This window comes from Marmota flaviventris, chromosome 10 (assembly GCF_047511675.1).
Source record: "Marmota flaviventris isolate mMarFla1 chromosome 10, mMarFla1.hap1, whole genome shotgun sequence".
Classification (NCBI taxonomy): domain Eukaryota; kingdom Metazoa; phylum Chordata; class Mammalia; order Rodentia; family Sciuridae; genus Marmota; species Marmota flaviventris.
Genome location: NC_092507.1, coordinates 100,742,978 through 100,850,934, shown reverse-complemented (window position 1 = coordinate 100,850,934; position 107,957 = coordinate 100,742,978). Strand labels below are relative to the sequence as shown.

The window sequence follows — 107,957 nt, the reverse complement described above, 5'->3', positions numbered from 1 at the left end:
TCCTTTTCTACTTTCATTCTTAGAGTCTGGACTTTATCCTATAAGCAGTGGTGATATTCAAAATATTTAACCAGTAGTGCAACCCAGGTGCTACCTGGTGAAAATAGATGTGGGTCATAAACCATAAACTTGGAATACAGAAGGGCACCTACTAAGGGTAAGTCCTGCCTGATAGCGATGAGGAACCACCAGAGATTCTTGCACTTTGCCATCAGATATGTGTTAGAGAAAAGACTCTGGCCTCAGAGAAGAGAGTGGGGACTGGAGGAGGAGAGGCTTGTGTGGAGGCTAACCTAAGGAATCTGATTTAGATCACCAGGTGTTTGGTGTCATTCAGACTTAAAAGTCTGTGAAGTCCCAAACTCATTTAGCCAGGAGGATACTTTTGGGGAGTCAAATGCCCTCAATTAGAATGAAGGAAGGTAGCAGCAGGACAATCCAGCTACTCTTAGAAATGGTAGGTCCTTGATATCCTCTAGGATTTTCCTCTCATTTAGTCTATAATAATCCATCTCCTACCCCAAAAGCTAATTTTATCTTTGTAGATATGTTATTATGTGGTTGGCTTTCTGCCACCTGAGAGAATCTGAACTGGGCTGGCAGGAAACTCACATGCTAAGTGTTTTACCTGTTATCCATTTTGCCCCTCATCCATTCTTAGTATTTAGATACATTTTATTATTGTGGAAACTGAGGCCTTACGTATTGACTGATTCCTAAATAGGTAGTAAGAGGCTTCTAAATTGGGTCTGTGGTGCTCTGAAGTCTGTGCTCATTTCTGTCTCCTTCTCCTCTTCTGTTGGCTTCAAGGACACTTACCACTTCCCCTTCAACCATCCAACCACCCCATCTATGTTCTAGAAAAACAACTCAAAAGGCATGTTTTTATTTCACAAAAAAAAAAAAAAAAAAATGTAACATGCATTACCCATCCCCTAACAAACTATAAATGCTTAGAATACAGAATAAAAAGGAAATCCAACCATTCCTGATGAGACAAAAATTTGATTTCACAAATCTGAAAAATCTGTTACAAAGTCTCTGATGTATAAATATAGTCAGTCTTATCTTTAATGTAGAGTCAGACTAAAAAAATTTTTTTCTTTTGTTGGCATAAGAAATCCCCTGGTCCTTGGATACACCACAATCTTCATTGGTATTCCCAGCTAAATAAATACAGGTGATAGCTACAGGATGAAAGTTAGTTATGGGTGCCAGGACTCTAGGTGACCAAACAGGATCTAAATATTTTATCTCCTGAGCCACACACTCTCCCCCAATAGCTTGTGAAAACCACTCTGGGTCAAGGACTAAAGTCTTTCCCCCCATAACAGATCTACTATGTGTCTGTTCTGAAATGAATGTACAGGGCTGGGGTGTAACTCACTTGCCCCACATGTGAGAGGCCCTGGGTTCCATCCCAGCACTGCAGGAAAAAAAAATACATGCAATTCTATGAATATACAAAAAGCCACAGAATTGTATATTTTAAATGGGCAAATTATATGATATGTAGATTAAATCTCAATAAATCTGTATTTAAAATATCTGGTGTATCTATGTTGCCAGGGGATCAAAAGGTGACCCCTTCCAGTGGAAATCAGCCCAGTAATGGGAAGTAAAAAGGAGATCCTTAAAGTGCTATAAACTAAATGAGTGGAGTTTGAGGTTACTCTGAGGGCATCCGGTGTCAGTAGGCCACAATAAAGAAGTCAAAGGGGTGTACTTTTTTGCAGTCCTTACAGAACAGCTGGAGGACCAACTGTGGCCCCTGTTACAAGAGGCAGTTATTCAGTGGGGAGCAGAGATGCCCAGTTGCTGATGCTGAGGCTGCAGAAGACTGGAGTCTATGTGCATCCATGGGGGACTTCTAGTATGGCTTCAGGTTCTGAAAGCCTGACTCCCACAACAGGAGGGAGACTGTGGCTCTGCCCAAGAAAAGCTAGATATATTGAGTCAAAGGGACTCCCTGCCACCACAGATGCTATCAACGGCCTAGCTCCACTTATCACAGACTCTCATTAGACTATTGTGGCTAATAAAATGAGCAAACAACTTAGTAGCACACAAACCACTCCATTCTAATACTATCTGTTCACCATATGACCACTGCAGAAAGGGCACAGGTACAAATCATGGGCAACTGGGGCTTGGGATGGTTGTGCAGGCCTGATTGTAAGGGAGGGAGAATTGCCAGAAGGAAAGTTGTAGAAAGAAAAAGATAATTGAAAGTTTTGCTCTGGTTTTACCATTCAAGTTCATTGATTATAGTTGTGTAAAAGTGGGATCTGGGCAGAGTTCATCCACTCTATTAACTGGTCAAAGGGTGTGTTGCCAAAAGTCCTTTTAGCTTTTTATTGCATAAAAGAAATGAGAAGCATTCCAGTTTGGTGCACATCTTTTTTTAGACTCCCCTAGTCTTCCCTCCTTGAAGACCAGTCTGGTTCTATTGTGGGGGTTCTGATTCCCTTTCTGGCTAGCCTAGGAGTTACTGGATTTTGTGGCTGAGCAGATAAGTCAGAAGTACACATTATGGCCACCTCACGTCCATGCCATTGTGGGATGTAATCCCCGGGATGCCACATTAACACCTTGGCCTCCTATGTTCTTTTACCTGTCCTGGAATATGGTCCCAAGGATAGGGTGCCCAAGGATGAAACTGTCCTCACTGGCAAGAGTTTGCTATGTCGATAAAAGCCAATAGAGGATAAGGCTAGACATAGGGGTTTGGGGCTTACCTGGTTCTCTTTAGTGTCATAAAGAGATGGTGGGATGTGTGTGTGTGTGTGTGTGTGTGTGTGTATAAAGAAAAAAAGGAGGGAGGGCAGAGACTAGATCCACGAGGGCTCTGGGTATTTACTTGATAAACTTTTTTCCTTTGGCTTCTGTGAGAATATTTATTACTAAAGAAAATGAGGTACCTGGTTATAAAACAAAACAAAACAAAACCCTTCCTTACTGCCTCTCTTTGTGCTTCTCAAGCCTCTTCTTATGCAGGCCTTACTCACCTTGGCCTAGGACTATCCATTACCCTCATCCTGAGCTGATTATTTAGGAAAAAATGGATTCAGGCTACCATGAAGATCATCCACCAGAGAACCTAGACACCCCCCCTACTCAGCCTCTCCCCTAAAGAGATCATGAGCTGAGGGCATATGATCAGGAAGACTCCCAGCTGTTTCTGCCCTTAAGAGAACAGAAGGAGTCATTCTTATACTTAAGAAGAGGAGAAATCTTTTCACTCTAGAGTTACAAGAATGATGGGCAGATGAGGCTATGACAGCTTCCTTGGCTGTGCCGATTTAGGAAACAAGATGCAAGCAAGGGAATAATATACAAACAAAGTGTGGGTATATTTGGCAGGTTTGAGGCAAGCAGAAAGGAAGGTTTGGGTACTCTATTAAAAAAAAAAAAAACAACCAAAGATCTGAAATTCAAACTTCTTCTGATAAGGCCACAATGAAGAGATTTCCAGCAGTGGATATTGCAGGATGCTGGCACCCAAATTGCCTCAGGCTTGCTAGGTGATGTGCCAAAGTGAGGAGGCAGGTGAGGCAGGGTGACACCCCTCACAGGTCCATGTCTGGGCCTCCTGAGGATGTCTTCAATGGCACTGAGTCAAATCCGTCAGGAGTCCTCTGAAAGAGAGATGGTGACAGGAGCTGGCTGCTGCATAGGTTGGGGGCAAGTTTAGAGGACAAAGAAGAGAAATGGAAAATAAGCGACAGAAGGAACCCTTATGGAACTCCTGTTTTCGGTGATTTTGTGGAAATATAGAGATGAGATACCCCCTGTTTTTGCTCCAATCAGGCTCAGCGAATAAGAAAAACCTTTAAAATCCCCTGCTTTGCACTACCCACTCAGCCCTATATTGGGGATTGAACCCAGTGGGGCTCTACCACTGACTATATCCCCAGCCCTTTCCATTTTTTATTTTTGAGACAGGGTCTTGCCAAGTTGCCTGGGCTGGCCTTGAACTTGTGATCCTCTTGCCTCTGCTTCCCACCTTGCTGGAATTACATGGCTCCCCACTTTACATCTTTGCTGAATTCTAGTAGTCTCAGATTGACTCAAGGAATCTTGGTGGAACTGTTCTCCCATTGGTTTAAAAAAAAAAAAATCAAGGTCTAAGGAGACCAAGGGCGTCACTATGGCAGGTCAGCACAATGGGATCAGGATTCAGCAATCTAAACACTTGCCATCTTTCTTCACCATCCTGCCTGTCCTCTCCTCCCCCTTACCACTCTCCCCGCCCACACATGTTTGGATGAACTGGTTCTGGGCAGTGTTCAGGTGTGCTTTCTCGCAGAGTGGGGCTGTAGTAGCACTCCCTGGAGGAGTTGCTTGGATGCTTTCTGCTGGCCCCACGCCCAGCGACAGTGGTGTCTGTATTGCATTTATGAGCTCCACACTCACTCACCCGCCCACATAGTGTCAACCCTCCCAGCTCAGAACTGCTGGGTGGTGAACACCTTAGACTTAGCTATGACTCAGCCCCTACAGGACTGGGCCCAGACTCCTGGGGGACAGCACCCTCCACTGGTTAGAGGAGAGCCTCGCTTCTGTCAGAAGCTAGTTCTAGAGATGGACTCTTCTCCCCTCCAAAAAACATGGTTGGGGGATGATTCTTAAAATATGGATGGTTCAGTACTCCTTCTGGAAGTTAAAAGGCCCAAACAGTTCACCAACTGGAGTACATGTTGTGGGAGAAGGAGCCTGGTCAACAGTAGACTTGGGCACCAGGAAAAAGAGTACTGGTATCAAACACAGGAGGCAGGAGGCAGGGTTTTTGAGTGGGGAATAGAATGGTAAGGGGAGCTGGGAGCAGAGTAGTAGTCCCTGCAGGGTCAATAAGAGTGGCGTCTTCTCCAGCCCTTCAGGCTGGCCTTAGTGCACTGGTCCCCCCTACCTTGGAGGTAAACGATTTGATCTTCCCAAAGAGTGACTTCTTGCTGGTAAAGATAAGGTCATCTTCTACATCCTCGCCTTCCATGATGGCACAGCTGTCAGCTGCTGGCAGGTCACAGTCCTTGAGGGTAGTGTTCATCACCAGTTTGGAGTACTTGTATTCTAGCCTATGAAACGGGGGTTGGGGAGGCAAGATACCAGAATGTGTGAATAAGGGGGAAGAAAGGAGAGAGGCTTGGCTGTAAACAGTTACTCCCCATGACATGTAGATGGAAACATGGCAAAATAGTGTCAGGGCTGGGTGTACGGAAGGAGTCTTGGCTCATTAGTTCAGTGACCTTTTTTCTTTAAGGGTGGCTATTCTTTGGATCTCAAAGCTTAATGGGTATATTGAAGCCATGAAGTCATTATGTGTATTATTTTTAATAAAAACAAATTTAAGACTCCCTCTCTCTCTCTCTCTCTCTCTCTCTCTCTCTCTCTCTCTCGTGCTGGGGATCAAACCCAGGTTCTCTTGCAGGTTCGGCAACTGCTCTACCATTGAGCTAACACCCCCAGCCCAAGGGACACCCTTTGCTTTTTTTTTTTGAGAATCCTGCAGTCATTTATAGACTGCCAGATGGTACTGTCCCTATTTAGAAGTGAAGATAAGCAAGGAATACACTGGATAGGTGGCTTGATAATGTCTGGATAGAGTCACAGGGTCTATGGCCAACTTCAAAGAAAGCCCCAATTAACTTATGCTCTGCTCAGTGATCCGACCCTGCCCAGTCTCAAGCTCTAATACCCCATCACTTACTTTTGATTCTTTTTCCAAAAGTAGCAAGTTAAGACAGTCAGTAGGATGGCAGTACAAGTGCCTGCAGAGATGCCCACTTTCAGCCAGAAATCTATTGTTTTGCAGATGGTGACTCTCTGCTCAGGCAGGGAGATGCCACGGAAGCATAACTTTGGTTCTCGCCACATGTAAGTAGTCTTCTGTTGGGGAGAAAAGCAAGGCAAGGCCCTCAGATCCCACATTCCTTTCACTCCTGGGAAGTTCCCAGTCAGAGGGCAACCTACCTGGATCCCAGAGACACAGCTGCTGACGAAAGTGTGGTAGTCGGCAGCCGAGCACAGTGGACAAGCAGCCACACTCTCCCACAGGAAGTGGAAGTTACAGCCATCGCAGGTCCCATCAGAGCACATGCTAGCAAAGCAGAAAGGAGACCTGAGCTCTTGCTTGCTGCACTGGTGGCCTGTTCTGTCATTTGCCCAATTCTTATCCTCTCTGCCCAGACTGCCTCCAGAATCCTCCCCATTGTTTTTGTTGTTGTTGTTGTTGTTGTTTTGGTTTTTTGTTATAGATGGACACACTATCTTTATTTTGTTTGTTTATTTTTATATGGTGCTGAGGATCATACATGTGAGGCAAGTGCCCTCTACTGAGCCACAACCCCAGCCCCCTTCCCTGGTTCTTAACTCAGATTTTTTGTTTGTTTGTTTGTATGTTACAGAGATTGAACCCAGGGGTGCTTTACCACTGAGCTACATCCCCACCCCTTTTTATTTTTTATTTTGAGACGGGGTCTCATTAAGTTACTGAGGGCCTCACTAAGTTGCTAAGGATCAAACTTGTGATCTTCCTGCCTCAGCCTCCAGAGTCCTTGGGATTACAGGCATGCACCACCACACCCAACCTTAACTAAGGTTTTGATCTTCAATTTCCCTGATAATAAGAGGCCTCCCAGGCCTCCACTGGGCTCCCCATTCTCTGCCCATTCATGTTTCTGCTGACATCAGATATAATTTAACTTGTCTGAGCTCTAGCATGGTTGCCCCATCAATTTCTCCATGGCTCCTGTCTTCCCTATGAACAGGTGAAATTTTGCAATAGCCACTTTGATGCAGCTTCCTGGGGGCTGGGGGTCAGAGTTGGGGTGGAGTTTGGGAATGGATATCTGCTTTGTACTTTGCAATGATGTCTACAATGGCAAGAACAGTGATTTCACACTCTAACACCATTGGTGGATCAAGCTGTCCTGCTTTGCTCTTCAGCTACATGATCAGTGATTTTGGAGCAACATTTCCCCACTGTGCTCCTCAAGACACCAATACCCACCCAAGACATTAGTTGGCAATATGTAGGGGAATAAAAGGAGGGAGTGGTATCCTGTGGTCATATTAGTTTGGAAGTTCATCATCCAGTGTATTCAGCTATTAAACTCAGAATTGTGTCTTTTGGTTGAGAGATTCCTAGGATTCCTAAACTTCTTATTTTTTATTTTTATAGTTGTAGATGGACACAATACTTTATTTTTTATTTATTTATCTTTATGTGCTTCTGAGGATTGAACCCAGGGCCTCACATGTGCTAGGCAAGCACTCTACTATGGAGAGCCATTCTCATACGTGACTGGGCGACTCCCGGTTTGGGTCTGAGGCGTTCTGGCTGTGTGGGAACTTTCCCGGCCCTCTCCTGATGAGAGAACCCATCCGTGTGGGGGGGTTACTGACCACTGACCCCGGGGGCCCAATCACTGACCCTGACCTTGGAATGCAGCCCCCCCTCAACCTTCATTGGATGGAATTCTCCCCTGAATTTCTTGTTCCCCAATAAAAGGCTACTCCCTGGCGTTCTCTCTCTCTCTCTCTCTCTCTCTCTCTCTCCTGCTAGTCCTGAGTAATCCTTGCTGCCCTATGGGTGGTTCGAGGTTGGAACCAGAGAGGGGAGCCATCTCGGACCTGGTCATAGAAAAAGGTAACTGAGTCTGTGTGTTTTATTTCGATCTCTGCTAGCTAACTTTTATGCCAAGAACCTCATTAATGAAACCAATGTGCAGGCCGCATGGTGGACTCTACAACTGAGCTAAACTTTTACTATTCTTAATCATGACCAGACTTTAAGAGAAGTCCTAAAGTCTCATTGCTTCAATTAATCCTCAAACAACTCCCTGAGGGAACTCAGTATGTCCATTTTACAGATAAGGAAAAACAGGCCTAGAGATGATAAGAAATGTATTCATTTATGTTATATAACTAGTAAGTAGAGTTACTCATTCAAATCTAGTTCTCAAAGAGGTGTTAGCTGCTGTACTATATATGTAGCTGCCACCATAATGGTCTGGGAATGTGAGGGTAGTTTTGACTCTTCCTTCTGCCCCATTCTTGTGATTTAAAGATTGAGGAGTAGGGCCTATGCTTATGCCCCCCCAAAGTCCATTAATGGGTCTCAAACTATTTTCTCCTTTTTCAGTAGTCTCTGGCTCTTGAGATGGAATGAGTCCAAGGAAGGGAGGCTGTAGCCTTTGTTACATCCCTTTGTTGGGATTACCTTGGCAGTAACAGGCTTCCAGAGGAAGGTTTCGATGGATTGCATCTGATGCGGATAGTGGTTGATCTTCCAGAACTGCAAGACTGGGTGACATCATTGGACCTGCAGAGAAAGCCAGCCCCCATAGGGGAAAGAGTCACTCCACCGTGTTATTAGAGAGCCATTAAGTGAAATCAACAGGGAATGAGTCCCTGGCTGGGCAAGTCATGACTTGGGCTCAGGCCTAACACAAAGGGAGTGCATAGGCATTGGGCTATATATGGTGAAAAGGGGAACCAGGAGGATCTAGTCTATGTGGAAATGCACCAGCTAAGAGAGGTAAGGCTAGCAGTCACTGGGGCCTCCTTAGGCTAGAAGAGAAGTTTGCTGTGAATCTTCCAGTATTTTTCCCTGCCTCTAGGGCAGATCCCCTAATAATACCCAAGAAGCTGGGACCAGAGAACAACCAGCCTTTATTCCATGACTACGCAGATCTGCTAGATCTCAGACAATTTCTGGTTTGATAAGTAGGAGGTAGCTAGAGGGATACAACAGGAATTGTGGACAACTCCTAGGTTCACTTGTATTAGTCTGGTCTTTCATCTTCACCTAAAAAAGAAGATCACATCCGGTATTCCTGAAGTTTCCGGGTGGAAAAGTTCAGCTGGGGAGGTGATTCCATCCATTGTCGTATCTGTTGACACTCCTGCCAGATTAGAGTTCCTAATTAGTTCTCACTAGTAGCATTAGCTAGCAAACACTTCACTTTCAATACCTGTCAACATCCAAATTTACTCCATTCTCATAGCATCCCCAAGTGGCTCATGAAAAAGTGACCTAAAGGTTTATCAGAGTTCCCAGTGGCACTTGGCACACAGGATGGAATAGAGAGGTCAGGAAGTTGGGCTCTTCGCATGGGGACATTTATCTTCTAGCTTGGCAACTTCAAACATGCATGCAATTGCGCGTGCACACACATACACACTCAAGGAAGCCTGGAGCAGCTGAATTACTCACCAACAAGTTGATCAGCAAGACTGACAGGCTGTGAGGACACCCCGGCCTTATAACCTGTCACCTCTGGAGGAATGATGACTGCTTGGCAGATGTAGGCTGTGATGGATTTGGAGAAACCTGACTCGCCCTCAGGAATTCGGAGGTCAGTGACATTGTCAGTGCACACAGACATTTTCTTACCCTGGTGTGTGGGATATAGGGAGTAAGATGGGAAAAAGCTAATGGTCACAGAGAAATTCCCAAAAAAGAACAGGGAACAGTTTTTGGCATCTAAAAGTTCAGGCTTCCAGTGGTACGTTGCAGTGGATGATTCATCCCAGGTCTAATAACAAGATAGACTAAGAAGAAAGAAAAAAAAAGCTAAAAATAGGGCCTTTGTGTCCCATTTTTTGAATTCTGGCCCAGGGGGTCCCCAGCTTTTTATTTCCTTGGAGTCACTATAGGGAGGAACTACCTGAGCAAGACAGGATGATTTGGAGTTCTAACCTACCAGCCCATTAATGAAGGGTCGGTCTTCCTTATCCATTTTCTAGACAGAAACTGAAATATATAACTGGTCCTGGGGAAAGCCAGAGAAATTTATTTGACTGTTTTTTCTGGTTCACATTCCTTCTAGCTCTCCTATGCTGCTGTGGTTTGTCTCATGTTTGTCTCAGAAGCACTTTCCAGAGTCTCCCAGGTATTAAATCAAACTCCACAACCAGCTCCCTTCCTACCTTGAGGCAGAGTATCTGAGGACAGTTAGTATCCCTTCCTTCGCCTCTCCCTTCTGCCCTGGTACTGGGAATCGAACCCATGGGCTCTCTACAACTGAGCTACATCCCCAGTCCTATTTATTGATTTATCAACAGGGTCTCACTAAGTTGACCAGGTTGGTCTCAAACTTGTAATCCTTCTGCCTCTGCCACCCAATTCCCTGAGATTACAGGTGTGTGCCACTGTGCCTGACACCCTGCTAGGCAGAACCCCTTCCATTTTTCCAAGAAAACATGTCCCAAGAGAAGGAAGTTTGCTTTACTTTCAGTCTTTAAGAACCTCACTCTGGGGCTGGGGTTGTAGCTCAGTGGAAGAGCACTTGTCTAGCATGTACAAGGTACTAGGTTCAATTCTTAGCACCACATATAAATAAATAAAAATAAAAGGTCCATCGGTGACTAAAACAAACAAACAAACGAACAAAAAACACCTCCCTCTGTAGAAATCTGAAAGAGGATAGGAGTTGAGATTCTGTTATTGGGATTTTAGAGGAAATAATTAATATTCTTCTGAGGATATTAAGTTTATGGAATATCAACAGATAACCTATTTGCTAATGTGAAATCATTTACTCAGTGTTTTAAATTAAGTGGACTAAATATTCAGAACATAACATTTTCAATGTTGTAAGTTTTATTACAAATAGAGCTAAATCTGGCATCTTTTGTTTTCTCAATTATAAGAAGTAGATGAAGGCTTTAAAACAGAAAGCAACCTCTACATTATAATAAAACAGAGTTACTTTTTCCTTGAAGTGAAGATCTATAGTGTCACTGTACATAGCATTTTTGAAAAGAACAAAGGAGTCAAGGAAGAAAAAAAGACATACTTCTTCAAATTCCCCACTCCCCCACCCCGTGGACTGAAACTTTTGCTACATGGGGTTTGCTTTCATCAGTCTCATTTGCTGAGTTTCTACTACCTGTTATTTCTGAGGCTTCACTTTAATTCTTCAAAGATTTCTAAAACCGGGACAGATACCCATCTCTAATCTTTCATAGATTCCTTTATTTTGACATGCCCTTTGCAGACACACACATGCTCTTCTGCATGGTGCACAGAAAGAGTATCAGCTGTGAGATGCAAAGGCCTCCCCACCACAGTCGCAGCCTCAGTGCCCTGGATGCTTTCTATTTTATGATATTGGAATGAGCTTTCTGAACTTCCCACTGCTAATCATGGCTTGTATGTGATTAGTCAAGGGCAGTAGTGGTGGGCTCTCCCTTTACATTTCTTTCTGACTTTGGATTTTGGATCCAAAATATTTGCAGCAGCATGAAATGACTGAAGGTCCCATTCTTTATTTATAAAAGCTTTCATGTTATTTTCTTTTGTACTGTCAGCAAAGATATATATAGATGAACTAGGGACAGTTTATTTTCCAGTCTCTAGAAAACAAGTGACAAATGCAATAATTAATGAAGATTTTTCTTTTTCTTTTTGATTCTGGGGATCAAAGACTGTTTTTTTTTTCCTGATGATGCTGGGGATTGAATCCAGGGCTTTGAGTAAGCTGGCATGCACTCTACCATTAAGTCATATCCCCAGCCCCTTTTTCTCTTTCTTTTTTCCTTCTTTCTTTTCCTTCTCTCCCTCCCTTCCCCTCTCTCCTCCCCTCCCTTCCTCTCTCTCCTTCCTTCCTCTCTCTCTCTCTCTCTCCGTCTTGCTATGTTACCCAGTCTAACCTTGAACTCCTGGGCTCAAGTGATCCTCCCACCTCAGCCTACCTTGGGTTTGAGGCCAGAACTGTTTCTGTTTCTAGAGTTTTTCAGATTTTAGAATATTTTCATAGACTTTATCAGTTGAGCATCCCTAATCTGAAAATCCAGCATCTAAAATGTTCCAGAATCTTAATACTTTAGGAATGTTTAGGAATGTTCAACTTGTACTCACTCTGAGGGAAAAACAAGATCAGGTCAGTCAATAAACACCTTACTTAAAACATTTTTTTAATTTTCCTAAATGTTTATCATCCAGATTATTTAATTTCAGGGAGAAAAGGGAGAGTTATAATTATTTAGACCCTTTTTACCTCCTCAATCTCTTGCTGCCTGAAGGTTTTCTAGCTTTTCTCCTGTGTCCTGTCTCTGGCCTCCTATCACTAGTTTCCCTTTTTCAATTCTCACACTGTCAACTTGCATACCATACCTGGTTTCCACAGATACTCAGGGTAAAGTGATGAAAATATTTCAACCCCTTTGAAGTGAAGCTTGGCCCTCCAAACAAGGAGAGGGTGTTTGCCAAATCTGAGAAGTTGTAGTTGAAAATCCTGGATGGAGTGGTGCGTGAGAAGGTGCAATCATTGTAGCAGAGAGAATGGATCTGGTGGGGAGAAGGAATGGGTCAGGCTGGTTGGTCATGCAGTATCACCCCTTTGAGGGGCCCCAGTGGGGAAGAGCAGACTTTCCCCCAGACTGGTCCAGCTCAAATAGGGTGAAAGAGAAGGAAGAAAGGATTTGGGACAGATATTAAAAGAGGCAAACAAAACTGATACTCGTGAGATTTACATACATCTTTCTACTCAATCATATACGATGATATAAGCCTGAAGGAAGGTTCTTATGCATGATTGCCTGATATTAGTTTTCACAAAGCACTCTGCCAGAACCACCAGCTTGCACCACAAACTATCCAAAATGTACAAGGACATCTGTCCTGCAACTGTCTGTTCAACCTTGGACTAATGCCACTGTTGTTACTCATCATTATAGTCAAAGATTACTGTTCCAAAAAATATGATGTAATCCTTCTCATTTTTGTCTTTAAAATTTTCGCTTTGTCTCAAATTCTTTGTCTATACCCATAGTTTATTGTAGCATATCCCCATTATGATTCTCTGCTATTCTCAAACAAATATTAGTATTTCTTGGACAATCTCTCTGTTTTGTTTTTTTTTCAACACTGGGGGTTGAATCCAGGACATCACACGTGCTGGGCAAGCAATCTACCTCTGAGCTATAGCCCCAGCCCTGCAATGCAGTACTAACTAGAATAGGGTGTTTAGGATGGCAAGAAAGAAACTACAATTCTTCCCCTGATACATAACACCCTCCTATACATTTAAAACTCACTGAACCCTGCTTCCTATTCCTCTGTAGGAAATTAAACTCAGAAGAGGGAATTACTTCCCATTCCTTGCTTCCATTCAGTCACGGCCTTACACACTGTCATTCCCTCTCACAGCCACAGAGGAAACTCCAAGGAAAGAAAGTTATGATAAAAGTCCTGGGTACAAAAAGATGTCACGAGGGCCCTTAGACTCTTTGTACTTACTTTGCAACTAAATCAAGTGATGTTTACAGAACAGATAAATAACATCTTATGGATGTATGTCTGTGAGGTTGTGATTAGTAAAATACAAAAATTCATTTAAAAGCATTAATGATTATCTAAGAACTTTTAGTTGTATTACTTTCTTGGATGCAGAAAGTACATATAGGCAATAGCACTGTTTTGATATGTTTGAGAGGAATCTTTACACTTGTAAAGCTGAGAAGCCACTGGGATAGGAGTTAATAAAGCCAATTAACTATTTGTCCCAGGAAAGGTTGGGTTACCTTCCCAGGAGAGAGGGGACAACCTCCCATGAAAACAGGCTAGATTGGACTAGGCTCCAGGCCCTACTATTGCTCTCCCTTCTGGTCTCTGCACATATGAAATAACTTTCTGAATGAGATAGTCACCCATCTTCTTTACCCATCAACTGAAGACAAAACTTGTCCATGACTGAGGGAAATCAGCCCTACTACCAAGAACTTATCACCTACAGCCACAACCAGGACTCCAACCTGGGAATGTGTTAAGAGGAGCACTTGGGTATTAGACCCACTAGAACCCCATCCAGGACCCAGCACCCTCTGAGGTCATCTAACCAGAGGCCCAAGATTAGAATGCATGGAGGACTGCATGCACCTGATTGCTCTTGGTCCCTGGACCACAGGACATGCAGGCCTGGGCACCATAAGGCTGGTGGACTTTCAGGATTGTGTTTGTGGGGCAGGAATGGCAGGTTCCAGAATCTCGGTCAATATAGTAACCAGCAGGACAAGAGGTGCAGGAGGAGCCTATGTCAGAGGCTTCTAGGGCACAGGGGCGGCAGTAGGAGGCCACCCCATCCATGACATTGGTGATATTGATGGAGTAGATCTTGGCAACGTCATTGGTATACTTTCTGCCCTGGAGACAAGGAAATAAGAGGGGAAAGGGTGAAGGATGAAGACAGTAGCAACAATGGATAGCCAAGTATTTCTTGATGTCTTATCCTATAATGCTTGGGAAAACTCTTAGAAGCAATCTGTTCTTTTCATTCACTTGGTTGTGGTGCTTAATAATTTTGTGTCATTTTAAAACAAGACTGACCCATTTTAAGTTATGTGAAAGAATACTGAATACCATTGGGGAAATACACAATAGATATTGTTATATGAAAATGGCTGTTCTTTATAAAAAATGTTGTAGAGAAATAAATACTATATAGCAATCTACTGTCATGTATATCTAAAAAGAACCAATTAAAAAACTCAAGCCAGGCATGGTGGCACACGCCTATAATCCCAGCAGCTCAGGAGGCTGAGGCAGGAGGATGGTGAGTTCAAAGCCAGCCTCAGTAAAGGCGAGATGCTAAGCAATTAAGTGAGACCCTGTCTCTAATGAAAATACAAAATAGGGCTGGGGATGTGGCTCACCAGTTGAGTGCCCCTGAGTTCAATCCCTAGTGCCAAAAAAAAAAAAAAAAAAAAAAAAGAAGAACCTAATTTGGTTTTGTAAAAGCAATGGAAATTACATCTGAATGTGTTTCTAAGTAAAAAGCTTTGGTATAAAAAAGTATTCTATTAATATGTTTACTAATCAGGCAACATTGGAAATATGGTTTTCTGATAAACAAAGCATGGTTGAAAATGCTTTTAAAATATATTAGCAGACTTTCTTCTTATTTTCTAAAAATATTTTTGTAGTTGTAGATGGACACAATACCTTTATTTTATTTGTTTATTATATGTAGTGCCAGAGATCAAATCCAGTGCCTCACGCATGCTAACTGAGCCACAGCCCCGGCCCCTATTAGCAGACTTTCTTGACTTAGAAAATTAAAGTTTTCTTTGGTAATTTGAAAACTTTAGATGATAGAAATAAAAAATTTAAATCTGAAAAAAAGATTATAGGAGATATTTTAGATGTTAACTGAGTTATCTCTGAGTAGTAGGATTTTGATTGATCTTATTTCTTCTTCATGCTGATTTCTATTTTCTAAGTTTTCTGCATTACTGTATTACTTTAAAAAAATTTTTAGTTATAAATGGACACAATATCTTTATTTTGATTTGTTTATTTTTATGTGGTGCTGAGGAACGAACCCAGGGCCTTATGTGTGTGAGGCAAGCACTCTACCACTGAGCTACAATCCAGCCCCACTATATTACTTTTAATTAAGAAAATAAACCAAAGTTGTTATTATTAAAAACACCATCCTGGCTCTACCCTGGGCAGGGGCTGGAGGACAGATAGGTGATTGAAGGTGCTCACTGGTCATTTTCTCTGAAAAATCATTTACATAGGCCACGCGATCCTCAGAGGCCTGCACTAGGCCATCAGCCTTGGATTCTGAACCTCAGATTCATATGGAGCACATGCCAGGAATCCCCCTGGGTTCAGAGGTCTCTTCTGGGATGCAGGGGTAGGTGGAAGGGGTGGGACTCACAGTCTCATGGAGAGTGGTCCTCTGGAAGGCCCAGGTGAAGCTCATGGTGGCATTCTCCTCGATGGTGTAGGTGTAGGACTGTTTGCCTTTGGAGCCTTTCCACGTTTCCACAGGAGTGTTGGTTCTAGAATTCATGCCCTGAGCCCAGGACATAAAAGTGAGGAGGACGTGCTGGCTAGAGCAGAAGAGGGTGCTCCTACCACTGCCACCCCAGAGCCAATCACAGTTGGTCAAACCCTGATGGTCATTCTGGGCCCTTCCTCTTGTGGGATCACTCTGAGCACATGTCCATTATGTTAACTGGGACAGATGGGGGTCAACCCTGCCCTGGAAGCCCCACAGAAAGGAAAACGTACCACCATAAAGTAGAGCTCACAGTTCACGGAACAGATGGTCTCAAAGATAAATGTGATCCTGGCCACCTCTTTATTCTCTGTGTCTGCCATTACCGACTGTGGAGATCTGTGGGGGCAGAAATCAAAGGTCAGTTCCAGAGGCCAGGCAGTACTTATTGAAGGCTCAGGAAGCAGCAAGGGATCAACCAAGGGACAGGATTAGTTTCTGAGTGTGTTGGAAAGAGCTTGAACTGTTTTGCCACCCAAGCTTTGTGACCTTGACTTAGCCAAATTGTCATTTCCTCCACTGTAAAGTGGAGTGATAATATCTTTCTTATCTACCTCTCATCATTGTAGTGACTTCCAAAGGCATAACAAATGCGGATGCGCCTTATGAAATGCAGAGGTGATCTGTAGACCAGGAGCATCACCAGCTCAGAGAGTTCATTAGACTCAATAACAGAACCTCATCAGGCCCCTCCCTGGGCCCACTTAATCAGAATCAGCATGTTAACAGGATTCCCAGATGGTTTGAAAGCATGTTAAAGTTTGAGAAGTGCCACTATCATAAGGTGTAAGCTGTCTACATTTACTCAGCTTTGCCTGACTTAGAGGAGCAGAATTTGAGCTCTTCAGTAAAGTTCTCAAGCTCGTTCTTCTTTGGGGAAAGCAAGAGCCATGCTCAAGTGGTCTGGGGTTGAAGGTGAGGAAGCACCTACTATGATACTATGATACACATCTCCAAAGGCTAGGTTCCTTCCCCATGGTGCTACTGGGAGACGGTGGACCCTTTAAGAGGTAGGGTCTAGTGGGAAGGAGTTATATCACTGGGGACATGCCCTTGATAGGGATATTGGGATCCTAGCCCCCTTTTCTCTTTCTTTTTTCTTCACAGCCACCATGAGGTGAGCAGGTTGCTCCACCACACAATCCCCAACATGATATGCTGCCTTTTCACAAATCCAAAACAACAGGACCAACTGATTCATAGACTAGAACCTCTGACATTGTGAGCCAAAATAGATCCTTCCTTTTTTTGAAGTTTATTATGTCAGGTATTTTGTTATAGTAACAAAGTTTATTAACACATTATAATTGGAGTTTCAAATTGGAAAATACTTTTTAGAATGTTATCCCACCAAGCTTTAAGTTTGCTCATCTTACAAACACAAGATATATCTGGATACTGTGGGTTAAAAGAAGTGAAACTAATACCCTTTGAGCAATTGCCATTGGCTTAACTTCATCCCAGGAATGGAAAGCAGAGGCTTCCAAGGAGGGATGGAGAAGTCAAATTGGCAATAGGGGGTCCATTCAATGATTCCACCTCAACTTTGAAGCACTCATGGGCAGAAGAGTTCACTTTGGCTTTGAAAACCCATTTATGACTTTTCTTTAGGCTTCAGCCATTGGCCTGGATTCTAAGCAACTCTGGTTCCCAGCTCCTTCTACACAGTTGTGTTGACTAATGGACTGGAAGAATCAATGCAGCCTGAGTGAGTCCTGCATCACAGGCCTATGTTATAGACCAGAAGCCTAAAGCCTGGAGAGGCAAAGTGACTTTCCCAAGTTCACAAAGCTACCAACTGACACAGTTCAAGGGTTCAAGTGCCCTATCTTCCAGTTCAGTGCTCTTTCTACCATACCACACTGCCGAGCTTTTGGTTCTGTTCCTTAATGGCAAACACATTGCTCATTGTCCTAATTCCTTTTGGGATGTAGGGTAATACAACAACAAGAAAAAAATCCCTCTCAATCTTCTTGCCCCAAATAAAGATGAATTGTATATGAGAACTTCTGGCCCCATTAAAAAAAAAAAAAGACTTTTAAAGTCCTCTCTGATGTGAGGAGGAGAAATTTTCAAGTAGCATGTGGCCAATCGGTGGGAGAAGCCAGGTGAGATGAGAGAGTAGTAGATAAGTCAGCATAGGTGGTAACTAAGAAATTGTGTTGGCATCTGCCCCCTCTGTCCTGGACTGATGTCTAAGATGAAATGAAGTTCAACTTCAGAAGCCCTCTCAGCTACAACATTCTGAGGAATGTGGTTCCGGATGTGGCCATGTTGGCTGGTGCTTCCTCTTGGCTTTGTGGTCCTCACCTAAATCCTGGCACAACCAGAGTGAGAATCATGAAGTCATTGTCTGAAGCGCCAACAGCTGTATATATGTGATCACCAGCTACCTCCCAGCCTGGAAAATGAGAGGAGAGAGTTAACGCCCTGCGCTCTCAGGTGCAGGGCAAATATGCACCAGGTGACAGGGGAAGGGAAAAATGGCACTGTCCTTTGAGGCATCCAGAACCAAAGTGCTTATACAGATACTTTGGTAAAGACTCTGAAGCCCTCACATCAAGATCTTTGGGATATGTACATGCTGTTTCTGCCTCTGAAACCTAAGTTTGGATGGAATATATGCCCACAAGGAGTGGAACTTTGAAGGGAATACTTGTCCTGATTGGCTTATTTTTCTCAGACCTCACTATTATGATGAAATATGAACTTAGAAAAAACCCTGTGGGAGAGCAGGAAGTGACAGCTCATAGTGAGGAGAGAGTTAATTACCTGTCAGGCCCTTGTACTCAAAGTTGATCCCACTGAGAACAGTTGTTTCCATGTTTGCGGGCAGCGTGTTCCACCATTTGTATTCAAATCCCACAGCAGGTTCAGTCCCAGCTGGGCAGTGGACACAATCTGGGGGAGCCACAAGATCCATCACTCATCAGAAGACTGCAGCCACCCTGCCTGAGCTGCTGCCACACAGACAAGTGGCAGCCGGACAAGGGCAGCTGCTAAGTGCTGTTGCACAAAGTTAATTCAAACTGACTCAACCACATATTGACAACACCTTTAACAAGCTTCAGATGTAAATGCTGACCCTTCACTCTGATACCTCCAACATCCCAGCCATCTTCCTTGTGCACCAAAATTTTCATTTCAAAAAAACTCATATGCACAAAAATGCATATGCACCTTTCAGTCTGATGCAGATAGTTCACATACATTACTGTCACATTACTACTTCGAAATACATTCACAATTGATACACAAATCCCCACAATTCCTTTTTTTCACTGTGGCATATAAGTTCATCTCAGCGCACCAAGCCTTCTAGTTAGCATCTCTGCCACATGCTGGAAGCTTCTGTCATGAGAATTGGGTCCCTGCAGGCGTGAGTCAGATTCACAGATACAATGTTAATTCTGACTCTGACCTACAGACAGGGCCAGCCCTGACCTCTCTTTTTCTGAACGTAGTCTGCAGAGGCAACCTATTCCTCACTCCCTCTCTTGGAAGAGCAGAGTCTGCGTTCGGCTACTCTGAGCATCCACGCAGCGCACCCACACAGAGGACATAAGAATGGATAGGACACAGGGCAGTAAAGAGGTTACCAGAGCCGTTGGAGTAGGAGCCATAAGGACAGGGCTCGCAGGTGCTGTTGTTGGTTTTGAAGAAGCCTGGATTGCAGGGTGGGCAGCGGGTCTTCACACCAGATGCAGGGAGTTTTACCGCTCCCTCCAAGTCCTCGCCACAGATTTTCGGCTTGGCCCATTTGTACATGAGCTGTGTCTGCAGAGATGGATTAAGAATGGTTCAGCATGTGTGAGATTTAGCAGGTGTTTAGGACTTTAACTTGAGGATGCAGGAGTGGGGGTGAGGGTGAGAGGGTGGGATTCTGGGTGAGAACTAATGTTCCACCAGGATGGGGAAAGTTGGTTGGGTCACCGATTTATCCTAAGCACCTAGCTCCAAGCCTGACGCAGGTTTGTGTTCAATAACTGCTAGAAGAATGTTGACTGGATGAAGTGGGTTGCGTCTAATGAGGATTTTGTGACAGAAGGAATGGGGGACCAGTTGTCTTTTTAAAAAACTCTGATTCCACTGCAGAATCTCACTACTACCCTAGCCACAGGAAAAACAGCTGGTAAAAATCCCAGAACACAAAGGCACATGGAGTACAGGGACTTACATAAGGTCTAGGTAAAAAGGGGGTGGTTGAGATGTCCCAATTTGTTTTCCAAGTGGTACATTCTTTGCTTTTGTGTGTGTGTGTGTGTGTGTGTGTGTGCAATAGCGGATAGAACCCCGGGGTGCTCTGCCACTGAGCTACAACCCTGTCCCTTTTTAGTTTTTATTTTGAGATAGGATCTCACTGTGGTGCCAAGGCTGGCCTCCTCCTGCTTCAGCCTCCCACGTCGCTGAGAATACGCACATGCACCACTGGCCACCTTTGCTCTTTCACTTATTCAGTAAACACCTGTAGAAAGTCTGAGACATCTATGTATGTGCCAGACCTGGTGTCTCCATGATGCATGAAACATGACTCCTGGCCTCCACAAGCTTACTGTCTAGCAAGGGTAGTGATGACATAACAATCCAGGAGGGAAGGATGGACATTGTGTTGATGGGTTGTCAAAGCAAAAGGAACAGCCAGCCAACAGGTCAGTGGACCGAGAAGCCGTGTTCTGCCACCCACTAAGGCCATCCCTTGTCTTTTCATAGAAGCATTGGGTGCAGGAGACTTCTGGTGAGTTAGGGGGGAGTGGGCAGCTCCATTCTTCCCATGGCCCTCAGATAGAGTCAGACAAAATAGTGCCCTGATGGATGGTACTGGGGGATGATGAAAATGACCATCTCTGTGAAAAGGTGGGCAAATAAGGCCTCTGTCCCTTTTGTTCAAGATAAGAAGGGACAAAGTCTTGGGCTGTGGGTGTAGCTCAGCGTAGAGTGCTTGCTTAGCGTGCACTAAGCCCTGGGTTCAATCCCCAGTACCAAAAAATAAAAAAATACAAGGTCTTAGGGAGGAGCTTCCGGTGTCTTCATTGGTGCAGACCCCTGGGACTCCTCCTTCTTTCCTGGGCTCAGCTCAGGCCTCCTCCCTGTGAAGAGCAGCTTGAACCCCAGGCTGTGTCTTAACCTTACCCTTCCCCACACTTCTCCTGTGAGTTTCAGGGAGAAGTGGGTTTGGGCAGGAGAACTGACTTGGGTTATCTCTTGGAGCAGCACATTTAGTGGCCCAAAGGGATTGGCCATCCTGGTCCCTGAGAAACCACTGAAGCACAGCAAAAAATCTCCAGGGCAATCATAGGCACCAGCTTGAGGTATGTCCCTGGATTTTAAAATATAATTTAGAGGACAAACTAAAATCACCAGACAGAGCAGAATCAATGTGGGTGTGAGGCATGCAGGAGACTTCTGTAAGGCGCTCTGGTGAATGAATATTCATGTGTTGTGTTGATGTGCACTATATTCATGTGCACTCCTTAAAGCTCATGCCTCTGCAATCCCTTGATGCCACGCTTGGGCTGTGCTATGCGACAGGAGCGCAGACTTTGGCCTGACCCCAGCACCTAGAGGTCCAGTGGTGGTCAGGCAAGGGTAGACACCAGGCTCCAGGCAGCACAGTGTGCTATAGATGTGGAAGGCCTTGGTCTGAGCCCAGGAGAGGCAAGCATGGAGCAGGAGGAAAAAAAGGACAGCCACATAGTCACTTGTTACGCCTAGTGGGGAGAAGAGGATCAGGATTAATTGTGCTCATTTTATAAGTGAATCAATTGATACTAAGAAAATGTCCTTTATTGGGTGGGAGGATTAGGAATTGAACCCAGGGGTGCTTACCACTGAGCCACATCCCCAGCCTTTTTTATATTTTATTTAGAAGCAGGGTCTCACTAAAGCTTAGGGTCTTGCTAAGTTGCTGAGACCGGCTTTGAACTTATGATCCTCCTGCCTCAGCCTTCCAAGCTGCTAAGATTATAGGTATGTACCACTGTGCCAGGCTGGTACCAAGAATATGAAAGTGGTTTTTATACAGCCATGCAGAACACCAGACATAGCAGAACAGAGTTCAACTGACAAAGACTGACATTCTCTTTTGGCTTCTGGGGAAGGGAATAGTGTTCCAAATATGGAGAGGAGGGTTTGTGGCAAGAGATGACTGCAGGAAAACAGTCTCAGTTAAGGACCAGACTATTTCATGCTTAATTAGCAGAGAGAGTTGTCTTTCAGCCAGCAAACATTGATGCATTCTAATAGCTAAGCATTATGCTTCGTGCTGCCTGCAGAATTCCTGACTCCTAATTCTGTCTCCTTAAGGGGCTCTGGCTTAGGGATACAGACAGTTTATCTAGAATGTCTAGTCTAAGATAGACCCAGTTTCATCTTCCAGTCCATCCCTCCTCACTGATGCTGGTCCTCAGATTCACCAAGCACAAGCAGCCTTCTCCACACAGACTGCGCCCTCTGCCTGCAAAGCTCCAAGGGTCCTCCCTCATCTCATTCAGCTCTGCTCAGTCACTCCTAGGCCATCCTTACCTCTTCTGAAATAGCATCTCAACCCTCTCATTCTCTGTCTCCTAATTCAGTTTTATTTCTTTCTACCACTTATTCCCATTTGATGTATTATATACCCATTGTAGTCTACCAGTTGTCTCCTTCTTCAACAGGAATTAAGCCCTATAAGAGACAGATATTGCCTTGGTTTTGTTGTACCTAATGCCTAGCACAATGTCCCAGCACACAGTAGCTGCTCAATAAATATTTGTTGGCTATTGAAATGAACAAACAGCCTCCTCCATGAGGGTGGCTTATCTGGCCCTTCAGGCCTGGTTGCCCCACTTCTGGGCTCCCCCAGTGCCTTTGTCTAGGCTCTCTTTTTCCTCTCTTCAGCCTCCCACACAAGACTATGAGTTCTGTGAGAGCAGGAGTCCGTTCTCAGTCCTCTGTGATTCCCCACCTGCACATCAGTTAGCATGCAACAAGTGTTTGTTGATTCAGTGCCAACCAGAGCACAAAGGAATTTTTCGAGACAGAAGGCCTGGGAGAAAGAGAAACAACAGAGACGGAACCAGTCAAACCATTCTTCAGCAAGTCTGGGAGTGAGAACCAATTCCCAGTGCCAACCTACAAGAGCAGCGCTGGGGAGTCAGCCTGACACGATCCATGAGGAAGTAAGCGGGCATTGACAGGCAGGCATGCCCAGAGGGGTGAAGCAAATGGGAGAAACCAAGCAAAAGGAAATGAAATGGTTTGTGAAACAGAGCATATGGGAATAAACCGTGAAATGAATGAAGCGAAAACAGTTTCTGGCCTGAAAGTGAATAAAGCCGTCTTGCTTTGCCCCCTGATTGTCCCTGGGGTCACTGCACAGGTCTGCAGAGTTTCAGCTGGTACCAGCTTCACTGACCATGGGAACTTCAAACACTGATAAAGCCTAGGGAGCAGCAGGTGGTCTACCTGGGGCTAAGGGGCTCCAAGGCTGTGCAACCCACCTCTCCATTGGCATCACAGGCGGTGTGTGTGTAGAAATAATCTTTGTCTGTGCAGGCCGGGCGTACCTTGCAGGAAGAGGATCCTTTTTCTAATTTGCCGAAATAAGAAAAATATTTGAAGTTGCATAAGAAAGCAAAGCCCTTCCACCACTTGTTCATGACCCTGCAACTCTCAAGCCCCTGGGATATGTTACCACACAGACGTTGTGCAAAGTTGAAAATCCTGCACGCCCACCCTTCCCTTTGCCTCAATAGCATTGTTTCCAATTTCCCAAGCCCTGCTTGGATACCCTTTGCACTTCTCCTGGGTGTTATGAGAAGCCTCTGGCCCCACACTGTGGGGCAGTGGGTCAAGTGACTGGGTCACAGGCCAGCAAGGAGGGAAGTAGCTGGAAATGGCATCCTGCAGGTTAACCACCACCGGCCCAAGTTCCCTGAAACCCGCTACAATCCAGGTGCCTTAGTGTCCCGACTGTCGGTGTTGTTTTTCTACTCCTGAAGGATTGAAGTAAAACGTGGTAAAGCTTAGGGCAGTCCTTTTAGACTTCTATTTAAAATCTTCCCCTGAATATTCTCTTAACATTTGCCTAACATGAAGGCCTTTCACCTTTGAAATCTCCCCTCTCAGTGCAACTGTCCTTCAAAAACAAGGTTGCAATTTCCTTGGATTCTACTTAAAACAGAAGGTTCCTTCCACTTTCCTCAACCCAGGCATCCTAGTACTATCCTTAATCTTGACCCCCACCCAGTGAGAAAAGCTACCAGCTTTACCCTATTCTGTACATTTTCTGTCTTGTTAGTTCTGCTCCAGCCCTGTGAACCCCTGGAAATGAACAACTATTTTATGAATCTTTCTTTACTTAAAGCAATCTATTTCACCTCTTTTGAACTTAAAAAACGTTTTTTTTGAAATATGAGAAAAAAGAACAGCTTTTTCTATCCAGAAAAATATGCATAATTCATGCAAATGAAAATTAAATTTTTTTCCAGCGAATTTGCTTTCTCTAGAATAGAAACCACTGCTTTATAAAGTACACATTATAGGAGCTGGGGTTGTGGCTCAGTAGTAGAACATTTGCCTAGCATGTGTGAGGCACTGGGTTCGATCCTCACCATCACATAAAAATAAATAAAATAAAGGTATTGTGTTCATCTGCAACTAAAAAAATAAATATTTTTTAAAAAGTATATATTATAATACTCCTAGCTGTTACCACTACTTCTAATATGAATATTATGTCCCCTGCAGGTGAACACTTAATGATGGTGTCATTTCTTTCACTCTTTACACTCTTGATAGGTGGCATGGTATAGTGGAATGAGATTTTAAGTTAGAAAGATCTAGATTTGGATCCTGTTTCATTATTTAGTAGCTGTGTGACTTTAGGCAAGTTACTTCATCTCTCTGAGTCTCAGCCCTCTCATCTGAAGAACACTGTCTTCCTTGCTGGAGCCAGCATGTGCCTGGCACTTTGGAAGTAGGTACTCATTAGATGGCAGTAACGATTATTACCTGCATGTTTGCAAATTATTTTTTATTTGGAAACTGTCACAGGAGATTTAATAAGGATTAAAAAATCTCTTTCCCTCCCTTTCAGATAAGGGCTTATTTCTCCACTGATCCCTTCTTTTTGCCAAATGACTTCCTAGATCAGAGACCCTCCTAATTGCAGACTGGTTGCCCTGCACTGGGAAGTTTCCTCAACTGCGCATTTCCTGGTCTCTTCAGTCCCTGTCTTATTGGGGGTGGGGTGGGGGGGTGGGGCAGAAGGGAACCACTGGTGGAGACAGCTGGAGTCTTCTCAGCTCATTTATTTGGTTAACAAGCAAGAGGCCCAATTTAGCATAAGGGATCCAGGGACTGCCAGAAGAGGTTTGAGGGGAGACGCTGAAAACGTGCCAGTTCCCAGGATCTTGTGTATTGGGTCTAGCAAAGTACAAGGTGTGTGTTAGAAAATGCATTCTGCACAAAGACCCTGCTCTGCTTGTCAAATATTTGCTTAACCTGACGCCTTAACTCTGGGCTTTAACAAAAATGGTCCAGCTGTTTACACACTAGCCACTGTTAAAATGGTTTTCATAAATTATTAACCCAAATGCTGAGATAAGCCTCACTTTGCCAGCTCAGGTTTCATTCAAGGTGTTTAAGGAGTACACTCATCAAGTTTAAAAGATCAGCCTAGATGCTTTTTGGCTAAGGGAGCAATGTGATTTGGGTAAAGTTGGCCCTGGGCAAAACTATAAGAAGACAAAGTTTATCTCAGAGGGCCCCAGCTCTTCTCAATATCCTTCCTCCTTTCAGTATCTTCTCCCCATCTCCACAAGTACGATGCTCTCACTTGGACCCATTTTATCAAAGGAAAAACTAAGAATTCAAGGACCTGATGACACAAGGCCCTGCTTGGGTACCAGCTCAGACTTGGCAACCCCCTTAACCTCTCTGAACTTTTCTTTACTCCCTCACTATGCCCTGAATAATAAATTAGATAATGTGTCAATTGTAAAGTTCTATACATATGACTTACTATTGTAACCTATACTAAGAGTATTTTCATATTAAAAGTGGAATATCCAAATAAGCCTTAATGAAAAGGAATTAATAAAAATCAGTGCTTACTACATTCCACGCCCCTTTCTAAATGCTTTATCTGCATTAATCAATCCCCATAATAACTCTATGAGGTAGATATAATTATTTTTGTTCCCATTTTAGAGAAAAAGAAATTGAGGCACAATCACTTCTTGGCCTTTTTGGTTAAGATCAAGGGTAAGATCAACTGGGACACAGACAAGTATTATGCCCAAGCTGTCATAGACAGTAAGGGGTGGAGCAGGGGTTGAACCTAGCCACTTAGCTCTGGAGTCCATACTCATCAGCTCCACATTCTTATTAGGAAATGGATTGCTGACATTAAACATGGCACAGAGGAATTAATCCTAATGGTCAACTCTTAGGTTTAGATGAGAAAGATGCTTCAAGTCAAACTTTTGCCCTTAACATCTCTCCTGTGAGTTCTCCAGTCTTCAGCCCTGTAAGCTCCACCTTAGTTTATGTTCTGGATACCAGCAACTGCAGCTGCTGCAGAAGCTCCCAATGGTGGCCTCTGCCTCCAGCCATTCTCTTCCTCCTCCACATGGCAGCCTGAGTGGTCTTTCAAAAGCATGGGTCAGGTCAAGCCCCCCCACCCCTGGCTTAAAGTCCTTTAATAGTCTCCACTGCTGATAGGATCAAATCCTATTTTTTTTTTAATTGACTACCATGGACTAATTGCACTACTATAGAGCACAGTGCGATATTTTAATACATATACCATGTGTATTCATCAAATCAGGATAATCAGCACTTCCATCTCCTTATCATTTCTTTGTTTTTGGAACATCTGAGAACCTCTCATCTACATTCTTCACAAAATACATAATAGGTTATTGGGAACTATAGTTATCTCACCCTGCTGTAGGGTAGACCTCATTCCTCCTATCTAAGTGTGTTTTAATACCTGTTATTCAACCTTCCCCAATCTCTCTGCCACATCCCCAATCCCTCTGCCTCACTCTTCTCAATCTCTAGTAATCACTATTCTACATTCAAGTAAACTTTTTTTTTTTTTTTTTTGGTGGTGCTGGGGATTGAACCCAGGGCCTTGTGCATGCAAGGGAAGCACTCTACCAATTGATCTACATCCCCAACCCTCTCAGATAGACTTTTTAAAAACAACTTTTTTTAGCAAATCCTAATTTTATTTTATTTTTTGCACCAGGAATTGAGCCCAGGCGTGCTTAATTATTGAGCCACATCCCTAGCCCCAATTTTTCTTAATTTGTCTCTCACCTGCCTCTTAGCCTTGAATGCTGCTTCCCTCTACTCAGTCACCAGCCATGCTGGTTTGTTCCCCAAGCCTGTGGCCCTGGCTTACACTCTTCCTATTCCAAATATCCTGCTCCCATTGTATCACCAATTCATCTTTCAAGATCTTAGCCAGTGCAGCCTCTCTTTCTCAGAGAGACCTAAACACCCCTCCTTTTCTGCCTCCCCTGCACACTAAACCCAGCATTCCTATCCCAACCCCTACTGCACTATCAAAAGTTACTATACTTAGATGTTTTATAACCATGTTTCTGCTTTTTGACAGGTTGGAGGGCAGACACCATCTCCAACTGTAGCACCAAGCCAGTCCTTGCAGGCACTCAGAATGCACTTGTATTCGGATGAGTCTTCTGTCAAGCTCTTCATGAATGTTCCATCACAGGCTCTTATCAGACTCTCTGCATTTTTCCCAGCCTTTCACTGACCCTTTGGAAGAGTTGGGTCTCAAAGAAATGTGACTCTCTTTGCACCACAAGCTGGTGAGGTGACCAGAATGTGACCACATTCTTCAGAGTAAAAACTTACTTCCCAGTCAAAGGTGCAGATTGAAAAACTGGTGGCAGAAGAATAGACTCCAAGAATTCAGGTTCCAAACTTAACACTTTCATAATAGCTCTCTATAAAAATCAGTTTATGTAGAGTTTATTAAAACACTTCTGGGCAGGTTTTCTAAAACCACCTTGCCATTCAAACCCTTGCACAATTGCTGAGCTTAAAAAGGAACCGGAGACATACTAACAAAGGCCACCATTGATAGATGCAGAGCAATGAAGAGGAATAAGAAATTCAAGTGGAAAAACAGGAATTTAGACTTAGAGTTAAAAACTTCCCCCAAGATCTAAACTTTCCTGTTCTCACTGAAAACTACACTTATTTGGCAAGACCTGTGTCAATAAATAGGACTATTGTTTTAGGAGTAGTATAGAAAGAAGTAATTCACAAGGTCAGTGGCTAGTCTTGGCCAAGCAAACACACCATAATGCCTGTGCCAAGTGTGGGTATTTCTCTGTAGGAATATAGGGGTCTGCTCAAGAGAGGGCCTTGTGCTGGGTTTGCACATAGTTTTGCGTAAGAAAGGGAAAAGAATTGTGATGAATATTTTCAGGGGCAAAAAGGGGATTCTTTCTCTCTCCCTTCTTGTTTCAGGACCTGCCTTGCAGATTGGACCTCCAATACCATCATTGGCTGCCTGGGCAGAGAGCCCTCTGGTGGCACTGCCCATCAGTGCTTTGATGCTCCCTGGCACCTCAAATGACCAGGCCCTGTTTCTTATATTGGGTGTTTTAGGAAGCTATCCAGTAACTGTAAAAATAGGCTGCTTCCAGCTGTCCCTCAATATCCCTTAGACCAGTGGTTTCCAAACTGTGTTCCAAGGACTGCATTTCTCCAAAGTGCCTAATTTGGATAAAAATCAATATGGTAGTGCACACTTATAGTCCCAGCTACTCAGGAGGCTAAGCAAGAAGATCACTTGAGCCCAAGAGTTCAAGGCCAGCCTGGACAACAATAGCAACATCCCAACTCAAAGAAAAAAAAAAGTCTGTTTTGAATTCAACGGAGATTTAGTTTGACAAAATATCCTTAACTTCCATCTTTAGACCTTGTTATTAAAGTGGTTGTGCTCTTAGCCTGATTTGATCCATAAAGCATGCATGTACTATCACATTATATCTCATAAATATATACAATTCTTATTAGTCATCTAAAAGTAAAATACAACTTAAAGTTTATGCTCATCAATATAGCCTCATGGTTCCTATAAATTAACTTTGATGATAATTGTTAGACATTAAAAGACATAAATTTATATGCCCCTTTTATCTACTGTATCTGTAGTTCATAATTATAATTTTTTTGGGGGGTGTTGTGCTGGGAATTGAACCCAGGGCCTCACACATGTTAGGTAAACACCCTTCCACTGAGCTACATCTCCAATTCTGATGGTTTATAATCATAATCTTATATAATCTTCATTAAATAAAAGAGATTTTACTGCTTACAAAGAAAGGATTGCAATATCTTTCCCTATGGTGCAGTTGGAGGAGATATGGATTGTCAAGAATCATCCAGGTTCCAGAAAGGAAGGGCTTAAGAATTATCATCTTCCGCTTGGCCAGAAGGATGGCTCTTCTCCCTGTGTGTTTGTGGGTATCCCCATCCCAATTCTTCCCACCCTCAGAAACGTTACCTGAGTATTTGTCAGGATCACATGGGTGGCAAGAGGTTTCTCCTTTATTTGAGTAAGAATTGGCTGGGCAAAGTTTGCAGAAAGAGGAGCCCTGCTTAGCTGCATATGTGCCAGGTTTGCAGGGGAAGCATTCTGAAGTGTAGGCTACCCCTAGGGAGGAAGGATGGAACAGAAAAGCAAGAATTGAGCCTGGGCACTGAGATCCTGGAGACCGACTCCCACCCCCCCAGGAAGTCAGCAACAGACCCATTTCCAACCCTGGTCTCAGTACCTGTTATGGCAATATTTCTCACAAGCACGGGCTTGGAAACTTTGGACCACACTGAGAAGGCTGTGGTTCTCCAATAGAGGACATTATTACCCCGATTTAGCTCGACCTAAAAATGACCAAAAGGAGGCCTTAGTTCATCGCAGAGACAAGCATTGCCAACTTGCTGGTTTAGCCTCTCACCTGATAGGCAGTGCCTGTTCTGACCCTGTCCTCCCCCAGCTTTGCACCTCTTCTCAGCTTGGCTCAGCTCCCCTTTCGTAAGCCTCCCCTTACAACCTCTTGTGCCCTCTCCCACTGTTCCTTGCATTGCATATGCCATGAGCATCACCTATGGCAAGGCCAATAAAGGGACCCAAGGGTCTTGGTGGGAGGGTGACTGACATCCCTTCATTCTTCTCTGGTTCTTCAGTATCAAAGCTGGAAAGCTGCTGGTCCTTGAGGTGAAGCCATAGAAGCAACAAGCCAGCCCACATGCATATTCCACCACTCAAGAGGAAAGCAACCAGGCATCCTCATCAGACCACTCCCTCCAGGGACACAAGAGTGGAGGCTCAGTGTGGGGGAAGTCCTCCTTTAGGAAAGGCCTTGCTCCCTCCTCTGGGCTCTCCAGGAGAAGGCTGATGAGGTACTCACGCTGTGGGATTCCCATCCTTTCTCCGTGGTTTTCATCCACCTGGAGTCATCTGCATTGGGCTGGCACTGGTCATTCTGGACCTGAAGCAGCAGGAGTTTGGGGTCAGAGTTCAGCTTTCTAAGGAATAAAGGGCCTTGCCCCGTGCTGCAGAGCCCTTCAGAGGGCCCTTTCTGATGGAAGAAAAGTTGCCAGTTTTCTTTAGGACTGAGTTAGGGACATGAGCCTTGAAGTGGGGTGGGGTCTAGCTACACAAAGAGAACATCAGAACATTACACCAGAAAAATAATTTGCAGCTCAGCCATTTGTATGCTGTTTTCATGTCTGGGCAGGGCGAAGCACCTAGGAAATTCACAGATTCCATTCTTTCCCCTCAGAGTCCTTTGACTTTTGCCTTTTCTCCTTGCCTCCTGAGGCCTCCACTCATTTGCCCACAGTCCTCTCCAGAGGGGAAATAATTGTGATTTCCCAAGCATGACAACACTTGTGACTGATTCCTGCAAATGACTCTGAGCCTCAGAGGCTTTACCTCCCTCCCTCCCAGCACCTCCCCCCATCCCCTCACCCTCACCACCCCACCCCCACTCTTGGCCAGGGGCTTACAAAAAACTCAAAGATGATGCTGGAGTCTGGGTAGTAGTACTCAAAGTTAACAGTGCCGGACTGCTTCAGGTTGACAGCGTACATCAGTGTGGCTGTGCACTCGTCGGTGTTGGAGGCGATGTAATCACCCCGTGGAACCCACTTGGACCTGAGAGGGAACAGGAATCAAGTTCACTGGCAGAAGCACAACCCACCAGACTTCTGGCCATGTACAGGTATCACATTCTGCTGGGTCTCTGGGGAATTCCAGACTTGTGCTTCACAAGCCAAAGCTTAGATCTGAAAATGCTCATTGGAGAGTGATAAAAGGAACTCTGAGGTAGATCGAGGAGCCTGGAGTACAACCAAGAGGAAGACAGACAGGTGAGACTGCACAGTATGCAGTACTATGCAAAGGTGGATGGCAGGTGAGGTGAGGGATGGGAAACGTTTATTAGTTGCTTACTATCACCCAGGTCTGGGAACGACATGCTCTATAGTCATGATTTCTTTTTGTCAATAAGAGGAAGAGCTGTTTTTTCCCATTTATCAAATGGGGAAACTGAGGCTTGGTGAGTATTTTGCCCAATATCACAAAGCCATCAAGTGGGAAGGCTGGGATTCAAACCCAGGTTGGCCTAACCCTGAATCTGTCAAGGTAAGTCAGTAGACGCGTATAGTCTTCGGAACCCAGAAGTTCATCCAGTCTAGTCCAGCTGTTGTTCTGGAAACATCCACTTTAAGATGCTACATGTGAATGGTTTTTATTGGAAGGGGAAGGCAGAGAACCCTGGAGAAAATTAGTCTTGTCAGGTCTGTTTTTGTCTCCTAAATCTGTCTTAACCCTCCTGCTTCCCACCATACCCTCTCTGAGCCAGCCTCCAAACTCATCCACATCCTGTCCTGCCTCTCCAATCCCTCTCCACACCATGGCAGGAGACATTCCCTAAAATGAGAATATGACCACACCATTGCTCAAACACTCCCCTCTGACTGACTCCTCGTTGCCCTTAGGACAGGGTGTACATTCCTGCCCCACTCCTTATATTTCAGCTCACAGAATTTCTCTCAATTCCTTTGCCAAATTTTCTCTTGCCCTCTTCCTGAAACGAACTTCCTCCTCCCTCCTTCCTCCCTCCCTCCCTCTACTTAATTTCTCCTGCTGATTTAGAATAAATGCCACTTAGTCTAAGAAGTCTTTCTTGATTCTGTTTCTGCTACACGTGTCTTAATTTTCTATTTCCCTTCTCCATAGCCATAATCCCATTCCACTTCAGTTATCTATAATATATTATCAACTATTTAAGGCCTATATAAAGGTATAATAAGCACACAAGTTCAGCACCTTGCTTAAGTAATACACACAGCAGAAGCCTCCGGGCACCCCTGGCCAGTCTCATCCCTTTTCCTCTAACATATCCCTTCCCCACTGCCAAGGGACCACTCTCCTGAATGTGGTACTTAACATCCCATGGAGTTCTTTATATGTGTCTCTACACGATATATCATATGATAGTATTTGGCTTGGTTTTAAACTTCACATAAATAGCATCATACCTCTATGCTCTGAAATGTACTTTTTGAGGGGAGAGTTTTAAAGTGAAACTCTCCCCCACTTTGTGTGTGTGTGTGTGTGTGTGTGTGTGTGTGTGTGTGTTGGAAATTGATCTCGGGACCTTGTACATCCTAAGCATGCATTCTTTTAAAAAACAATTTTTATAATAACTTAATTTAATTCATTTATTTAATGTGGTGCTGAGGATTAAACCCAGTGCCTGACATGTAATAGGGCAAGTGCTCTACCACTGAGCCACAACCCCAGCCTTCCCTAGCATGCATTCTACCACTGAGCTATGCTCCTGGCCCTTCTTTTCATTTTCATTACCATACAATAATCCCTTATATGATTCTACCATATTTATTTATTTCCTTACCATATTTATTACTGGCTAATGGACATTTAGATTGTTTCCAATCTTTTGTTCTTGTGCACACTCTACTATGAACATTCTTTTTTCTTTGTCCTTAGACACATGTCTGAGTGGGATGCTTGAGGGTAGAGCCTCCAACTTTCCCAGCTACTGCCACATTGTTCTCCAAAATGGTTGATCAATTTACACCCACCAGAAGTGTAAAAGAGTCCCTGCTGCTTCACATCCTCTCCAATTTGGACCTGTCAGACTAAAATTGTTGCCAATATGATGTCGTAGGAAATGAGCGCCTAACTGGGCTTTATCTCTTACTTCCTTGATTACTAATGAAGTTGAGCATCTTTTCTGAAGTTTATTTGCAATCCACATTTCCTCTTCTGCTCATACTTTAATTCCTCTTCAATTGTCTGTCTTCCTAGTTGGCCTGTAGATTCTCTGAGGGCAGTGACCAAACTTACCTGTGCACTAATGTATCCCCAGCATCAAGCGCTGGGCCTGGCACCTAGGGAGGACTAGGGGGGATTAAACAGAGGATATGAGGGAAGGGTGATCAAAGACAATCCCACTGTTTCACTGCTTTGTCTGAGACCAGCCCAAGTCTCCAACTGCTTAATAATGGCCAGTTAAAGGAAACTTAAACTAATCCACAGGGTTCCCTTGTGTCTGCCATAATAACAGGGCATATCAGGCTCTTCCGTGATCAGTATTACTCTCAAAACAGAAACAGAAACTGAGCTCATTCAAAATGCCCCAGCTAACCAAATGGCATTGATTCTCCTTGTTGAAAGAGACATTTAATGTATTCCACAACATCAGCTATAAATAACTCCTGAGGTTTAATGAATAATTAAAAGGATGCCATAAGTGGGTTACATTTGCAAAATGCATCACAATTCTGATTTTTGTCTGAGTGGTCCCTGGTGAAGATATCTCACATTCAATAATAACAACATGTTTTGATTGATTTCTAGAGCCAGAGGCATTGCTCTAAATTCTTTTACATGTATCATTTCATTCTTACCATATTCTTTAAGAAGAGTACTATTTTTATCATAGTTTTTAGGAAGAGAAAACTGAGGGCAGAGGTGATCAGGAAACTTGCCTTAGGTCATTTAGCTGCCATCTGCACATGTTTTTCATTTTTAATGTTTATGGGGTTTTGTTTGTTTGTTTGTTTGTTTTTGGTACTGGGGATTGAACCCAGGGGTGCTGAGCTACATCTCAGCTCTTTATATTTTTCGTTTTGAGACAGGGTCTCTCTAAGTTACTGAGACTGACTTTGAACTTGTAATTTTCCTGCCTCAGCCTCCTGAGTAGCTGGGATAATAGGTATGCACTAGCATGCCCAATTTGTTTACCTTTTTTAAAAATATTTTTTTAGTTGTAGATGGACACATATCTTTATTTTTATTTATTTATGTTTATGTGGTGCTGAGGATCGAACCCAGGACCTCACGTGCGTGAGGTCAGTGCTCTACCACTGAGCTACAACCCCAGCTATCTTTTTAATGTCTACATCTATCTTTCCCTCAGTATTTGGTCTTCTGTCTCCTTCTTAACCACATATAACACCCTTTTTATTACTCCCCCTAACTCCTGCTCCCTCTTGCCTTCCTGGCTGCTGATGTCAGGCTGTTCCCAGCATTGCAGCCAGGAGACATCTACCCAGGAACCCTGTAGCCTCCCCACAAATCTCAGGCCTGCCACGGAGACCCTGTTCAGTTGGTCTCTTTTGTTCCCAATGATTTATTTTGGGTCCACTTTGTGCCAGACAGGGTTAGATGCTGAAGAGACACAGCAACAACCAAGCAGACCACATCCTCTCCCACTTGAAACTTATATTCTCTTCCAAGTTGAGGAGAGAAACTTAACTAATCATACTGTGCTAGATGTCATAAGAATTACAAGGTGATGCAAGAATATGTAATATGAAGGGATTGGTTCTTTGAGGAAAGTGAGTTTTAGGCAGAGACATGAGGGGTAAGGAGGAGTCAGCTAAGGGACAGGAGGTGGAGAAGCTGTTCAAAGGCCCAGAGGAGGGGAGGAGCCAGGCTGCCAGTTTGCAAAAGAGAGAGAGAGAGTACTTGAGAGAGGCTGGGGAAATGGGCAGAAGGCAGAAGGCAGAGGGCAGAAGCCAGATGGACAGCGCCCCAAGAGCAATGGTTACAGAGGCACCAGGGTTTTGAGCAGGAAAATGCTGTAGTTAGATTTGTGTGTTAAAATCAATCTGGCTGCTGGATGGATGTGGCCTGGAGAAGGCAAGGAGTGGAAGCAGGAGACTAGCTGTGAGGTGTTGAGGCAGAGCAGGCAGGAGGTGACTAACTCTGGCTTGGGTTAGGCTGGAGGCAGTGGGGCAGGAGGTGACGCTGGCTTGGGTTAGGATGGAGGAGGCAGTGGGGCAGGAGGTGACGCTGGCTTGGGCTAGGATGGAGGAGGCAGTGGGGCAGGAGGTGACGCTGCCTTGGGTTAGGATGGAGGAGGCAGTGGGGCAGGAGGTGATGTTGGCTTGGGTTAGGCTGGAGGCAAGGGGACCGGATTCAGGTTGAACAGGACAGCCACTAGGGTTTTTGCTACCAGCTCAATTGTTGCCTTTCAAAACCTCTCCAGGTGGCCATTTCCTCTCCATTTATCCAGAGGAGAAACAACCTTTCCCTCCCTTCCAGGGATGTTGTGGGATGCCTTAAGATCCTGGCTCTGAACCCTGCAACCACAAGTTGGTATTGACCGGCCCACATTCTGCCTTGCTAGGAGGTAATGATTTCTGGATTCTCAGCGCAGTCCCCAGAGAGAGGAGAAACGCTTCCTTTGCATGGGTAGGAACTGACTGAGCCAGGTTTGTACTTGTCCAGGATCAAATGACATTCAGTCTTGGGATTCAGATAGGCATTGGTCTTCTTAATCCCACACGTTCTCTCTCTTTTTCTGGCTTGTATCCTCTCTGGCTCTGGCTCTTATTATCATGCTTATAATTTTAACACATAAAACTGAACTCTAAAATAACCAAAATTGGATTTTTGAATGTCCACCCTGTGGCTTATTTCTTCTGGGATATTTAAATACAGGCATGGGAAGCATTGCTCCCAGTTTTAGAAACTTAACTGCAACACAGTTCTTCAGTCCCTTTTATTCATTTCCTGGGTACAAGAAACTTCCCTTTTCTTTCCTCCCACATTTATTGTCAATATATTATTAAAATTTTATTTATTATTTATTTATTTAATTATTTTGGTACTGGGAATTGAACCCGGGGGGCACTTTATCTCTGAGCTACATCCCTTTTTATTTTTTTTTTTTATTTTGAAGCAGGGCCTCACTAAATTGCCTAGCCTGGCCCTGAACTTGCAATCCTCTTGCTTCAGCCTCCCAAGTCTCTGGGATTACACACATGTACCACCACATGCAGCTGTCCTTGTCAATATTTTTTAAAAAACAACGTATGATTGCTTTTTGCATCTTTGCAACACCTGCTCCTTTTACTCCCTAGTACCCACTTGCACATCATAAATATTACTTGGAGTTGGCAGGACGGGGTAGTCAACAATTTGGGAATGGGCTTGAGTTCCAGTTTTGCCAGTTGTGAGCTAGATAACACAGGTGGATCACTTAACCTCATTGAGCCTCCAGTTTCTCATCTCTGTAATGGGAACCATAATACCTATTTTCATGGGGTACCTGTGAGGATTATAGAAAATAATGTATGTGAAGCATCCAGCACAGTGTCTGGAACATTAAAGGCCCATATGAAATAAAAATCTAGCTGTCCAAGTATCCTGAGCTGACTCTTCAACTACTGGTCAATAGCGTCATCTGAGTTAGAAAATTTTCTGGTCATTGGGGTCTCTCCAGTGGTTTGGAAGTCTCAGCCACCATGAACCAAAGCTCTAGTCCTACTCTATTCCCCCCAAATTCATTAACTCAGATTAGGCAGAACCAGTTTTAGAAGTTAGCATAAAAGCCAGGAAGGTATCCAATATGCTGCACATTGTGTTCCAGTCAAGTCAAGGAAGTTTACTGGCTGATCCAAACTTCCATAGTGGAAATCTGATTAGGTTTTTGTTTTAAATAGACTGGACCATTTGACCCTGTCCCCTTACTATCCCCTTTATTTCTTCATGTTTCTCATTGTCACAAATGCCTGCCAGTCACAGGTAAGCTTAAGAGTAGACTGAGGTGGCAGTCACCTCCAACAGTCCTGTGGGGACCTACTGCTGCCTTCCCCCTGGCAGCCTGGCTTTCTTCTCACCTCCTTCCTCCCTGCTGGGCCGAGGGTGCCCAGCAGCCTCTTCACCAAAGGGCATGGGGTGTGTGCAAACTCACAAAGTGCAGTTCTCAGTGGACTCTGCGCTGCTCTCATCCATCTCCATGTTGGCTGAGAGGCTGGCAAAGCCATGGGGCAGCTCATCCCACTCGTCGAACCGGATGCCCGTGCCAAGGGAGTAGCGGCCCTCAGCGCACGGCTTGCAGGACTGGTCCTTCATATCCAGAAACTCCCCGGCATTGCAAGAGAAGGCTGGAAAGCAGGGCAGGGGCAAAGGAGGGGTGGTGAGGTCACTGTGGCCCCTGGAGGGGTGGATGGGCTGAGGATATTCTAAAGGGAGCAGCGCAGGGTTGGGATCCTGGAGTTTGGCTCACTTAAGATTTAGGGACATGGCACATACTATGTGATACTATTTATATGCAACCCAGAAGAGGCAAAGTAATAGAGACAGAAAATGGACTTATGGTTGTTTGGGGGTGGGGGAAGGAGAAGGGGCCTGAGGAGAGATTGTCCATGAGATGAGTTTTCTTTTCATGATTAAAATGTTCCAAAATTAGGGTGGGGATGGTTGTCACAAGTATTCTAAAAGCCACTGAAATTTACCCTGTAAGGGATAAATTTTATGGTGTGTGAATTGTATCTCAATAAAGATGTTATTTTAAAAATAAAAATAAAAATTTAGGGTTGGGCAGGCTCTGACTTGCTGCAGGACTTTGGGCTCATTCCTGATAATCTTGATTCCTCTGGAGAGACACCTCAGCCATTCTGAGCATGCTTCAGGGAGGAGGATGCCGGCCCCTGATGGTAAAACATGGTCCTTCAGCCTTGAATTTCCCCCTTCAGCCTCTGTCCTCTGTCTTTTCCTTTCTGGTTCTCCTGCTCCCATGTTAATTAAGATTCTTGAGACCTGTTAACTCAGTCATTGCAATTCCCTCATGACTAGGCCCCTGTTTCATATTTTTGCTTATTCTGGGGTCAAGGGTATCTTCCTAAAATGTTGTTTTTGTACTTTGTTTTCTCTCTCTCTCTCTCTCTTTTGTACTGGGGATTGAACCCAGGGGTGTTTGACCACTGAACTACATCCTCAGCCCTTTTTATTTATTTTGAGACAGGGTCTCACTAAGTTCCTGAGGCTGGCCTCAAACTTGGGGTCCTCCTGTCTCAGCCTTAGGAATTGCTGAGATGAGAGGTGTGTGCCACTGTGCCTTGCCTGTTTTCTTTTTTAAAATAATCAGGTACTCTTCCTACACTGATTACAGAATTAAGCTCTCAGCCTGGCACTCAGAATCTTCTCCTCCAGTTTCCCCAAAATCTATTGTTCCAGCCTGATCTCTCACTACAGACCTTTCTCCACTCCACCCTGGGTCCCAGGCTCTACCTTGAGCATATTGCTGATTCCACCTCCAAACTTTTGCTTCAATGGTGGTCCCAGCTGTTCCTCATCACTAAGCATCCATAATCCCCATTCTTCCTCACACTGTATTAACTCATTGCATTTTTCTGCCAGCCGCTGGGCTCTGGGCTGATGGGGGTTGGCTGGCTCAGTATTGGCACAGACATCGCAGGAGCTTCATGAAGGTTTGCCCAAACAATGAATGGATGAATGACTGTCTGCTGTGAGCTCCTGTAGGCAGGGACAGTGCCTTATTCATCTTTGTGGTTCACACAACACTGGAATGTCGTAGGGCTTACACATGGTAGGAGCTCACTGAGGTAACCTGAGTTAACTGAAGATGGTTCACTTGTTTCTGTTAATTACACCACACTTTTGCTCAGATCTCAGCAATATCCCTTCATAAATTTAACAAGTTGTTTACCTGCTGAACCAGCCAATGAGCTAAATTGACTTTTTAAGTCTCCTTTCCAACTCTTTGAATAATTCCTTAGTTCTAAAAATTTCTTAATTTTTATTGTTATTTCCTTGGTATTCCTAAAAGAACAGTTGAGGAGAAACAGCAACCAATTGTAGGGAAGTTGTCACTACAGAGGCAGGGCCAGGAGTTGCGGCAAGCCACTGCCTTCCTGATTACATAGTCAGATCCACAGTCAGGAAGAGTCTTTTTCCCAGAAGTGATGCCCAGTGCATTTTTAAGGTCTGTCTCTGCAGAAATTTATTGTCTCTGGCTTCCTTTTCAAGAATGAAAGCAATCAATGTTCCCTAAATGCCCGATTTTGGCTGGTGAGTATAGATTGAAGAGAAATGCACAGGCAAAAAGAAAATGAATGCTGACAAAAACCAAGTATCTGGGTGGCACATGGCTGGAATTGCTCATGCTGTGTCCACAGATGGTATTCTATTTATCTATCTATTTATTTATGATTCTGGGAATTGAATCCAGGGACACTCTACCACTGAGCTACATTTCCAGCCCTTTCTCTATATTTTTTTAAATAGCTTTTTTTTTTTAGTTGTAGATGGACACAATACCTTTAATTACTTATTTTTATTCACATATACTAGGCGAGTGCTCTACCACTGAGCCACAACCCAGCCCCCTTTCTATATTTTGTATAGGGTCTACCTAAGTTTCCCAGGCTGGTCTTGAACTTGAGATCCTCCTACCTCAGCCTCTCGAGGAGCTGGGACTGATTTAAAAAATAATAATAAAAGATTCAGATGCCCAGTTTGCATCCATGAAATAACAGTTCTGTACCAATTTCAACAGCGTTAAGGACGGGGACTAACTAGGGGACAGATCTGATTCCTTAAGGCAATTGCACTATCAGGAGGAGCCTAGCTTGGATACAGGAGGCTTGGGACAAGAAGGTTACAGCTGAGCAGGAGGGAGGCCCTGAAACAGGAAGGTTGCTTACAGCACTCGGTGCCCTTGACGGGGTCAGGGAGACTGGTGCACAGGCCTGGGGTGTGCGGCACGGCGACCCTCCACCTGGAACCTGTGCTGTCACATGCGGTGTACTCATAGTGGTACTCCGACTGCAGGGGAGAGAACAGTGGGCAAAAGTGCATTAGCAGTAATCAAACATTAACAATTTTCTGCCCAGCATGAGGGTTGCTGACACTCACCATCACAGCAACAGCCTGGGAATTGCTGGCAGGAGCCAAGGCACTGTGGTGCCCAAATGTTGACGAAGCTCCTAAGAGAACTACAATAATGTGGGATCATTTCTTTCCACCCGGACATGATCTGGTCCTAAAAATACATTTTTTGTGTGTGTTTATTTGCACTTTCTTTGCTATTGTGTATAAAATATCCTGATGGAGCAGAGGAACAAGGTAACAGAACAGGCTAGAAACAGGTGGGTTTTTTCTCATCCCAAACTGTAGAATTTATGAGCAAGGACATTCTAAATGCAAGGGCTGGTCCACAAAAAATTTACAAGGGATTGTTACACAAGCTGTATTTCTAGTTCCCTGTGTTTCTCTCTCCCCCCACCCCAGCCTAGAAAGACTATGAATTCCCACTTGCATAACGAAAATGTCACATTTGGCCCAGGCAGGTGATGTGCTTTCAGCATGTGAGCCTCTTCATGCTTAATTTCTCTGTGTAAGAGGAACTCCCTGTTTGGTTGCTTTACCTGAAGTAGAATTAACTCAATAGTAATAAAAACAGTCAAACCAAGCATCGAAATAAAACAACAAAAAGCATATAATCAACGTGCCAAATGCCATTGAACATTTCTTACTTTTTAAAAATCTTGCAAAGAAACAAACAATGGTCCACAGAATTAATGATGACTTTTGTTCAGATAAGTATTTTATAGTCTGCACTTACCTTACCCCAAACTATACTCACAGCCATACTTGGTTTTGTTTTGTTTTTACATTTTTTTAGTTGTAGATAGACACAATTTTTAATTTTTTTTTTTTAGTTGTTGATAGACCTTTATTTTATTTATTTATACACAGTGCTGAGAATCGAACCCAGTGCCTCACATGTGCCAGGCAAGTATGCTACCACTGAGCCTCAGCCCCAGCCCTGGACACAATATCTTTATTTATTTATTTATGTGGCGCTGAGGATTGAACCCAGTGCCTCACACGTACAAGGCAGGCACTCTACCACTGAGCCCCAGCCCCAACCCCACAAAGCCATACTTTGTACTACTGTATCCATGAGAAAAATAGAATGAATGACCTCTTTCCACCCACATGAAAGCATGATTGTATAACATGCATAGATGTAAGAAATTGAGACAAAAATTGAGATGGTTTGGGCTGGGATTGTGGCTCAGTGGTAGAGCTCTCACCCAGCACGGGCGGGACCCGGGTTCGATCCTCAGCGCCACATAAAAATAAAGGCATTGTGTTGTGTCCATCTACATATAAAAAATAAATATTAAAAAAAGAGAGATGGTTTGAAGTTTTCTAATCTATTGTATCAGGTCCAAACAGAAGAAATATTGCATTTCTTCTGTTCTACGATTAACATTTTTTTTCACATTTTACATCTATGAAATCAAAGTGTGTCTTATAATAGATACAGTAAGGAAGCACTGTCATATTTTAATGGATAGAGTCTTTCCTTTTTTTTTTTTTTTTTTTTCGACACATAAAAAGTGGTTTGCCTCATAAGCAGTGGCATCTCAGATGTTTTGTTTCTCATTTTGTGTTGGCAGAACCTTAGGATGAGGAAAAAACAATTTCAGCCTCCATTTTTATTTTCCTGTCTTATAAATATTCACCAAATACATACTGTATGGCTAATATGTAGAATTCTGAGCTGTGTTCAGTGGCTTGGGACAGCAACACATGAACTAATTGACCTTTGAGGTGAACTCAGGAGATTGGGGACCAGAGGAGGGGTACAGGAAGAACTGGGGCCTAACATTCAACCAGAATCTTTGGTTTTGAATTTATGTATGTATTTATATATGTATGCATGTATATTTTGGTACTGAGGATTGAACCCAGGTGCACTTTACCACTGAGCCACATCCCAAGCCCTTTACATTTTTCATTTCAAGATAGGTCTCGCTAAACTGTTGAGGCTGAACTTGAACTTGTGATCCTCTTGCCTCAAACTCCCAAATCTCTGGGATTACAGTGGTGTACCACCATACCCAGCTGGCTTTGGATTTAGATGTTGCTGTAACAGAAGAAAGACAGGACATCAGGATGGGAATGCTTTGTACCTTTGGGCTCCCAACTCCTTTTTCCTCTTAATTTCTGTACGTTCCTCATCTCAGAGGATGTGAAGGTTAAAAGGGGGAACTAAACAGATATTGATTCTAGTTCTAACAATACTTTCAAAGGGTCTTGCTGCAAGAATGAGGAATAGGTAAAACTCACAGTATGTAAGTTGAATGGACAATTAAGTGAAGGCAGAAAGAATTTGGTGTTCTGTCCGAGAACATAATTGTCCTGGTTGTTTATAGTGCTTTCATAGTTCCCAAACACCATCCTATCTGATCTTCACACCTCCCAAAAGGCAAGCAGAACAGGGTTTGACTCCTTCGAGAAAAACGGCTCTTGATGGGTGATTAGCTTGTCCAGCGTCACACAGCCTATAAGTCCCTGGGCTAGAACCCAGACCTCCCAACAGGAATCCTTCTCCACTTTCATAGGTCTGATCAAACACAAACTCACACTGGGCCAAATTTAACAGTCATGTCTAAAACATTAAATATGACTCTGTTGGTTATCTGCCAGCAGCAAGGCTAGGCTGGCTTCTGAGACCTGAGAATTGGTGTTAGAATATCTAACCTTGAACTAATAATTTTAGTTCACTCTAACTGCACTGAGTTAGGCCTTTGAAGGTGCATGGGCCAAGTTCATTCCTTTTCATTGGCTTTCATTTGGTGTCATTTGGGTGCCACTTGGGTGGGAGGTTTGCTGGGGAAATGGTGGTTCTGAGACTTAGAAAATTTCCATTTCAATGTGTGCTAATTTTTTTATGCCACTTGGGGATGTGCACACCATCCAAGGTTGCTGGCTTGCTGCAGCTGTTTCAAACCTGAACTATGCTTTGAAATCGTACCATTTAAAACAGAAACTTACATTCAATCAGGGAATAACTGGAAAGCTTCTGCAGTTATATTCAGTGTTCTATGAACAAATCAATTCCTTGACAGTACCTCAATTTACCCAGTGATCCACCTTTGAAAGAAAACAATCAGCATACTGCACAGATTCATGCAGGAGATACACAAACACATTCAGTGTGCATATATAGCACACAGTAACTTCTTCCCCACTGTGCACAAGTAGAATGACACATGTCCAAATCCCAGTGTGAGACACAGCAGGCAGTGGGTGCTGCCTGTTCATCAAAGAAATAATAGAAGGATTTAAAAATGAAAGGTGGGAACCTTTAGTTAATCCATACTCCTCTAGCATCATCTAGCCACGTAAAACTCATGGGCACCTAATAAAGAGGAGGAAAAGATCCTGAAGTTGGAATTTGCTCTGCCTAATACTGAGCTATCTGTTGGTAACACTGATCTTACAGCTTCAGAAGAATTATTCAGACCCACAATATTTTTAATCCTTCCTATCTAGGTATTAAATGGACCATGGAAAAATAAAACTGCCAAGTCAGGATGATACGTAAATGGAATTCTGTCCTTCTTTCTACCACCCCAATTATTTCAAAATAACATGCCTTAGTTTAAAAAAAATGATTATCAGAGTAATAGAGAAGAGAGTAGAGATTGACAGTAATCTATAAGAGTTAGATGCTAGAGAGGATTTGATTGCCATCACTGTGGATGGATGAGGTTTAAACTAGTGAGCTGGTGACAAAGTCTTATGGTCCACAATAGAGGTGGTGGATGGCCATAAGGACTGGGGATGCCTTTTTGGTGTGTCCTAAGTAAACAGGAAAGTTAGAAGTGACCCCGCTACCCTATTACCATTACATGTGCTCAACTTCTCTAAGCCACAGTTGCTTCTTGGGAAAAAAGAAATATACAAATACCTGCTCCATAGGCAGAACTGCTGTACACAGTTGTAAGGGCTATTCCCAAGGTTTCCTAGCTCAGGGCATAAGTCCAGGTTGTGGTGTGCCTCACTGTGGGATTGCACCTGCCTAGACAGGGTTGTCTTTTTCTCCATGTGCACTAGATTAGCTGTAAGCATAATTAAGATGAGATAGGTCAAGCACTTAGCACAACAGGTTTTTTAATTTTCAAAACAAATCAATGAGATAAATACTATTATTGTGCTGTGTGTGTGTTTTGCTGGGCATTGAATCCAGGGCCTCACATGTACTAGGCAAGCACTCTACTCTGGGTTACACTCCAGCTCCTTATTTTACAATTTTATAGATAAGAAAGCTGAGACCTTGAGAAATGAAATCACTTGCTCAAGGTCACATAGTCATGGGATTGCCAAGCCAGGATTGGACCCAGGTTATTGGACCCAAGTCATCAGGGTCTTTGTTCAAGTGTGCTGGTATTTGAAAACAGCCAGCATAGGCCTGTTTTACTCTCACAGAGTGTGTCTGGGATTAAATTCTGGCTCTCAAACTGCTAGAAATATTACAAGGAAAGCCAAGCATGTGTGTGTGTGTGTGTGTGTGTATATATATATATATATATATATATTTTTTTTTTTTTTTTTTTGGCAAACAAGGCCCAAGGGTTAAAGACTCAAGCCCAAGGCAATGTGGAATGTGAAGGCAAAAAATGAATTTTGAACCTTGTGCTAGGCGAGTGCTCAACCACTGAGACACAAACACAACCCTGAGGATTGAATTTTATGTAGTAAGTAGCAGGGAGGAAAGTAACCCTGACCCAGAAGTAGGTCATCTCCAATGATGTGATTTTTTGTTGTTGTTGTTGTTGTTTTGGTACGAGGGATTTAACCTCGGGGCACTTAACCACTGAGGCACATCCCCAGCCCTTTTTTGTATTTTATTTAGAGACAGGGTCTCACTGAGTTGCTTAGTGCCTTGCTGTTGCTGAGGCTGGTTTGAACCCGCAATCCTCCTGCCTCAGCCTCCAAAGCCACTGGGATTACAGGCATGCGCCACTGTGCCCGGCTTTTCCAATGTTTTAATGCCAGGTTTCCCATAAATGTGTATTGTGTGCTGGGTGAGGGACTGCCTCAGATAACTACTTTTAAGATCTTGATTATTTCTCTGTACAGATGCATTTTAATATATATATATTTTTTTGCAGTGCTGGGGATGGAACCCAGGGCCCTGCATGTGCTAGGCAAGTGTTCTACCACTGAGCTACCACTCCAACCTTGCATGTGCCTCCTTAAAAACAAATTGAAAGGCTGGGGATATAGCTCAGTGGTAGAGCATGTGATTGGCATGTACAAGACCCTGGGTTTGATCTCTACCATCATAAATAAATAAATAAATACAAAGTAAAGATCATATGGCATATAGTTTTTTTATTCTGATTCTTTCTCATTTATTTTTAGGTTTAAAATTAAATGAGAGCTCAGAGAGGTGGTGCACACCTGTAATCCAAGTTAGTCAGGAGGCCAAGGCAGGAGGATTGCAAGTTCAAGGCCAGTTCGAGAACTTAGAAAGACCCTGTCTCAAAATAAAAAAATTAACAGGGCTGGGGATGTGGCTCAGTGGTAAAGCACCCCTAGGTTCAATCCCCAGTACCAACCAAACAAAACAAAAACCCACAATACACTTTCCCATGTCTTTAATGGTTGCACCATAGTTTTTTTTTCTTTTCTTTTCTTTTTTAAACCATTCTCCTATTGATGAACACTCAGTTTTCCTTATTTTAAATTGTACTCCAGTGACACTCCCTCTGTGTCTGTGATTGTTTCCTTTGGATAGAATCCCAGAAATGGAATTACTGGGTTTTAAAGTATGAGTTTCTTTAAGACTCTTGGTCAGGAAGGGGGATTTATAAGAGAAAACAGACATCCCTAAGTCTTTAGGGATATAACTTTTTATTATGGTGAATTTCAAATACATATTTTTTAAAAAACAAAATAGCATAATAAGCCCCACAGACACATCACCCAGCATTAATACTTACCCATTTCTGTTCTTATTTCATCCACTTTACAGACTCCCCATTAATTCATACTCACTCTCCTCCCTTGAAAGTATTTTAAATAATTATTATTTAAAATACAATATAATTTAATATTATCTTAAGTAGTTCTCATTTTTCTTCTCAGGTAAAGTTGAGATACATTGAAATGCACAAATCTTAACATACAATTTTAAGGAATGGAAACACTTTTTTTCACGTCAGGCAGGTAATATGCCATGTGGTAACAAGGCTCAGAGGGAAGCGCATCTCACACAACAGTGTGAGCACCCGGTCATCTTGCTCATGACCCGAAAAGGATGGAAATGCTTTTAAAACATTAACGGGGCTCAGAGTAGCCACCCAGAGACTTGGCAAAGGAGGGGTGATTCTGTTTCTACTATCCCCCAGGGAGAATCCAGAGCCAGACAGGTGTCACCCACTCTGAGTCTTCAAACCACAGAACCATGGCTGCATACAGTCACAACCACCCAGAGAAGCAGGTCGACACTGGCTTGGGTTTGTCTTGGCTGGGTGTTCAAGAAACAGGTTCTTAAATAAACCCAGGTTTTGACAAGAGCCAACTGTGACTAGAGGCCTGGGGAGCTGGGGAAGGCACCTCCAGCTCCTATCCTCAGTCTCATCTCCCTTCTTCTCTCACAGTCCCTTGCCAGAAGATCCTTCTGGAAGAATATGGAGGTAGGGGCAAATGCCACTGAGCTGGGGACAGCAGGTCAATAGGTAGTAGCTGACTCAGTAGCAAGTGCTTCTTTGTTATTTTTGGCATTCTCCCCAGAGTCCCCCCACTGCCGGGGAGAGACCAGCCTTTGTTGCAATGTAGGAATGCGATCCACTTGGCACTGGGAACATGAAAATTGCAGAGAAATGTCAGAGTATGAAACATCAGTCCCCCAGGTAAGACTTTCAAACAATCCAAACAGTCCTATAAGAGTTTCCCAAACTCCTGTTCTTTGTTCTTTTTTGCATTAGTAGGTCCCAACTTGGGATTGGGTACACACTCTGAGGCACAGCGACCTGACCTGACTTGTCCATTGTGAAGGGAAGGGGCAGGAGGAAGACCTTTCCTATTGTTCTTCAGCTGGTCAGACCACAGCCCAGCCTGTGGGCAGCCAGCTCCCTGCAGTCTCCCTCCCTCCTCCTCACCCTCTGAGAACTGCTGGCCTAGAGCTATGTCCCCTGGGTCCTATGGCCTGACATACCAACTCCAGCCCTCTGATGATGTTGACTGATGATCTGTCTGATCATCAGAACTGCCTGGAGATCATGTTAAAAGCACACATTCCTTGGCTCTACCCTCAAAACTCTGATTCTCCTCTACATCTTCTTCCCTTACTCCCTCACTGAAACTCAGTTTTATATGGCTCAAGCTTATATTCCATTTGGAAGTAAATCCAATAGACAAACTTCTTATAAAACCAGATCCTTAACTTATGGTCCACAAACCACTTCCCCCATACAACAGGATGCAGAGTTTTAGGCATGTATATATTTTTGGACAGCAGGTCCATAGTTTTCATTATATCCTCTAAGAAGTCTGTTATCTCCCTCTTCCCTACACACACACACACACACACACACACACACACACAGAGCAAAATGTGCCATAGTGGATTAGTAATTTTAAAATAGCCTAATATTTTACAAAATCAAGAGTGTTCACATTTTAACAAGGTAACTGAAATACTTGTTAAAGCAGTGATTTTCAAATTATGCTCCAAGGGTCTAGAAAGACTGCCCCCAAAGAATGGGAATAGAGAGCTATCCTTTTAATGGAGTAACATTTATTTTCAAATTTCTTTTACATATGTATGTCAAAATATACTCTCCTGTCAGTATATCTAAAAAGAACAAATTAAAAAATTCAAATCTCTTTTACATGTTTATGTTTCTAAGTTAATTTTTTTTTTTTTTTTGGACCACACCAAAAGTTTCACACACCAAAAAAGTTAAAATGCCAGAGTTTTGAATGCAGGAGATGCTAAAGGTGGAACTGCAGGCATTGAGACAGGGGCAAGGATGCCTTCTGGACTTTCCTTTAAGCAATCCACACAGAGTCATTTCTTCTACCTACAAGTAAGACCTCTTCTGCAAAACAGGCAACAGACCCAGCAGTGGCCCAGCCCTGGATGACTGTCCTCTGTTTTCCACTTTGCCTAGCAATATGGTACCAGGAAAACTAGGGCTCCCAGACTTAAGGAGTCTACATTGACTCTTCTCTCAGCGTATTCTATTCCAACTTCCATTTTGACCATCACCCAGCAGACATAGCTCCCAGTCACCCTGTGGACACATCACACAAAGCAGATATGGGGGCTGCACAGAGCTTGGATGAGTAGCACCACCACACTCTAGGCCAGGCCAGACCCTGTCCCTGATGTCTAACCTGTCTGTAACTTAAACTGCCTGTCCATTAGGGCCAGAGCATTGGCCCAGAGGCTCTAGGAAGACACTGGGCAGTCTAGTGAGGGAGACAGCTCTGGTGTGATAACCACAGCCACCACAGTAAGCAGCTTCGAACACCCACAAGCCAGGCTCTGGGATGGTACTATGTGCATCTCTTCCTTCAGCCTTCACAAGACCCCCTAAAGTCTTGCTGATACTATCTCCATTGCCTTGACCTCTCTGTACACAGCCACAATCTGCTCTCCTTCGTCCCACTAAATTATGACCCCTCAAATCCAGAATGACTTTTCTCCCACAGCACTTCCCACCTTCAAACACAATTTATTACTTAGTTGTTTACCATATTTATTGTCTATTTCTGCCCCATCCCCATCCCAAATCTATATGAACATGGCTCTACAGGCACCTGGCACCGTAAGCTCTATACGAACACAGACCTTTGTTTTTATTCATGGATGTAACCCAAATGGCAGAACAGTGCCTGACACCATTGCTGTGCATGAGTATTTGCTGAAAGACTGAATGGTGGAAGAGGACGTGGCCCTAGAGCAGCTCTGGAGCTGTGCAAGGTGCAGGGATTAGAGCCAAAAGTCTGGACCCTTTCTTGTCCTTCTACCAGCACTACATGATCATGGGTCAGTCATAGACCTCCCCTCTCCAGAAATCAGAGATGCAATGCCCTGTTAAAATGCTGAGACAGACCCCACCCACCCCCACAAGTAAGCAACACCAATCTCTCAGGATAATTAGGAAAGCTCTTCGTGAAGTGGTTTAAAACAAAACAAACAAACAAAAAAACCCAGCTACTGCTAAGAACCGCCTGAAGAGGAACCCAGGCATACTCTCCTGTTTCTGGGAGAGAGACCCGGACTGAAAGGAGCCCCACTGGCATTCCTGGCCTAACAGAGACAACCCTCTGCAGCAAGACCCTCCTCGATTTTCTGCTTGACGTTCCAGCCTGCCCTGATTCTCCCTCTTCTCCAATCTGTGTCTTCTCATACATATGGAACAACATCTGTTCTTTTTCCATTTCTTCTCTCCCAGCAACTCCCCAAAGCTAATCTCTTCAAGACAAAGGCTGGTCACTGACATTTATGGCCTTCAGTAACTGCAGCTAGACCATCGGGTGCAGAGGGTTTTTCAGTATTGTAATATCCCTAGGACTGAAAAGGCTTTGTCACTAAGAAACGAAATGCCCCTTTATAAATCCCAATCCCTTCCTGATAGGTGGAAGCAGGGTACACACGTCTGTCCACAAGGCTGGGCTTTATGAGAGTGTATTTCAGAGATGTGCTTCTCTTGCTTTTTAATGAGATCAAAATGTTCCATTAAATTGTTTTCACCTGAGTTTTTAATCAGACCAGTCAGAATGAGGCCAACAAGGGCCTGGCCAGTGCAGACCTCTCCAAGGACACGGTTTGCCTAGATGTGTCAGTTGCTTAGGATGGAGAACATGAGCCTGGAGAATGGACTTCCACACTGTCAACCAGGGCAACAGAGGGGATTCTTTAACTCTGCTGGAGCAAATATATCTGAGCAACTGCAACACCACAATCTCCTAGAATATGGTTTCTCACACTAGAGTCCCTAGACCCTTGAGAGTTCCCATATGTGCTCTTAAGAGTCCTCAAGTTCTCTAAATTTAAAAAAAAAAAAAAAGACTTTATTTTTTGGAGCAGTCTTAAGAGCACCACAAAACTCAGCAGACAGTACAGAGAATTCCCATGTATCCCCTCCCCAACAAAGAGCCTCCCCAACATTGGCATTCCCCCAAGAGAGACACACTTGATGAACCTACACAGATGGATCATATCACCCAGTGTTCACTATTTACCACTCTTGGCACTGTGTACTCTATGGATTTAGGCAGATATATAATGACATGAACCCACCATTGTAGTATCCTACAGAGTAGTTTAGCTGCCCTAAAAATCCTATGTGCTCCACCTATCCACTGGCAACCACTGATTCTTTTCCTGTCTCCATGGGTTTCCAGAATATCATACAGTTGGAAACATATAGTATATTGCCTTTTCAAATTGGCTTCTTTCATTTGGTAGTATATATTCAAGTTCCTCCCCGCCCCACATCTTTTCATGGCTGGATAGCTCATTTTGAAATTTTAATATTCTGTTATCATTGATGTTATTCTTTTTTTTTTGGACTGGGGATTGAATCCAGAAGTACTTAAACACTGAGCCACATTCCCAGCCCTTTATTTGTATTTTATTCAGACACAAGTTCTTGCTGAGTTGCTTAGGGCCTCCCTAAATTGCTGAGGCTGGCTTTGAACTCATGATCCTCCTGCCTCAGCCTCCCAAGCTGCTAGGATTGTAAATGTGTACCACTGCATCCAGCTCATTGATGTTATTCTTTTTTTTTAAGTTCTAATCAGTTTTACATGACAATAGAAAGCTCTTTGATTCACTGTACATAAATGGAGCAGAATTTTTCGCTTCTCTGGTTGTACATGAAGTAGAGTCACACCATTCATACAATCATACACGTACCTAGGGTAATGATGTCCGTCTCATTCCACCATCTTTCCTACCCCTGCCCCTCCTTCAGCTCATCCAAAGTTCCTCCACTCATCCCATCCCCCCCCATTATGGATTAGCATCCACTTATTAGAGAAAACATTCAGCCCCTGGTTTTTGAGGATTGGCTTATTTCACTTAGCATAATGTTCTCCAACCCCATCCACTTACCTGCAAATACCATAATTTTATTCTCTTTTAATGCTGAGTAATATTACATTGTGTATATGTTTCACAGTTTCTTTATCCATTCATCCTTGATGTTATTCTTAAAAATTAATGAAACACTGGGTGTGCAACTCAGTGGTAGAGTGCCTGCCTAGCATGCACAAGGCCCTGGGTTCCATCCCCAGCACTTAAAAAATTGGTTTGGATATATCTGAGTAACCTGGATGACCACCTTCCCTCAAGAACAGCTGTGAGATTCCAGGCCTTTGTGCTGACATCTGCTGTCTCACCTACTGTGGCACAATTCTTTCACATTCCTCCCATAGAAGAGTGGAGTCCACTCTTACACTCTTGAATCTGGGCAAGATTGTGACAAAGACCATTTGGAAAAATATAGTGGAAATGACACTATGTGACTGCCAAGTCTAGATCATAAAGAGTCACTTGGCTTCCACTCAAAAATGCATCTAAACATGGATTCATTTTCTGTCTCACCTGAGGTGCTTCATTTTTTAATCTAATAATTAATGTTTTCAATTAATTCTGAAATTTTCTTAAACAGTCTCTCTCTGAATATTGTTTATCCTGCTTTTGTTATATAGTCTCTCTCTCTCTTATATTCTCTCTCTCTCTCAATCTCCTTAGATGTAAGTTGGACCATTTAATTCTATTTTCTAGGTATCTTAAATTCTTTACTTTTTAAATTTTTCTTTTTAGTTGTCAATGGACTATTTATTTATTTATTTATTTATTTATTTATATTCAGTGCTGAGGATCAAACCCAGGGCCTCACACATGCCAGACAAGTGCTCTACCACTGAGCCACAACATCAGGCCCTCTTAAATTCTTATTTTCTATCTCTGCACAGCATTCTGAGTAATTATCTCTTCATCTCTGTCAGATCTGCATATTTAACTTCAATATTTTTTATTATTAGTTGTTCAAAACATTACAAAGCTCTTGACATATCATATTTCATACATTTGATTCAAGCAGATTATGAACTCCCATTTTTACCCCGTATACATATTGCAGATTCACATCGGTTACACATCCACTTTTTTACATACTGCCATTAACTTCAATATTGATTTTTAGATTTCAGTGAATATCATCTTAGTTTATTTTGCTGCTACAACACAATACCTGAGATGGGGTAAGTTGTAAAGAAAACAGAAATTTATTTTCTCTCAGATGTGGAAGCGGTAAGTCCAAGATCAAGACACCAGCATTTGGTGTGTGGTTAGAGCCTTCTCATTGTCCTGAACTTTGCAGAAGAGGGAAAAGCAAGAAAGGGACCAACTACTTTCATCACTCCCCTTCCTAATCTATTCAGGAGGGAGGAGCTCTCATGACCCAATCACCCCTTAAAAGCCCTACTTCTTAATACCATCTCATTGGCAATAACTGGATTTTGGAGGGAGTGCATTCAAACCATTGCAAATATATATGTTTTCTTTCCAGAAATTGATTCTTAAAGCAAGCAGTACCCATAAAAGACAAAGTACCCATAAAAATACTAAATTACAGATAGTCCCTGACTTCATGAAGATTTGACTTAAGATTTTTCAGTTCCACAACACGGTGAAAGGCAGACGCACTCAGTAGAAACTGCACTTCAAATTTTGAATTTTTATCTTTTCCTGGGTTAGCAATATGGATAAAATAACCTCTTCTATGCTAGGTGGTGCAGTAATCATGGTTCCTGGTCATCCACTATCACAGGAGAATACCTAATAGTCTACAGTGGCTGTGTCACTATGATGGGAAGTTAGGCATATTAAATGCATTTTCAACTTTCAATATATTAATATTCAACTTATTAAGGGTTTATTGGGACATAACCATGTTGCAAATCAAGGAGCAACTGTATACTAACAGGAAACTTCTCCACAATGCAATGGTATTCAGAAGACCATGGAAAATACATCCAAAGTATATATAGAGAGACCAATCCTAGAAATCTATTTCCAAGAAAATTATTCAAGAGTGAATGCAAAAAAGTCAAAGTTTGTGCTTTAGCATCTTCAATCTACCCACCACTTCTCAAAACATTACCTTAGGTAATTCATCTTCCCTCCCAAAAATATTGGCTCCCAATAATCCTGAAGATTATATTCCAGGCCAGGTGCAATGGTGCGCACCTGTAATCCTAGTGACTCTGCAAACTGAAGCGGGAGGATTGCAAGTTCAAAGCCAACCTTAGCAACTTAGCACGGTCCTAAGCAACTTAGCAAGACCCTGTCTCAAAATAAAAAATGAAAAAGGCTGTGATAGAGTGCCCCTGGGTTCAAACTCCAGTACCAAAAAAAAAAAAAGTTACATTCCAATTTTACAGACAACTGAACCTCACTTTACCTTTTTAAAAAATTGAGACATAGGGCTGGGGCTGTAGCTCAGTGGCAGAGCACTTGCCTAGCATGTGTGAGGCACTGGATTCAATCCTCAGCACTACATAAAAATAAACAAATAAAATAAAGGCATTCTGTCCATCTACAACTACAAATTTTTTTAAAAAAAATTGATACATAAACCACAAACTCCAAAATTCACCCTTTTAAGTTGTATAATTTAGTGGATTTTAGTATAATCACAAAGTTGTAAAACATTATCATTATCTGATTCCATAATATTTTTATCCCTCTCCCCCCAAAAATGAAGCACCATTAGCAGTTCCTCTCATTTTACCCTCCCCACAGCCCTTAGCAACCACAAATATTTTCCATCTTGATGGATTTACATATTGTAGATATTCATATAAATGGAATCCTATAATATGTGGTTTTTTGCATCTGGCTTCTTTTACTCAGTGTAATGTTTCCAAGAGTCGTTCATATCATAGCACGTATCAATACTATTTTTTACTTCTTTTAAAAATTTGTTCTCATTAGTTATTCATGACAGCAGAATGCATTTCGATTCATTGTACATAAATGGAGCACAACTTTTCATTTCTCTGGCTGTACACAATGTAGAGTTGCACCATATGTTCAGTCATACATGTACCTAGGGTAATTATATCCATCTCATTCCACCATCTTTCCTGTCCCTATGTCCCCTCGCCTTCTCTCCCTCCCCTTTGCCTCATCAAAATTTATTGATACTTAATTCCTTTTCACAGCTAAGTAACATCACATTGTATAAGTATACCACCTTTTACTTATCCATCCTTCAGTTAATGGACATTTGGATTATTTCCACTTTTTGGCTATTATGAATAATTCTGCTATGAACAATCATGTACAAATGTTTGTGTGAACACATTCTTTCAGTTCTCCTGAGAATATACCTAGAGATGGGTATGCTGGGTCATACGGTGGTTCTGGGTTTGACCTTCTGAGGAACTTCCCAACTGTTTTCCTTAGCTGCAGCACCATTTCATATTTCCATCAGTAACATATGGAGGTTCCGATTTCTCTGCATCCTCACCAAAGCTTCTTATCTGTCTTTATAGCCACACTCACAATTTACTTTGCCTTTTAAACATATCCTCCATGACTCCCTCAGGACCGCAGCTGTGGGCTGGAGTCCACTTGTACGCACTCTCAAGGGTTGATGTGCTCATCTTTTCCCAACTCCACGCTCAGTGACATGAGAACTTGAAATGGACTATGATAGGAATATTTACCCCTCGAAAATGAGCAAACACAATAAAGCAGGGCTTCCCTTCACCTCCCCAGGGAGCCAGCTGTTAAATATCTAACAGCACTACACAGCAGGATCCATTTACTCCTAACTCCAAAGTTCTCTTGGATTTGCTGTTTTCTTCAGCTTCTACCTGTACATCTTCTAGTTCAGTTAGACTTTCATAAAGTTCCATTCAACTCTCTTACACACAGCTACGTCACAGTTTCAATTGTGGGGACTCAGGATCCCCAGTTTATATCATAAGCTCAGCCCTTAATCTTGAGCTCCAAGTCCTTTCCTCTAACTGCTTACGGAGAACCTCAAACTAAACAGTTGAAATATAGTTTTCCAGGGCTGGACACAGTAGTACCTGGGAGGTTAAAATACGAAGATTGTAAATTTGAATGCCAGTCTCAAAATAAAAATTTGGATTTAGCTGGGGATTTAGCTCACTGGTAGAGCACTTGCCTAGTGTGTATGAGGCCCTGGTTCAATCCCTAGTACTTAAAAAAAAAAAAAAAAAAGGATATCACACACACATGTAAAATAGATTTCTCTGGCTGAGAATGTAGTTCAGCAGAGTAGAGTATTGCCTAGCATGTACAGGACCTGGGTTCCAGCATCACAAACAAACAAACAAAAAAATTAATTAAATTTAAAAATATTTCTCGGGCTGGGGTTGTGGCTCAGTGGTAGAGTGTTGGCCTAGTACGTGCAAGGCCCTGGGTTCGATCCTCAGCACCACATAAAAATAAATAAAATAGAGATAATATTGTGTCCAACTAAAAAAATAAATATTTAAAAAAATATATTTCTCAACTGCTTTTGCCACTGGTGTTCCATATCTAAAGAAATGGTAATATTATTCACTTTGAATTGGTGATACAGGTTCTTCAGGGTCTTTCAATAATACTTTCAATAATTTTATCTGCTAGCAATTTACATCTGAATGATAATAAGTAATGTTTATATTTTTATAAATGTATATTTAGTTGATGTTTTATAAGATATAAAATGCATTTGAACTGTGTAAGTATTTAGTTTCACTTATTTCTTTATAGCTTTTCAAAAATTCTAAACATGTAAAAATAAATAAATAAATTATTAGTCATGGCAATTTCCTTCCGCTCTGATAGTGAAACACTTTGTTCGTCACCTCCTCAAGCCAGGAGCCACATCCTTGACGCCTCTCCTGTTGGCCCCATGTATAATCACCAAGACCTATTTTCTACCTCTAAAATCTCTCTCAGATCAGTCCACCTCCTTCCAATCCACCCTCTGGGCTGCAGCCAGAGAGATGGCCTGAAATGAAAATCAGGTTGTCACAGCCCGATAGTGACCCTCAGGCTCAAGGGCCAGGCTCCTCCCCTGCAAGATTGACAAGGCCTTCATTTCTTCCTCCGTGTTTACTTCTCCAATCTTTTTCTTTATTCAAACCCTATGCCCATACATAACAATTTGTGATGTTGCCATTTCACCTCAGAGCAGTTCAACTAAAAATATTTACTATGTAGATAGTGAGGGGACACAAATATGATCCTGACTATCCCAGCATATATGGGGCCAATATGTACAGCTGTGAGGATTGTGCATTGCACAACCCCTGGGAGTGAATTTATAAGACACTAACTATCCTATAAGATAAATACAAAATAAAAATGTTATAATATGCATAACACAACATGCTTTTTCTTTTCAGTGCTGGGGATTAAACATAGGCCTTCTGCACACTGGGGCAGGTACTCTTCCACTGAGCTACTACAACCCCAGCCCATGCTTTTAGAATTTTTGAATTGACTTCCATGTGGATGAATTACCTGTCCCCCAACTTTTTAAAATCAAGTATTAAAAATCTTAATGTCTCTCTCATGGATATTTTAAAAATTAACTTCTTCTTCTTGTTTTTTTGTGTGCTGGGAATGGAACCCAGGTGATTACCTCAATGTCTCCTAGTGTCCTTGTCACCTGTAATCCATATCTACAACCTTCCTTTATCTGGCTTAAAACCCAACAACTCTCACCCCAACATGAATATAATCAGGCATAACATAATATTTCAATCCATGATGGACCACATGTGATAGTGGTCCCCCCTCCTCAAGGTTATAAAACAGCTGAAACATTCTTATTGCCTAGTGACATCATAGCCATCAAACTCCGGTTTCATTCTACCAGAGAGGGGTACCATTATCTCCTCTTCCATGTACCCCCAGTATCAATAGGGTGCCTCAGGAGTGCGTGTTCAATACAAACCAATTTCTGGGCTTAGTTGGAAGGCGGCAGGGGCTACTTCTGGAAGAACTAAGAGGCTGGAGATGGGGGTGGGAGGGACACTTACTTTTCACTCTCTACCCCTTAAACTTTTTTTATTAGATCTTAGTAAATGTTCTATTTCTAACTTTCCTAGGTATTATTAAATGTTTACTTTTTAAACTAATAGTGGAATACCTTTTTAAATTTTTTTTAGTTGTAGATGGACACAGTACCTTTATTTTATTTATTTATTTATTGTTATGTGGTGCTGAGAATGGAACCCAGTGCCTCACACAGACTACGCAAGTGCTCCACCACTAAGCTATACCCCACACTCTTATACTTTTTGAATTGACTTCCATGTGGATGAATTACCTGTCCCCCAACTTTTTAAAATCAAGTATTAAAAATCTTAATGTCTCTCTCATGGATATTTTAAAAATTAACTTCTTCTTCTTGTTTTTTTGTGTGCTGGGAATGGAACCCAGGGTGCTTTACCACTGAATTACACCAAGCCCCTTTTTGTCTTTTATTTTAAACAGGATCATGCTAAACTGCTGAGGCTCACTTTGAACTTGGAATCCTCCTGCCTCTGACTGGAATTATAGTTGTGCACCACAGTGCCTGGCTAGAGAGAAGATTCTTGGCAGAATTTTCAGAGCTGGGAATTCGGGAAGGAGGCTGAAACAGCATTTTACCACCCTGGTCAGGAGCTGATACTGAGCTGATACTGCCCTGTGTTTCTCAGATGACTGACCTGTGGGGGTAATGTTCTTTAAAGGGAAAATTGGAAAATCAGAAAGTCCTAACCTGCTGGTGAAGAGAGGATGTGTCATCACTAAAGAAAAGGGGACAATAAAACACTAGGTCTCTGAATTCCCCCTTTTTGTGCCCTAAAACCTAGGAACAATAAAAGCAATCCCAGGCTGAAGGTCTATATACTTATTATCTTAAAGGAGAATGGCTTTCTCTTATGCATAGGGGAACCAGGGCAAGTTAATGCAATCTGTAGACAGCTACTTTCTTACGTGTACACCAGGACAGATGCTCCTTGGGACAAGAAAACTAAGCAAGCTAATGTTGATGATGTCACTGCTTCTTCAGCCTTAACATATAAAACCCCACTGTGAGTGGAGACAGGTACAGAACTCAGGGCACTGTGGAGAGGACACATGTCACTCACCCAACCTGCCACTTCTGGACAAAACACCATGCAGGACCGAGGTGCTATCTGTCAGTCTGTCACCACTGAACTCTTCTGGAACAGTAGCTGAACTCTTATAAGGTTTCCCCCATAAACCATAAACCCCCCATGCTGCCTCTGGGCACTTTCTTTTCTTTTTTCTTTTTTTTTTTTAATGGTACCAGGGATTGAACTCAGGGGCACTTGACCATTGAACCACATGCCCAGCCCTATTTTGTATTTTATTTAGAGACAGGGTCTCATTGAGCTGCTTAGTGCCTTGATTTTGAGGCTGGCTTTGAACTTGCAATCCTCCTGTCTCAATTCCCCAAGCCGCTGGGTTTACAGGCATGTGCCACCACAACCAGCTTCTTGGCCTGCCACCTACCTAATCACCTGGCAGACCTGGGCTGTAGATGAGATAGAGGGTGACAGAAACAGCTTCTCATATCTTTTAAAATGAGACCTGTACTGCAACTGGGGTAGGTGTGTAGTCTGTATTATGTTTGTAAAAGAAGTACAAAGTAAAAACACCAGGCCACTCCTCAGGACAGTCTTGTCCTCAGTCATTGCCAGGTGTTGCCAGTCTCAACTGGCCCAACCTCCTTCAATCACTGGGAAAACTGGAGATGGCTGAGTGGGCAGTCGTTCCTAGGATGGCAGAACTCCTCTGGCCATCCTGATCCCAAAGGTAAACTGTCAACTGCAGCCTGGGGCCAAGATCCGGGAGCAGAGCTGGGTAGGTGGTTTAGAAAAGATTCCCATTGGCCGAGCAAGTTTCTGCAAGAACAGTCCAGCCACTACCCCATAAAGCTGGAATCTAGTCTTTCCATGCCCTAGCTATCTTGACCTTTATTCTAGAAATAGCTGAGATCAGAAAAGTCTGTACACTGTGAAGGAGAGAAGAATACAGATCTTTCTCATGTTTATTTTATTTTCTCATGTTTAATAATTTTTTAGCTTATTACCATGTGGATATATTTCTTGTTCAAAGAAATTAAAAATCGAATATTTTTCTAAAATACTCTCCCTGCCTTTATCACTTACCCTTCCAGAGAGACACGAGTTTACAACTGGTTGTCTAAGTTAAGTGTCAGAAGAGAGCACACGTTCCCTCTCCCCCACTCTGCAGAATGCCTGCCCCTCACCCCGCACATTCCCCTAGTCCCCCCAGAAGCACCTTCCACAGTCCTCCAAGGTATGGCCCTGGGCCTGGGGCTGTAGCGCTTGCCTAGTGCCGTGAGGGTCCTGGGTTGGATCCTCAGCACCACTTGCCCTAGTTCCCCTGTGAATAAGAGAAAGCCATTCTTCTTTAAGATAAAAAATAAATAAATAAAATAAGGTATTATCCATCTACAACTAATATATGCATATATACATAAAGGATGCCGGCCATGATGCACCTAGAAGGCGAGAGCTCGCTTCTCCACAACACTAATGGAGCAGTGATCACAAGCTGCCTTGCTATGTTCTTACTTCTCAGTCCTCCTGGTCCCAATTAGATGGTACATTCTATGACTTGTGTTTCTGTGTGGCAATCCCTGAATGTCTAAGGGTGCTTTGCCTGTAAGACGCTCCACAGATATTTTGAAAAGTTTCATATGATTTCAGAATTGGAGTGAGGTCTTCTAATCCACACTCTGACCCTGTGCAGACTTCCCTGATAGACTGACAGATGGTTATGGCTGTTTCTTAACTGAGAGATTAAAAATATCTAGAGGACTGGTGTTGAATAGAGTGCTAGAGTGCTTGCCTAGCATGAGCAAGGCCCTGGGTTCCATCCTTAGCACCACAGAATAACAATAATAATACTAATACTGTATAAAAACTAAAATATTTAGAGACACAGGAATTCATTCTTTTAAGATATTTTGCAGTAATTTTACCTACATTTAAATGTTTTAATAAATATGCTTGTTATTTAAAAATTCAAACAAGGGCTGGGGGTGAAGCTCAGTGGTAATGTGCTTGCCTAGCACATGTGAGGCACTGGGTTTGATCCTCAGCACCATGTAAAAATAAATAAAATAAACGTTAAAAAATGTAAACAATAAAGAGATATATGGATTAAAAAGGAAAAGTCTTCTTCCATCTCTCCTCAGTGCACTGTGCCAGTGATGAGATGCTATACCCCACAGAGCCTGTATCAGCCTGCTATCATAAAAGGGTCTCTACAGCTGGGTGCAGTGATGCATGCCTGCAATCCCAGCAGCTCAGGAGGCTGAGACAGGAGTTGAAAGCAGCCTCAGCAACTCAGCGAAGCCCTAAGCAACTCAGTGAGACCCTGTCTCTAAATAAAATACAAAAAAGGGCTGAGGATGTGGCTCAGTGGTTAAACGCCCCTGGGTTCAATCCCCAGTATCAAAAAAAAGGGGGGGGGGCGTGGTTCTATTCTATTCTATAACAAAACAATTCAAATTGGGTGGCTTAAAACAATAGGGATTAGTGTCTCACAGTTATGGATGCTACAAGTCTGAAATCAAGGGCTGGCAGGGTTGATTCCTTCTGGAGTTGAGGAGGAGAATATGCTCCATGCTTCTACCCTGGCTTCTGGTGACAGTCCTTGGCATCTCTTGGTTTATCACATAACCAAGCATGACTCCAATCTTCACATGGCATCTTCCCTGTGTGTCTCTATGTCCATATTTCCCCTATATTATAGTGACAGCAGTCACATTGGAGTAGGTTCCACCCTAATAACTTCATCTTAACTCGACTACACCTGCAAAGACCCTATATCCAAATAAGGTCACTTTCTGACGGGAAGGTAGATGGGGGTACTCTAAAGTACGTATAAATTTTTGGAAGGTACAATTCGACCCATTACAGCTGCCCACACCTCAAATTTTCCACCTAGACCAGGAGAGAGGCATGGTTCCTGGTTCCATGCCTGTGAAATTTGAAAATGTCTTGGATGAAGAAATGAAAAATAAAAATACAAAAGCAGAATCATGTTACTTCCTATGAGGGAAATAAAATCAAGGCTTATTGGGCATTCCTTGAGCTTTGTAAATTTTATATTTTTAAGCTTCATAACTAAAGTTTCTTGACATCAAAGACTGTCTCATCTATTGTCCTAACCCCTCTGCCTAGCTTAGCACCTGGTACTACAATGTCATACAACAAATATTTGTAATTAATAAACTCTGTGGGGTAGATATTATTTCCCCCATTTTAAGGATGAAGAAGCCGGTTACGAACATTCAGTCATATGCCTAGAGTAGCAAGGCTGGTTAAAAGGGCTGGGACAGATGTAGTACTGAAACTCAAGCCCACCCTTCTTCAAAGCTCTTGTCCTTTCCATTAAACTTAAACCAGTTGTCCTCAAAGTGTGGTCTCATGACTGGCAGCAGCAGTACCTGAGAACCTGTTAGAAATGTTAATTCCTAGGCCCCTTCCCTTGATCCACTGAGTCAGAACCTCTGGGGTGGGGCCAGCAACCTGGGTTTTAGTAAACCTCCTGTAACATGGATATCTATCGACTGCAGAATGGAGGGTGGGAAGAATGGGGTGAAAGGTGGGGTTGCACTCAATCAGGAAGCTGCCTGGCTGGAGTCAAGAGTAGGTGTAGGATTACGGATGGGCTTGGTCATTTTTTATCTTTGCAGTCACCTCCTATGCAGTTATGAGATTTCCAGAACTCTCCCCGCTTCTCCAACCACTGTTGCCAATTTTTATGCTGACAAATTTTATGCTGAAAATACATTACCCTGCTATTTTACTTTTTACCAGGTATGTTTACTTACTTATTTTTGGAACTGGGAATCCAACACAGGGCCTACTGAACACTAAGCACGAGCTCTACCATGGAGCCACCCCCACCATACAAACAATTTTTTAAAGGGAGGGAAGAGAGCAAAGTGCCTGGAGGTAATTACTTAAATCAGAACTCTCGAGTTTCTTCCCTCTGTTGGAAATGATGAGACCTTCTGTGGAGCACACCTAATGAGAATCCCCAAGTTCAGTCTCAGCATTCCCATCTAGAAAAGACAACTGGTTGGGGCTGGGGCTGGGGCTCAGCGGTAGAGCCCTCACCTAGCACGTGCGAGGCCCTGCGTTCGATCTTCAGTACCACATAAAAATAAATAAATAAAATAATAAAGATATTTAAAAAAAGAAAGAAAGAAAAAAGACATCTGGTTGTTCTCTCTAGTATAAGAATGAAAAGATGCTTTGAAAGCAAAGGTATAAAAATGAAGGAGGAACTGACCAGGCTCCGCAGTGTGTCATCTACACACCCAGAAAGAAGTGCCAAGTGTGGCAGGTGCAGAGCAGACCTAGCCACCATCCTTATCAGTAAACCAACAGGATACGGTCGTTCAGGCTGGTTGCTCACTGGCCAGATGTTGGCTTTGGGCTACATAGATGCCCAGGACCCAGGAAGCCTTTGTAAGAACAACCTGGGTTTTGTCGTTGCTGCTGCTGCTGTTTGTTCTGGAGATTTATAGTTGTACATAGTAGTTGGACTTGTCCCCACAAACTCGTATGTGCATAGAATTCTATTTCAGTCCTTGATTCCCCCCTTTTTCCTCCTATCCTCCTTCCCTCTCCCATTCCCCTTCCTCTAATCTACTAGACTTCCTTTCCCTTGTCTACTAATTTATATTTGATTGGTTCTTTTTAACCTATGCATAAAGGTGAAGTTCCCTATCAAATATTATTTATATATGCACATAATAGGATTTTCTGAAAATTCATTCTGCATTGCCTCCCCTTACCCATCCCTCCACTCTGCCTCTCAATCTCTTTCTTCTACATTACTTTATGTTATCCTATCCTTACCTCCCCCTTTCTTTTATTTTACTCTAGCTTCCCCATATGAGAGAAAATATTTGACCTTTGAGATTTTGAGTTCCACTTAGCATCATATTCTTCATTTCCATCCATTTACTGTCAAATGCCATAATTTCATTTTTTTATAGGTGAAACTCCATTGTGTGTGTGTGTGTGTGTGTGTGTGTGTATCCCACAATTTCTTAATCCATCCACCTATATATGGGCATCTGGGTTGATTCCATAATTTACCTATTGTGAATTGTGCTGCTATAAATGTTGAGGTGGATGTATCACTGTAGTATGCCAATCTTAGATCTTTGGGGAAAATACCCAAATATCTGGGTCATATGGTGGTTCCACCCCTAGTTTTTGTTTGTTTGTTTTGATGTGTGTGTGTGTGTGTGTGTGTGTGTCTGGTACTGGGGATTGAGAGGAAAGTTCTCTACCAACTGAGCTACATCCCCAGCCCCCTAGTTTTTTGAGGAATCTCCATGCTGCTTTCCAGAATGCTTGAACTAGTCTGCAATCCCAGCAACAATGTATAATTGTACCTTTTTACTCCCAACCTCACCAGCCTTTATTATTGTTTGTATTTTTTTTTTTTTTTTTGGTACCGGGGATTGAACTCAGGGACACTCAACCACTGAGCCACATCCCTAGCCTTATTTTGTATTTTATTTAGAGACAGAGTCTCACTGAGTTGCTTAGTGCCTCGCTTTTTGCTGAGTCTGGCTTTGAACTTGCGAGCCTCCTGCCTCAGCCTCCTAAGCTGCTGGTATTACAGGAGTGCACCACTGTGCCCAGTTATTATTTGTATTCTTGATCATTGCCATTCTGACTGGAGAAAGAAGATTTTTTTTTTTTTTGGTACCAGGGATTAAACTCGGGGGCACTCAACCACTGAGCCACATCCTCAGCCCTATTTTGTATTTTATTTAGAGACAAGGTCTCACTGAGTTGCTAAGGGCCTCGCCATTGCTGAGGGTGGCTTTGAACTCAGCCTCCCAAGCCACTGGGATTACAGGCGTGTGCCACCATGCCCAGCTGAGATGAAATCTTAGTGTAGTTTTGATCTGCATTTCCTTGATTGCAAAATACCAATGATATTCTTCATAGAATTAGAAAAAAAATATTTCTTAAATTCATCTGGAAGAATAAGAGATCCAGAATAGCCGAAGCAATACTAAATTAAAAAGAAAGAAAAATAAATAAAGAAAAACAAAGAAGGATGCATCACAATACCTGATCTGATATTACATTACAGAGCTATAGTAACAAAAACAGCATGGTATTGGCATCAAAATAAACATGAAGACCAATGGAACAGAATAAAAGACACAGAGACAAATTGACATATGATATTTGAAAAAGGTGTCAAAAATATATTTTACAGAAAAGAGAGTCTTTTTAACAAATGGTGTTGAGAACCTATGTAGTCCTTATCCTAGACTCCCATCTCTCACTCTGCCCCAAACTCAAATCCAAATGGATCAAAGACTTAGGAATTAGACCAGAAATTTCATAACTTAGAAGAAAACATAGGGTAAACACTCCATCATATAGGAAGTGATACATCATTGAATTCTTCCTTCCCAAAGCAAAAGAAATAAAACCAAGAATGAATAAGTGGGATTCCATCCAACTAGAAAGCTTCTGCACAGCAAAGGAAAAGAGTGTGTGAAGAGTGAACTACAGAATGGGAGAAAATCTTGGCCAGCACTTCTCCAATAGGGGATTAACATACCAAAAACCAAAAAGCAGAATGGATAAATGGGCAAAAGAACTAAACGGAAACTTCTCAAAAGAAAAAAAAAAAACCCACAAATGGTCAACAAATATTTTGAAGGAAGCTACTTTTCATCTTGGGGGCCTTGATGACAGGAGAGGGTGGCGGTTAGACACCGGCTGGTGGGGAGCGGCTGGAGCCCTGTGAGGTCAGGAAAGCAACTGGAGAGGGTCAGGAGGCTTTGCGGAATAAATTCCGAAAACACCTGAAACAATAGCAACCTGGAGGGTCCAGGACCACTGCCTTGCCCTCGCAGTCTCCAGCAAATTCTAACAGGGTCCACGGTGAAAAGGGGGAGGTGCGGGTGGTAGAAAAGAACCGAATCTAACGCGGAATGCCTAACTACAAATCATTCGCTGAAGTCCACAATTTTTTTTTTTTTTTTTGTGGTTTGTGCTTCCAGGTAGAAAATGAAATGCTCCTTTATATGGTGCTAAAATTGGTAAGAGCGCGACTCTGTCTCTCCCACCTCTCCCACCCACGACCAAGCACTGACAGCGCAAGAGACACCCTCACCTCCTTCACGCAGCGCTTGCAAACCTTGCATCTCTGCCACCCGGAGCAAAACATTACCCGGAACTGAGCGCAAATTAGCACCTTGTGCTTTGCCAGACCAGAAATGGCCTGGGTCCAAGCATGAAATCTGGTGGAAGAAATTAAGGCAGAATGCCAATTCTCCTAATTTTCAGGAAGGCCTCGGATGCTCCTGTTTTTTTTTTTGTTTGTTTGTTTGTTTGTTTGTTTTAGCAGTCACAGGAGGAAACAGGAGAAATCCTGCAGTTTCATACCTTATTTCATACCTACTGATAAACAAGCCTTCTCGTTTTTTTCCTTTCCCTCTGAGCAGTGCCAACTTCTATAATGGTTAGTAGATAGTAATTAAACGTCATATCCCCTGCTACTTCAATTGAAGCCAAAGGAAATTACTCTGGTTAAAAAAAAAAAAAAGAAAAAAGAAAAAGATATATTCCATCTGTACACACATATACAAAAAAAAAAAAAAAGTCACTGGTCCCATAATAATCTCCATAGATACTGGGAAATAATGTTCATAGATACTACAGAATCTTAGTGACCATATTAACCAATGAGTGACTCTCTGTGTAGTAGGTCTTCTAATGATCCTAATCTTTTTTCCATTTTCATGCCTCAGCAATATCATCAGTATATTTTTTCTGTCTCAACTGCCCACTAAATGAAATTCCCATGTGTTTTCTTCCTAACCTCTGAGCACTACCTGTTGAATAGTGTTTTCATCTTTTACTTTGTTCACCAGGAAGCTCAGGGTCAAATGTCCCATCCAGTTGCTTATATAGCATTCACATATTCATTTAATTATTCTTTTTGCATCTGTCATTTAAAAAATATTTATTTATTTTTAGTAGTTGTTGGACACACAAGCTTTATTTATTTATGTAGTGCTGAGGATGGAACCCAGGGCCTCACACATGCTAGGTGAGTGCTGTATCCCTGAGCCACAACTCCAGCCCCTACATTTTTAATTTTAAGTCATATTTTTAAATTGTGTCATTTTAAGTCGCTTTTGCTGAGGCTGGCTTTGAACTTGTGATCCTCCTGTTCAGCCTCCTGAGCCACTGGGATTACAGGCGGTCGCCACTGAACCTGGCTCCCACCTTGTTTCTAAACATGTTCTCCTTCCCTCCTTCTTGCAACCCTCCTACATCAGTTTCCCAAGTTGTTGGAATTACAAGGTGTACCCCCATGCCCAGCTAATATTTGTTATTTTAAGCTGCCAAGTTTTTGGGTAATCATTACAAAGTAATAGAAAACTGATATAATCATTTATCCATGAATACAAAGATTATAGTTTTTAATTCCTACTGGGCCATGGGAGATTTCTGTCTCACTAATATCTGATTTTACAAGATTAATAACTCTATTGTTAAAATACTGATATGCTGTTCTTCCCACCTGATACCTACTACATCTTCAGTTTTTATTTAAATTTTACCACTTCTTTAAAGTCATCTTCTTCCCTTGTGAAGATCTCCTTAACCACTCTAGCCCACACAATTTTTCTCTACTCTTTAGCGTTATGGTACTTGATAACCATTATAGCCTCCACTTATTGAGTATAAACCTTGCGCTGGTGTAGTGGGTTGAATAGTGTCCCTCCAAAATCCATGGCTACCAGTGACGTCAGAATGTAATTTTATTAAGAAGCTGTAACTTCACAGATATTATTAACTGAGATGAGGTCATATTTGATTAGGATGAGCCCTAAATGCAATGACAAGTGTGCTTAGGCACTGTGGAGACAGAAAGGACTCCGTGGAATGATGGAGGCAGAGGCTGGACGCTTGCAACTGCAAGCCAGAAACACCAAGGACTGCCAGTAGCCCCTAGAGGCTAGGAGGATGCCAGGAAGCATTCTTCTCTAGAGCAGTCAGGGAGAGTATGGCCCCACTGACACTTTGACTTTTAGCTTCAGGGACTGCAAGAGAATAAATTACAGTTGTTTTAAGCCACTTAGTTTAGGATACGTTGTTCCAGCAACCTTAGAAACTAATACAAATAGTCAATGTGCATGCCTTATTTCTCATTTCCACAATAATCTTTTGAATTAAACAAACATGGTGTGCTCCTTTGTTAAATGAGACACTGAGATTCAGCGATTTGCCTGAGTGTCGCAGCCAGTGAAGCATCGCCTGGGATATGACTCGGGTCTCCAGAGGCTGTGCCCTCTCACGGCTCCTTCCTCTCTGACCTCATCCCATCATGCACTTGGTCTCTATTTCTAACTGCATCTAACTGCTTGTTCCCTGTATGCTCCATGGGGATTGGTTTCATACATAATTCTTCTATATTATTATCAATCCATCATGTTCAATAAATACTTGGTGAGTGAATTGCTATAAAGTTCAGAGGATTAAAGTTTTTAAATATAAGAGAAAAAATAAGTATTTGGTGGGAAAAAAAAACAATAACACATGATTTCTAGAGGAAATCGGTCATGGATATTTTCAAACTGCAAGTACTCTGGTAATACCTATTCTCCGGAACCAGGTACCAATCTGGACAGTGTTTGTCAATATTCTAAAGGATAAAAAATAGAAAGTATATAGGGTGAAGGAAATGAATGTTGGAGACAAAGTGGCCTCCATCAAGTGACCGGCTATATTGCTTAACTGTAAATAGGAAATTTCTTGTGTCAGAAGAAAAGATGTTTCCCTTCCCTACATCAGATATTTGGATGCCAAAGACCCTCCACGGGTCTTTGGGGCTAGAACTGTAGCTCAGTGGCAGAGCACTTGCCTACCGTGTGTGAGGCACTGAGTTCGATTCTGAGCATTGCATATAAATAAATGAATAAAATAAAGGTCTATCAACATCTAAAAATATATATGAAAATTTTAAAAGAATCTGCTTTTTCTCTTTTCATGGTTCTTTGTTGTCTTCTGACTTCCTGCTAGCCTTTGTTAATTTTATGTTTGGGCACTACTCCTTACTTCTTTTCCTTAATAGGTGGTCCACATAGTTTTATTAATATTTGTAAAAGAAGGCTCTAACACCAATCTTTTAAATATTTTTACCAATGGAAATAAATTGACCTATTCATTCAAAATTTTACTGAGCAGGGCTGGGGTTGTGGCTCAGGGGTAGAGTGCTTGCTTCACAGTTAAGAGGACTGGGTTCGATCCTCAGCACCACATAAAAATAAATTATAAATAAACGCATTGTGCTCATCTACAACAAAAATACATTTTAAAAAATTTACTGAGCAACTAATTGAGGGCTTGACATGCCTGACTTTCCCCCAAATGCTACCGAGAGCCAGACCATTCTTATAAGAATTTGTACGAAGCCAGGTGAGCAGATAATTGATGTCTATATCTTTTCTCTTGATGGCTTACTATTCACTCTCTTAAAGATTTTCATGTGATTGGGGTTGGAGGTCAAAATAATCAATTTCAAGCAAAAAGCCAATTTTCACTTTCCTTTCTAATTCAGAAATAGCTTTAAAAAACAACAACTGTTTTGCATGGAGTGAGAAAGGGATGCTCTGCTTAGTATGCAGACTTATTCCAAGTAGTGTCCAATATATATATATATTTTTGCCTTTTTTTTCGTAACAGCACTAAGATGCAGATTTAGAAAACCATTTTCTGGGCCTGTGAAGTTCGATCTATTTTTCACAATGCAAGTCTTGTGGATCTTTTCAAAATGCTTTTAATGATACATGACAAATTGAAGATTAAAAAATAGGTGATAACCCCATATTAGGCTTCTCGCACTTAAAGGAATTTAAAGAATAAAGATCCTAGGAAGTATGAAAAATGTATTTTTTTTCCAGCAGCTGTCAAGCACTAACTATAATTATCGGTTCTGCTCTTTATCTGGTATAACATAGAAGGAGAGCTTAAGAAAGAAATGTGACAAGCCGCGCAATTTTTATAACTTACCAGAGGAACAGTACAGACGGAGCAAAAACTATGAGTTTAACTTATTCTGAAGAAATTTGGCAGAATTAGCCACTGCCTGCCTGACTCGGACAAGCTGGCAGCTTGATAAAGCCAACAGGCTCTTCAGCCTTCTGCTGGGCCCTCCCTGTCTCAGTCATCCCAGGTGACAATGAGCTCTTCTGTACGTCTTCACAGCCAATGCCTCCCCAGAACCTGTCAGCTGCCTACACAGGGAGAAGCTAATGATGTCTTTAAAACTCCATGCTGTCAACCTGACACACTCCTAAGGAAACAATGAACACTTCTACTCTTTGAGGCACTAATTCTGCTTTTAATGTTTCATTCCATAGATAGACTCAAGGCTGCATCAATATGTAGGAGGATGTTCACTGTAGCATTGTTATAATATAAGTGACGGAATCAACCTATTCATCAAAAAGTTTCAGCTTCAATAAATTATGGAATAAACATACAATGAATTGCAATTTAGTTGTTAAAAATAAAGAGGCATGGAGCTGGGGCTGGGGCTCAGTGGTAGAGCGCTGGCCTAGCACGTGTGAGGCACTGGGTTTGATCCTCAGCACCATATAAAAGATAAATAAATAAAAATTAAGATATTGTATCCATCTACAACTAAAAATATATGTTAAAAAATAAAAGAAGAGGTAGAGCTAACAATAAAAACAGTAAAATATAGAATGGGACAAATATTCTCCCGTGCTATTTATGGAAAGTTAAAAACATAGATGTACTTTTTCGGGCATAAAGCATTTCAAAAAGAATAAATATGTTGAACCTTTGGGGACTATAACCTTTGTACTTTTTGTATCTTTGGCAGGCACAGGCAGAAAATTGTATGGTGGCTAAAAATCCAGCTGCCTGAGTTCCTGCCCTTTTGCTAAAGCTGAGTAACTACAGACAGGCTCATGTCTCTATAACTTCTTAAGTTTCATCATCTACACAATGGGGTTTTAGTCAGGGAAAATGTTAAGTACCCATTATTGCAGCAGGCACAGTAATACAAAAATTAAGACAGCATATAATAATACTGGCCCTCCATGCAGTTATATTCTCGTCAGAACAGATGGACAATTAAAATAAATATGTGTGTGCATGCATACATATGTGTATATGTAGAGTATATATTGGATGGCAAACAGTGCTATGGAAAAACATAGAAAAGGAAAGAAAAAGAATAATGTGAGATAGAGTGGGGGAAAGATATTAATAGTGCTTACCTCATAGAGTTATTGTCAGGCTAAATGTGTTTAACATTTTATTATTTGTTAATACATGTAGGTCACTTAGAACACTCATAAGTGTGAATTATTATTTTGAGTATGTGTTACTTTTATAATGAAAAAGCAAATAACATTTTAAAAATAAAATCCATGCTCCAAACTTAGATTAAAATCTCACATCCTCCTTTAATTGTTTGAGTCTTCCAACTGGGGATATACGTTTTCATTTTTCAAGGGTAAGATTATGTGGTTTGGCCAAACCGGCCATCTGTCCATTCCTAAGCACCAGACTGCTTCCTGCCTGGGAGCCTGCTTCCTCATCTTCACCTGTCAAAATCCTCCACAGCCTTCAGATCACAGCTAAAACTCACTCTCAGAGAGGCCTGCATTAATCTTCTCCATCTAAATTCTCTCCTTGTAATAATCTCTCATCATATCCTTCAGTTTTCTTTCATAGCACTTAACCAAATTTATAACTACAAGTAGATTGGAGTGATATATGTGATGATCAACTCTGCTTTTCAGGCCAAACCAGCTTCTCCCTGAAGACCAACAAGGTGGGGAGATATAGAGAGGAGAGGGGAGTTGAGGTGTAGTATGGACAAGGTGGACCGTTTCTACTCCTGGCTGGATGGAGGAGAAGCAGCTGACAGAAATTTGAAAGGGTTAAGAATGAGTTATAGGGGTTAGGATTGTGGCTCAGTAGTAGAGCGCTTGCCTAGCATGTATGAGGCACTGGATTCGATTCTTAGCACCACATATAAACAAACAAATAAATAAATAAGAATAAGTTATAGGTGTTCTTTGCTAGGCAGGAACTTTAAGGGTCAAGCACCTGTGTTTGTAGGGAAAGAAGCTGCTGCTCCTCTACATAAGGAGCTAACATCTGCTAACATCTCTTCAACTTGTTTGTTTTCAGATAAGACCCTCCAGAGAAAACCACAAGAAACCAGTTTAAGCAGTTAAGATCATAGAGTCAATTTTTTGGTGACCTGGAATAAACTTTGCTTATTATGGTCTCATTATAAATGCTAAATTCTCCACCCCAGGTGCATTCTCAGCTGCCATTTTTGAACATGCAATGATTGAAACAGAATGATCTCAAACTGAGTATGCTCAGAAATGTGCCCATCTTTACATGTGATGACGTGCCTTTCCAATATGGATATGCAGAACTCTTCCCAGTTCCCCTTGCCTCCTGTGTTTGGGAAGTTATCCTCAGTGTCATTCTTACTTGCTGCAAATCAAAAAGGTTTTTTTCATTTTTTATCTTGTGGTTGTGCTTGTTGGCTTTGCGAGACCATTATGTTTGGTTACATATGGATTTTTATAATGCTGCTGAGGAGTAAATTAATTCCCTTCCTTCTGAAAAAAAAATCATTAGTGAAGAATGCACTGCTCAAGAGGATTATATTACTGTTATTGGTGTTGCTTGGTGTGTTTGCAGGTATGTAGATGAATTCTTAGCATCCTAGGAAATACTAAATTGTGTATACAGGTTGGTGCAAGAAACTGCACACTGGGAGGCAGAAACAGCAGGAGGAGGATCCAGAAAAATCTCTCTCAGTTGCAGTAACAACTTCTAGAACAGCTCTTAGTTCACTTGGGAGTTTTAAGTGGGTACCTTTTTGAAACATGTGAAGTTCCTCATTATGAACTAAGCAAGAATGAAAGTGTGTGTGTGTGTGTGTGTGTGTTGCTTGTTAATTTATCAAAGTTTTAAAGGATTGTTAGCATTGCAAAGGATGTAGGAAAGGGGGAAGTGTGTACAAGACTAACAGAAAGTTAAAAATCGGGGCAATTTCTCCAAGAAAGCAATTAAGTAATATAGAACAATATAAAATATATATGCCTTTTAGTCAAAGAATCCCCATATCTAGAAACATAATTTAAGAGTTAACTGAAAAATAATAGAAGCCAGGTGTGGTGGTGCATGCCTATAATCCTAGCAGCTTGGGAGGCTGAGGCAGGAGAATGGAGAGTTTAAAGCCAGCCTCAGCAATTTAGTGAGGCCATAAGCAACTCAGTAAGACCCTGTTTCAAAATTTTAAAAAGGGCCAAGGATGTGAATCAGTAGTTAAGTATCCCCAAGTTCAATCTGTGATGCCAAAAGGAAAAAAAAAAGAAAAGGAAAGAAAATTGAAGCAAATGGAGCTACAAATATGTATGCAAAGGTGTTCACTTCAGTATTATTTATGTTAAGAGAAATTAGAAACCATCTGAATTAGTTGGTTATAAAAATTAAATTATATACATGCTACACAACTCTATGCAGCCTTCAAAATTATGAAGTAGACTTACTTTTATATGTTTATATATTTTTAGTTGTTGATGGACCTTTATTTTTATTTATTTATTTATATGTGGTGCTAAGAATTGAACCCAGTGCTTCACACATGCTAGGCAAGCGCTCTACCACAGAGCCACAACCCCAGCCTCTAGATCTACATTATTTTTGGTTTGTTTTTTGGTACCAGGAATTAAACTCAGAAGCCCTCAACCACTGAACCACATCCCAAACCTATTTTGTATTTTATTTAGAGACAGGGTCTCATTGAGTTGCTTAGCACCTCACTTTTGCTGAAGCTGGCTTTGAACTCGGGATCCTCCTGCCTCAGCCTCCCAAGCTGCTAGGATTACAGGAGTATGCCACTGAAGCCAGCTTAGACCTACATTTTTAATACATAGCAATGTCCCCTGCATATCATTGCACAAAAAGTAAGCTGTGAAATAGCATGTGTGGTATGATCCCACTTGTGGATAATTTTATATTTATATCTACCAGTGTAAATATATTTTCATATAAATATAAATGTGTAGAAAGTCTATAAGAAAAGCAAAGTCTGAAAGATATAACCAAATGTTTACAGAGAGAGTAGTCACTCACGGAATTTTGGGTAAGTACTGGGTCCTTTTTATAGTCTATATATTTTGAATTAGAGTAAGAAGGTAGCAGTGTTATAAAAACAATAAGCTACTTGAAAATAGTATTCAACAGACCAAAAGGGAATCAAGAAACTTGGAGTTCAGTCCTATTCCCAAATCAATACTTTGTATGCTTTGCCATGTGTGTGATATTTCATGAATGCAGTGTATTTTCTTGCTATTTGCCTTAAGTAGGGATCTATGCCAACAGAAATAGTAACTAAAAGTTTTCAGAGGCCCAAGGTTCAATCCCCAGCACTGAAAAAAAGTTCTCAGATGCCATCTTTCCAGTAAGATGCTGAAAGATATTAAAGATGTGTAGTATATGATAAGCTAGGTTCCCATATCATATCCTTCACTTTTTCATAGTACCAAACCAAAGTTGTAACTATGAGCACTTAGTTATTTGTATCAACTCTGCGTTTCACAGTGATAGACTATAATAGTAGTAACAAATTCTTTCCATCCTTATATGTATGCTCATTCACAGTGTGTCTTTTCAGGGCCTCCCATCAAAAGTAGATCCTGAGCCAGACATGGTGACATATGCCTGTAATCCCACCAACTCGGGAGATCTGAGACAGGAGGATCATAAGCTCAAAGCCAGCCTCAGCAACTTAGTGAGGACCTAAGCAACTCAATGAGACCCTGTCTCAAAATAAAACATAAAAAAGGCTGGGATGTGGCTCAGTGGTTTAGTGCCCCTGGGTTCAATTCCTGGTACCAGAGGAGGAATAAGATGAGGAAGGGGAGAGGAGTCTGGCCATATGACTTACTTTGGCTAATGAGACATTAGGAAATATGACTTAGGTATTGACTAAGACATTAGGAAATATGACATAGACTTGAAAACTTGCACTTTGAGATTTGCTCTTATTGCCTTGGAACTCTGAGACCATCATATAAGTGAGTTTAAGCTAGCCTGCTGGAGAATGAGAGGCCATGTAGAAAAAAACATGGGCACCCCCACCAATAGGCTATTAACTGCTAGGCTGAAATCTGAAGAGGCCATCCTAGATTACCTAGACTTCAGTCAACCCACCAAGTGACCGCAGTCACATAAGGGAGCCCGGCAGAAATCAGCCATGCTACACCAGACCAGAAGAAACACCCAGTCAAATTGCAGGATTATGAGCTAAACAATGGCTATTGTTTAAACCACTAAGCCTTGGAGAGGTTTGTTACACAGCAAAAGCTAACCAGTATAAATTTTTTAATTTGCATTTGAAAGGTTATCTGGGCCAGAGAAGCTACATCTGGTTTAAGAATGTAAAGTTCTCTAGTTAACAATACCTTTAAAATAAGTAAGTACCACCCCGGCAAAGAAGACTTCCCTTGTTAAATGGCAATGAACAAGATCCATATTTGCAGAAGTTATCTAAATGTCTTAGAGGCAAGACAGTTCTTGGTAATGCCCTTTTTTCAGAAGTTAGTCCTTCCAGTGTCTAAGATAGCATTAAGCCTCTCTTTTTACAATTCATCCTGAATGGAAAGGCAAACTTTAAGGGGAAGCATGGAGGGTTAGATGTGCCCACAGGACTCTTTCCTGAGAGCCCGAGTGGTAGCTATCTCCTATCTAGTAAAACTTCTATTTATTCTACCCTAAGATGATGATACCTTGAGACTCATGACCCTGAGAAATGTTACCTTTGTACCAGGAGACTGACTCAACAATATCCATCTCAGTATTGTTTGGAATAACAGAAGACTGGAAATTCAAGTGTCTATCAACAGAAGAATGAATTTAAAATATGTGGAATATTTACACAAGGAATATTTTAAACACTGAAAATGAATGAAATATAGTAACATAGAGCTGGGTGCGGTGGTGAATGCCTATAATCCCAGGGACTGGGGAGGCTGAGGCAGGAGGATTGCAAGTTCAAGGCCAGCCTCAGTAACTTAGAGACCCTGTCTTAAAAAGTAAAAAGAGTTGAAAATGTAGTTCAATTGTAAAGTGCCCAGGGGTTCAATTCCTAGTACCAAAAAAGAAAGAAAGGAAAAAAGATATATGTATATATGTGTGTGTATGTGTGTGCATGTGTGTATTTTAACATACAATAACATGAATGAGTTTAGAAGCTTCACACTGAGTTAGAAGATCATTTTTTTTTTCTTCTTCAAGACAGGGCTTCACCAAGTTGCTGAGGCTGGCCTCAAACTTGTGGTCCTCCTGCCTTAGCCTTCTGAGTTGCTGGAATTACATGTGTGTGTCACCACGCCTTGCTATAAAATCAAATATTACATAAAGTATGATATATTATTATAAAGGTAAAAATTAAACAAAATTAAATAAGATAGAAGGATACCTATATATGTAGATGAAAAACATAAAAAAGTTAAAAGAACAGAAAAACCAAACTTCAGGGCAGCTGTTGCCTCTGGGACTGGGACTGGAGAAGAACTCCCAGGAAGTTCTGCCATTGTGGATTACATTCTAGTTCCTAAATTGGGTGTGGGTTGAAAACTTATGTATGTGTATATTTGGTACATATCAATTATTATATAATTAAATATAATTTAAACAGTGAATGAAGACGAGTAGAAAATGAATGCTGTGTTCAAAAGTAATGGAATAAATGAAAGAATATTTAAATAACAATGAGATTAGTTTTTGCACTGTAAAGTTGGTAAAGATGGAAAAAATACATATTGATGGTGGTAGGAAAAAAAATCTCTCTCTTGGGGGCTGGGGATGTGGCTCAAGCAGTAGTGCGCTGGCCTGGCATGCTCAGGGCGCTGGGTTCGATCCTCAGCACCACAAACAAACATGTTGTGTTCACCGAAAACTAAAAAATAAATATTAAAAAATTCTCTCTCTCTCTCTCTCTCTCTCTCTCTCTCTCTCTCTCTCTCTCTAAAAAAAAAATCTCTCATACATTATTGGTAAAAATAAGCAGCTTTAAAAAAAATCTTTTGGAAAGCAATTTAGAAATGGATAAGAAAAGCCTGAAAATCCAGCAATTCCATTACTTTGTTCATTCCAAGGAAGTAATGATAAATGTGGTGAAAGGGACGTGTAAAAAGAGGTCCACCTCATAACAGCCAGATGTCAAAACAACTTCAGTGTAAACAACAGGGCATCAGCTAAGTAACCCCTATCAGTAGAATACTATCATCTATTGAATTCATTTGTTGAGGCCACACAATATACCAGATACTGTTGGGGGTGCAGGAGACACCATTAAATAAAACACAAAAAGCTCTGCTTTCGGGGAGCTCATATACTAATGGGGAAAGATAGAAATAAGTAAAACATCCGGTATGTTAGGGAGTACAGACATTCTGGAGAAAATAAAATAGAAAATGGGATAGGGAACCGGATGGCATTTTGACAAAACTCTGAAGGTGACTGAGAATTAAATCACATGGAAATAACAGCAACTGCCAAGGTCCTGAGGCAGGAGGTTGTACCTCCTGTCTGAGAAATAACAAGGAAGCTGATAAGACTGGAGGGAAGGAGAAGGGGTCTTCTAGGCCACTGTGAGGGATTGGTTCCAAGCTTTTGGAAGGTTCTGAGAAGAGGAAGAACAAAATTCTTGTCTTATTTTCAATAGGTTTACTCTGGCTAAACATTAAACAATAAATAGGGTAGAAGCAAAGAAACTAGTTAGGAGACTCTTGCCATCTTGAGGGTGAGAGGAGATGGTGTCCCGCACTGTGGTAGCAATAAGAAGCTGTTAAATTCTGGATGTATTTTGAAGGTAGAGCTAGTAAGATTTTCTGATTAATTTGGATGAAGGAAGGAGGGAGAGAGGAGTGAGGATTCGGGGGTCTCAGCAACTGGAAGGAAGAGGATGCCATTAGCTGAGGTGAGGAACATTCTGGGAGGTGTGTTTGATGGTGGTGGGGAGATGAGATGTTTGGACATGGCAAATCTGAGCTGCCAACCCAACAGTAGTTTAGAGAAGTCATAGATGTAGCTGTACCCGGCTGGGGTTCAGGGACAAGGTCCATCCTGGAAGTAGGAATTTGGGAGCCATCAACCTACAGATGATATTCAAAGCCATGATGTATTTTCGAGATCAAAGGAATAAAAATAGAAGAGGTTGGAAAGAGAGGTATAAAGATGTTCAGTGACTGACCCCCACCCCCACCAAACTGCTGCTTTTAGAGTTCAAGGCAATGAAGAAAAAAATAAAGGAGACAAAGAAAAAAAGAGCCACCAGGGAGGTAGTAAAACAAAATAAATCCAAAAAGCAGTCCTGGTGTCCTGGAAGCCAAGAGAAGAAAGTGTTCCCAGGAAGTGAGAGTGATCATAACTCTATCAAAGACTGGAAGATGAAGTCTAATAGAAACTGAGCGATTACCATTGACCTGAGCAGGAGCAGTTTTGGGGAAATCACAGGGATGGAAGTTAATGGGGAAGGTATTCAAAAGAGGAAGGAGGGAGGAGATTTGGAGACAGTAATTATACACAAGATTTTTCAGTAATTATACACAATTTTGCTCTAATTGGGAAACACTTTCACAGAATGACAACTAGAGGGAGATTAATTTTAATAATATATCTTAATGCCCACATTATCATTTTGACAATCAATATAAAATATTAATGATCAAGAGGCGTCAATTTCTGTCGTTTGTTTATGTTTACAGTGCTGGGGGATCCAACCCAGGGCCTCACTCATGCTAAGCAAGCACTCTTCCTTGGCCCTAAATTTTCTATTTTTTAAGATAAGAGAAAAAAGCAGCACACGTGAAAGTGAGTAAGAATGACTCCGTAGAGGGGAAGAATGAAGGACCCAGAGAATGGAAGGAACTGCTGGCCTGCATGAGAAGGTGAGAAGGGATGGAGCTAAGGCAGAGGTCAAAGTGAAAGGGTTAGCCTTAGAGAGTAGCCAGGGTCGTTCTTCCAGTTCATCCCTAAAATGGTGTCATACAAGACCATTCAATGATGATCCTGTAAAGTTTGTTAAAAGCAGATCATAAAATAGCAATAGGCACATTTATTGAGCTAAACATGCTATGCATTTTGCCAAGCATTTTCCAAACATCACCTTGCTTAATCCTCCCAGTGATCCCATAAATGACAAGAACTAAATCTTTCCCATTTTTCAGATGAAAAGGTGAGGTCTGGGTTCAGTGGTGCATACCTGTAACCTCAGTGGATCAGGAGGTTGAGGCAGGAGGATTGCAAGTTTGAGGCCAATTTTGAACTGAAGGAGACCCTCAGCAACTTAGCAAGAGCTGTCTCAAGATTAAAAGGGACTGGGGATGTGACTCAGTGGTTATTACCCCTGGGTTCAATCCCCAGTGCCAAAAAAAAAAAAAAGAATAAATAAATAAAAAGCAAAGGTTAATAATGTAGCTAAAAATGGGAGAATCAGGCAGGTGCCAGATGTGCACAGCCATTACCTCCAGGCCAACAATGTCCCACAATAATGTGAGCCATATTCAGGACTTTTAATTTTCTGGCAGCCACATTTTAAAGAGTGAAAAGACACAGGTGAAATTAATTTTAATAATATATCTTACTTAGATAATGCCTACATTATCATTTTGACATGAAATCAGCATAAAACATTATTGACTTATTTTACTTTCTTTTTTTTAATATTTATTTTTTAGTTGTAAGTGGACATCTTCATTTTATTTATTTTATATATATATATATATATATATATATATATATTTTTTTTTTTTTTTTTTTTTTTTAAAGAGAGAGAGAATTTCAATATTTATTTTTTAGTCTTCGGCGGACACAACATCTTTGTTTGTATGTGGTGCTGAGGATCGAACCCAGGCCGCACGCATGCGAGGTGAGCACTCTACCACTGAGCCACAGTCCCAGTCCTTTTCTTTCTTTTTTATTTAGTTTTCTAGATCTGACGTGTATTTTTTAAATTTTATAGGACATCTCAGTCTAGACACTAAATCAACATGGGAAATACTGATCTCTATTTAGATTTCATAAAGTTGACAGTTGAGAAAGTAGATTCATATACCCAGGCTGTTCCAAACACAGTTAAAGGGTTTTCAATAATTTAATTGAATATATTTGAACTTTCACTTAATCAAAATGAAATTAAAAATCCATTTTTCTTAGAAGTCCTAGCCACACTTCAAGTGCTCCCTTTCCACATGTGGCTGGAGGCCACCATGTGGAGCAGCACTGCTAGAGTGCTGTGCCCCCCTCGACTCTCTTTACCAAATTCCACCAACATTTTCCTCAGAATATCTTTCACATCTACTTATTATTAGACCTACTCCTATCACCCTTAAATTATTAATAGTTTTTATTATTGTAAGACAAAGTTGATTATGCTTCCACTAAAAATATAATAATAGTTAACATTTATTGAGCACTTACTATGCACCAAGAACTGTCCCAAGCATGTTGCATGTATTAACTCTCTTGTATAATAATCAAGTGAATGTTATTAATATTCATTGTTTCTTTTTTTGTGGTACTGTAGATATAACCCAGGGCCTCATTCAGGCTACTGAAGGTGCTCTACCTTTGAGCTACATACTTGGCCCCCAATATTCCTATTTTAAAGATGTAGAAAGAGAGGCATGAAGGGATCAAATAACTTCCCTAGGTCAGTTGCTAAGAGAAGGAGCTGGAAGCTGAACCCAGCTCGGCCAGTTTTATCCATACCCCGCACTCTGTACCATTATCTGCCTCTTTCTCTCACAAGTATATACATAAAAATGATAGTTCAAGTGATGGAACCATAGGCGGTTTTTATCATCTTTCCTTTTGTAACCTATATTTTCCAACGCACCAATGAAATGCACCATTTTGTAACTTTTAAATTTTTAAATAAGTCTAATACTTATCAGTCTGGTTTGGTTTTGGTACACCCTCACCTTGAGTCAGGAAAATAAACAAAATGTCTTCTTAAATGCCTTCAGAGCCCAAGAATGTATTATTCCTTAGCCCTCTCTGATAGTGAACGAAAACAGAAATCCTGCTCCTATAAGTACTTCATGATAAATGGTCTCCCTCTTCTTCAAATATGGCAGGTATTTTTAGCATCCAAACTTGATGGTCCCGAACCACAAGACTCAGTTTAAATCTTATATAAATATTTCCCAAAAGATCAGGGGCCCTGAAAGTTTTCTAGATCTGCCCATTTCCCTGTGGAGTTCAAGCCTTAGTTAATGTGTGAGACCCAAACAGAAGGAAATAAAACCTAAAAACCACGATCACACAGTGAAGGGGTGTGCCAAAGACTCAGGATTTCACCACCTGCGACAGGGGCTGATCCCAGGGAGGCTGGAAGGAAAAAAAAAGGGATCACTTTGCTCTCTAATGCTGTTCTTTCTGCATCTGGGCTAGGAACTCCTACTAACTGCTCACTCTAAAATCCTGACAAAAATCCTCAACTTGCCCCTCACCAGCACTCTATGCCTCAGCTAATCAGTTGCATCTTCTAACCTCCCATCAGCCCCTTTGTCCTATCTACACATTTCCATTTTTCCCACTATCACCATCCCAGTGCAGTACCTTTATTAACCTCATCCTGGACCTCAGTAAAATCTGAACTGGCCTCTTTACCCCATCTCTGCTCTCACCTTTCAACCTACCTCATCCACATTTATTTTCTATTCATGAAAATTCACTCTGAGCAGGCTGCTATCTCAGCCAGAAATCCTCCAGGGATTCTCCCCTTAGTTTCTCACTTTCCAACTTTATCATCTTGTATTGTTCCCCACGTTATTCCACATTTCAGCCCATCGGTCTACTTGCAATCCCCAGCATCAACTGCCTGTTCACCAGTGGACCATTCCTCAGGCTCCTCCCTCTAGTTAGAAAGCACACTTTCTCCATCTCTTCCCATTGAAATGCTACTGATTATCACAGAGGCAGGTCAAGGTACTAATAATTGTTCTCTTTTTCTTTTCTTTTTTTTTTTTTTTATCTTTTTTTGTCTTAACCACTGAACCACACCCCCAGCCCTTTTTAATATTTTATTTAGACACAGGGTCTCACTGAGCACTGAGTTGCTTAGGGTCTTGCTAAATTGCTGAGGCTGGCTTTGAACTCGCCATCTTCCTGTCTCAGCCTTCCAAGTTGCTGGTATTATAGGAGTGTGCAAAGGCGCCGGGCCCAACTCTTATTTCTTTTCCTATCCGCCTCTCTCCTACCACCCTGCATTGTGACCACACATTAAACTTATGTCATCATTTATGGGTCATTATTTGTGTGCTTAACTTTTCTGTCTACCAATATTCCTTGAGCACCTGTGATATGTCAAGGTATGCAGTAAACTCTTTACATGTGTCCTCCAATTTAATTTAATCCTTACAACATCCCTGTGAGATAGGTATCACCATCCTTCTTTTACAGATCAGGAATCCAAGACAGTCAAAAGTTAATTGACTTGCATTGTTAGTAAAGGGCAGAATCATCACTCACTCAAAAAAATTTATTCCAATCCATGTCTTCCAGATTGCTCAACCCCAAGAGCTTTTCAATATAGATTGGGAAGTCCCTTTGGGGGCAATTAGCACTCAACCTCAGGACAAGGGAGATCATGTTAAAGGCAGTTTTCTATTCCTCTCTCATTTGATTTAGATCCATTGTAATATGGAAAACAGACCTTTGGCTCTTAGCACTTCGCCTGAGCTAGCACAGGTTAAAGAAATGATTCATGAAGACAAACATCATACAGGATGTTTAGTTCCACTGGTGACCCTGATTATTGTAAAACTGTGAAAAGAACGCCAAGCTCCAGCACACGTCCAGCAGGGTACAATTCCCAGTTCTTTGCCACCTCAGTTTAGGCCTCAAGCTAAACCTCTCTTTTTCCTGATTAGATCCAGAGAGGTGTTTCGAAGATGGACTATATATAGCATTATTGTCATTAGGGTTAGCCTTGGCCTGAAAAGAGTCCCTGCCATTAACACCCAACACAAGCTCACAAGAAATTTATATGAAGATTAAGAACAGAGATGGGCTAGTCTACATTGGACTAGTTTTTCCCCATTTGGGGGTTGGAAGCCCCCAAACTTGTTGGATCAGTTCATATTGCCAAATGAAGAATACTGTAATAATGGGTTTATTTTCTTCCTTATTATTTTGGCATGGAGGGTGCTCAGCAGCCACTGTTTGCTCAAGGAGAGTGTAAATAGAACTTGTTGATGCCTGTGGCCAATGAGCTTGCTCCTAAGAAATTTCCAGCCTGGCATGAGGTATGGATCTCTCCTAGCCAAGAAGCTGAGCAGGGAAAAGGGTTAAGTAACTATTTTGTGTTTTAGATGTTACTTTTTCCCTTTGATCCTCAAATCAATCTAAGGCAGGTCTTACTGTAATGCCCATTCTACAGAACCAAAAATGGTATGGCAAGTAACAGGACTGGACTCCTGGCATGTTGAACTCCACACCTTTATACTGCCTTAATCTCACTCTTTGTGGTAGTACCATTTGCTTAAGCAAATACTGGTTATTTAAACAGGACTAAAGGCAAAATCTGCACACAAATTAGAGTTCTTAAATATCTATATTTTTCCTTCCCTCCAAACCAAGATGACACAAAGTGTTTAATGTCTTCAATATTTCATATTCTCCATAGTTAAGCAAGATCTCAATAAGAATTGGTAATTTTCCACAAAAGGAAATGATAGTGTTTTATTCTTAGGCAAGTGAGCTTGTTTGGACTCTATTTTAGTTGGTTAGACCATAGGCTAGAAAGGCCAGAGAGCTAACAGTATTATCCTCTTCCCAAACATCTTTACAACATGTCATAAAGTGATGTGGTAGAAAAGTAGATGGCTTGGGGCAAGTCGTTATAGGGACTAATGAAAGTTGTCAAAAATCCCACTGACTGGGGTCATGTTTGACATATTTATGAGTCTTTGAAGCCAAATATCTTTATTCACGCAAAAATCCCTTTCATTTCCTCATGATTTTCTATGTGGTAGACAATTTAGTGCTCAGAACACCTTCATAATTATATAAACTGATATATATATATATATATATATATATATATATATATATAGAGAGAGAGAGAGAGAGAGAGAGAGAGAGAGAGAGAGACATATATACAGATATATATCTCCATACTGGATGGAACTGTTATTGATAATCAGTTAACACCAACAAACCAACAAATATAAAGAATATTTTTTAACCTCTTAAAATCTTAGTTAAGACTTACATTTGGGATTATTTTTACAGGGCTGGACTCTGATGTATTTTGAAGTCTTTCACATTTCACAGAGATAACAGAACTTTTATTTTGCCTTCCCCAACATTGTTCTTGTAAATATTTTATCATTGCCTCTACCATATGGTTTTTTTAAAAAGAGCCTACCCAGAGCTCTTTCAATTATATAGAAATTATTATTTCAATAATATAGAAATTACTGAATATTATTACTCCTAATGCCTTTTTGTTTCTCTCCACAAAGGATTTTCAGAAGTCATTTTTGGTTGGAAGACATTCATTCATTGCCTATTGTCTGAAATATGCCAACATTTGAAAAATACCTTGAAAAAGACTTATGACATATGTTAGCAGATGTCCAGAGAAGGAGAGTAGAGATTGGCAGAAACTTGATATACAAAAACTTAAAATATGGATAAAGGTGGAATGTCCTAAACACTAAACAAAGTATGCTGGGGGGCGGCAAGGCTGTAAAGACGATACATTTAACAGCCCAAAAAGTAGCTGGGTGTTTAATATGACACCAGAGAGTTGGTGGGAGCCCACGGTCCCTCTCAAACATCTCTCACCTTCACATCCACCTTTCAAAGTATGATTAAACCACAAAATTACTACTTCAGTCCACTACTTTCCCCCCCACACCCCTCTCTAACTCCTTTCTTATTCCACTAGCTGCCTTTCCTCTTTCTATTTTGCCTCAATGTACATAATCTTTTGTTTTCGACCACTTTATAGGCAACTTCACCCCATCTGGAAAACAATTCATGTTTTCTTGCTCACTCATTCTGAGTCCAGGGACCCTGGTCACTCCACTTCTTGGAGCTGGGCCCTTTCTCGTTGATCTCAGCACCCCAAGCTGTGTGAGGGTGATCTATTTTCGTGAGTCCTCCAGTGGGCTGGCCTCCCCATGATGCCAGCCTGCTGCTCTTCCCTCCCCCATGCCTCATCCCCAAAGAAATCTAAACTCTGTGGTCTACTGAAACTGTGCCTGGGTCCCCAAGGTCTCTGCCTGGATCCAGGATCTTTCTAAGCAAAAGTGGGATCGGGTTGAGAGGTGGACAGTACCTCTTTGCAGGCGTGAAGCTCCTGTCCGGTTCCCTGGGTCACCTGGAAGGCGGTCCCAGCCCAGAGCAGCAGCCACAGAAGCCGGAATGTGCGCCTCTCAGTTCTTCCTCTGCCTCTGGCAGAGGGATGGTGGCTGTGACCGGGCTCAGCCATAGCGTTGTCCTGAGCGAGCGGCAGTAGCGGCTCAGGTGCTGCGGCGGCTGCTTCAGCTGGCAGAAGGCGGAAAGAAAAGGGGAGGGAGGTAGACAGGGGGAGGATGCAAGGGGCTGGGCTCGCTTCAGTCACCTCCCTGCGGCTACGCGAAGGCCGCCCATCCTTCCTCCTCCCTCCGTCCTCTCCTCCTATCCACGTCGCCTTGACAACCGCATCCTCTCTCGCTCAGCGCGGGTGGGGCAGGGACCACGCGCGCCTCTGCCGCTCACCTGCCGATCTCCATGACAACCGCCGCCGCTGGCACGAGCGGGGTGAGAATGCACACGCGCGGGCACGCCACCGGCCCAACAGGCGGGCGCAGGGCTCGCGTAAACCACGCGATAGAAAACATCCTCCAAGCCACCGCCAACGATTCCCGTTTTCTACAGCCCTTCCCGGACAGGGGCTATTTCTGAGTAACTTTAGTCTTGCAAACGTGGCATGTGAAACCATAGAAGGTTGAGACGCCATCTCTACCTTCCAAAAGGCATCTCCCAAAAGACTGGCCCCAATACCTATGACCTACTGCAAAAACCACTTCTGGGGATCTTTCATCCACCCGTCCTTGTATTTACAATCGACTCTTTGAGCAACCCTGAGGTTTGCACAGTTAGACCGAGTACAAGCAAGGAGTTTGCCTTAGCCGGCAATTTTCCAAGCACCACACGTGGGCTCTTGGGTCCCTTGACATCACTAATTGTCTCGCTGTTTTGAAAATAAGAAGCCATTTATTAAGTGAGAGGGAGAAGGAAACTTCTGGGTCATCTTTTAGGGCTTCTTTCCGCAACTGACATCTTTTGCAGAAGTCCTGTACGGAGAGATACCGGCGTTCCTCAACTGAGGCTCAGGAGGGCAGATCTAGGATAGGGCTTCCAGGCAGCTCGGCGACGGCCCCTTTCCTAGGCATTCCCAGCAGCTTCCCCTCTAAGGGCCTCCCAAGTTCAGCCGCCAGGTGGCGCCTCTCTCGAAGGAATTCATCTCAGTCATAGTTGGAGGAGCAGTTGCCGGGCAACCGAAACTGGGCGTTCCAAACAATTGGGACCTGGGATCCTCCGCGAGCAAGACTGTACTGCATTTGCTCGGGTTCCCATCCTAATAAGAGCTTCTCACTCAACTTTTAAGCATGCCTCCCACCCGGGACTCTTTCCAACAACGTACATTAGATAACGACGACTCCCGCTTGGGAAAACTGCCGGCTTCTAAGGTACAATGCGTATGCAAAGGCTTCCAAAGTTTCTTGCGCCAACTCCCAGTAGGGTTGCCGAAAGTCTGTTGATGTGAGGGGCAGAGATGGTAACATGAAGAACTCTGGTGAGGCCACTGAGTTCGGTACCAGAGAAAGCGGTTCTGGCCTTGTCTCCTGGTCCCCACGTTCAGGTTGGCTGACATTTTGAAAGTGCCATTGAGCAGAGGGAAGGACGGTTCTAGTCTAGAGGAACAAGGAGTTATTGCAGCTCAAAGTAGGGATTAGTACAAATAATTGGGGCTCAGGTTCCACCAAGCTACCCTCTTCCCTTGTTTGGAAAGCTGTTCTCTAAGGAGAAATGATATAGGAAGTAGGAGAGAGTTCTCTGAAAGACACCAGGTTGTGCTTCCTACTTCTGTCTTCACAGTCTCTGTCTTCTGGTTAATGCCAGAATATGTCTGTGTGTACATGTGTGTAGCATGATGTGGTCAGAGATCTGGGAATTTAGAGGATCTTTTCTGGGAGAAGTGTTTGGGCTATTTGAAGAGGTGAAAAGGTAATTAAATGGTAACTTAGGCTTAATGACAATATCAAAGAACTTCCTCTTATCCAACATTTATTAAATACCAGATGTGTAAGGTACTCTGATAAATACTTAGTGCATATAGATAAACTAGATAGAGCTTTTGCTCTCAAGAAACTCTAGAAGAAAAGAGATCAGCAACAGCAAAAATGCTTGCACAATGACACATGTATTGTGACAGAGTTATATGTAAGGTACCCAGACAACCAGTAACTTGAAAGAACACTTTCCAGAGCAGGTGAATTTTGACATCCAATTATGAGTTAGTTGGGCTGGTGAAGGAGTAGACAGAATGTTAATCAGAAGGAAAGAAACAAGAATCGGGCATTCAAGGAAAAGAAAGTATCAGATGTATATATGGAAAGGAGAGAGAGGTTGGCCTGTTTAGGGAACATCATAGTCTGTAAGAGCTGAAGTACCCGTGTGAAATGGAAGCATCGAGTGATCAGTGCTGGGGAAGTGACCTTGGTGGTTTGAGTACTGTGAACACAATGCTAATTGATTGGGATTTCATCCTCGATGTGTGGGAGTCACGGGGGGATTTTAAAGCACTGGAGTGATACAATCAGATGGTGTTTTAGAAAACACATGTGACAGTGGATTGGGTAGAACTGGACTGAGACAAGAGGGATCAGCTAGAAAGCAGGGTCAGCGACTTCCATGAGGAAAAACAGTGGACCTACATCACTGTAGCAGTGATGTAGGGGGTGGCCATAAGGTGCAGATTTGAGGAAGATGTAAAGGATACGATGGATAGGGCTTGGTGGCTGACTGGATATGGGTCCAAGGAAAGGAGGCCAATCTAAGATAACTCCTAGGTTCTGATAGTTTGTTACCATTCACTGAAATGAGGTGTCCTAAGGAAACAGGTTTGGAGAGAAAGATTGAGGCAATTGTATAGATGTTGTTTTTCTGGTGCCTATGGAACATTTTTGTTGAGATTAGTTGTAGGCAACAGGATTGAGAGTTCTGGACTGAAGATGTAATTGGGAGACACAGTATCTATATGGTAGTTGAAACCATGGGAGAGAATCAACTCATCCAGTGAATGTGAGAAAAAGAAAAGCAGACACTAGACCTTGGAGAATACCACTGTGTCTAGGCCAGAGAGAGGGAAACTGAGACATAGAAGCCATAAGCAAACCAAGAGGAGCTGAACTCACAGGATGGAGAGAACATTTGAGAAAATTCAGAGTTGTCGTGCCAGAAACCACAGTAATCAATTAAAATGAGGAAGGATTCTCCTGATCTAGCCACAAAGATCCTTGATCACCAAGAGCAGTTTCAGTGGGTGCTGGAGGCAGAAGCCAGACTGCATGGGACAGCAGAGGGGATGGGAATGGGGAGGAAGTGAAGGTAGTCATCTTCTTGAAGAAGTCTGGCTCTGTAGAGAAGATGGAGCATGATATGGTAGCTGGAGCATGATAAAGGAATGGGAGGCAAGATGGAAGAGAAGGGGCCAAGTGCAGTGGCATACAACTGTAATCCGAACGGCTAGGAGGCTGAGACAGGAGAATCACAAGTTCAAAACCAGCCTCAGCAATGTAGCGTGAGATCCTGAACAACTTAGCAAGACTCTGTCTCAAAATAAAAAATAAAACTAGCTGGGTTTTAGTCGTTAAGTGTCCCTGGGTTCAATACCTGTACAGGGTGGGGGGCGGGGGAAGATGCAAGTGGTACAGGTCTCTGAAGCACACACACAGGGAAGGTCTGGGTCCAGGGAGGCTACTCTTGAGTAAAATGGGCTCCCTTTCCCTGTGAAGGAAGGAAAGTGAATACGTAGGTGGCCTTTGTGCTTGACAGACTCAACTTTCTCAGTGAAAGGCAATCTCATTCTTAGGCTGATAGAGATGACAAGCCTCGTGCAGACTTCAAAGAGAGTGGGAGGAAAGCTGCCCAAACGCACAGCAAGGGATATCTGAGCCTATTCTTGCATATTTTATATTTGCTGGGTTTTTTTTCATTTCAGTTTTCATCTGTCAATGATAGGACAGGGCTCAATACTACTGTTCAATTAAGGTCTAACTGAGCTAAGTCAAACAACTCTTTGCCGAATTGAGGGGAATAAAGGTTACAACATTGGATATAAGTTGAATGTTTCTAATCCACTGTAGTTATACTCACTGGAATTCAGTCATTGATTCATCCAGTATCATTTTTCGAATACCATTTGTTAGGTCACTGTGCTAGATCCTGGATATACAGTGGTGAAAAATATGGCATTTTATATGTAATGAAGAAATCAACTTGTGATTTACACATTCATGCTTGTGGGGCTTATTTAAAGTACTATTGTTCAACGGGGTTTTTTTTCTGACATGCCTTCAATCAATATGTGTTATTCAGCTTTCCATCACTGTGACAAAAAAATAACTGACAAGAACAACTCAGGGGAGGAAATTTATATTTTGGCTCATGGTTTCAGAGGTTCAGTCCATGGTTGACTAACTCTATTGCTCTGGACCTGAGGTAAGTCAGAACATCATGGCAGAAGGGTATGGTGGGGGAAAACTTCTCAGCTCATGGCAGCCAGAGAGCAGCAGAGGGACAGTAAGGAGCCAGGGACGAGATATAATTGCCAAACTGCGCCTCCAGAGACTCCTTCCTCCAGCTTGCCTACAGTTACCACCCAGCAGTCCATCCAAATTGTTAATCCATCAGATTAACCCACTGATGAGGTCACAGCTCTCGTAATCCAATCTTGTCAACTCTGAACATTGCTGCATGAGCTTTTTGAGGGACATACCTAGATCCAAACCTAACACAATGAATGACACATCCTTGCTTACTGAAAGCTTTTCTCACCTACTTAAATGTTGCACTCCTGATTTTGCCCCAGATTGCTTCTCATGGCACCTTCCCCACTCCCAGCTATAATACTATGCAATCCTCAAGAGCTGGCTCTCCCTTTTGGTCAGACTTCTTGCAGGCTTCAACTACTGAGGCATACAGACAAACCCTGATCTTTATTACTTTGTTCTAAGCTCTCCTCCCAAGTTGCACACTTCTGATTTCCTGCCAAATGAATTAGCAGTCTCACTTTTTCTTCAAACTCAGGACGCCAAAACCTGAGCTCATCATTTTCCCTACCTATTCCCTACTCTTTACCCAGCCCTATCCCATTTCACTCCTTTCTCTGTATTCCTGGCCCATTTCTTCCAGTTCTAAGAAAACCTAGGAGTCTTACCCCACATCATTCTTCTTTTTGCAGATGTCCCTGATGCTACCATATCAACAAGATTTTCTATAACTAGGCCATGGGTGTTTTCTCTTTTGCAGAAATTGCCACACAGGAACCAAACTCACCTTGATCAACAACTGGAACCCTGGAGTCGACTCAGCTCAACTCCCACAATCAACTCCATAAGGCGGGATGCCTATTTTTTTAATCCCACGGTACTTAGCATTGAAATATTACTTATCTTTCTGTCCACCTATGACTCATGAATATCCGCTAATAATGCAGGTAGCCTGACCTGACTGCTTCATCATCTTTCCTATTGGCCCCAGTCTGAGATCTTACCAAATCCAAAACCAATTTATCAAGTCACAAGGCTTGGGTTTTGCTCCAGGCAGTTATCTGAAACAAGTCATTTTTACCAGATTTCTTATATTCTTTTTATTAAAACAAGAACTGAATATAAGGTCAAGTTTATTAAGCCAAATTCAAGGACAATATTGCCATGTCACCACTCCTTGAAAGTAATCATAAGGGAGACGATTTCTTTTCTTCTTCTTTTTTTTGTAGATGTAGATGGACAACATGCCTTTATTTATTTTTAGGTAGGGCTGAGGATTGAACCCAGTGCCTCATATGTGCTAGGCAAGCATTCTGCCACTGAGCTACAGCCCCAGCCCAAGGGAGACAATTTCATATTGACAAATTAGGAAGTCATCATGCACGACAATTTAGTGTCATAAGGAGTTGGTAGATTTCAGGCCCAACATTATATTTCTGGGGAATAGTCACGAACACAATAGAACTTGGCTAAAATGGAGGCACAGGTGACCAAGTTAACCCTGGGGGAACTGACTTCCCCTGTAGATACCAAAGGATGACCTGGATTTCCGCTTAACCACCTTGTATGACCACCACAGTGGGGCATTCAAGAACAAAAGTGAGATCCTGTTACACCAGGAGACTATCCAGGACACCCACAAGTAAGTGGTAGAAACCCTCTTTGGTAGATTGCCATCCAGTTATACAACGTGAAATGTCACTGATAGCTACCAATTTGTGCACAAAGTTCTCTGTTTTTACATCTATCTGTACTTTCTGTATTTTATTTTTTTTTTTTTATTGGTTGTTAAAAACATTATAAAGCTCTTGACATATCATATTTCATACATTAGATTCAAGTTGGTTATGAACTCCCAATTTTACCCCAAATACAGATTGCAGAGTCACATCCGTTACACATCCACATTTTTACATAATGCCATATTAGTAACTGTTGTATTCTGCTACCTTTCCTATCCTCTACTATCCCCCCTCCCCTCCCCTCCCATCTTCTCCCTCTACCCCATCTACTGTAATTCATTTCTCTACTTGTTTATTTTCCCATTCCCCTCACAACCTCTTATATGTAATTTTGTATAACAATGAGGGTCTCCCTCCATTACCATGCAATTTCCCTTTTCTCTCCCTTTCCATCCCACCTCATCTATCTGTTTAATGTTAATCTTTTCTTCCTGCTCTTCCTCCCTGCTCTGTTCTTAGTTGCTCTCATTATATCAAAGAAGACATTTGGTATTTGTTTTTTAGGGATTGGCTAGCTTCACTAAGCATAATCTGCTCTAGTGCCATCCATTTCCCTGCAAATTCTATGATTTTGTCATTTTTTAGTGCTGCGTAATACTCCATGGTGTATAAATGCCACATTTTTTTTATCCATTCATCTATTGAAGGGCCAGTTGATAACAAAAATCAACAAATGGGACTTACTTAAACTGAAAAGTTTTCTCTCAGCAAGAGAAACAATAAAAGAGGTAAATAGGGAGCCTACATCATGGGAACAAATTTTTACTCCTCACACTTCAGATAGAGCCCTAATATCCAGAGTATACAAAGAACTCAAAAAATTAAACAATAAGAAAACAACCCAATCAACAAATGGGCCAAAGACCTGAACAGACACTTCTCAGAGGAGGACATACAATCAATCAACAAGTACATGAAAAAATGCTCACCATCTCTAGCAGTCAGAGAAATGCAAATCAAAACCACCCTAAGATACCATCTCACTCCAGTAAGATTGGCAGCCACTATGAAGTCAAACAACAACAAGTGCTGGAGAGGATGTGGGGAAAAGGGTACCCTTGTACATTGCTGGTGGGACTGCAAACTGGTGCGGCCAATCTGGAAATCAGTATGGAGATTCCTGGGAAAGCTGGGAATGGAACCACCATTTGACCCAGCTATTGCCCTTCTTGGACTTTTCCCCGAAGACCTTAAAAGAGCGTACTACAGGGATACTGCTACATCGATGTTCATAGCAGCACAATTAACAATTACTTTCTGTATTTTAATTGTCTAAAATGAACAGAAACCATCCAAGATTGTACTCATCTGTATAAATGAGCAAAACTTTTCATTAATTCCAAAGGGAAAAAAGACGCTTTGTCTACTTTAAAAAAAATTATTTTTTGTAGTTGAAGACGGACAGAATACCTTTATTTTATTTATTTTTATGTGGTGCTAAGGATCGAACCCAGTGCCTCACACATGCTAGGCAAGTGCTCTACCACTGAGCTACAGCCCCAGCCCTGTCTACTTTACTTTTGAGGTCTTGGCAATTATCTTTCTCTCCTCATCTTTCTCTGATTACTCTCCTTTGTTTGCCCCACACCATCTTCTAGAACCAAGTGCCTGTCTGGGGAATGTTTACCCCTTCCTGCTCCACCCCCCATCACTTCCTGGACCATCAGACACTGGATTAATCCTAAGAAGGAATGTATCCACAGCGTCCAGGGATCCATAGGTGAGGGTTAGAAAATTGAGTGGGCAGATGAGATAGTGCAAGTCTTCCTGAATGGACCCAAGAATCAGATTTGAGGCTAATGGCTGGCAGGGAAGATCAGGGATTACTGAGGGTCTTGGAAAGCAGTGATTAAATTGGTAAATATCACACTAATACCAGGGGACATGTTGACTGTAGAGCTAGGAAATTTATTCAATTTTTCAGAGACTCTCAGGTGAGCCTCTCAGGTGAGCCTTAGGTTTAAGCAATAAACATTTTCAGCAGGGAAGACACCTGGGAGTAGAACTATACCTCCCATCAGTCCTTCATATGCCAGTTTTCCAGCTATTGTGAAAAATCTATAGTTCCCATAATGTACTGCTGATTAAAAATTCAAGCTCATCCCTCTTCTCTTTTCTCCAGTGTCTCCTCATACAGCAGCCACCAATGGCGGTTACTCCCGAAAGAATGATGGTGGTTTCTTCTCCACCTAGTGTTGACAGGTCAGTGGACTGTGGACATCCTGCCATCTATTTCCATTAAATAGATTTGTGCAAAATGAAGCATGAAATGTCCGTTACTTGTAACTGTGAGGTGCCTCTTGTCTGCTCTTAAAACATGGGACAGAAATTTCCCAACTCCTAGAAAGTAATCCTATTGGGTATATTTGCAATTTGGAATTAGTCTTGCTGAAGAGATAAAGATTTAGACTACAACAACATTGTTTTTGGCCAGACACAGGTATTCACATGTTGCAAATTGAAGTTAATCTAACCATTAAGAGCTATCCACTCAACATTTCTTGCAAATCTTTGAGGAAACAAAATTAGCCCACTCTCTTGAGGATCTTATGGAACACTGTAATTTTAGAGCTCTAAGTAGCATTAATATTTCTGCTAAGGTCATACTTTATACATTCAGACTTCTTGGGTTTAGTCATCTGCTAGATTCTACTTTTCTTGGAAGGTTCCATCTCCTTGGTTCTGGCTACTTGCCATTATCCAATCTCTAACGCTGCTTCTGTCTCCTTGCCTGGTAGCCAACTCCCTTTCCTTGTCAATTTGTGCTATAATATATAACTTGTGTTTACTTTTATAACATCATTCAAAACTCTGACTGGGGATATAGCTCAATTAGTAGAGCTCACATGTACAAGACCCTGGGTTTAGTCCCTAGCACCACACACCAAAAAAAAAAAAAATCTGGTGTTTGGGTTTGAAGGTGTCTAAAAAATAATCCTTTAGTGTGGTTTCTAAAATTATAAGTCACTCCCAAGAACCTTCTGTGTTCATAAAGACTGGACAAGAAATGGCCCAAGGATCTTTTAAAATATTGCATAATATTCATTTTAAAAAATAGGTGTTTTTTTTTTTTAAGTTAAAAGCTAATTGTGCATTACAGAAAAAATAAAAACACAAAGAACAAAGTCATCCAGTCACAAGCAACTTAGCTAGACTTGTCCCTCCAGGTTGTACATGTACATACACATATCCCATGTTGTGTGACTAAGATTGTAGTGTGTGTATCATGCTTTTCCACACATCATGAATATTCACCAATTTAAAATCCCAAAGCTACATGAGTATTCTTGATAACCAAGAACATAACACTAATTGTCTAATTGTCTGACAATGTATGCATTAATTCAGTTGTGAAAGGGTTTCTTCCAGGTACTCAGATATAGTCCTTAAACCAAACTTTCCATTGGGACCTTCTATTTAGATAGTATTTGCTGGCACATGGCAATATTAAATTTCAGTTCTCATTATTTAAAATAGCTAAAGTTGGTAGAGAGGGGTGACTCCTTGGATAATCAATCACCTGATGTGCAGTTAACAGATTATATTACCACTGGAGATGTAGCTCAGTGACAGAATGTTTGCCTAGCATGTGTAAGGCACTGGGTTTGATCCTCAGCACAAAAACATAATTTATTACTATTGTCCATGTTGAAGCTTTTAAAAATACAGACCCTGATAAGGCCAAGATGGCCACCTCCAGCTTAGTACCCATGTGAGGCCAATGAATGGTCCTTGAAATCATCTCCTTAAAAGCCACGCCTAGCCCTCATTCTTGAGCTAGGCGTGTGTTGAGAGTTCAGAGCAATGGCAGTTCTCTTGGGGGGGGGGGGGGGGGTAGAGCTTGTGGGGCTGGATTTCCGTGGCCTCTGGGTGTTCCAGGATTAATCTGTATGAGGCTCACCCTTCTGCTCTGGAAAGTGGTTCATGGTTGGAATATATGACAAAATTGGGGTTCTGGGAAACTGAAAAACCACTCTAAATGTAGGCCCTGTATGGGGGGAGAGGAGGAGGAGGAGGAGGAGGAGGAGGAGGAAAGACTGGAAGAAGAATGAATGGATTGCAACATTGTACCTGAAAGAAGAAATCATTGGAAATCTAATGTTGATATCAGGCAAAACCCTTAACAAATGTATCTGCTATCTCTATATACACTTTAACAGACATGGGGAGTATGGGTAGAAGGAAGGTTGGAATATGTGGAAAAGGCACATCAATCACCATGGAAAAGAACAGGACTTCTATAAGGAAAGTAATAAAATGGGCTTCTTTGGAAAAAAGTAAATATAAAAATAAAGCCTTCTGGCTGGAACCACCATCTTCCAGTAATTCACCAAAATGACAAACAAAGGTAAAGAGGAGAGGAACCTGATATATTTGTTCTCTAGGCCTTTTAGAAAACATGGAGTTGTTCCTTTGGCCACATATATGCAAATCTACGGGAAGGGTGATATTGTAGACATTAAAGGGAATGGATGCTGTTTAAAAAGGAATATTCCACAAATGTAAGTAATAATGGCAAAACTGAGAGAGTCTACAATGTTACCCACCATGCTGTTGGCATTGTTGTGAATAATCAAGTTAAGGGCAAGATTTCTGCCAACAGAATTAATGTACGTATTGAGCATATTAAGCACCCCGAGAGCCAGGACAGCTTCCTGAAACGTGAAGGAAAATGATCAGAAAAAGAAGGAATCTAAAGAGAAAGGTAACTGGATTCAGCTGCAGCACCAGCCTGCTCCATCTAGAGAAGCACATTTTGTGAGAACAAAAGGAGCATGTACTGCTGGAACCTATTCCCTATGAATTCCTGACATAATAAATGTAAAAATAAATTAAAAGCCTATGGACTATAAAAATAGATAGATTGATCCCACCCAGCACAGCTGCTTGGGAGGCTGAGGCAAGAGGATCCTGAGTTCAAAGCCAGCCTCAACAACTCAGTGAGATACTGTCTCTAAATACAATATTTTAAAATGGGATAGGGATGTGACTCAGTGGTTAAGCACTCTGGGCTCAATCCCCAGTACCATAAATAAATAAATAGATAGATAGATACATACATACATACATTCATAAAATATAGATCCCTACCAAGCATTTAAAGAATACTAATCCTTTTTTAAAAAATTATTCTTAAATTATTCCAAAAAACTAAAAAGGAAGGAATTCTTCCAAACTCGTTTTACAAAATCAGACAAGGACACAACAAACAAAGCTATAGACCAATATCCCTGATAAACATACATGTAAAAATCTTCAACAAAATACTAGCAAATAGGGGCTGGGTTTGTGGCTGGGGGCTGGAGTTGTAGCTCAGCGTTAGAGTGCTCGTCTAGCACATTCGAGGCCCTGGGTTCGATCCTCAGCACCACATAAAAATAAATAAACAAAATAAAGGTATTGTATACAACTAAGAAATAAATATTTAAAAAATACTAGCAAATAGAATCCAATAGCACATTAAAAAGTTTATTCACTACATATAAATCAATAAACATGATACACTATGTCAACAGAATGAAGGATAAAAATCATGTGATCATCTCAATAAATACAGAAAAAGCATGTGACAAAATTCAACATCCCTTCCTGATAAAACCTCTGACCAGGTGTGGAAGGAAAATACCTCAGCATAATAAAGTCCATATATAATAAGTGTCATTGTATGAACACAACACAATGCTATGTGTAGAAAACCCCAAATACTCCACCAAAGAACTACTAGAATTAATAAACAAGTTTAATAAAGTTGTAGAATTCAAAATCAAAATACATAAATCAGTGATGTTTCCATGCCAATAGTGAATAATCCAAAAAAAATCAAGAAAGCAATTCCATTTACAGTAACTAAAAAACAAGGGGCTGGGGATGTGGTTCAATGATAGAGGGCTTGTTTGGCACACCTGAGGCCCTTGGTTCAATCCCCAGTACCACAAAAACAAAACTAAAACCAAGGGATAAATTTTAACCCATGAGGTGAAAAAAATCTCTAATAAGAACTAAAAAAAAAAATGATTGACATCCTGGGTTCTTGAATTGGAAGAATCAATATTGTTAAAATGTTCATACTGCCCAATGCAATCTACAAATTCATTGCAACCCTTACCAAAATAACACTGACATCCTTCATGGAACTAAAAAAATCCTAAATTTTTTATAGAATAACAAATAAAACCTACCATCACCACCAACAACAACAACAACAAATGCCGCAGTCTGGCTGGGCACAAATGCCACAGTCTGGCTGGGCACAAAATCACGAGCCACCACACAGCTTGTAGATTCAAACAGCAACTCTTTATTCCCGAACTCACACCAGCCGTCTACAATCACGTTCTGGGGAAATCCACGTTCTCTGCCCAAATCCAACTCCACTGGGCTTCTATCTCCAAAATATACTGTCTGAATCCCGTGAGAACTCAAGGGGAACTCAGGCAGCAGGATACGCCCTATTCCCAGGAGGAATAATCTTAAACCTTAAACCTGGAACCTAAACTGGGAACGCCCTAAACACGATTATCTTAAACCGGGAACACCCTAATCTGCCTTGGTCCTTGAGCAAGGTCACCTACATTCAATGTCGCTGCAACATGTCAGCAACATGGGGTACGCTGGCAAGGAAATTGTCATACCTACTTGGCTAATGGCTCCCAGCAAACAAAAAACCCAACCAGCCAGCCAAAGCAACATTGAGCAAAAAGAACAAAGTGGGAGACATTTCACTACCTGACTTTAAAATACACTGTGAAGCTGCAGTAACCAGCAATGGTATTGGCATTAAAAAAAAAAAAAAAAAAACAATGGAACAGAACAGAGAACCTAGAAGTAAACTCACACACTACAACCAACTGACCTTTGACAAAGATGCTAAGAAAATGCTTTAGGGAAAGGACAGTCTCAAGTGGTGTTAGAAAATTGGATATACACACAGAGAAAGAAATTGGATCCCTTTCAACACAAACACACATCAACTCAAGATGGATTAAAGATTTAAATGGAAGACATGAAATTACTTGAAGAAAACTGGGGAACTACTTCAGGATATTGGAATAAACAAGGATTATTTTGCGGGAGCGGGTACTGATGATTGAACCCAGGATGCTGTACTACAGAGCTACATCTCAGTCCTTCCTGAGACAGGGTCTAAGTTGCTGAGGCTATCCTTGAACTTCTGATCCTGCTGCCTCAGTCTCCAAGTCACTGGGATTACAGGCATGTGCCACTGCAGCCAGTTTGGACAAGGATTTTTTAGATAAGACCCCCCAAAACACAGGAAACAAAGCAAAAAGACAAACAAATGGGATTATGTCAAACTGAAAAGCTTCTGCAAAGAAACAACCAACATAGTGAAGGAAAACAACCTACAGAATGGGAGAAAATATTTGCAAGCTATAGAGACATTCATATCCAGAATATGTAAGGAACTCAAAAAACAAAAAATAAAAAATGCACAATATACTTAAATAGATAATTATCAAAAGACAATCCAACAGGTATTAATAAGTTCAAAATCATCAGATAAATGCAAATTAAAACCACAATGAAATATCATCTCACTCCAGTTAAAATGGCAATTATCAAAAAGACTAAGATAACAAGTGCTGGTGAGGATGTGGAGAAAAGGGAACACTGATGGTATAATGTAAATTAGTATGGCCATTATGGAAAACAGTAAGGGAGGTACTCAAAAAATTAAAATTAGAACTACCATATGATTCAGCAATCCCACTAATAGGTATACATCCAAAGGAAATAAAACCAGTATGTTAAAGAAACATCTTCGCTCCCATGTTTGTTGCTGCATTATTCATAAGGGCAAGAAATTCCAACAACTGATGTCCACTAATGGATGAATGGATAAAGAAAATGTGATATACAAATATGGAATACTGTACAGCCATAAAGAGTGAAATCCTGTCACTTGCAACATCACAGATGGAATTGGAAGGCATTCAGTGAAATAAGCCAGGCACAGAAAGGCAAATACACACCATCTCGTTCATATTTAAAAAAAAAAAAAAGTTGCTTTCATAGTAGGAATAAAATGTGGTTTCTTTATGCTGGTGAGTACAGTTGGGGATCCCAAGGCCAGTCTCAGAAACTTAGCTAGACATTAAGCAATTTAGACTGTCTTAAAAAAAAAAAAAAAAGCGGGCTGGGGATGTAGCTCGGTGGTTAAGTCTGGATTCAATGCCAGAGAGAAGAAACACAAATGTTGAATGTCTTCATCATAAAGATACTTTTTTCAGACAGAAATATTTACCTAAAGTGCCTAAAGTGTATATTATATAATGTATGCATGCACTGAAACATTACATGGTACTTCATAAATATGTACAATTTTTCTGTGTAAATTTTTAAAAATTGCAGGGCGCAGTGGTAATCTCAGCAGCTCAGGAGACTGAAGCAGGAGTTCACAGCCAACCTCGGTAACAACGAGGCGCTGAGTAACTCAGTGAGACCCTGTCTCTAAATAAAATATAAAATAGGGCTGGGATGGGCTCAGTGGTTGAGTGTAACGGAGTTCAATCCCTGGTGGGAAAAAAAAAAAAAAAAAGTTTTAAATGCTTTAAGAAAAATTCCTAGATTTCTATTCTAATTCGTTAAATTCTGGGCAAATCCCTGGAATGTGTATTCCTGTAAGTTTAATGTGTACCTTAGCGGCAGAGACTGTAGGGTGCCTTTAGCTCTGGGGGCACCAGCGTGGGTACCACAGTCAAAAAAGATGCCTATTGGGGGGACTGGGTTTGCGGCTCACCTAGTATGCGTGAGGCACTGGGTTCAATTCTCAGCATCACATAAAAATGAAATAAAGATATTAAAAAAAAAAAGAAGAAGAAGAAGAAGAGAGGGGGGGGAGGGAGAGAGAAGCCTATCCTAAAAGGAAAAAAGGGAAGGCCTCGGTCACCTTCCAGCCCGAGACAGGGAAACCGCTCTCGGCCCATTCACTCTCCGCCTCCGCACGTCAGCGGCCCCAGCCACAGATCGGTAACGTGCTTGCCCCAACGTCCTGAAGCTCGGTGGCCGGTGACTGTGGCCTGGGCTCAGATCAGAATCGCCTCGATAATCACTGGCCCGGGACAGGCCCGGCCTCGTCTATCTGATCAATTCATCACTTCTGAGCACCGGGCCCATTGGACCAGCTCCGGGACCTCAGGGACCGCGGCGCTGCCGCCGCCCAAAGGGCCTCACTGCACAGCGCCCGGAGGAGGGGGCTTCGCAGGAGGAGAGCTTTTCATTTCGGGGCGGCTCGGCGGGGCTGGGGTCACGACCCGATCAAATAAGATCAAGGTGTAGGCGGGGGGAGGGGCGCAGGTGGGGTACACGCACTCGCCTTGCACGCTCCACGCACACACACTCGAGCGTCCATTCGCTCACTGGGCCCACACGCACGTTCCACACAACACAACACGCAGTCGCCTCAGCCCAGGCCGCTCTCCCTCCCGTGAGGCAGCGGAAGTCCGCACCCTCTTTTAAACCCTCCGGCGCCGCCGGCGCGGAGGATTCTGGGAGAAGCCACCCACCATAGGCTGGTGACTCCCTAGCACAATCTTGTCCAGGACGCGTCCTGCTGCCCTCGTGTGGCTTGGAGGCCTTAGGGAGAGGAGACTGAATTAATACTGAATGGTGGTTGTCTTTTGATCTTTATATTAATTCATATAAACCTTCATATGCACATCTATAGTTTTCTTTTATCTCGACTTTATTTTTGTCTTAAATTTTAAAATATTGAGTATAAGATGATTCAATGTCAGATTTTTAGGTGAATGGTTCACTTTGCACGGACAGAGTGACCGATGGTCACCACCAAGAAGAGCATCAGCTGCTCCAAGAGTTCTTCTAAGGGAGAAGGCAAGCATCTTTCACCACAGAAAAGGTGAGGAATCGAGTTTTCATTTAAAAAATATTTTTAGTGGTTGATGGACACAATATCTTTATTTTACTTATTTTTATGTGGTTCTAAGAATCGAACCCAGTACTGGGCCACAACCACAGCCCTAGATTTGTTTTTCTTGATACATATTTTGAGTAATGGGGACCAAAACCAGGTCATCACCCATGCTAGGCATGTTCTACCACTGAGCCACACTCACTCCCAGCCCCAGGAATATTTTTTTTTAAATATTTTTTAGTTTTAGGTGAACATAATATCTTTATTTTTATGTGGTGTTGAGGATCGAACCCAGCGCCCCCCCACCCCCACCCCGCATGCCAGGTGAGCGTGCTACTGCTTGAGCCACATCCCCAGCCCCCGAGGAATATTTAAATCCAAAAACTAGGTGGTCAGGGTATCTGTGAAATGGGTAAAGATAGGAAGGCATATCCCTTGCCTCACAGAGCCCTCTGGCTGCTCAGAACTTGATGGTGTGGCAGTTATTTACATTCACATCCATTAAAACATGTCTAACTTTCAAAGTCCACAAGTATAGTGAAAAATAGCAGCAGCCCAATACCACCAAAAAGAAAAAATGAATAGTGATTATGTAAGTAGAACTGGCACCTCTCACAGTAGAGATCACAACTTTCAACATCTCAGTTCCTCTTCCCTTCTTTTTCAATGAAATTAGAGTGTAGGGAGAAGATAAAGCAAAAGAATTTTAGAGATTAATAGAAATAATTTCTGAAGTCATAATCTGTATATGTGCCAGGCACTTGGAATAAACAAATAGGGAGTAGGGGAATATCTGTTGTATGAGACAAGATTCTGTTGGCTGAAAGATTTTTTTAGGTGCCTGGCTGGTTTACCTGAAAAACTTCATTTGAATAAATTACTTCATTGATTATGGGAGATAATACTTACATTTTAGTAGCAGAGGCAGGTTAAATGTATTGGGTGAGTGCTTTCTACCTTATTCAATATACCTAAGTTTTATGAAACCTCATCTCCTCTGAAAGGAGAAAGCTAGGCTATCATATATTCTCAACTCTATCATACATTCAATGACCCTCAAAAGTGGATAACAGGAATGAAGACATTCACTAATGTGAACTAAATAGGTGAGCTATCACCAGAATGCAAGGGAAGTACTGAAAAAAAAAAGTTCAACAAATTCATCACGTGTCAAATAAAATGGACAAATATTGTAGGGAAAGAAATTTTATTTTCAAGGATTTGTGCAGATATTGATGAATAAAAAAACTGTATTTCAACTATAAAAAGGAGCTGACTTCATTCCACCCTGGTACACAGGGTTTATGGTGATACCAAGTTGAATTTGAGGCAATATTGCTCTCCTCATGCCCCCACCCCTAAGCCTTCCCCAGAGGAACAATTTTTATAATTTTTAGCCAAAAATGTATGACATATCAACCAAAGTAATGAGTTAAAGTTTCTGTTTTTCTGTTTATATAAAATCAAGAAATGAAATAGGCTGTGTATTTGTTTCTTGCTGTAAATTATCTTCACCTTGTACACTTTTTGGTACATTCTGGAATGAAAAATCTCAAAATATCACCACTCAAAGAGTCTAGGCCAAGATGACCCACCCAGGCAGTTATAAAAATTGGTTGAACTACAATGTGGAATGGAACTAGTTTAAAATATGAAGCAGCTCTAAGCACCAAACTTAGAGACATTAGCCCTATTAGAAAACAAGTCATTAAAGCTACCAAATAACAAGTGCAAAACATGCTGAACCTGTTCCCAGGGAGACATTCCCTATGACCAACAGATTCCAAATTCACACCATATGATGTAACTTTTCTTTTCTATTCCTTTCTCATATGAAAGATTCCAGAAATGACAATTGGAAACATGAATAACTGAAATTTACCCTGTGGACCAATCCCTGAAGAGATAACAGCCACAACTCTGAGATGATTAGACATGTAGTGTTTACTTGATGATGTCTGTACTTGTAGGATCCCTCAAAGCATGAAACTGCATATAGTAGAACCTAAACTTCCTAGCAGCTTTTAATCTTTTATAGAAAACAGACAAAAGACAAATTAATTTATTGCCATACAGGAGATATCCACAGCTAACTTTGTCCACAGTCAAGTTTTGCTGTAATGGACAATTCAACTGGAAGATCTTTATCTATGCTTGCTTACTATAATTTAGTTTTAGACTTTTTTTCATATACAGAAGTTCTTAGCTTCACAAATCCAACAGCTGATTCTGCATATATGAGGAGGGAGCAGAAAAGTCTTTCCTGAAAATGTTGTCATCTGAAAAGATTTGCTCAGGAATTGCCATAGTCAATGAAAAAGCTCTTTTCTCTGAATTGTAAAGTTCTATTCTCCTTTACTTTAGAAAACATTCTTATTTCACTAATGGAGTCTATGAACTGTCCAAACATGCCAACAAATATCAGCAACTTCTCGTTTGAATTTCTCATGTTTCCCCAACATAAATAATTTCCAGAAACAATGAAAAAGTCTGTGATATAAAGAAAATGCAGTTGGCCAAGAAAACAGGTAGTCAACTAAAAATTGCCATAACACAAAGACTTAAGTATAAATCTTTTATAACATGAGAACACTTCCATATAATATCACAATAAATTCTTATACTAGATGAATTCACTAGTATATGAATTAATATGCTAATTTATATCTTCTCCTCTAACTGCAAATATATTAAACAATTATTTCTTCAGCAGTTTCTTTTTCCCCTAGTGGTAGCATTTAAAACTGAGTAACAGTATTTAGCACTAAGTTAGAAAATATAAAAAAGCCTTAGGAAATAGCAACAGCTGATTCATTTTTCATATACCATTTGATTGAGTAAAGTCTTCTTTTGGGGATACAGGTAAACAGGAAGTGTTTTCTTGTCTTAATCACTGCTCTTTAGTCTCATCACAGATGGTTAATTTCTGGATTTTTATATGAGCTCAGATTCTCTTGGCAAAACTCAAGCTCTCAGCACACACCAAGCTGCTTCATCTATTCTCTTTTTGCAATGAGAGCCATGCCTCTCTTTCATGTTCCCAGATAAGTAGATAAAAGACAATTTTCTAAAACCAAGCAATTTCCTGGCCTTTCATAACTCCTTTTTCCCACCTGGTACCCTCCCTCCCCAATTTGCCAAAACCATATTAAACAGTGAAAAAAAGTCAAGTCTTGAAAATTATCTCTCCTTTCAAGAGGTCTGAACACAGCCTATGTCCTTCCCTATAAGCCTCAGTTTGAAAAGATCCTGATGCGGGGTTGAAGAACAAAACAGGTGACATGTTGGTGTTATTTTTGTTTTTTTGCAGTGCTGAGAATTGAATCCAGGGCCTCACACATGCTAAGCAAATATTGTACCACTGAGCTCAACCCTAGCCCAGGTGACAGGTTTTTAAAAAGCAGGAGGTATGTAATCTTATCATTGATGGGTGTAATTAAACTGGACATTATATGTTCATTGCTGAGAGCCAATTTACACACAGATCAAAGGAAGTTGGCTTTCTGGAGTCCCCTAAAGCATAAATAACATCCGTGACCACAAGTAGTTTTCCTCACATATGGCAGGGGCAGATGCTGTGATGTCATCTTGGGGACATTGATGTTTTTGGCTGAACTCTCCTACACTGGGTCCAGGCCTCCAACAGGTTCTTCACCCCTGTCCCCTTGGTTGGCAGTTGATGAGTTGGGTATTTTATAATTCATTTTACAAACAAGACATAAAAGGCCATTACGATGCAAGCGATTGCCACAGCAGCATGCAGCCTGGTTCCAATCACAGCAGCTAGCAGGCAAAAATAGAAAGAAGAAATCACTCCCAGCCCTTCACAAAAATCCTAACATTCCAGGTGACATTCTAAAATTTCTAGTTACAAACAAAGAGATCTATTAAGAATTTCAAGAACCTGGGAATGTTTTTAAATGCTACATTTATGCTCTAGGTTCTCGATGAATATATTATTTCTATTTTTTACCTTATTTTGAAAAAAGATTTAGGTAGGTAGGATTCCAATTGAAGATACCCAAAATAAAAAGTAAAAATACATCTTCATTAGTTAAATCAAAACTTACACTGTATTGTTTCCAGAAAATCAGGAAAGGTTTCAGTGGTAAAATATTCCTCCCCTCCAGCCCAGTCAAAAATAGCTTAATTTGTACACTTTTACTCCACAGAGAATACTGAACTTTCCTGGATGCTAAAATAAACACTTATCGTCTAAATAATAGCAAATTCACAATTCATCTCTTTTTTTCTTTGCTTTTGGTACTGGGGATTGAATCCAGGGGCACTAAACCACTGAGCTACATCCCCAGCCCCACCCACCTTTTTTTTTTCTTTTGAGGCAGGGTCTCACGAGTTGCTTAGGGCCTTGCTAACTTGCTGAGGCTGCCCTTGAACTTGAGATCCTCCTGCCTCTGCCTCCTAAATTGCTGGGATTACAGGTGTGCATCACTGTTCTGGGCTACCTCTTTTTTCAACTTTGTAAAATGATTACTTAATTTTACCAGACTCCATCTCAGTTCATAGACTCCATTAGTGAAATAAGAATGTTTTCTAAATTTACTCAGACTTCATCTCAAGATTTTTTTCTAAAAGTGGAATCAAATATAATCTCAGCTCATAACACCCCATTCGTAACACCACACTGTCCAGAGATGGCCATCTCCTCCTTTGTCCAGACATGACCTTACCTTTGTAAAACACACCCCAAACTCCCTTCTTCTCTGATAGCAGCCAGGTTTTGAGACGAGGTACTTTCTTGAAGTAGGCACAGGTGCAAACAAAGAGCAAACCAAACACCAGAATCCCATCCAAGGAGTACACTGTAATAAACAAAAAAAAGAAACTTTCAGCGCTGATCCAACTTGAAACAGGTAATACCAGCTGAGAAAGGGCTAAGTGTGAGTCTCAGCTAAGGAGGACAGAGTGTTATATAATATCAAGATAACAGTATCAAATGGCAGTGCCAACACTTGACAAGAGGGAGCCAAGGTCCTGAGACTTACAATGTTACCTTACTGCTCACCAAAATTGCTTGTAGACATCCCCTTTACAACAGTTTCACTGCCTCCTCCCCTCACCTTTCCCAAACTAGAATCCTGAGTAGGGTGTATAGATTTATGTGGAATCAGCCTTCCAGTGTTGGCAATGGGCTGAGAGAGGAATAAGAATCCTTGGAGCCTGAACACAGAGAATTAAACATGTTCTTGTTTTAAACCACTCATGTAATAAAGGAGAACTCAATGGTTAGCCAAGTCTGTCAGATCTACATCTGTTAGTGAAGAATATAATGTTGAGGCAAAGAATAAAGCTTCATGGAAATTTTCAGAGTTAGAATTCATGTGAATACCATTTTCTTATAATTAGCTTACACTTCATGCATGATACTCTACTTACAAACCAAATTTCTGCCAGAATAACAACACATTCTTGTATTTTAAAAAGCTGATCATTTGACATAGCAAAAAACTTTAAGCTCTCAGTTCTGTATTTTATATATGTAAATTCAAATTGTACTGGTGAGCACAATGAATTACCTTACTGCAAGTAATAATAATACTGGACTGCACAAGTGGGACACAGACACACACACAAATTATTCAGCAACTACTATGTGCCAGAATGCTCTCTTATTTCCAGGTTCGGATTATTTCTTCCTCTGGGTAATGTCCTGAGACCTCTGACTATCCGGGAAGCTCCAAACTGATACTGTGTATAGCTAATGTCTGCCAGTTTGGGACCACACTATGTGTCTCTCCTCCTCCAGTAAAACACTCTCATAGCTAGGTCCAGCAAATTATACACACACAGTTTTTAGGAAGAATGATACCTTCATGAGCTACTTTTCCTCCCATAAATATTTGCAGACGCTGCCAAAATTTCACAAGGAGGTGAAATAATAGTCTTCAATGCCACACCTATGGACAAGGTACTTTTGAGAAATGCTTTCCTGTGCCCTTCAAGTTATACTGCCTAAAAGACGTTTTCTTTTCCTTTTCTGAAAGGCTGATTGTAAAGACCATAGAAGGCCTGCTCCCTGCCTTTCCCTGGATTTCAGAAATCATGTCTATAAAGTGTTTGAAGAAACCGGGAAAATTAGATCAGGGTGACAACTACTATATCATTTAGAAAAGGTAGTGTCTAAATCTATCCTTTGCAACACTAGCCAGAGTTTCCAGATGTGATGACCCAGTTAGGACTTTAGAATTAAACAAGAGAAGGCTTTCCGGCATTTTTTAAAAGAACTTTGGGGAGGGTCTACGTTCACCTCCCCCGACTCGCCAAAGTGTGAGGTTTGATATCCTCGGTGATTTCTTGATCCTCTTAACCAGCCTACAGTTCCAAAGTACGAGAAAGTAGGGGGCTGGGAAGGAGTATTCTCTCCTCCCTGGGGTTAAAGAACACTAGTTTTCTGGAGACTGCCCTCCTCCGGGCCAAAACGAACTTCTTGGAAAGGAAAAGAGGGGTAGAGACCTGAGGCTCGAGATGTGGACAGGAGAGGGACTGAGAGACCTAGATGAGCACCGGAAGAAGGAACCTGCAGAGAAGTACACGAGAAAGGAGTTAAGGGCTTCGAGAAGCGGAGAGGAGAAGGGCTGGGAGGGGGCGGGGAGAACGGCCACGTCAGTCCCGGCCCCGCCCGCCAGTTTCCCCGCGTCCTTTACTACCACCCTCCGCTCGGGGCACCGACCCTCACCGTTAGTCATGGCGGCTAGGCTCGGGCCTGGGTAAGGGGTCCGGGTTCAGCGGTGGTAGCGGCGAAGGCGGGGAAACCCGACTCCCGCTTGTCACTTCCCGATCCGGGCCGAGGCGACAGGCAGAAGCCGTAATACGCAAGCGCAAGGACCGAGAGGTGAGCGCCGAACGCAATCAGGACTTGCTAGCCAATCGTCGAGTTAGAGGATCTGCATAGGTGGTGTTTGCGCGCTTGCGCGCTCACGTGGGTTAAGGAGAGCACGTGTGGGGTGGGGGGCCGCGAGGTTTCCTTTGTGGTCATGGTAACTGAGCCGCTTCAGGCTGACTGGGGAGTTAGTGTTGGGACCAAACTTGGCTGGACTGCGGTGATATGTTTGAGAAAGTAAATGCTGGGGGTTATGTGCCTTGGCGGCTGCTCTTCGTGTATTTGTAAAGCAGCCTTTATGTTGCATCCCACCTGCAACAGAAAGGTTTCAGTCCTCTGGTTCTTCCACTTAAGAGAGCTCCAACACCAGTGCTTAAGAAACAGTTCCGTTTTCTCTCCTTTTCTCCACCATCTAGGTTTATGAGGTTGACTCTGTTCGCTGCCTGTCTCCTCACAAGACTTTCAGGATCAAGAGCTTTCTAACTAAGAAACAAAACCAAATCGTCCAATTCCCCCAAAGAAGATGAGAACTTGTAATAAAATCAGGTAAACGTCAAGAG

The 107,957-nt window shown here is 41.9% G+C and overlaps 3 protein-coding genes and 2 non-coding genes across 9 annotated transcripts; 1 reads left to right on the top strand and 4 right to left on the bottom strand.

Annotated features, from left to right (window-relative positions):
• Nucleotides 1-844: 844 nt before the first annotated feature.
• On the bottom strand, nucleotides 845-84,615 carry Elapor1 (endosome-lysosome associated apoptosis and autophagy regulator 1). Of its 5 annotated transcripts, none has more exons than XM_027922069.2 (22): nucleotides 84,443-84,615; nucleotides 39,813-39,933; nucleotides 37,058-37,250; nucleotides 30,831-30,978; nucleotides 30,230-30,310; nucleotides 29,597-29,702; nucleotides 29,326-29,475; nucleotides 23,273-23,361; nucleotides 19,394-19,571; nucleotides 18,567-18,695; nucleotides 18,105-18,195; nucleotides 16,028-16,133; nucleotides 15,672-15,809; nucleotides 13,886-14,149; nucleotides 12,122-12,295; nucleotides 9,218-9,398; nucleotides 8,810-8,906; nucleotides 8,222-8,323; nucleotides 5,971-6,097; nucleotides 5,708-5,886; nucleotides 4,910-5,075; nucleotides 845-3,669 (listed from the first exon to the last, which is right to left on the bottom strand). In XM_027922069.2, exons 1-22 carry the CDS (start codon nucleotides 84,593-84,595, stop codon nucleotides 3,628-3,630), a joined length of 3,015 nt encoding a protein of 1,004 aa, XP_027777870.2. In that variant the 5' UTR covers nucleotides 84,596-84,615; the 3' UTR covers nucleotides 845-3,627. The 5 variants fall into 5 exon arrangements, with proteins under 5 accessions (XP_027777870.2, XP_071474246.1, XP_027777869.2 ...); XM_071618145.1 differs by having other exon boundaries at nucleotides 845-3,666; XM_027922068.2 differs by having other exon boundaries at nucleotides 845-3,638.
• On the bottom strand, nucleotides 46,131-46,233 carry LOC114080470 (small nucleolar RNA U13). The gene has a single exon (XR_003580618.2). It is a non-coding gene; the product is annotated as a small nucleolar RNA U13 (small nucleolar RNA).
• Nucleotides 84,616-85,754: 1,139 nt separating the features above from the next.
• Nucleotides 85,755-92,907, top strand: Cfap276 (cilia and flagella associated protein 276). The gene is made up of 5 exons (XM_027922039.3): nucleotides 85,755-85,838; nucleotides 89,683-89,799; nucleotides 90,449-90,564; nucleotides 92,263-92,384; nucleotides 92,787-92,907. Exons 1-5 carry the CDS (start codon nucleotides 85,758-85,760, stop codon nucleotides 92,855-92,857), a joined length of 507 nt encoding a protein of 168 aa, XP_027777840.1. The 5' UTR covers nucleotides 85,755-85,757; the 3' UTR covers nucleotides 92,858-92,907.
• Nucleotides 92,908-99,708: 6,801 nt separating this feature from the next.
• LOC114080466 (small Cajal body-specific RNA 2) lies at nucleotides 99,709-100,115 on the bottom strand. The gene has a single exon (XR_003580615.2). It is a non-coding gene; the product is annotated as a small Cajal body-specific RNA 2 (non-coding RNA).
• Nucleotides 100,116-101,746: 1,631 nt separating this feature from the next.
• On the bottom strand, nucleotides 101,747-107,385 carry Tmem167b (transmembrane protein 167B). The gene is made up of 3 exons (XM_027922045.2): nucleotides 107,254-107,385; nucleotides 105,248-105,379; nucleotides 101,747-104,339 (listed from the first exon to the last, which is right to left on the bottom strand). Exons 1-3 carry the CDS (start codon nucleotides 107,261-107,263, stop codon nucleotides 104,257-104,259), a joined length of 225 nt encoding a protein of 74 aa, XP_027777846.1. The 5' UTR covers nucleotides 107,264-107,385; the 3' UTR covers nucleotides 101,747-104,256.
• Nucleotides 107,386-107,957: the final 572 nt, after the last annotated feature.

Bases quoted from the DNA above. Each gene is read 5' to 3' on its own strand.
- Elapor1 (XM_027922068.2), bottom strand. From the start codon at position 84,595: ATGGCTGAGCCCGGTCACAGCCACCATCCCTCTGCCAGAGGCAGAGGA. The intron at 16,134-18,104 runs GTGAGGACCACA...CTGCCCCCACAG, and splicing joins CTGGTTGTGCCAGGATTTAG to ATCTCCACAGTCGGTAATGG. The intron at 3,639-4,909 runs GTAGGGGGGACC...TCTCTCTTTCAG, and splicing joins TCAAATCGTTTACCTCCAAG to AGGACTCCTGACGGATTTGA.
- Tmem167b (XM_027922045.2), bottom strand. The intron at 104,340-105,247 runs GTAAGGTCATGT...TTTGCCTGCTAG, and splicing joins TTGGGGTGTGTTTTACAAAG to CTGCTGTGATTGGAACCAGG.
- Cfap276 (XM_027922039.3), top strand. From the start codon at position 85,758: ATGCCTCCCACCCGGGACTCTTTCCAACAACGTACATTAGATAACGAC. The intron at 85,839-89,682 runs GTACAATGCGTA...TCTCTTTTGCAG, and splicing joins GAAAACTGCCGGCTTCTAAG to AAATTGCCACACAGGAACCA. The intron at 90,565-92,262 runs GTAAGTGGTAGA...ACCATCTTCTAG, and splicing joins ACTATCCAGGACACCCACAA to AACCAAGTGCCTGTCTGGGG.